A 108,090-nucleotide genomic window follows, 5' to 3' on the forward strand; every position below is an offset into this window, starting at 1 on the left:
ATTATTATTATTTTTTTTATTATTATTTTTATTATCATCATTATTATTATCACTATTATTATTATTATTAGTAGTAGTAGTAGTAGTAGTAGTATTACTGTTTTTAACGTCATGGAGCAAAGATGATTTTCCCCTTATTAATTAATTAATTAATTAATTTTTAACTCATGGGAACAAGATCTATCTCTTGAGAGAGAGGCCATTCCTGAGTGCTTATCCTTTTTTCTACAAGCATTTTTTTCCTCCATCCAAATCGTACTGTAATGTGGAAATAAGACTACCGCACATATCGGATCATAAATTAGACCTGCTCAAGTGATCAATAGGCTATATAACTTGCGTAACATCTGTGCGTAACGATCCAATGGCTGCTTTGGCGCTAGGCTGGCGCGCGTTTGCACAGTTTCAATATGATTTATAAAACAGAACAATGCGTGTCAACCTGAAGAGAAAACTGCGCAAAACAGAGTCTACACAGAGATTTGTACATCTGGCTCATGGTGCATGTGTGGAGGATCGCACACTCTCACAACAGAAACAGCAATCATCACCATGGGCCAGAAAATCAGACTCGTTCAGTGTTGCATCAGCAACGTCTTCTAACAGCGACAAAGCAGCGGATCGTTACGCACAGATATCACGCATGCTATATACCTACTGATCACCGGTGTTGGGCAAGTTACTGAAAATTAGTAATTACAGTTAGGCTACTAGTTACTGCTCTCAAAAAGTAATTGAATTACTTTACCAATTACTGCATAATAATAGTCATAGTTACTAGGGAAAGTAACTTTTGTGTTACTTTTAAATGTCTGCTTCAATTCTCTTATTAATGCACACACAGCTATATTATTTTAGTGTTGCTGTGGCACAGTGTGGGACAAGACAACTGTCAAATTTGATCAATCATTGTACCTGCATGGGATACTTGAACATTCGCTTATTGGGGAGGCTTATACTCAAGGTCATTGAGTGGTATTAGCCTATATTTGCATTGTTATTTACACACACACACACACACACACACACACACACACACACGCCTATCTTCTCGTTATAGCGCAGGCTACTATTCTCAGTATAGTCACTCACACACACACACACACACACACACACACACACACCTTTTCTGACATTGCAACCCTTTTATAACAACATGGATGGGAAATTGAAGCAGGGTCGGGGGTGCTGGTCCAAGCGCCCACAGCCCCAACCCCAATTCCTCCTGCTCCGACAGGGAGGGACAGTGCGGGGAAAAGTGCCGGCAAAAAGACTCCGCACCCTGCAGCCGCCGCCAGAGCCCCGCGTCCCCCCTGGAGGAAGCTCTCAGGAGGAGGATATTATGGATGGATTTGCTACCGCAGTATCGCAGTAAGCTTGCGCCTGAACTGTCGGCCATTGTGTGGGCTAAGTTACCGGACCGGTATCTTTTGATTCACTTGCGCCACCGTAAAGTCGGATGATCATAAACCGGATAATCCTCTGAAGTTGTCCCTTATTTTCGAGTAACGAGCCCATTTAAATTTCAGTAATTGTAATTGCGTTATTTAATTTGAAAAAGTAATTAGTTACATTACTAGTTACCGCCGAAAGTAGTGGAATTACTGTATTCCCAACACTGCTGATCACACATAGCCTAAGTAGGTCTAATTTATGATCCGATATGTGCTTTATTCTTATTTCCACATTACAGTACGATTTGGTGACATTCTGTTTACTCGGCTATGATTACAATCATGGAGAAAAAAAATGCTTGTAGAAACAAGACTAGGTAGACCTAGTGCTAGTCGGGCTTCCTCTTGGCTTTCTCACCCTAGGAGCCTGTGAAAACACACCATAACAGTGCAAACAGCGCGATAGCAGTATACCACCATAACTGTGTAGGTCTTGACACCATTTCTCACGTGACTTTCAACAGTGGGTAGTCAGTCAGTCAGTTAGCTTCTTTCACTCTTCTAGACTGATCCCAGAGGCGCGGCAAAAAGGATAAGGAGGAAGATGAACTTGTTGGAGCTTTCACAGCACTCAGGAACAGGAAAGTGAAGTCATTCCAGACAAGAAATTGGATTAGTAAATTACGTTTAATCCTACTATAAAATGAGGAAAAGTCTGTCCCTCTGTCTGTCTGTCTGTCTGTCTGCATCCATTTTGCTCCTCAATGGGTTGGCCAATCAATCTAAAACTGCACATGGGCATTGAGCATTGGCATAGGCAGGGACTGACAAAGCTGATTTTCCCAAATTTACACTGTTTATGCGCATTTTTGGCAAGTCTGCGCAGAGTTGTAGCACACGCATCATATGGACTACTATCTTTATATGAAATGTCCAAATTCTACCTGTACTTGAGTTCAGGGAAAACACTCATGACACAGTTATGACGGTCTTGTGACAACCATTATCAAATACGACAGTTTAATGTAATCTTAACACATACAACCAAAGGGTTTATCTGTGTTTGATAATGAAGTCTGTCATGAGATATGTTTATGGCAGATTATGTCTCTTTGGTTAATGTCAAGTTGTCATGACAGAGACATCTAGAACAGTGTCAACTTTGCATTGAAAGTGACATTATCAACCGAATGACATTTAATGACAACAGTCGTAAACATTCATAAAGTTTAATTCATGTTCATGTCAGTTGTCATGACATAGTTATGACAGTGTTATGTCAGCCTTATTCACCCCCCTTCAAATAAAGTGTTACCATTATGGTATATTTATTTTCTGAACTCAGCCACACAATATCTCTAATTTCTCTTAGTTGTTTGTGCTTTCATCCCGGTGCAGCTGGAGAGTGGCTGGAGGCTTGGCGATGTGTTTATGCTTCAAGGCTGTCAGACAACATTTCGGCCTATATGGAAACATTTACACCAAAGTGATTTATTATTTTTTTCATTCCTTAACGGTCACCAGCGTTAGCTTGGCTCATCAGTAGGCTAGGTATAGGCTACCAGCTATCCCCATCCACGCCAGTTTGGCAGCACCCAGCCGGATATCAAGGTTACTCCAAAACAAAAGCTAATGGCAGAAATTTGCGTAAAGCAATAAAGGGAATCATTTAAAAGCCTGTTTTTGAATAAGCAATTGCTCTGGTTTTAAACTGTGCAGGTCACAGTGTTTTGATGGATGGGTCATCATCAGTACAAAGTTCGAATTTTAACGTCCAAATTATTAATTTTCTTATCGTTATATTTTCGTCAAATGGGCTTTTCATTATTTTAGTCTAATTTATTTTTCATTGTGGTTTTTCATTTACGAATTTTTGACATGGAGAGCTGTAAATAGATTATTTTTATTTTCAAGGATTGGTACATTATCGTCAATGTCACGTCATCATCATGGTAATATTGGTTGCCAACGAAAATTTATCGCCATGATTTTCATTGACAAAATTTACACTGGTTCCAGTCTGGATTTCGAGACACAGTACCGAAACAGCTCTTTTTAGGATTTCAAATGATATTTTAAGGGTTAGGATTAGGGTTAGGGATGGTTTTGGCATGGTTTACCACTCCACCCTGTTAGGCTTCAGCATCGGGTGGTCACTTTTAGAAAGGCCCTTAAATGGTTTACTTTGTACCTGGCCAATAGGAGTTTTTTAGTTGCCCTTGGTAATTATTTTGAGTCTGCACCTCTTACTTGTGTGCCCCAGGGTTCTATCCTTGGCCCTTTTTTGTTCTTCTTGTATATGCTTCCTCTTGGACACTTACTCATTTCAAACATGGTTCTTACTACTGTTATGCTGATGACACACAGTTGTACATCTCTTTCAAGCCGAAGGATTGTTATAAGTCGGCCTCCTTGCTAGACTGTTAAGCAGCGATAAAGGCCTTGATGTCTACTAACTTTCTTCAGTTAATGCAGAAAAAACTGTAGTCCTTATTATTGGCCCAGAGCAGTTTTCTGGTGAAATAAAGCAGTGTGTCAGTCCGCTTGTAACAAGCCCACCTTAAAAATCAACATATGAGCTTTGAACATTATATAAAGAATCTGGCTCAGTCTTGCTTTTTCCGGTTAAGAAACACTGATAAGCTCAAGGGATTGTTGAAGTCCCACCTTTCTAGCATGTATTTTAATGTGTAGCATTATTTTTGATTTGTGTCATATATTTTTGTTTTGATTTATTTTTTCATTGTGCAGTACTTCGTTACCTAAACTTTTTAATGTGTAGCATCATTTCTCATTTGTGTCATGATTTTTTTTTTCAATATATCTCACTACTGGAAAAGCGCTATTGCGTTTCATTGGTGTACAGCGCCTTGTAACTTCTGTTTTGAAGGGCGCTTTATCAATAAAGGTTTACTTACATAATATAAGGTGTTCAGCAACCTGTTCAGTGTATACACCTTTGCGCCTATACATAGATTACAAATGTTTGAAACACACATAGATTTTGATTGTATAAAAGAAGAAATTCATCTAAGAAAAAAACATTATGAATGCCGAAATGTTCATGGAAACGTTAATAGGCACAGTTTACAATCAAATCTTATCATACACATTTTTCATGAATGAGGCCCAATGAGAACAGATTCACTAAGTGTATTGTTATTGTCAAAAATAATTATTGTACGCTAATGCCTGAATATGAACATGTAGTCAGTGATATTAAAGATGTCATCCATAGTATTGACAGACTCGTCTTATTTTGACTATGTTTTGAATTGCATATTTAAAATACTGCATAGCCTCAGAGATATGAACCTCATAACACTGAAAGTAATGTACTTCTGAAAGTAATGTCACAATATAAAATGTTAAAAAATGCAATCTTGTATTGATTGAAATGGTTACTTAATTGTCACCTTCATTTTTAGTAGGCTACTCTTTTCTACCAACCAACAATCAAAATAGCAGCAGGAGTTCCTGTCAGAAGTTGGTTGTTATAACATAAAGTCATTAAAATGTATGTTTTTTATCTTGCAGGAAAACAGCTTGTACATGAAAAGCACCGTTTAGCTGCTGAAGAATCCTTCAAAAATGGGGAACACACAATCAGACAAATGCTGCAAGTGTAATAAAGTCCTGACGCCATTCAGATACTACTCAGATATACACAAAAGTACTGTTCATGGGCGGAACGTATTCGTGTTCAATGGAGGTGAATACTACATGGACGTTCACCCAGGCCCAGGTGACCAAATATATATTCCAGATATTTTTTATTTTCCTCTCTTATTTACTCACGAGACTTTAAACAGAGCTGACATGCGCAGTCTGCGTTATTTCAGGCATAAGTACGAGTGTGGAGATTGTTTTCAAAAGCCAATCAGGGATCAAGAGAAAATGAGGAGAGAGGAGGAGAGGAGAAGAGAAGAGGAGCGACAGAGGAGAGAGGAGGAGAGGAGAAGAGAAGAGGAGCGAAAGATGAAAGAAGAACAGCAAAGGGTAAGAGAGGCTGAAGAGAAGAAGAGACAAGAAGAACTGAATCAAAGACTACAAGAGTCACTCCAACAAGCCAGAGAGCAGAAAGAGAAACAACTGAGCAGCGACATTTCAGAGGAATGCGAGTCCAAGCGAGACGTTCTAATAAGCCATCTGAATGAGTTTGAGGCAAACTATCAATCAGGCAGTGACAGTGATGAGCTTCTAGAAATCCTCTCATCAAAATGCAGCATACCAGTTCCAAATCTCAGTCTCACTCAGCTGACAGCTGATCAGCTGGGGAACATCCTGTCAGCCCTGGACAAACTTCTGTTTGATGAATGGATTGGTGCTCTTCCATCCTTCAGCACTCTGCAGCACACTCAAGTGTTCATCACAGAGCTGTGCGCCCTGTCTCTGGAGATATCTGAGGGAGTTTCCCTGCAAGGCATCTCCAATCATGTGCAGTCCCTGGTGGGGTCCATCAGCCAATCAGCATGTAATGTTTGTGAGAGTTTCCTGCTGACTCAAGCCCTGTATCTGAACCTTATGCACTTTTTCACTGACTATGGCAGCTCTGACACTGATGCTGCCCTCATAGCCAAAAACTGGGCTGAGGATAAGCTTTCCACTGAGGATCTATTTCTGATAGAATTCCTTGGCAACCTCACATCATCACTGCAGAGTACAGTTGAGAGAGCCTCAGTGTTCATTTTAAAGATGGAAATCCAGTGCTTGAAGCTTCTCTTATCCACACTCACACATCTAAATGGCAAGGAAACCCACTCAGAATCCACTGAAATGCTCCTCAGACTTGTGCAAACAAACCAATGGACCCCAACAGAGGCAGTCACTCTGCTCAAAGCGCTGTCACAGAAATATACAGAGGATGCTCCAATAGCTGAAGTCCTCACGTTGGTACAAGTGTATGACATGTCACCAGAATGGACGGATGACTCCGGACACTCTCTCATCCAGGCTCTTGACTTTGTTGGCCCTGACAGATTCCAACAGGATTTCCAGAAGTCTCTCAGAAAGCAAGATGAGAGAAGTCTAGTTGCAGCTCTAGCAGAATTAAAAATGTTCAGGAATTTGGATGATTCTGTGATTAATATGATAAAAAACATTACCACTGGTGTCCTGCAATATATGGATGCAGAGGATATCCAGAACTCTCTGTCTCAGGTCTGCAAAGCTGTTTTTGACACAAAAGGCTGGTGGCCCACAGTGAAGCAGATGCTGCGGTGGTGTGCGTTGGTGCTGACTGAGAAGAGTGGAGCACTAGAACTGGTTGGTGTGGAAGAGGACCCATGTGTCATAGCCATGTTTGCAGCCACACAAGTCTGCATGGGAAACAAACTGGACATTGTGCTGAGCTCTGACGTTCACTCAGAGGAGCAAACTAAGGAGTGGTCTGACTTCTACAAGCACCTTGGAATTTCTGTCAATACAAACATGAAGAAAACGAATGCATTACACAGGGATGTCTATAAAGCAGACATTGTGTATGGTACCATGGATGACTTTGTCTCTGATTACTTTCAATATGGCTTAGAGGTCATGGAAACAGGAAACCCTTAGCCAAGTCGTGGATTTATCATTGAAGAAAGAAGTCTCAGTGCTTCCCATGATCTGGAACTTTCAAGGCTCAAGGACAATGATGCCCTGGTATTTGCTGCAAAGATCCTGCAAAGCCTCATGGGTAAATTTCACAGTGAGGATATGGAACTGAGACAGGGGTTTATTAAGGCTCTTTTTCAGGTGCTCCACACCAACCTAAACAATGACACAAACACTGGCAATAAAATCATCACCATCTCACAGAAAATGAATGGAAAGGGATTGCCTTCTAATGAGGTCTTTGTTCTGACCTTTCTTGAGAATCTGCTGAGAGTGGTTACTGGAGAAACAGAGGCTGAGAAAAACAGGGCATCTGCAGGCAAATGGTGTTTGGAGATTTTATTTGCCTGTGCAGTGCAATTCCAACCATCAACTACTACAAAAGAACTTTTCCAGATGGTTTCAAATCTTCAGGAAAAAAGTCTTTGGTCACCAGCAGAGGCCTTAAACCTCCTTGGAGCATTAACTGACCACCATCATGATGAAGGCTGTATTTCCATCATGAAGATTTTACATTTGATGGCAACATATCAGGTTTCTTCCAAGTGGACAGATGAGAACAACCAATCTCTCCTTCAGCTCTTGGATTCATCTGGAACTGAGAATCTGATCCAGCATTTAGAAAAGAGCCTTAGAGCTGAGAAAGTAAAAAGCTTTGACACTCTTTTTGATGAAATAAGGCAGATGAAAGACATTGATGAACCAACACTGAGCAAATCATATTGTGTAGTAAATCATGTCACAAACCTGATTAAAACCGGTGAAATTGAAAACTACACAGATGTACAGCGAGCTAGGAATCTGAGTCACAGCACAGACACAGAAGACCTTCAGGAGATCCTGGCAGTCTTATGCAACGCTGTACATCTGCAAAAGGCTCAAAGGAAGTGGTGGCCCAGAGCTACTCAAATGATAAGCTGGTGCCTCTTGGCCTTGTCTGACACTGGAAAACTGCTGGAGATGGGCACTGGAGAAGGCAAGTCTTGTGTCATAGCAATGTTTGCAGTGCTGCGTGCGCTTAGGGGTGAAAAAGTAGATGTGGTGTCCAGCTCTTCTGTGTTATGTCAAAGAGATGCAGAAGAATGGACCAACTTCTACTTGTACTTTGACATCACAGCCGACACAAACACAAATAAAACCGAAGATAAAAATCGAAAAGAATGCTACCAGAAGGATGTGGTCTACGGAACTATCGAAGCCTTCGCTGCAGATCACCTGCGTCAGATATTTGAGATGAAGGACGTGAGGCCTGATCGCAGCTATCAGTGCATCATCATCGATGAAGTGGACTCATTGCTGCTGGACCAGGGAGTGCAGCTGACCTACCTGTCCAGCCCCATGGTCTCCATGCAGCACCTGAACATTATTCTGGCCATGATCTGGAGCCAGGTCTGCCAGTATGGCTTCCTGTCTACAGGACACCAGACATTTGTACAAGGTCCACCTGCTTCATTCTTTAAGGCCATATTTGACTCAGTTGACACAGAGGAAACTGAAATTAAAGACCCAATGGACATTTTACATATTGCTGAAGAATCCAACATTGTGCCAAAAGGATTTACAGAGGATTTCTATAGAAGTGAAAAAGATGAACTTCTTACAAAACTGAAAACTGTAAGTCAGGATGCTATGGTGGATTTTTTCCAAGAAATTGAGCACTATGTCCCTTATGGTTTTACTGTTTACACTTTAGACGACAACGGATTGCTCTGTCTTAGAAAGCCCAGCCCATACAGCAACCAGGACATTCCAGACCTTTCATTCCTTGTTTTGGAAGAAGGCTTGTGTTGTCCTCTCTATGATTCAGAAGAAATCCTCATCAAGCTCATTGCAGAATTAATATCAAAGAAGATTCAGTACACCCCGTGTACAAACAATAATGACAAAATCAGCATCCCAGGATTCCTGAAAAATCTGATAGAGAAGAAAGTGTCAGTGTGGGTCCAGAATGCATTTCTGGCAATGAGACTGAAGCAAGGACGGGAATATGTTGTAGAAAATGACAGTGTCTGTCCAGTGGACTTCAGATCCACTGGTATTGTAGAACTGAATAAGAAATGGGGTGATGGTCTGCAGCAGTTTGTTGAGATTAAACACCAAATCAAACTGAGCACAATTTCAACAGTGACAAACTATGCTTCTAACATCTCCTTTTTTGGAAAGTACCATGGGAAAATATATGGAACAACAGGAACACTTGGGAGCAAAACAGACATTCTGTTTTTGCAGGACCTATATCCAAATCTCTCTGCCTGCAAAATGCCAACATTCAACAGGAAGAAGTTATTTGAGGTCAAAGGTACTCTGAAGATATCAGCTGAAGAGTGGAAATCTGAAATAAAACGTGTGGTTATGGATCAAATTTCCCCAAATCCATACAGAAATGGAAGAGCAGCCCTGGTGATCTGTGAAACTATCAACAAAGCCAAAGAGATCTATGAAGAGCTGAAAAGCAGCATCCCAGGTGAAATCATTCTCTACTGCCGCAGTGACAAAGACAGTTTAAGCAAAACAGATAAGGAACTGTTTCCTGGTGATGTCATTGTTGCCACAAACCTTGCTGGGCGTGGCACAGACATCAAAGTTTCCAAAGAGGTGAACAACAATGGAGGATTATTTGTGATCCTCTCCTTCCTTTCTGAGAACACAAGAGTAGAACTCCAGGCTTTTGGCCGAACAGCACGCAAAGGCAAACCTGGATCTGCTCAGGTAATTGTGTCCACAGATCAACTGCAGCAGTCCTTCGGGACAGTGTCTTCTCTGGAGGAAGCCAAGAGCACAAGGGATAGACTTGCAGCAGAAAAGATAAATCACATGACCAACGACATCGCTGAGTTGAGACTGCGGGAAGATCTGTTTTCAGAGTACTGCAAAACTCTTCAAGACATCCACAGGAACACAGATGAAGTTGAAAGAAGAGCTGTTGTTGCTGTCATGGATGAATTCTGGGGAATATGGCTACAAACTAAATCAGAAGAAATTGACCAGCTGAAAAGAAATAAACTGCAAAAGAGCTTGAAAGATGATTTGTCTCGAGCGAAAAGTCAGTCTCAAAGTCAGACTTCACCTTGCTCCAGCATTTATCACTACATCAAGTTTGGGAATATTGCACTGAATGAAAAACAATGGGACGTCAGCAGCAGGCTATTTGAAAAAGCCATGACACAAGATGAAAGTTGGGCAGCCATAGCTTTTTACAATCATGCGTACTGCAGTATAAAGCAGCAGAAGGCAGATTACCTCAGTAAGGCCAGAGATGATCTAAGGAAGGCACAGGAGTCTCTGAAGTACCTCAGTGAGGAATCCATGCTCTGTCTGCAGTTGGTAAAAATGTCCTCTCCAAACTCAGCCAACAGCAACCCAACCAGCCTTGAAAAACAGTTCACAACCAAGTGCAGCATGTTAAGTTACTTTGATAAAAACATCAGTGAGGCCATCCAAAAGTTGGAGGAAATAAAAGACAGAGGAAGGGATGCAAAGGCCAATAAATCACAAATTTTCTCCCTGGTGTCGAGTGCTGATGAAGATCTCCAAGAGGAGGTTGACAATCTCTACAGTCAAGGTCTGAAATATGTCTTTTCTGTGGAAGAAGAGCCTCGTTTCCCATGGGAGGCTCTGCTGGGGTTTGGTCTCGGAGTGTTACAGATTGTTGGAGGGGCATTGCTCACTGCATTTACGTTTGGTACATTTGCTCAAGTCGGCATGGGTCTCATCACAGAAGGAATATCAGACTGCATCAATTGCATAAAGTCTATGGTGACAGGAGAATTCAGCTGGAAAGCATGGGCTATAGAAAAAGCCATTTCAATTGGAACATCTCTTATGTCGTTTGGAATTGGAAAGCTGATGGCAAAGGGATTCAAAGCTTGTAAAACGTTAGTTAAGGGTTTTGGCAAACAGCTGAAGTCGATGCCCACATTTCTGTCCAGACAGGCTAAAGACGGTTTAAGTGTTGTTGCAACGACAAATATGAAGAATGCAGTAAAATATACTGGTAAAAAAGTGGTAGAGAAAATCATTACCTATGGATTTGGGAAGGCAGAAGAGGCAATACTGACAAAAATACTAAACCGCATTGAAAATGATGTGAAAAATGGAATTGTTGACGATGTCAAATCTAACATGGAAAAAGAACCCTTGGCTGCATTAGTAGACTCCATTATACTTTCACACCTTGAGGACAAACAACAATTTTCTGATCTCCTGCAGGACAAGAACAGAAAGAGTGAACTGCTGGCCATTTTCAGAGAGTTAAGCAACATTGCAGTACAGCCATTCTCTGCAGCCCTCAGCTGGCAGAACAAGCTTAACTCATCCATCACCACAGTGATTGACAGTGCTAAAGCAGAGGCCAAAGGAAAAACATTTTTCATTCTGACAGCCATCCAAATCATCCACATGGCGTCACTGGCAGGAGACGCCCTCAGTGCAGTGCTCAGCCTCTCCAGCAAGTTTTTCTCAAATCTACATGAACAGCTGACTAAATTTAAAAAACAAAAAGGTTTTTCAAAGAAAGTGCAGGTAAATGAGCTGTCTGCTTCAGACACTGAGATGCTGAAAGAATTCAAGCGGGATTTAGCCGACACCATCAGTTCTTTATTGGCCAATGCTTTGGTAGAAGTGTTCCACCAGAAGTTCTCCAGTCACATTGTTTCTTGTGTCCAAGACCAAGTAAATGGCATCATTGGCCAATATGTAAGAACTGGCTTAAATACTGACAGAACAGAGGAAAAACTCAGAGCTGGACAGAACAACAGATACATTGCATACATGACTATAGACACAAATTCTAAACCTAAACTTGCAGGAGAGGCAGGAAAACACTCACACTCACATGCTGAAAAGATCATGAACCCCACAACGGCAGGTACCATTCTCGATATCAGAGTCCTGTCAGAAACCACTGGCACTAAGGTTGTAATCCTAACAGAGGACAGCCATGGCAAACTTACCAAAATGCAGGAGGTGAACCCAAGCACTAAACCTGCCGGTCAAACTGTGACACTGATCTACAGACCAAAGAGTGACCAATACCCAGAGGGCCATTACGATGTGCACATCAATAACCAGAGAGTGAGCATAGCCAGTGAAGGCAAGAGCTGCCTGTTTCACGCTTTGGCGCGAGGCATGAAACCAGAGGCCAGTAATGAAGAGATTGCTTTGGATGCACATCGCCTCCGATCTGTGGAGGCCGAAACTCTCCTCAGACACCCGGGCCAATGGGAGCCTTTCATCAAGCGCAAAGTGTGGACTGAAGCAATCAGAGGAGGAGAGTGGTATATGGCAGAGGGAGCTGTAGGAAAAAATATCATAGAAGAAACCAAAGAGCAGCTACAGATAGAGGTTGGAAGAATAGAACGCTACGCAGATTGGAAAAAATATTACGTTCAAAATCCAGGAATTGGACAATTCATCAATGCAGATCACCAACCACCAGTGAGTAGTATATTGGAAGCTAGAAAACTGAACCAGAACAGCAAATTAGCTACAGCGATGCTTGAAGTGGCAACAGTCTCATCTCCTCTGGATAACAACCTGATTCCTGATGTGTACAGATATCATGGCCTTGAACTTCCAACTGTTGGTGTGCCAAAAGAGGTACATCAAGAGTGTCTCAGTACAAAATCAAAATTGTTACGAATGAGCGTGGCTACTGCCATAAGCCAGGATGATGTTGTGGGCACGTTCAAATGGATAATCTGTGGTTCAAACGTCCAATCTGATTTGGATAGCACCAAGAACTTCAACAACTTTCAGGACAACGAGATGAGTAAAACCAGGCTTGCCATTTTTAAACAAAGTTTTCCACAACACTGTATAAAGATGGTACAGTACTGGTTCAACCAGCTTCAAGACAAGGGTGTCATGACAAAGACAGATGTTAAGACCATTAATACATGGATCAAAGAAAAGGGCTACGAGAATCAAAACGATCCGTATAGGAAGCAAGCCTCCAAATTCGTAGTGCCAAAAAAAAATAATAATAAAAGAATGAAAAGGTAACATCACATTTAATATGATACTAAAATAAAGCACTTATACAGCATTCATATATGAGTTTTTATAGTAAAAAAAATATTTAATAAAAGGGCAGGTGGTACATGGAATAGACACACATGTTCATAGTGCAGCACTATATCAGGAGGCCCAAATTGGTGAGGCAACAACTGGCTCAGCCTCGCCAGGGAAGAATAGAAGAAGAACTGATTGAACTCATCAGTCTCATAAAGCTCTGGCAACCTCTCTTGCTTGGCCGGGCACCTGGAGGTTTGTGAACTCAACATATGTTGACTTCTCTTTTCTCCAACAGCATAGGCAATATGTGATTGCTGCCTTATCTGCACTATCCAAAATAGCAAAGGCTTGTTGTCACGTAAATGGGAGGAGTTGTGTGCAGCCACTTCCTCCTGAGTCTGTAGGAGAGGTTTGTGGAGGGTGGGGTTAATAACGTAGTTCCATTCAAGTAGGGGAAAGAGGTAAAAATTATAGAATATTTATATTCACTAAAAAGGTACACATCCAATTAAGAGAACGCTTTTAACATTGTATGCCTGTATGTTGCATTATGATAAGCAGTTGATCTAAATGAAAAATATGTATTTGTGTTCTATTTACATTGGAGTATTGCCACCTGAGAATATGACTGGTGATGAAGTACAATGAAAACTACAGAGATCTTCCACCTCCCTGACGTTCACTTATCTTTTGATTTAATTCAGAGTAACTTAATTTTACTATCCAGATCCAAGATCGGTGTGATGGTAATTTTCTGCACATTGTTCAAGTCATTTTCACGTCATGTCACTTCTGACATCACACAGTGTCGATCCTACAGCTCCCCCTTTTGACTTGTGGTTGTCTGGTACTGACAGTCTGCAAGTCGTTAAGGTACTCATTGATTACTATGAAGGTAGTTATTGATTACATCTCATTGATTGATATGAAGGTAGTTATTGATTAAATCCTAGTCTAAGTTTGGATATAATGGTAATTATTGATTAAATTCTAGGTTTAAGTTTAATCTTTACGAGTTTAAGTTTTATCTTTTTGATTGTAATCATGGGGTTTGATTAAGTTTAAAATCTAAAATCACTAAATTTAAAAATCCATTTAGTCATACTGAATTACTGAGTTGGTCATGAAAGGGATCAACACTTTATTTCTTTGATTCTGTTTTTACATGTAATAATGTCATGTGTTGCAAGGGAATGATTATTGAGTGTATATTGCCTCATTTTCTGATTTTTCCCTCTTTCAGTCATCTTGAGGGTTTTATCCTAACTATGGCTAGCTATGGTTATGGGAGATATTATTGTATGGATATTATTGTATGGTCCACTCATCCAGGGTGGTGAAAAAGAAAAAAAAGGTGGCCACACCAACCTCATACTGGTTCTTGTCTAGGGATAAACCACAACTGAGAGTGAGATGGGAAACACATTAAGAGAATTAGACCAACCCCAATAAACCCCCATAAAAGGCAATCTGAGCATAAACTGTTTAACTAGATGTAGGACAATGTTAGACGAAAGAGAAGAGCAGGAGAAGAAAAAATGGAAAGAGAAGGTGAATTGGCATGCGTTCCAAAAGTGGGAGCGAGAAGCAGAGGCTAAAGCAGCAAAGTCCACAGCTATTGTGATGCTTTCAAAGGAGACAAAGGAAGTGAATATCAGAAGGAAGAAAAAGAAAAGTAGGGACAGAGATAGGGACCTGCCTCCCCCGTATGCTCTATCCTGCACAGCTCCATCCTCAGGAAATGGGTGTGATGTGACTGATGATGATGATGATGATGCGGCCCTGCAGGCAGCAGCCTCAGTCCCTCCTACATCTCAGGTCCCACCTCCACCACCCACTGGATTCTATCCATCTTTACAGGGAATGGGAGGGTCTGATCTCAAGAAGGAGGAAGCCTCATCACCCCCTCCTTTCTATGCAGGCTCCACCTCTTTCCCTCGACTCGCAGCATGTCAGCTAAGAAGGAGACAGACACGGTGACCCGGTGATTCGGTGTCCCGAATCTGCAACCAGAACCTGCAGATGGAAGTCAAGGCTTCTGGCAGCCGCATGTATTGGTCTACAGGCCATGGCAACCTGATGAACTGAAGGAAGTAGCCAAAGAATTGCTGGACCCCCACAAAACTGGAGGTGAGAAATGGGAGATTGCAATGAAACAGTTGTTGACAATGTATAACCCTACATTGGCAAAGGTAGAAGTAGTATGCCATAGGTTTTTTCTGTTAAGATGGCAGAACATCAAGCCAGCGAGCTGGAACACAAACTACGATCCAGGCTACCAGGAATACAGAGACCAGATGGATGAGCTCTACTTTGCCGTGAAAACCGCTTTTTCCCTGTGTACCAGTTGGCCTGAAATCTACAGGACCAAGCAGAATGATGGTGAGTCTGCCACTGATTATCGTGCTAGAATGGAACCCGTGTTTCCTGCCCATTCTGGTGTTGACCAGGATAATGATGCCTACGACAACCAGCTGAAGAATGCATCGATACAAGGTCTCCATTCAACTCTGAAGAGCCAAACTGCGGCTACGTGCATCGCCTGGGAAACCAAACCCCTCAGCGAAGTCAGGGTTCATGTCCTCCACAGTGAAAGGAACCAGACTGACACCGAGCAGAGTTTTATCAACAGGCTGGAGGACGCAGAGGACACGGTAGAGGACGAGGACGTGGAGGAAGAGGCTATGGAAGACAACCACCCACACAGCCGTCTAACCAGCAACGCCTGGAGTGCTACAACTGTAAAGGGTATGGCCATATAGCTTGTGACTGTCCGTCAAATCGCCAGTCTGGCCCACAAAGACGTGAGAATGCACCTGATGGATCCTGGCCATATGCACCCCCCTCAGGACTGTCTGTGAATGCTCCAGGATTCCAGTCGGCTAGCCCATAGGAGACAGCGGGGACAGGTCAGATAGGTATACAGTATAGCTCAGATGAACAGACAGACACTGACCCTATCATAACTTATGGTCAATATACTAAATTAGACCCACAGAAACAGGAAGCAGCTAAATTAAGTTTGAAAGTGGGAAATATGTGGTGCCCTATTTGGTCAACTCTGGTGCTGATGTTTCCGTTGTGCAGTCCAAATTACTCCCAAATGCACCCAAATCAACAAAATTTCTTAAAACAGTTGGCTCGTCAGGAGTCCCGGTGTTAGAACCGGTTTCTGAACTTTCTGTCAATTATGGTGATTACACAGGAGATCATCCTTTCTTACTGACAGATTTCTGTTCAGTTAATTTGTTGGGGCGTGATCTCATGTGTGCTTTGGGAATAAATATGTACTGCAGTCCGGATGGCATTATTCTCTCCTCAAACACTAGGTATTTTTACTATGACAACTCATGATGGCTATTTCTGGGATCTCACAAAGCATGTAGATGGGGATGTTCTTGTTCACATACTCCCACATTTGTAAGAGTTAACAACTGAAGAAAAGAATATGATTTCCATAGTTCCACCTACACTATGGGCTACTAGCAAATTTGATTTTGGCTGTATGAAAACATAATATGAAAACTATGAATGCCCTCATTCTCCTTGCAACACCCCTCCTCTGCCTATTAGAAAGCCAAATGGTGGTTGGACACCTGTTCAGGATTTGAGAGCTGTAAATGACGCTGTGCAACACCCAGCGCCCACAGTACCAAATGTGGTAAATCTAATGTCTCAAGTCCCATCTGATTCTTGTTGGTTTACTGTGATTGACCTGGTAAATGCTTTTTTCAGCATTCCTGTGGACCCTGACTCCCAGTTCTGATTTGCCTTTACCTTTAATGGTAAGCACTACGCGTGGACCCGTATGCCTCAGGGTTTCTCAAGCAGGCCGACTCTGTTTGCTCTGGCTGTAGTTGAGAACCTCTCAGGTTGGGAACCCCCTTGTGGCAGTACATTGATACAGTATGTAGATGATCTTTTGTTGTGTTCCCCCTCTGAGCAGGCCTGCAAAACAGACACTGTCTCCCTTTTCTGTTTCTTAGCAGAGAACGGACACAAGATCTCAAAAGACAAAATCCAGCTGGTTTCACAGTCCGTACGCTATTTAGGACATATAGTCACACCTGACAGTCGTAAACTTGGTCCCAAATGCGTTACAGCAATCTCGGAGGTACCAAAACCTTGAATAGAACAGCAAATGATGTCGTTTTTGGGTCTTGTATGCTACTGCTGCCCATGGATACATGATTATGCAGAGATATCTCAACCACTGTATGATATCACGTTCAGTGGTAAACATTTGGCCATGACTGACCCCCTGACTTGGACTACTGAGGCTGACATTTATTGACTTGAAATTTGCTCTTTCTAGTTCTCCCTGCTTAAGACTTCCTGACCACAACAAACCCTTCAATCTGTTTGTCTCTGAATGAGATGGGTTTATGTCAGGTGTTTTGACTCAGTCCCATGGTGACAAGCAACGTCCTGTTGGCTATTTCTCTAAACACCTGTCTACGACTGAAAAAGCAATGGTCCTGTGCCTCAGGTCTGTTGCTGCAGCTACTGAAGCTGTCATTGCAACTGCTGACATTGTTGTTATGTGTCCTTTAACTGTTCATGTACCACATGCTGTCCATTCTCTCATCCTTCAGTGTTGATCCAGTTTCACAGGGAAATGCTGTTGCTGATGCTGCAGCTGAAGCTGCTGCTCTTTTTCCCGTCTCTCCCACTCTGCAAAATGCATCTGTCCTCTAGGATGATAGTGACGACGACGAAGCAGCTCTCTGAAGAACGACAAGAAACCACTCTGCATCGTATGTGCTAGTAACCTCTCCAGAGTGGTGACCCTCTACTGAGTGTAAAGCTCATGGGTTGAAGACAACATATCCATTATCCATAGTGATTGAAGCTTGCTTGTAACTCTTAGAAGTAATGTTTTCCTCACTAAATAAGTGACGCATTCATAGATTAGGATGAATCTAGCGTTATTTTATTTTAATCTTGGTTGTCTCTCTGTGACAAAAGGGAGGAATGTAAGAAATAAAATGAATACTGTGTTTTATATGAATAACACACTGTTCTTTTGTTCTTTGTTCTCAGAGTAGAGTGTTTTTTCCCCTACATACCATAATGATGTAATCAGTGCATGTACGTGTGCATGTCCACTATATGAAGCATCGCGTTAGTTCATGCAGGACACGGATGTCACGCGTTGCTAGTCATCTACCAGCTGATCACCACGCACACCAATCATAATCCAGTCTCATAACAAGGCGGTCTATTTAAATGGCCTCCTCCTACACTGATTCCTGCTTCACAACTGCTGCACACTCTGCTGCTTGGTAAAGCTTTATGCTACTGCTGCTGTTACTGGTCATGCTGCTGCTCCTACCTGCTACAAGTTGCCGCTGGTCGCGCTGATTTCTCGGGCTCAAGATGTCTCATTTTCGTCAGATGAAGAATCTCCAGAGGCAGCACCATCGGCCTCCAAACCCGCTGTCGGAGCTCCTATCTCGCAAACTACAGTCTTATAATACCGCTTCAAGAAGGCATTGTCCAGGAAAGAATGGCATTTGCGCGACTCATCCCGCCGCAACTCGCGCAAAGGAGCGAGAGTCCGAACTCTGATTACGAGCAGACGGCCGGTCATAATATCCAGCTCTCACTCGGTCGTGAATGTCCGCTTCAAGCCTGGAAACCGGTCTTTTCTGCCAGCGTCAACGGCCATTAGACCCCACCGCGGACCAGGGCATTCCCATGGAATTTCATCGCAAGCAATGACGTCATGACGCCAATAAGGATGCTGGGAGTTGTAGTTCCCATTGCTCCACTTCACCTAAGCTGAGTATTTGCATTGAATATTTGCTCTTATCATGGTGCAAGCGTGCATCATTATGGCTGGCTGGCTGAGCTCCATTTTCGATTCAGTGTTGCTGTGTATTGAAGCATAATGCTGACATGCTGCTGCTTAGCTGGGATTGTAAGGTTGTACTACAATTGCTTGTTGCTTTACATGAGTCAGAAATAGTTAAATGCAGCTCATTTTAGTGAGAAGCAATTTTGTTTTGGGGGATTTTTTGCGCTCCTTAAAGAATCTCTCCCTTATATTCGACTGGACTCTTGATATTGTCTCAGCTCAAAGCATGAGTGCATACAGCCTAATTGATACTATTGCCGTCATCAATAAATTGCATATGTCATAAGAGATGCTGCATAAGGTGGTTGACTGGGTTTCACTGCTCTGATTTAGGTAGTATGACCTCACACGGGATGCATGCCTGCATCCCTCCCAAGAAGCAGTACGTGATAGCTGAGGTCTGCAGCAGGCTTGCTGCTCACATAGATATTTCACATAACCGTAGTACGACCTCTTTCAAGGTGTATCTTGCATCCTTGTTCTTTAATATAATGAATTTCTGAGGTCTGCAGCAGGCTTGCTGCTACACATAGACATTTCACATAACTGTAGGATGGCCTCCTTCAGGATGCACGCGTGTATCTCTTCTCTGTAAATCTGACTTACAACTTAGCAGAGGTCAGCAACAGCATCGTCTGGTGCCACTGCTTGAGGTCTGCAACAAGCTTGTTGCTACACATTGATCTTTCTATTATTGATCAGCTGGTAACTTACTAAGAATCGTCTGCACCAGTTATGTTTGGCATATGGTTCTGTGGTTTGGGGGATTTGCATGGCGCCCCTGCTATACCTTCAGCATGCTTGCTGGGTAAGCAGGGAGCTGCTACAGCAGGGCCATATCCGCCAATCATAACTGTATTACCTTTAGTTGCAATTAATGGTTTTATCTTGTGACTAAATTGTTCCTGACTGAAATGAAGCATCGCGTTAGTTCATGCAGGACACGGACGTCACACGTTGCTAGTCATCTACCAGCTGATCACCACGCACACCAATCATAATCCATTCTCATAACAAGGCGGTCTATTTAAATGGCCTCCTCCTACACTGATTCCTGCTTCACAACTGCTGCACACTCTGCTGCTTGGTAAAGCTTTACCTCCACCTCCCCAGCCTCCACCTGTTATAGTCTATGCAGTCGAGCCGACGGTGGCTCTTAAGTGTCAACACTGCTGAGTGTTGCTGCTCCGGCTCTGCTCTGTATTCTTCCATGGGGGGATTTGCATGGCGCCCCTGCTATACCTTCAGCATGCTTGCTGGGTAAGCAGGGAGCTGCTACAGCAGGGCCATATCCGCCAATCATAACTGTATTACCTTTAGTTGCAATTAATGGTTTTATCTTGTGACTAAAGTGTTCCTGACTGAATGCAAGTTTATGCAAATTGTGTAATGGTCCAACTTCACCATGAATGTGGACTGAAATGGCTTCAGGCAGATCCTTCGGAATTCCTCCTCAATCTGAAAATTTCAGAGTGCATGTGAAAGACGAAGACAGGGGTGGGAGGAAACAAATGAAAACATTACTTTAGTCACCTCAAGATGTCACTTTAGATATGAGATAATGGCAATGATGCTGGAAAAAGATGAAGCAATGAACATTGGAAAAATGTTATCTAACTGCATATGATTGAAAACAAGACTAAAATTAAACATACCAGAGAGGGTTCAAAGAGGGCAGGCCATCGGGCTTTAAAGTCGATGACAGGTGGTTTCTAGAGGATGACATCCTTCCGACACAATGAGAAGGTCTTTGCCGTCTTCTTGTTGTTCTTCTTGATACTTTTGCTGTTATCCTTCTTCTTGTACTCATAGAGTAACTCCACTCGCTCCTTTTCAAGGGTTTCATTGGACTCCCCTCTAGGATGAGGTGAGAGGTAGTTGACCTCTGACTTCTTGGCCTTTTTCAAGTTCTTTGCTGGAGTTCTGTCTTCTGCTGATTTTATCTTCAAACAGTTTACACTGAGCTCTGGTAATTCAAGATTTTTAATGTTCATCCTGTAATTTGCAACCTTGTACTTGAGGCTATTGTGCCAACCGTATAAACCATTGAAGGACACCGGGTCCCTCAAACATGGGTGCTTCTTGACTAAAGCCTCAGCAACTTGCTCCCTTTTTGCACTTGAAGGATATGGGATGTGAGACTATGCTCAACCTGTAATGAACCAAGAGTGATTGATTGCACTTTCTGTCTATTTGCTGTGGCTCTACCTCTGACTATCAAAATGTCTTCGGTGGACATGTAGCCTCATATGCCATGTTGAGGGGGTAAAAATACAATAATGCTACAGTAAAATTCCTCATAATTCTGTATTTTGATACTCTGTTACATTGTCTATGATGCCCCAGTGTCAGATTCTTGCAACATTTTAATAATCAAGAGATATAGCCACATCAAATAGGCAGAAAGTGCAATCAAAACTATACACAAATGTCTGATTAAAATGTCGAGATCCTTTCTGGTAGAGAATTTGTATTTTTCCAAGAATTCTAATATATGAGGCAAAGAACACTCTAAATACAGAGGAAACCTTCTGTGTGAAAAAATCTATTTGTCCACAGACAGCCCACAGACAGCCCACGAACAAGTAGCTGCGAATAAGTAGCCAACTTCAGCGTCGTATTTTTGTATATCTGGCACATATTTTGAATGTTTGGTTTAAGTACGCATATTAGAACAATACACCTATTGTAAATTTAAAAAAAAAGAAAACCAGCAAAGGCAAGTGTTATTTATTGTACACAACTTTAACAACCACAAAATACACCAACAGGCTTTATTGTCCATTTAGCCTAGCCTCTGCAAAATTTATGTTAAGCTAGTCCATCTACATTTGAGTAAAAACATGCCTCAGTTCTTTGGTCAGGACAGGGAGTATGACTGGATTTTGGACTATGCCTTACACCGTTGTATGTCTAAACAAATGGTTAGATTATAGCTACGACAGAGCTGACTACCTAGCGAGCTAACATTAGCCAAATCCCTGCCTTAGCCGACACAGCCATGTTCGCTAAGCTAACTCGCTAGCTAGCGAGCTAGCTTTCCTCTTTAAGTCAGAGGAAAATCCGGCCACACAACAAGCACTGTTCCTTCCAAGACAGTGTTGACACTCAACAGTGTCAAGAGTATTTATAGGTTAGACAGCATTACATGTCTCTATAAGACTAACTGCTAACAAACTAACCTAGCTAGCTAAATCAACTCCTCACATGGAGCCATTTTGCTATAATTTCACACACACCCAGCGTTACATTTCACCATAACACTAATACTGTAAATTATGAAAATACCACAGTGACGGTGGTTGAAACTTCAATAATTGGACAATTGTATTCTGTTACCGTAAAGAGACGAAACACAGCTTCGGTGACTCCATGGTCAGCTCAGTCAGCTCCACGTTGTCTCTCTCTGGCATGGAGGTTTTGCCCGGGCATGTGTGAGTTTCCCAGACTGCAGCACACAGAGCAGTAGATGAAACAAGGTAATTGTTCGTAGGGTAGGTGCGCTCAAGAAAGTAGATTGGATTTACACAGGTGCATCTTGTTAAAGAAATAATTACAAATATTATGTTTTCAGAACAACTGCAGATTAAGTTAATAACTAGACATATTGGTAACCCTTTACAATAAGGGTACATTAATTAAGGGTTAGTTAATGCTTAATAAGCATTAACAAACCCTTAATTAACAGTTAACTAATGTGTCTGGTAATCATTTACTAATGGTGTTCATGTTAACTAAGGTATTAATTTATACATTATTTAATAGTCATATTCAATAGTCATAAACTATTAAACAAAATGAACTTTTATTTCCTTGTCAAATGACAATACTAAATTTCAGGGGAAAATGGAGGTGGAACACAATTTCGATGGCCAGTGGTGCATTGTGTAGTGCTCTTGTGAGGCTGTTTTTTGTGCCAAAAAAAAAGAAACAAAAAAAACATATATATGTGACAACAGACAGGAGTTCAACTTACCAAGTCCATTTGTGTTTTTTTACATCTCCATCAACACAGATATTTAATGATCAAATATTGTATAGCCTGTAGGAAGTGTCGTGGAAAGACAACAGCATAGCATTTGCAATAGGGGAAGAATGATTTTATTTTGAAATCTCAACACCCAGTGGGCTCAGCCCATGAAAATACAAGTGGTGTTTGAATTCTCCAGGCTGCTGGCTTCTTGTCGGCTGCTATTTATGGTTTGTATTTGCTGTCCTTCAACAACAGCAAGTAGGCTTTGTACACACACACACATAAAAAAGTAATCTTTCCTTAAAGTAAACAACATCCAGCAGTAGGTACATTGTCCCACACTGGGACATTTAGGGACTTTTAGTTTTGGGATACATACTAGACCAAAGTATGATTAAATAAGCATAGATCTCTTGCTTGCTAGACACTTGGCTGGAATCGTCCAGGTACCTGCACAGCAACAGTGCGTGTAGGCCAGCATACAAGCCCTTTGGCCTTCTCAATCCACTTTTAAATACTTAAAGACAATTGTTCAGTGTGGGAGCCCCCCATGTAACAGCACAAACACTTTGTTTCCATCGAAAATCACTACTAACATTTTTGCTGATTCAACTTTAAAAAGGCACAACCGCACTGTCAGTTCATTTGCCTCAACAGTGTAGCGGTTATGTCTGGCGACTCTCCTGATCCAAGCCCCTCTCGACATCCACACGCTCCGAGGATGGTTGGGTGGTGAAATTAGCTGGTGACCGTATGCGTGCCGGGCGAGTCAACCTCCTCTATTCTGGCCTTGGCGGAGACAGCGACTCGGCAGCCAGAGGCAGCGAGGACGGACGGCGGAGGTGTTCAGCCAGTGGGGGAAACTCCGTCTCATCCAGTATGCTGAATCTGTTTGCCAGCTGAAGATGATGAGGTGGGGGGAGATGAGACCCTTGCTGACCGTAGTCCAGGGCTGGCTCTGGGACGGCATGGAGCATAGGGGAGCCTTTGGTCTTACTCCCATCTGAGGCTCCGGGGGTGGTGGTAAAGTGGAGCTGGGGGGGACCTTAGGCCTGGCACCCAGATGAAGCCAGGGATAGGGTGACCACATTTTCAAACCCCCAAACTGGGACCCTTAAGTGTACCGCACGTTCATGCACGCGCACATGTATGCGCTTATGCACGCACCATAGGCGTTTTCATCAGGATGGGGGATAAATATTTCAGCACTTAGCACACCTAGTGACTGCACCTTTCAACACCATGGACAGCGCCTCAGCAAACCAAAAATAATGTTTTGTGCAGAACGCAGCATTTTCGTTGCCGGCTACTTCACGAAGAAAAGAGTAAGCCTTTTGGAGGTCTTTAGAAAAGACTGACTTTCTCTTCGGCATGACAGCTAACCGTCAGATTCTGTCAGACAGAGCCACAAGCATCACAGACTAGCAACAGCCTTGACAACGACACATTGATTGATTGACACATACAGACAAATCAGTATTGAATTCAGATGCGTGGTGCATTGTTTATGTTTTTTGATTGGGTTAGGTAATAATGAGCAGGACAGAACATGATAAACGTCTATGTAAGCGCTGAAAACAAGTATAATACTATTATTATTTTAATTGTGGTGAAAACTGGGACATTTTGGTAGTGAATGTTGAAAACCGGAACATTTTAGTGTTTTACAGATATTTGTCAGGACTCGGGACACCCATCTTAAAACCGGGACAATACCGGACAAACCGGGATGTCTGGTCACCGTAGCCAGGGATCGTCTGTCTGCGTCTGAGCCACACCATAGCAGGGGACAGTGGCATCCAAGTATCCACTACCGGCAGCTGGCGCTGGGCCAAATGACTCCAGCGAGTCTATGTGCCTCTCCCCCTCTCGGATCTGGTGTAGAATGGATATTCTCTCCTGGAGCTCAGAGATCTCTTGACTGTGCCGTTTGCAGTTTACACAGTCGGACGGCGAGGTAAGTGGAGCCATGCTTAAAAACCGGCTAGCTTAGCCGATTGGCTAAAAACAAAACAAAATAAGCTAGTAAACAGCTGTCAAGGCAGCAGTAAATAGCCACAAACTTAAAAGTCCGATCAGGACGCAATAAATAACTAGAAGGGCACTCGGAGAGCACAGACCTCCGCCAAGGTTCCTACTATTGTTGCTTATTCGTGAGTCGGATCTGGATCCACTCCAAAATTGAATGGGTTCTTTCTTGGCCCATGCTACATCCTTCCACAAAGTTTCATGAAAATCGGGCCAGTAGTTTTTCCGTAATCCTACTAACAGACAAACAAACAGACAAACAAACAAATGGCACCGAAAACATAACCTCCTTGGCGGAGGTAATTAACAGTCAGTAAAATCGGTTAAAAGTAGTTAAGCTGGATCTAAAACCAAAATGACCTAAAAAGTAAAATCGATCATAAAATCAAAACTACTTAAAACATAATTTTAAAATGCGTGGGAACACACTGCTAGCTTCCAAATTTGAAGCTCATTTCAAAGTAGATCGACTTTGGTCAGCAGTGAGAGTGTTTCTCTACACAAGAGTCCCCACTCCCTCCTCTGTCTGACACAGAGACACTGAGGAACCAGTCGACCCAAACCCAAAGCCAGGAAAGAGTGGTTCAGTGAATGTGGAGTGGAAGGTGTGGATGTGGATCAGTGTGTCAGAAGAGACTCTGTAGAAGGACAGAGATCCAGCAGGCCAGTCCAGATACACTGCTACTCTGTTAGAGCCAGAGGAGGGGGGGATTCCTGTGAATACTAATGTCTTATTGTGCCAGGCAGAGTAACGATCATCAGAGCAGAACAGACTCCAGGACTTTTCATTCCCTCCAAGACTGCAGTCAGCACCCCCTCCTCTCCTACTGATTCCTCTGCAAGTCACTCCTATATAAACCCTTCCTTTCCTCTCGACCTCCCAGTAACCGCGACCAGTCAGACCATTTCTACACAGTAGCTGAAACCAGTAGTCAAATCTCTCTGGGTGATCAGGATATGGCTGCTCCTCTCTCACCAGTGACACCTTTCTGTTGTCTTTAGACAGGAAGAGGTTTCTGTGTGCTGTGTTTGGATCCAGTGTGAGTTCACAGGCATCTGATGGACAGAACAAGACACAATACAGAAACTATTTTTATTCTAATATACCTGCTTATTATTTGTTGATTTATTAACAGTTTGACCTTTAATTTCTTAACAGTTTCACGATGACACATTATATCAGCCATCATCTTCATTCTCAGTAGGACTTCAATGAATAGATGTTACGTACAGCTGTGTAGAGGGGTTTTCCATGTAAATAGTTGAATGTTTGCTGTTTTGTTTTCATGAATCAGACTAAATACACACTTACACTTCCTCAGACCTAGTGTCAACCTCTGCTCTCCACCATGATCCACACTGTAGGGAAAACAAAGTCAGACCAGAGTATTCTCTTTGATAATGGAAACATGGGCATTAAATAACCTTCCCATAAATAACCTTCCCTCCTCCAATACATCACACATATCCACCATTAAACATTAATCAATACTCCTCAGCTTCTCAGTGTGACAGAGAAAATGTGTGTGAGCTCTCAGCCTTCTAGCAGACATTGCCTCTCCATACCTGAGAGAGTCCAGTCTCCAGTGTGGATCCTCCAGTCCAGCAGAGAGCAGCTTCACTCCTGAGGCTCCTGGATGATTGTAGCTCAGGTCCAGCTTTCTCAGATGGGAGGGGTTGGAGCTCAGAGCTGAGGCCAGAGAAGCACAGCCTTCCTCTGTGAGCAGACAGCCTGACAGCCTGCACACACACACACACAAACAACTCAAGCCACATGTCAGATTTTATTAGTAACCTACTGTGAAATTAGTTGTGATAATGCTGTCAAATTCTAGCAAAACTGTAACTGCCCCAAATACAAACAGTTGACTGATCAGCTTTGTGGGTTCATTTGCTCCAGTTTGAGAGTTCTCCACTCACTTTGTGACAGAATATTACAAGTCCTTTCTGGTATTTTAGGTTTCAACAACTGAGGCAGCAAGGAGAGGAAAGAATGAAATGTCCTCCTGGAAAGTAATTCACAGAGGCTAGGAAGTGCTAAATGTTGGTATCATAATTTGTTTTAAAATGACAAAATCCTCAACAAGTTAGGTGTTAATTTGCTTATAGTAACCTGTATGTAAAGCAGGATTTTTAAATGGTCATGTGTTGAACAGGTTGAGGAATACTGACCTGAGAGTGTCCAGTCTACAGTGTGGACTCTCCAGTCCAGCAGAGAGCAGCTTCACTCCTGAATCCTGCAGGTCGTTGTTACTCAGGTCCAGCTCTCTCAGACTAGAGGACTGGGAGCTGAGAACTGAGGCCAGAGCTTCACAGCTTCTCTCTGACAGCTGAGAGACACTCAGCCTTAATGGAGATGTACAGATATGAAAACATTACTCTCTTATAATTATGACTGAAACCTGTTTTGTTAGACACTGCTATTATGGCTGTGTATGTAAAGCTGCATGAGAAGAACTGACTTTGAATATTTTCAAGATTTACTTTGAACAGTAGTAGAGTAAAATGGCTCTTAAATCCCAATGTTAAATTTGCAGTCTCCCTTTACATGTTCAGGAATACTGACCTGAGAGTCTCCAGTCTACAGTGTGGACTCCCCAGTCCAGCAGAGAGCAGCTTCACTCCTGAATCCTGCAGGTCAGTGTTACTCAGGTCCAGCTCTCTCAGACTAGAGGACTGGAAGCTGAGAACTGATGACAACTTCTTACAGCATTTCTCTGTGAGCTTGTTTTGATTCAACCTGACAAAACAGATAGAACATTTTCCTTTATATTTTAGATAATTAGCTTTCTAGAGAGACTCTGTCAGTGAGCAGGAAGGGGGTCAGTGTCACTAGGACTGGGAACATTTGATGTTTCAGAGATCAAACGTGATGCTCTAACCTGTCCAGCCCTTTATGGAGCTAATCTATTAGCTGAAGTTCAGGAGTGGACAATATGAGAATGAGCCTCCTCTCTCTCTCTCTCTATCTCTCTCTCCCATTCTCCCTTCCTTCTCCCATCCAATCAGAGCCGGTCAACACTTGCCAGGTCACCTGTGCTCAATTACCATGATCACCTACCCACAGTATAAAAGCCTTCCTAACCAACATGTCCTGTTCGGCATCGATTGCTTTGCACCCCTCCTCCCCCCCTCCCCATCTCTTATATCTCTAGTCACAAGATGGTTGCACTTCTCCCAGGGGCCTCGTCAGACTCCGAGCCAAATATTCACAGTCTTCCGACCACAGAATTTTAATGGATAGGACGGTCTTTCCCATTCAAATCAACGCTCCTGGATGATCAGAGCGGTGGCCATTTTTATGTGGACCATTTCATGTTTGATATTATAATAATGATGAAAAATGCCATAAAATTTGCTATTTTAACTATAAATGCTGCATGTATTACACTATCCAGAATACATACAGAACAGAGACTTTAAGTGGACATTAAACATTAATATTCACTTATTGAATTTGACGATTAAATACAAAGTAATTGGTTTAAAACAGTATTTCTACCGATTTAAAATCTTATGCTTTTGTTTTGAAGGCTGAACGGCAAAACCGGAATTCTTGATTCTCCTTATCTGAGATAGTCTTACCTATCTAGTTTCGAAGGCCGGGGTACGCGCACATGTGAACCCAGTTTTGAATGCAACAGCTACAGTGTCGATTTCAGCTAAATAATGGTGTAAATGTCGGTCTTTTCAAGTCAGTTTGGGATTGGTTGGCTTCCGGAGACTGGGATTATGTTGGGCGAGCGGTATGGAGTCATTTTATGGTTAGTTCCCATTATTTTTTGAACTCCTAAGACAGGTCCCCATGCAAAGTCAGTTGTTTTGGAGAAGGCTGCAACAAAATTTTGCTGTGAATCAGAGGGACAACTGTATGGAGTACCAAACTTCACCACCGATTTTCCATTGGCATGCGGGTGAGTATAATGACTGAATTTCCATTTTTGGGTGAACTATTCCTTTAAAATCCCTGCTACTCATGCTCTGTTGTCCTGTCACTCATTTGAGTGTTGTCCAGCCTCGTGAAAATAGAATTAAAGGATAAGAAGAGGAACACAACAAAATACATTTTTATCATACAGAGTTTATACCATGCAAAATTATTCTGTTTGACAAATGCAGAAAAAATGTGACCACAAAAAAAATGAAAACACAAATCCATCAAAAAATAGCGTGCATTATAGTTACAACCTATTGTTAGACAAAAGCATCATAACCTGATCTTACCTGAGAGTTTCCAGTCTACAGTGTGGACTCTCCAGTCCAGCAGAGAGCAGCTTCACTCCTGAATCCTGCAGGTTGTTGTTACTCAGGTCCAGCTCTCTCAGACTAGAGGACTGGGAGCTGAGAACTGAGGCCAGAGCTTCACAGCTTCTCTCTGACAGCTTACAGACACTCAGCCTTAATGGAGATGTATAGATATGAAAATGTTACTCACTTTTATTTAATATTATTGATATCTGTGTTTTGTTAGGCGCTGCTATTATGGCTGTGTATGAAAAGCTGGATGAGAAGAATACTGATTTTATAAAATTTCCTTAAATTGAACATAACTTAAAGGAATAGTTCACCCAAAAATGAAAATTCTGTCATGTACTCACCCTCATGCCAAATGAAACACAGGTGAAATTTGTTAGTCCATATAACACACAGGGAGGTTGCCAGCACAACTTGGTAGCAGCCAAAACAACTGAAGTCAATGGGGACCTGTTCTTTAGAGTTCCAAAACAAAAACAGCCAAACAATCACACTGTGAATAGAAAGACCTATACACTATTATTTGTTGCAAATCAATCAGCTGTAGTTCAGATTTGCACTAAATGATGGTGTAAATATACTGTAGGTCTTTTTGGAACTCTGAAGAACTGGTCCCCACTGACTTCAGTTGTTTTGGAGGGTTAGCCCGTTAACCCGTGTGTTACATGGACAAACTTCACCTGCGTTTCATTTGGCACGAGGGGGAGTAGATGATGACAGAATTTTCATTTTTGGGGGAACTATTCCTTTAAGTAAAATGGCTCTTAAATATCAATGTTAAACTTGCAGGGTCAACCTTTACAGTTTAGGGACAGGGATGGAAATAATACTCGCCCGTTCACCAGCGGCAAGTGTTTTTCGTCTCAGGCGAGTCAGATACATCACTAGCTGGTCAGGTGAGTGAGATTCACTAAAATGTAAATAGATATTTAAGGAGATACTATACTGTGTGTGTTATGTGGACAAACAACTGGCATAAGGGTGAGAAGATAATGACATCGTTTTCATTTTTGGGTTAACTCTTCCATGCCTGTGATAATATCCAAGGGCTCGTCCCTGCCTCAGCCGGCCTATCAGAACACTGCACTATTGCCTTGGCGACAGTGCTCGAAGCTGAGGCAACAGACAGGCAGCTCTTTAGCTTTTTAGCTCACTGACAGAAGTAGACAACGCACAGAATTTGATTCAAATTCTCATTCAAATTCTGAGACAACTTAAACAACAACAGCAGCACGACGAACCTCATCCAGAAAAGGAGGATATATATAATTTTAAAACGTTTAAAAAGTTGGACGGAGGTTTTCTTTTCATCCCTGATTGTTTGTGTGTTTGTTAGCAAGATAGGCTAAATCAGAAAGTTACCAACAGATTTGTCTGAAATTTGTTGGACAGATCATTCTTGGCCCAAGGATCAGCTGATTAAATTTTGGTGGTGATTCAGATCTGGGATTCTGCCATTAGACAATTAACGTTTTTTAGCCAGAACTATTATGCTGCATTCATGTGCTGGTGGGAAAGTCCGACATCCAAGACTAAACTTAAATACTTAAAAAACTTAAATAAAGGAATAAACCTGAATATTACATTATCTATACTGGGCTAGTAATAACTTGTCCGGGCTAGTAGAAATTTCAGTCCATTAACCTGGTGGGCTAGTACCCAAAATCTTTAAGTTCTACCCTGTTCAGGAATACTGACCTGAGAGTGTCCAGTCTACAGTGTGGACTCTCTAGTCCAGCAGAGAGCAGCTTCACTCCCAAATCCTGCAGGTCGTTGTTACTCAGGTCCAGCTCTCTCAGACTAGAGGACTGGGAGCTGAGAACTGACAACTCCTTACAGCATTTCTCTGTGAGCTTGTTTTGATTCAACCTGAAAAAATAGATAGACATTTTTTCCTTTATATTTTAGATAATTAGTTTTCCAGAGCGACTCACTGTCAGTGAGCAAGAAGGGGCTCAGTGTCTCACTTGGGTTCCCTGCCCAAGTGTAGCCTACTTGGGCAGGGAACATTTGGTGTTTCAGAGATCAAACATGTGATGCTCTAACCCTGTCCAGCCCTTTAATACAATTAAAGGAACAAAGTAGTGTTTGCCAAATCCAGAAAAACTATGAACATATCAAAAAACAGCATGCAATATTATAGTTACAACCTATTGTTACACAAAAGCATCATAACCTGATCTTACCTGAGAGTTTCCAGTCTACAATGTGGACTCTCCAGTCCAGCAGTGAGCAGCTTCACTCCTGAATCCTGCAGGTCATTGTTACTCAGGTCCAGCTCTCTCAGACTAGAGGACTGGGAGCTGAGAACTGGGGCCAGAGCTTCACAGCTTCTCTCTGACAGCTTACAGACACTCAGCCTCAATGGAGATGTACAGATATGAAAATGTTACTATCTTATTAATATGATTGATATCTGTGGTTTTTAGACACTACTTAGAATACTTACAGTATATTGACATTTTTCAAGATTTCCTTTCCAATTAAATTTAACATTACTACAGTAAAATGGCTCTTAAATCCTAGTCTTAAACTTGCAGGGTCACCCTTTACAGGTTGAGGAATACTGACCTGAGAGTTTCCAGTCTACAGTGTGGACTCCCCAGTCCAGCAGAGAGCAGCTTCACTCCTGAATCCTGCAGGTCGTTGTTATTCAGGTCCAGCTCTCTCAGACTAGAGGACTGGGAGCTGAGAACTGAGGCCAGAGCTTCACAACTGCTGTCTGACAGCTGACAGACATTCAGCCTGAAGAGGAATTAGTGATAACGATAAACAACAAATTGGAAAATATTTATTTTTTCTCTTCTGTATAAATATTATATTTAATATATTGAATCTATCCAGTTATGTATACACCTACAGAGCTATATTGGAGGCTTTGACCACTGGCAGCAGCCTCAGAAGAGCCTCCTCTGAAGCAGAGTATTTCTTCAAGTCAAATACGTCCAGCTCTTCTTCTGATGACAGTAAGATGAAGACCAGAGCCGACCACTGAGCAGGGGAGAGTTTGTCTGTGGAGAGACTCCCTGATCTCAGGTACTGTTGGATCTCCTCCACTAGAGAATGGTCATTCAGCTCATTCAGACAGTGGAACAGATTGATGCTTCTCTCTGGAGAGGGATTTTCCCTGATCTTCTCCTTGATGTACTGGACTGTTTCATGATTGCTCTGTGAGCTGCTTCCTGTCTGTGTCAGCACGCCTTGCAGGACATTCTGGTTGGTATTCAGTGAAAGGCCCAGGAGGAAGCGAAGGAACAAGTCCAGGTGTCCATGTGGACTCTGTAAGGCCTTGTCCACAGCACTCTGGTGGAGGTATTTTATGTTAAATTTGTCTCGAAATAGTGTAGACAACCAGGACGTTGACTGAGTCTCTGACAGTTTATTGACACCAGTGTTGATGAATGACAGAAAGACATGAACAGCAGCCAGAAACTCCTGAATGCTCAGATGGACAAAGCAGAAGACCTTTTCCTGTTTCAGCCCACGCTCCTCTTTAAAGATCTGTGTGAACACTCCTGAGTACACTGAGGCTGCTCTGATATCAATGCCACACTCTGTCAGGTCGGCTTCATAGAAGATCAGGTTGCCTTTCTCCAGCTGCTCAAAAGCCAGTTTTCCCAGAGAGAAAATCATCTCCCTGCTCTCTGTATTCCAGAGTGGATCTGTCTCAGCTCTTCCATGATACTTAACATTCCCTTGTATGGACTGAACCACCAGGAAGTGGATGTACATCTCAGTCAGGGTCTTGGGCATCTTTCCTCTCTTATCTATTCTCAACACATGATCCAGAACTGTAGCAGTGATCCAACAGAAGACTGGGATGTAGCACATGATGTGGAGGCTTCGTGAAGTCTTGATGTGGGAGATGATTTTGCTGGCCTGCTCCTCATCTCTGAATCTCTTCCTGAAGTACTCCTCCTTCTGTGGGTCAGTGAAGCCTCTCACCTCTGTCACCATGTCAACGCACTCAGGAGGGATCTGATTGGCTGCTGCAGGTCGTGTGGTTATCCAGAGGCGAGCAGAGGGAAGCAGTTTCCCCTTGATGAGGTTTGTCAGCAGCACATCCACTGAGGTCGACTCTGTAACATCGGTCCAGATCTCGTTATTCTGGAAGTCTAGAGGAAGTCGACATTCATCCAGACCGTCAAAGATGAACATAACCTGGAACTTGTCAAACCTGCAGATTCCTGCTTCTTTCGTCTCAGTAAAGAAGTGATGAAGAAGTTCCACCAAGCTGTACTTTTTCCCTTTCAGCAGATTCAGCTCTCGGAAAGTGAATGGAAATGTGAACTGTATATTCTGGTTGGCTTTGTCTTCAGCCCAGTCCAGAGTGAACTTCTGTGTTAAGACTGTTTTCCCAATGCCAGCCACTCCCTTTGTCATCAATGTTCTGGTTGGTTTATCTCTTCCAGGTAAGGGTTTAAAGATGTCTTCACATCTGATTGTTGTTTCTGGTCTCACTGGTTTCCTGGATGCTGTTTCGATCTGTCTGACCTCATGTTCATCATTGACCTCTCCACTCCCTCCCTCTGTGATGTAGAGCTCTGTGTAGATCTGATTCAGAAGTGTTGGGTTTCCTGCTTTAGCAATCCCCTCAAACAAACACTGAAACTTCTCCTTCAGGTTAGATTGGAGTTTACGTTGGCACACTGCAGCAAGACTGTCTGAATGAACAAATAACATCAATGAAGGGGTGTTACGGCAAATATGAGAACTGTAAACATTTCTCAGTGAATGCATAGCTTTCACAACCCCATGGCATCTATTCTACTCATCACTAGTGGACAAACAGGTCCTGTTTGTGTAGCCGAATGTGAAAGGCAACTGTGGTGGTGCTGTTTTTTAATGAACAGTACTTTGTTCAGCATTGTAAGCAGTACAACTACACCCACATGAACAAATCAATAATTTTAGCAGAGGTTTCATGGAGATTGTGCTCATTTACCTTCCAATCTGGAATTGAATAGATCTTTTCTGAGAAATGACTATATTTAAAACAGAGTTATAAATGTAAACATCTCCCATTTTCCCACCATTTCCCCTTTCCATCATGTTAAACCTGTTAAAAGCCTCTTACGGCTCTGCAGAGAGTCAGCCAGCTCCTCCTGCTTCATTCTCCGCAGGAAGTGCAGTGTAATCTGCAGAAAAGCCTCTCTGCTGCTCCTCCTCTGCTCTTCCTCCTCACTGTCCACCTCCTCCTCATCGTCCCTCTGCCTCTCTAAGCATTCTGGGTAATCCGGACTCAGAACACTCTGGAATCTCTTCAGCTCGTTCTTCACAAAGGTGACAATGTTCTCTTCGAGAAGCTGCAACAGAATAATATATTAATTAAACTTATTTTCTAAAATCATGGATCACAACATCAGCTCCATCTGGTATAGACTGAAAGCCCACTGGCCTAAAGAGTGCAGCATAGAGACCATAATGACCAGAGTGGTTGTATTGCATTTCATTTGTAGCTGAGGAAAAATGTGGTGTTGTACATTTACACACCATAAATATGGAGTTCAGGTCTGTTTGATGCTCCTGGACAGACTGAACATTGGGAAGCTCTGACCTCTCCTGGTGGACTCTGGAGAAAACATGATGTATGAGGTCATATAATGTCTCACACATACACAGGCTGTAATGATGGATCCGAGTAGAAACACAATATGAACTCCACTGTAAATACTGCTCTGATTATTGGATGTAATGTTTTGACAGAAGAAACTAAATCAACAGAGTATCATGACTTCTTTCCTCTGTTCAGTAGATTTGAATAATAACATGACTCATCTGTTTATTAGGGGTCCAAGCATGTAGTGCTGGAACCCTACTGTTTTTGCTGGAATTGTTATTCTTCTTTCTTTCTTTCTTTCTCACTTTAGGGGTCCAAGCACGTAGTGCTGGTACCCTATTGTTTTTGCCGGAATTATTATTCTTCTTTCTTTCTTTCTTTCTTTCTTTTTCTCCACTAAAAGTATCTGCAGCTCAGAATATATGTCCCACAGCAGCCATATTTGGCAGGTGGGCTTCTATGGCACACTGCTACTCAAGCAAGGCAGTCCACACACATTGGCCAGATGGTGGTGCTATAACAAGCAACTTTACGTTTTGGCCAATAACGTCTGAACTGTGTGTCATAGACTGAAAATTATTTTGTCCATAGATTCCTTGGAAGGTGCTGAGTCCAACCGACGTATCACTTTCAATTTCCACCATATTGTATTGTCCACCATTTTGAATTATTTAAGAAACACTTTTTTCACAACTCCTCCTAGGCCGTTCATCCGATTCACACGAAACTTGGTGTGGACAATCTTGGGACCGTCCTTTTTCACAGTTGTATACAGGTTTTTCATAGGCCAAATGGTTGTGGAGTTGTGGAGTGGAGTGTTGCTTGAGCACGCCCACAAAAGCTTTTTGAGCTCTACCACTAGTGGGCGCTACAAATGCAAAAAGTTCATATCTCATAATTGACTGCATAGATTTTTATGAAATGTTCTAGGATGATGTCCAAGTCAATCCATGAAATTTAGTCATTACTGATGAAAGTAGACGTGGCTTATTGCATAATAACCAAATCTTCTTAGGAATTAAAATCACACCCTCAAAAATTCATTAAAAAGCCAGCCGTATGTCCTAGAGAGCTGAAATTTTCAGAACATGTTGGCTGAAGTGAGATAAATCTTTTGTACATTGGTACCTACCCCCGATTCTGACGTCGCCCCCCCCCCTCTGTTTATAGCAAAAACTGACTGTGATCCCACAGTGTTGTCCTCCTAAACTGTACATTACAGGAAAAAACCAACATGATTTCTGAAATTGTCATACCTTAATTAGTAAACAGTCAAAAAATGTTAATATCTTGAAAACTGAGCGTACGATAGATGGAAATGTGCAGCTGAAAATAGTTTGATAAATTGACAATGTGATATGTTCAAGATAGTTTGATCAATCTTCATCAAACTAAATACAAATGATGTCTGGACTGTCAAGATGATGTCTGTAAAGCCATGTGTAAATTGATTAATGTGGGGCACTAATACAGTTATAATATTCTGAGGCTTTCAATATGGGTTGGACCATCACATTTGACCAATCACTTGTCCCTTTGTGTTGTTTCCCCACTCTGAATACCAAAATGGAAGTTGGCAGAGTGGTTAAGCACAGGGCTTTGGACCAGAGGGTCATGAGTTTCATGTTTAATGAAAAGTAAATCAACACTAAATCACACAGTGCAGAAAACTCAAAGAAGGTGTTTGACATCATCTGGCAAAATACCTGAATGTCATCACTGATTGGGGTGTGGCCAGACCTTTCAACCCATAGAGAGCAGTGCAGCAGCAGCTTTCTGGCCCATGGGACTTACTATTGTTTTATTCGTTAATGGCGAGCACTACAATGTTCTATAAAGTGATTAGCACTGTCAGTCGTAGGCTGCAGTATCATAATACTTCTCCCTTTAGTTAGTTTCTCCTCAGTGAATCTGCAACAGCTGTTTGGCTCAGTAGGTAAAGTATCAACCTTTCATATGGAAGATTGTGGGTTCAAATCCAGGTTTGTCCTTTCCTAAGTTATCAGTTGTGTGCTTGTGGCTATATTAATTCTTACCTTGTGTGCTGTCCATCTTTGAACTCAATAGGATGATCCACAGACCGTCTGTCAGATATATGCTGTTCTTTAAAATTAATAAAGAAATCCTTTGAGTGGTCACTCTTCATGGACACACAGCTGGGTACAGGGGAGTCTGGTGTCCCCTGCTGGATCCTGCTAAGGATTGATAAAACAGGGGTGATGGCAGTAAAAATGTTAAAGAAGCAGGGTTTTGAGCAGCAGGTTGCCAGTTTGAATCCCAGTACCAACTTTGAAAATCAGAGTGGATATGTAACTCTTTCCCCACCCTGTGCAACTAACACCAATTAGACCTTGAGCAAGGAACTCAACCCCCAGACTGTTCGGGTAGAGCTGCTCAGTGACCAATAGTGGAAGACTGTGGTTCCACTGAGCAGCTCTGGTATCAATATCTGTACTGTATGGATGTGAAGCAGAGCAATGCTGCAAAAGAGCGTATACAAAGTAAAACCCTTCCTGGATAAATGCAGCAATTGTTATAAAGAAGAATATAATGTTACATGTTTTAATGCCAATAACTTACCTTTTCTCAGATATATGATGTTCTTTAAAATTAATAAAGAAATCCTTGGAGTGGTCACTCTTCATGGACACACAGCTGGGTTCAGGGGAGTCTGGTCTCTCCTGCTGGACTGGGCTTCAACACAACAGAGACAGAGCTTTTACTATGAATAATGATGCTGTAATGATTTCACTGCTGAGCTCTGAGATGGAGAACAGTCATGGACAGTTAGAGATCCTCATCTTACCTCTTAGCTTTGGTCCGGCTGTCATGTTCCCCAGACAGAGTGGTTTTAGAGGGAGGGAGCCCCTCCTCTCTCTCCTCAGACTGACTCATAGCAGAGCGAACACCTTTACACAAACACACTGGACTGATTCATTCCCATCAGATTTCCATGACAGGATATATTGTGTATTACATACATACATATTATTTCAAGTGCTGTGCATTCATGTCTGTAACATGTCACATATACATTAAGTCTACAAAATACTAAAAATAGCCTATCTGCTCTTTCCATCACATAGACTGACCAGGTACAGGACTTTTTAGCCTCTAGGACAATTGGGGCATGAATGGTGCAAAAGGGGGTTGAGTGAAACAAAGTCAGTATTATTAAGATGGTTGTGTTGCACACTTGGAGTATTAATAGTGGAAAAATGCACCTCAGTCACGCTGATCCAAGCTGTCAGACTGGTTCTGAGACTTCCTGCATTAACTGATGCTCATTCTACCTGGCAACCGCTAAAAGTAATACATGTAAATCATTCTCATATCATTGTCAGACAGAAATGTTGTATGAATGAATGAATGAATGAAATTTTTATTATTGTGTCATGCATACAATTGTATGCCCAGCCCGCATGGGCTTACAAGACACCATAAATTCAAACAAGCCAGGACCAGAGTACAGCATATACACTATCACACAACAAAGACAGAAAATAAAGAGACAAAAGCATCTTTCACCTTCAGATCTTCAGACCATCCTTGAGTAGAACAGAACTCCTAGATCACTGACAAAAGCTTACTATGTGTTACTGAGAAATCTAATTAAATAAATATTAATTAAACAATCTATCTTGCCTTTCTAATGAATATTTATATCTGCCAGCATCAAATAGACATTTTGAAAAGCCCTATCACTATCATCTCAAGCAAGTCTGCTATACAGTTATACAACACAATGTGATATGAGCCAGGCTATTCATCAAACTTACCTGGTGAACTCACATCCAGATCAAGTCAAAGACACTTTCCACCTTCATCTGATGAAACACTGAGAGAGAAGACACTGCTTATTCTCCTTAGTCAGTCTGTCTGTTGATCTGAGGCTGCTGTCACATCCTCATAACTTCAGTATCAAAGTCTAGAAACATCAGTATGACATCAGACCAGTCAAACCTGTTGCCAAACCTGTGGCAAATCACAGATCAGGTGATGTAATTCTACTATATGTCCACTAGATGGTGCACATTAACCACATCATCTACAGTGAACTTTTTTTTTCTTTTATTATCAAAAATACTTATTTTAACTTAATTTAGTGCAAAATGACATTTTAACTTAATTTAGTGCAAAATGTAACACAGATGAAAATACAGACATAAAATCAACCAAAATAAAAATAAACACAAACTCAAACTGCAACATAAGATAAAACGTCACTCATGCATACATGACAAAAATAAAGCAACTCAAAGGAACAAAACAAAACACAGACATCCATACATACATACAGTACACACAGAGAAACCATATCACTGCCCCAGCAATGACAATGGCTCCACATTACTATACGACAACTCAATGTACACCAGAAAAACAACACACAAAAAATACACAGTATCCATCATTACCAATTCCACACAAGCTTTCTGTTTTCACTCACTGTAATAAGAGTATTGTCTTTTAGAAACAGATCTTGGAAATTGTACACACCAAAACTGTCCTGTTTTTTTTTTTTTACACAAATTTAAATTTTTTACAACATTCTTTTTACATACATCAAACAACACCATTTCACTCCATGAATCATTTACATTTAATACAAACCCTAAACATCTCGACAATAAAGTCTTCAATTCAGCAAAAAACCCATACAAACCTACGCAGTCTACAGACAGATGCCTTAAATCCAGTGAACTAAAGAGCGGCCACAGAGCAAAAGAATGTGATGCATGGAGGTGGAGAAATTTGATAACATGACAATCTGGCAGCACTGTGACCTCAAGCAGGTCTTCAGTTCAAATCTCCCCCCTGGTCCTTTCTGTGTGGAGACTGCATGTTCTGTGGTAGAGCCCGAGGCCTAAGTGAGTTTGGTGAAGGTAGGAGTGTGTACAGGTAGATGTGACTAAAAACAACGCTTTATTAACCCAGGGACTGACCCCCATACTCACCCGGAAAGCTTGTAGGTGAATGTTGCTGCCTATCTTATGGTCCTGTAGATTCATGATGGTATCTGTGGTACTTATCTATCATTCTGTATATTCTGTAGTAGCCTATATCATTCTGTTAAATGCTGAATTGGGCCTGTATTGATAAATGCTTGCATTGCTAATTTTGACCTTTTTCCCCCCTTGGAATTGGTTTGCTGTTATTGAAATATTTGAAAAAAGTCCCTTAAAAAAAAAAAAAAAAAAAAAAGAAAACCCTGAATCTTTGTGTACAGAGTACAGTGAAAACACAAAAAAACCCAACACATCAGAAAAAAAAACATATCACAAATATCTGGTAACATAAGAGGTATGTATAAACTTTTTTGGGACAGTTCATATACAATATACGGTATACAGGTAAAACCACTCCTGTTACACTCCTGCTGCTGCTGCTACCACTACTACTATTACCATAATTACTACTACTACTACTTCTACTAATATCACTAGTGTCTACTAATACACTACTACTACTACTAGGCTACTACTACAACTACTACCAGTACTGCTAGTACTAGGCCTACCACTACTACTATTATGATTACTACTATTACTACTATTACTACAACTATGATTAGGCTTCTGCTACTACTGTTACTTCATCTACGATTACTACTTCTAGGCTAATACATACACAACAGTTGCATATAGTTATCATAGTACTCATGTAGGGACAGAATTTTTTATTTTTTATTTTTTAACAAACTGCTATTGTACTTTCAGAATGCATAACAACAATATAAACCACAGTAAACCAGCCAACCTGCACACATGCGCAGACTTTTGTTAAGTCCGTATTCTTTATTTAAGCTTTTTTTTTTTCCACATTTTTAGAAACATGGAAAAACATAATAATAATAATAATAATAATGATAATAATAATGAATAAATGAATAAACAAACAAATAAATAAATAAATAAATAAATAAATAAATAAATAAATAAATAAATAAATAAAATAAAAAGTGGCAGTCAATCGAAGGCATCCAGCCAGGACAGCATAAGTCCCTACTTCACATTTTATTTGAGCTTTTGATCCAAGGACTCTCTCTTTACCTGCATGTTAAGGCTGTTGGAGGTGTATTGTCTGAATTAAAATCAACCTTTATTCTGACAAGGATGTACCAAGAAAGTTCCAAAATAGGGTTATCCTTAGTAAAAGTGTTTCTTAGCAAATTCTTATGAAAATCATTATGCAGTGGGTGAGTGGTTTGAGGTTTGATTCCTGTGTTTTTCTGTGTGCAGTTTGCATGTTCTCCTCGTGTTTGCCTGGGTTTCCTAATGTACTGTTGTGTTTAATGAAATGCTGCCCTCTAATGGTTAAAGAAGCAAACACACATGCCTTTACATGACTACATGAAGGGTCAAACCACATATTGAACACTCTTGGGACCTGTACTCAGCAAACGTCACTCTCAGGTTGAACATATGTCTAACATATTGTTAAATATGTATTGTTAAATATGAACAAACACGGCAAAGAAGATTCAGATGATATGATTCAGTTAGTACATCAGCCATGTTTGTGAAAAAGGGGCTTGTACGGAGAACCTTGTTTCAGATTTGTGTTTTTTGTCTGACAACAGCGATATATTCCTTGTTCACTTCCACTCTTCAACTGTATCTTCCCTCCCTCCCTCCTCCTCCTCCCTCCCCCTCCCACCTCCTACTCCCTTCCCTTCCTCCTTCTCTTCCTCATCCTCCTCCGCTTCCTCCTCCTCCTCAGCTCCTCCAAAGCCTCCAGAGCCTGGTAGGAGGTCTAGGTGGGATGTTCCAGGCCAGTCGGAGGAGAAGAAGAAGGATCCGCTGAGCGAGTTCCTCAGTGTGGCTCGAAACCAGGCTATCTCCTATGGTGTCACTATAATATTCCTATAGCAACTTACAGTTTTGCTGTGATAGTTGCATAGTATCATTCATACAGTGGATTACCACAGTTGTTTTCATTTCGGGCTGATGAATAGTCTTTCTTCCAGATAAAAGCATGCCTATACAGAAGAAGAAAGCCACTCAACAATAGTAACAATAGTAATTAATTTATCTAACAGCCGTTGGTCTGTACAATGGAAGCCTCCGGCACAGAAACCTGTCTAACAGCCTGTCTATCCACCTGTCTATGTGAATATCTATGGGTTTGTCTGTAGGAGGAGCTAAGAGGACACACTATCTGTCTGTCTGTCTATACACCGGAGGCCGTGAAAGGAGAGACTATCTGTCTGTGTGTTTGTCTGCAGGAGGAGCTGAGAGGAGAGACAGAAAGAAAGAAAAGTAGAGTGATTATTAGTTAATGTGGATTCAGCATCTCAAGGTAAGACAAATCACCTAATGAATTCTCCTACATTTTAAATGCCTCATTTGTAGATTCTGCTGACTTTTATTTGAGAATCTGACGTGTATCAATGGGAACTATAGAGCAGTTCTGGCTTGTGAAGTGCATGTATCAGTGTTTTCCCCTAGAATGTTATTCTTCTCAGAGTGTAAGAACCTCTGAAACAGTATTTAGCGGTATCTATTTAGAATAAGGCAGATAAGAGAAAGGCTTTCAAATAGAGTAAAACAGCACCACCCAATGGGAGACAAAACCCTAAAGTACTCCATGTATCTATTTATCTATCAATCCGTAGTATTTGATGCTGCATGGCTGCATCCCTGGTGTTCAGGCTACATGATGGAGGTCCTGAGCTGGTGAGGGAGGTTCTTCTGGAGCGTGGATGGGAGGAATATGATAAAGGAGAGCAGGAGGAGGAGGACTGGAACCTCTACTGGCGGGCCTCTGCCTTCCGCAACTCGGAGTATCACAACCTCCTGCCATGGCAGCGCCTCAACCACCATCCAAAAACTGTTGGCATCACACGCAAGGTGACTGTTTGGCTGTGTTGTGTTCACTTTTTTTTTTCCTCCTTAAATGAATACAGTTAGTTTTTGGTAGAATGTCATGTTGGTCAACTTAGCCATTAAGTGACGAGATCATAGACACCAAAGTCATCCATGTGTCCCTGGTAGATGTTTGCCTGCAGTGCTCCATGCTAACAGTTTAGTCTGGCATTATCCAATGTAAGAAGCCTGACTAAAAAAACATGTTAGTGGTTTTTATTATATGGACTGTTGTAAATTTAAAAAAATTAAATATCATTAATTCAATATAGCTAATGTAGCAGGTTTATTTATGGAATTATTTCAGGTGAGCGACCACATATTTATCCACTGTGCAGTGATTTCTAACTGTACATCCATCACCTTAAAGGAATAGTTCACCCAAAAATAAAAATTCTGTCATCATCTACTCATCCTCATGCCAAATGAAACACAGGTGAAATTTGTTAGTCCATATAACACACAAGGAGGTTGCAGCACAACTTGGTAGCAGCCTTCTCCAAAACAACTGAAGTCAATGGGGACCTGTTCTTTAGAGTTCCAAAACAAAAGCAGCCAAACAATCACACTGTGAATAGAAAGACCTATACACCATTATTTGTTGCAAATCAATCAGCTGTAGTTAAGATTTGCACTAAATGATGGTGTAAATATACTGTAGGTCTTTTTGGAACTCTGAAGAACTGGTCCCCACTGACTTCAGTTGTTTTGGAGAAGGCTGCTATGGAGTTATGCTGGCAACCTCCCTGTGTGTTATATGGACAAACTTCACTTCACATTTTTGGGTGAGCTATTCCTTTAATCCTTTAAGTCCTGCTTCGAGAAAGTAGTCCCTGCTAGCTCAAAACACTACCTGATTTTTTTTGCCAATATACTATGCAAAACTGCCAGACTTAGGTCATTTAAAATAACTTGCCATTTAGCTTTAGAGCGGCTATAAAGAGCGCCTCTACACAGAAACCCAATAGAAACAGTCTCTAGGCTTTCTTTTCAATTAACATAAACATACTCTAAAAGAACGGTTTGTACTTCATTGGAAGGACTGCTTGGCACGCAACTTGAGGAGGATGAGATCCACATTTGGTTCGACTCTCTACAACTTCAGTCCGACCGCCTTCATCCTCCCCAACGATTACACCCGCTTCCTGTCCGAATACGCAAAAGAACGTCTGACCAGAGGGCCGTCGGCCTACTGGATCTGTAAGCCTGTGGATCTCTCCCGAGGCAGAGGGATTTTCATCTTTGAGGATATTAAAGACTTGGTCTATGACTCCTCTGTGATCGTCCAGAGGTATATCAGCAACCCACTACTCATCTCCGGCTACAAGTTTGACCTGAGGATCTATGTGTGCGTGAAGAGCTTCCACCCGCTGACTGTTTACATGCATCAGGAAGGCCTGGTGCGTTTCGCCACAGAGAAATACAACCTGTCATCCCTGAATAACCTCTACGCTCACCTCACCAACACCAGCATCAATAAGTTTGGTCCTTTCTACACGACCAACAAAGAGAGGGTGGGCCAAGGGTGCAAGTGGACCATGAGCAAGTTCCGATATTTCCTCCACAGCCAAGGCATCAACGAGCTTCTCCTTTGGCAGAGGATCAACAACATTGTCACGCTTACCCTCCTCACTATCGCTCCCTCTGTCCCGTCCAGTCCTAACTGTGTGGAACTGTTTGGCTTTGATATTCTCATTGATTCCAAGTTTAAACCCTGGCTACTGGAAGTCAACTACAGCCCCGCGTTGACTTTAGACTGCCAAGCGGACGTGTCAGTCAAGAAAGGGTTAATTAGTGATCTAATTGATCTGATGAACTACAGGTCGATTGACAGCCTGAGAGAGAGAGCCTACCAGGGACACAGGTACAAGCAGCCATGCTACCAGGCTAGCCAGGCCTCTCAAGTTTCAACGCTTGTCCTGTCTAAGTTTAAAGAATTTAAGTCCCAGAAGAGGAGGAGGAGTGGTAGCCAGTCCTCACAAACTCAGACGCTACCTCTGCTTAAAGTACTTTGCCAGCACCAGCCCCGCAAGATCAGCCAAAGCCAATCCAGGCAACATGTTCTGGTAGCCGGCTGCCAAAAATACCTCGACTTGAACAGGATACCTGCGGCCAGGGGCAGAATAATTAACGCCAACATTGCTACAGCCACTAAAACCCACACCGACCAGGCTCTGAACCCGATACTCAGCCTACACTCAAGGACAACCGCAGCAGTGGTAAACGGACACACACGCCCAGCTGTAGCATCGCGCCTGATGGACAACAGGGCGCTTTACATGAGGTCTGAGGTTACAAACCATGACGACACTGAAACTGAGATGGAGCCCTCAGGAGGAGCATACGTTTGCTCTGCAGTACCTGATAGCCCTCAGCTGGGGCTGGGAAGCCTGAGGTCCAAACCTGCTGCTGGGTCCTGGAAGCTCCCAAACATCCACAGGTAGATATTGCCGTCTTGCCTGTGGGTTTGTTGCTAGGGTTCGACCGATATTCAAACATTTAATTGAAAAGGGATTTACCCTAGCAATAGTTTTCTTGTTTATATTTTTGCATAGTAATTTTCAAATTTAAAGATATTCAATATCGGCGCAAAATATGGGCTATCAGCAGCTTCAATCCAAAAAAAAATTCATTATCAGTATCAGTCTTCAAAAACCCATATCGGTCAAACCCTATATATGAGTGTTTCTCAACGTGGGGTCCAGGGACCACCAGGGGTCCTTGAGGGGGTTCCAGGGGGTCCCCAGAAAATTGATGAATTGTTAAACTTCACTATTATTTAATTTACAAGAAGTGAACACAATTGTAGAATGAGAGAGAATGTAGAAGAATGACCGTTTTGATCATAGTTTCTCTGTTATCTCTCTACCTGCAATACAGATAGTCATGGAATTCAGGACAAAATCATATCTGACAATAAAAATATTCTCAGATTTGGGTCCGAGAGACAAAATCTCATCAAATGGGGGTCCGTGGCTCTGATGTGTAGTAAATTAGGGGTCCTTGATATGGAAAAGGTTGAGAATCACTGCTATATATGACATAACATGTACATAAAATAATAAAACCACACAGAAACAGCAAAACAAATACAAAAAGCCCTTTAAATATGGTATATTAACAAAAAATGTATTGTTGTGATTGATTCCCATTGCAAGATACAGGCCAGTAAAGCTTCCCTTGGAGGGAACCAGAGCACCGAACAGAGAGAACACTCCTCCCCTCAGAGTTGGAGACTTCATACTGACCTTCCCATTCAACAAAGCTACTCTGAAGGCCTCGCAAAACAAACTGGATGTGAAGCTGGCCATCCAGGAGCTTCACAAGTTGACTGGTCAGCTGGCCTCAGGCAGTAGACAGTCAGATAAGAAAAAATGGAGGAGAGAGGAGGACAAGGTGAAGAAGGACGAAGGTGTCAGGACATGTGATGGTGAAGAAGACTTTGAGTCATTGTTCTGGGGGCCAAAGGACCCTCTGCTGCTCAGTCAGTGCTTCCCCCCCAGTGAAGAGTAACCAAACCCCACCTAAATCTTTGGTGAAGCCTGACACCTAATGGTGAAAATTATGGCACTGAACCGGCCACCTGCTATTGGCTGATGTTTGTGCCAGGTGATGTCACCTTCCATAGAGTACAACAGGTGGTGACATCACCTGGCACAAAGACCAGCCAATAGCAGATGTCCAGTGCAGTACCCTACTTTTCACCATTAAATGTCAGGCTTCACCAAAGATTTGGGTTTGGGGTTTAGTTACTCTTTAAAGCAGTACTCCTTGATATTCTGTTTTTTTTATTTGCATTTTTAATTTTGCTGTGGTGTTGCTGCACTGCACTTTCCAGAGATCACCTGTCAATCAAACAGTGTGTCCAGTACTGTGACATCTTTTTCCTTGGATTTTCTGCTGATGCAGTTTGAGTTTCTCTTTTCTTTGTCTGTTCAGCCATGATGGCTATCACTGCTCATGCTAACTACCCAGTTCTTCTTCTGTTTACTCCAAACCATGAAAATTATATAAATTATGTGAATTATATGAAAATGTTGTGGATTATTACTTTAAACAAACCCTTTGAATTTCTGTACTGAAAGGCTTTTGATTGGTCTGCCACAAAGACCAAATACAGGAGGGAAAACAGAAGAGCTTATTCATTGTCATGACATTTATGTTCATATTAACTAACAGTATTCTTAAGCTCTCCTTTTGTTCTTGTCTTTTCACATTTTTAACAGTAGAACTCGCAACAGGCGGCAGCTGTTGAGAGTGCAGTGCAGGCGTATGCTTTATGCACAAATCATATTCCTTAGCGCTGTTATGGTCCCAAACTGAATGGACACATGGCACATGAAATTATGGATGCACTGATCAGCTGGCTGATTAACAACAGCACATGTTAAAAGTGCACATCAAGCATAAACAGTAAAATTTCAATGTAGCCCTGTGTTTGTGTGGTTGCATGACACTGCTGCCTACCCCTGTGGAAATAAATATTTTTTTTATCCAAAGGAAGCTATTACATGTTGGTGTGTTCTTGATGAAACAGGTTTTCATTGAGGCTCTGCATAAGCTACGCCTTCTCTTTCTCTAATTGTTTTTATTCAGCTAATCAGAAATTCTAATTAATCTAACCAAACACTCATGTCAGAAATGAATATATGTGAGCTATCAGTGTTTAACAGTTCAAGATAATGAATGAATACAATAATCAAACCAATCAGAAAGAGTGAAATGAAATGACCAAGTCACTCTGAAATTGTATGCCACATTTTACATTAAAATAACAATAAATAAATAGGATATCATACATTATCAGTCTGTGAGTGTCTGTGACCCTGTGTATCCATGCCTAAATCCCCGTGCCTGACATTGCTTTTGCTTTTCTATGCTGGCGCCATCTGCAGGAGAAGAATGGGCTGGGTTGACTTGTGTACTGTTGACAAGGTACGATGCTAGCCAGTTTGCTATATTTCCTAAGTAGCAAGTTAGGAGTGCTAGATTATGCCTGAATTCATCAGACAGCACATCAAGATTAGTGACAAATGTTGGGGCATGAATTTGACAAACTGAATTATTGGAAGGTGGAACTAGGGGAACAGTTGCATATTGGAGCTTTTTTTTGTCATCAATTTTTTTTATTGACATTTTACTATGAAAGAGATGTGGCCATACATTCATTAACAGCAGAGAGAAGTGAACAAAAAAATATATATATATATGAATTTTCACATTTTCAGATCCTCCCATTTAATACGAATATCAACTCAGATGTTGATCTCGCATATTGGAGCTTTAAAGAGCAGATGGGTCTGTTCTCTATTACAATATAAACAGCCTGTATTGAATTACTGTCAGTGGGCACATGAGCACGAATACCGAATATAGGCTTATAATACATTGCTGATCAATTTAGAACGTCTATTGGCTGATTATAATTGGTGGCCTATTAATCCCTACTTGAAACATTAAGCAAAAGAATGAACCCCCTACCCGCCCCCAAACACACACACACACACACACACACACACACACAGAGTCATTTAATATGAGTGATGGAGACTCCGTCCTTTTCCTTGATGCGTACTCTGCCTGATGAGTACTTAGTTTCCTGTTGTCCGTTTGGGTAGATGGTCTTGACTGTCCCATTAGGATACTCTCTCCTCTTATACTGGGAAGTGTGGATCTCTCTCTGACCGTTGGGGAAATCTACCGTCTTCTCACCTGACCTGGAAAAGGAAGAGTGGTGAGCTGGCAAGCTAGGCACTGATGGACATGTACAAGTCGCATGAATCGTGAGAGCAGGGATGAACAAAATGCCCTACTTGCATGGGAATTGAATTATGCGGAGACCTAATGTACCATATTTCCTCTAATATTGGCCCGGGCCTTTATTTACCTCAGCTGCAGAGGGTACCAGGCCTTTATTGGAAGCAGGCTTATATTAGAGACAGGCCTTTATTTCTAATTCCCTCTGTTTGATAAGTATGTTCGCTCATATTTTAGTACAAAGCCTCCTTGTTTTCTGATCTGCTTCTATTGGGGTACGTTAGGTAGCCGTTTTTTTGTTACTGCAATGCATTACCGATAATTATGGTAATTGACGACGGCATGCTCCAGAGACTTCCGCAGGCCGAGCCATCTTGTGGCATACTGCCATCTTGTGGCACTTGTGCATTACTACAAACTACAGTTACATTATATAACAGGCACCAGGAGTTTACTGGTATCCACCGTTGTTTTTTCCTTTGTTTTTTTCTCTGGCCTGTATTTGGGGCCGGCCTTTATTTGTTCGTGTCGACCACGGCCCCGGCCATTATCGGAAACCCGGCTTTTAATTGCCACTATTAGAGGAAATACGGTAATTAATGCTTTTCCCAACCTTTCTTTGTGAATTGCTTGGATTGCCTTTCTCTATAGATTGCACTACTGCCTCCAGTTTTCATGACAGTAGGAAAATAGACATCGCATTTAGATGAAGAAGAAAAATAAATTGTGCCAAAAACAAATTATGGCTGAAATTGGTCAATTTGATTTGCGTAGGATTAGTATTCTTTATTAGATTCATACTTCTGTCTTCACGAAAACAGGAGGTAATTTGCATCAGAATTTTTACATAGCAGATATGCACAGGATTAAAATCACTGATTATCTCCGCAATTATGACAAATCACTAGATGCCCCCAGGTTATATTAGTCCCATGCAAATAGGGCTGAAGAAAGCAACAAGGCACCATTATGTTTACCTTTAAAGGACCAATATGTAATATATTTACTGTACTAAATCATAAAATGACCATGATATGTCATCAGAGATTAAGGAAACATGCTAAGTTGAAAAACTGGCGTCTCCAACAACAATGCTAAGACAGTTCTCGAGACAGTATGTTCTCCTTTGAAATTTCCGTTCCGGAGCGGAACATCTGTTTTTGTTTTGGTCTGTGTGACTCCCCCTACTGCCCATTTCGACACCCCGGGTTGCCAGATATGAAACAAATTGGCATGCAAACACAGCATACTGCAGCCATGGAAGCAAGCAAATGAACTGGATCAAGTGAGATGGATTCTACCTGACCGAAAAAGCCTTGTCCTCTTTCGAAAAAGCTCCATGACCAGATCCGTGGCAAAATACGGGTAAATATTGGAGATGCATTTGAAAGATGGAGACTGAGACTGAACATATCTTATCCAACATTTACTATTCTGATGCTACGAGCTGCAGCTAATGGAAAATGCTACCGCTAACAAACTTGACTAAACACAAATCAAGTAACATAATCGGAATATTGAGTTGCGATTACAGCCGATCAAGCTGGCAGATGGCAGGACACATGAACCGGACACAGGACGTCGGAACCAGACGCCAAATGTGGACTAAACGACGCGATTACAACCTGCACACACACTGGATATGAGGAACACCATGGTCTGCTGACAAATGTAAGTCACTATGATACCGTAGTTTCATTCCCTTCTGTACCCCACTCTCTGTCGGCGGCTGGCTATGTACCGACAAAGTGAAGCTAATTTGCTAGGCTAGGTTACATACCGTAGCTTAGTAGCTGTACAGGAGCCTGACCGGAGTCTCCGGTCTGCCGTGTTGCAGGGGGCTGGGGGCCGGGGAACGGGAACTTCAAGCCGAACGATCGGCGGTGCTCCCGGGAGCTCCGGGTGTCGCGCTCCCCTCCCTCCCACTCTTAGCTCTTTTAGCCTCGTCTGTTATAGGCTTCTTGTTTTGGTGCCAGCAGTTCCAGCAGTCAGAGTCCTGTCTTCATGTTACCACTATCTACCATACTGATTAGCTTCACGCTCTTCAATCTATGAAAATGGAAACTGCATCTGTTTTCACCTGGCAACCCGCGTGAGCTTCGAGTCTGGGGAGGAGGGGGTGGGGGGAGACAACTCTCTCTAATGTTTTGATTTTGGACTGCAGTACCCATTTTAAACGCTGGGTGTCATTGTTACATATAGGTCCTTTAAATGAGTATGATTTTCTAATGTGCTTTTCCCAGGTGAGGGAATGCATTACAGTAATGGATGGAGGCAGGAATGGACGGATGACTCAAGAATGCACTTTTGCTTTATATAGAAGGAATGAGTGTGACAAAAGATTCTGCACACTTTTGCAACTGCTGGAAGGCAGAGTGTGCGTCGCTGAGCATTCAGATCACCGCTTGTGACGCAAAAAGCCATAAATACTCAGATAGAGAGTCATAGTTGCATTAAGGTGTATATATGTCTAAAATGCCCTCCAATAATGCCACTAAAATCAGAATACTCCATGTCTTAAAGGAATAGTTCACTCAAAAATGAAAATTCTGTCATCATCTACTCACCCTCATGCCAAATGAAACACAGGTGAAATTTGTTAGTCCATATAACACACAGGGAGGTTGCCAGCACAACTTGGTAGCAGCCTTCTCCAAAACAACTGAAGTCAATGGGGACCTGTTCTTTAGAGTTCCAAAACAAAAACAGCCAAACAATCACACTGTGGACAGAAAGACCTATACACCATTATTTGTTGCAAATCAATCAGCTGTAGTTAAGATTTGCACTAAATGATGGTGTAAATATACTGTAGGTCTTTTTGGAACTCTGAAGAACTGGTCCCCACTGACTTCAGTTGTTTTGGAGAAGGCTGCTATGGAGTTGTGCTGGCAACCTCCCTGTGTGTTATATGGACAAACTTCACCTGTGTTTCAACTGGCATGAGGGGGAGTAGACGATGACAGAATTTTCATTATTGGGTGAACTATTCCTTTAAGGTGTATATATGTCTAAAATGCCCTTCAATAATGCGACTAAAATCAGAATACTCCATGTCTTAATGCGATTATGCTTACTCCAACTATGACCTTATTCGGGTTGAGGTAATCAGAAAATGCTGTTTACATGGCAATTTCTTATTCAGACTATTGTCTTAATATCGGATTATTGCTGTCCATGTAAACGTAGTCATTGGGTTTGGGGTTGGAGTAAGCTCTCTCTATTCTTTTGCCCAAGAAAGCAGTGAAGGCAGTGACCTACTGAGTGAAGACTCACCCAGCCTAGAAGAACTTGTCAATAAAAGCCCCTTCTCTGTTTTGACTTCAACATTGTCTCTCGCCTCTACTTTCCCACAGAGGGTCCGACCCATGGTTCCCTCACATTATTGTATTGGATGACTTTAATTCTTTAATTTCCAGTTGGTCACGTTATGCATGTCTACTCTTAGATATATACAGAACATTGTTTATACAATATGCCAAACATGTTGACACCATAAACACCATAAATTGGACATAATTCCCCTAATTATTCTTTTTTTTTTTCTTATACTGCTCATTTATACTTTTCATTAACCATGTTCAGGAAATAGTCAGATTTTTCCAGCTTTGTGTCTTTATTTTGGTGGTTAAATTTGTCTTAAATCCAATGTTAAGTGTTAAGTACAAAATTTGACTTTCTGAAACCTGCAGGTACCCAAAGCTAACAATTTAATGAATTTGTAGTTACAAGTCCAGTGAGTGCAGTCTTACTGTGAAAGGCAAACCAAAGTGCCATCGGGGAAGACCGTCTCCTCTCGGCCGTTGGGCTCCAAACACTTGATGGTCTGGTCTGGAAACAGGATCTCTCTCTTCCCGCCAGGGTGACGCTTCTCTGTTGCAGAGGGAGACATATTATAAGCCACGGTAAATGTCATTTACTGGCAAATTTGTGCCCTTCTGTTTTCTGACAATGAAATAAATTAGGGTTGGACCGATATATTGGTGTGCTAGTGTATTTTGAGTGAGTCATTTTTCTAAGCTTGCTTTTTCGCATTAACTTTTTTTTTTTTTTTAATCTTTTTTGTTGTTTGTGTTTCCTCTGATATGGGGAGGGATAATTTTGTATTATTTGTGAAGCACTTTGTAACTCTGTTTTGAAAAGTGCTATATAAATAAAGTCTATTATTATTTTTGCTGGTTGAATCCTTTTAGTTAAAATGGGATAATATGATGGGTATGATGCAGTTTAACTTATTACCAATTTATTGTAGAGTTTATCAGTACTACACTGATTGTCTATAGAATGACTTTAACCTGAATTGATTCTAATGGGACATTTTGATCAGATTCCACACAAGTATGAATGAAAATGTTTATGATTATGATGACCGTTATTCTTATCATTATTCTGTCTTTCAATGGAGAGTTTTAATGTCCCATGCTGTTTCAGAGACTTTTCCACGGACAAGAATAAAACTCAAAACATTGAATACTTGTAATTTTTGTAATTGTTTGGCATGAAAATGGTCATGTCTAAAGATATTTTATATCAGCACAAAATATAAGCTATCAGCAGCTACAATCCCAAAATATCTGCATTGGTATCATGTGTTCTCAAACTGACCTGTAGTTACAGTTTTTTCTGATTGCTTAGGCACTATCTTTGAAACTATAGGCTATTTTTGCAAAAGCAAACAATTCTTGCAAAACTCTTCAAACTCTTTTAAAAATTGTGTTTTTGCGTCAATACAGTTCACACAAACCATCATTTAAATAAGCACACGAAGCACCAACTACGCACTGATAGTATAAATGAAAAACACTTGTGGCTTTTGCTTTCTCTGTGTACAGGGCATAGCAGTTTGAAATAAAGTTTTGTCATACATGTAGTAAACACACATACACACAGGTATCCAAATGTGTAAAGTATGGATGTGTATTCTGAACATAACACACTATCAATACAAATAAGGGGAAAAAGTTATTTATTTTTTTTCTCTCAAAATGTTCTACAGTAACACTCCTCAAACAACAAAAGCGCAGTAGAAGAAAACAAAAACATTTGTGCTAGAAAAAAAGAACAGAAAAAAATAGGCTAAATCTCGCCTTCTCTGTGGGTCTGGACATAAGTTTACAATGTTGCTAGAAGTGTGTTATTACTGTAAATTGCAAACTGGGTGTAAAGCAGTGAGTTGTGTTTACAGTTTTGCAAAAAGTGTGCTATAAAATGACAAACTGAGTGTAAAGCAGAGAACGTGCATTCAGTTTGGCACACTTGGTAAATGCATTGGCTACAAGTGTTAATGGTTTCAGAGATAGTGCTTCAAGAATCACTGTTAGTGTTTAAGCATTCAGAAAAAACTGTAATATAAAACCCAGCGTAAGCTCTATCTGCTGTCAGACACATTCATGCTTACCAATCTGCTTGTTGGGGAAGTGAAGGACCTGCAGACCACTTGGGTAGGTGGTATGTGTTGTCTGTGCATCAGCATAGTAGTACACCTGCAATACACAAGCACAGTCTGTAGTAGTACAAACAAATTACAGTTGGTTGTCTCTGTTACAGAGACAAGCAGTTATACTATTAATCTGATTATTTTGTTAGGGAAAAGATTTACTTTTTAAAGCTGCTGATGTGGACTCCTTGAATATCAATCAATTTAGAATGTTCATTAAACGTCATTTTATTATGGAAGGATATATTGCAAACACAAATGATGACGTTAAAAAACATTTAGAAAGGTGGGAAAGGTTTATTGAAGCGGAAGGCTGGTAAGAAGTTTGTATTTCACTAAAAAAAAACATGTAGAATTTGATTTTTTTTTGTTGTTTTTTTCTCCTCCAATGTTTTGTTACTTATTTAGGTTGTTAGGCCTACTGATATATGTTGTGATGATATATGGTATGTGTTTGTGTTTATTATTTTGGTTTGTTGTAGTGTGACTTAGTGTGTTAAGTTTGATTTGTGTTTATTGTTTGTTTGTCTTCTGGTGATTTATGTCATGTTTTTGTTAAATTAAAAAAAACAAAAAAAAACAAATTACAGTTAGCAGAACACCTACAAGATAATAACCTACAAAGACAAAGGTCATAGTTTAACAGCTAGGTTATACAAAAACAAACTCAAAGTAGGCTGTTGCTTGAGTCCTATTATAAAAATGTTTTTTCCACATTTGGGGGAAAGAAGACAATCATCCATATTGAAAAGTATGCAAGTTACTGAGCTTAATTGAGACCATACCACACTGTTTAAAATGATTGAAAAACATGTCGAAAAGTTGCTGTGTTGTGGATCGTACTTCCAACAAGTGTAAAAATCCCTATCTCCGGTTCTCAGAAACGTTAGCAGTTTACTGCCATCTAGCCACTGAGTTGGTGGCAGATTGGACAGTGGAGTCACTCATTCAAGTTAGCAGCATAGGTAAACAGGACTTCCATCAAAACCCAAATAATGTGATAAGTGATCTCTGGGAAGTGCAGCGCAGAAACACCACAGTAATGACACCTTAGCACCAAAGATGGCAGCAAAAAAAAAAAAAAATGAAGGAATTCAGGCTGTCACTGATTACCACTTTAACACAAGTCCTAAAATTAATTTGTTTGACATAGTTACAGTAAAGGTAAAAAAAAACAAAACGTAGTGACAGTTCTCACCACTTTCCCATCTGCCAATATGTGTTTGACATCTCCGTTGAAGAATGTGACTGTTACCGTCTTCTGATCAGCAGAAATCTCTTTCCGTGTCCCGTTAGCAAAAGTCACCAGTCTGCAGCCATTAGACAGAACTTGCTCTGTCTGAGTAGACAAAGAAATCCTCATCAGTGTTGTGTTTACAATATGGAGGTCAATCTGGACTGGATGGTGATTTGTAGATTTACCCTGACATACGTTATAGGGTACATTATAGAAGAGTAAAGAATGTATCAGGTCAACTTATTCAAATCACTTACCCTGTTTTTGATTGGCCTTATCTATTCTAAACTACAGGTAAGACATTTTATTGAAATTCTAAATTAATTTGCTTTTAAGGCTTGTTGATGAACATAGTTTCTTTTTTACTTAATCAGGTAGTCTCTTTGATATCCAGAACAAAAAATGACAAAGAAAACACACAATACGATTCCATCAAACAGTCAGCAGCATAAAGTAACATTACACATTATAAAATTCAAAATTCATAGAAAATGTGAGATCATTCATTGCATTATAATCACTTTTGGGGCAGGAAATTCTAATTTCAGTGCTTTGCAGTCTGCTCCGTTAATAAAGTGCGTAGTAGCAGATTCCAACTAACTAAACAAACCAGACCTGTGAATTGGTAGTGCACTTACTGGATTTAAAGGAAAAATCCACACTAAACACTTAAACACTGTTAAACAGCGATTTGTGATGTACTTTGCATTCCTGTGTCCATTTTGTTGTCTGGTGCATTTTTCTTATTTCTTTTTATTATAGAAGATTCTTCCGCTATCTAAACCATCAGTAATAAATGTCATGTTTTGGTGTCAGCCCCACAGCATCAAAGAGCGAGGGCTTCTCTCTAGTCTAATGAACAAGTTTCAAATTTTAAATTAATAAATAATTCATTCATTAAATTCATTCATTTTTGTCCCTGTGTGCTTCCTATTTCAGTGTCAGCGTTTCCCTAGGAGAAATGTGTTAGTCAAGGTAGTAGTGGTAACCTAAATGCCTAAATAAATAACATAACTTAATGTTTTCTGCCATATCTGTTTAATATGCAAGGATAAAACTAGAAATAACCGCCTCGCGGTTGTATGCCTCGGCCAATAACTTTGTTTTATCATTGCAAGGACAGTCTTTATTTATTGAACATATATAATTAATGTGATTATTAGGTCAACTTAAAGGATTTTGGTGTCTGCAAAAGTAAGTGACAGCACTTCCACCGTTTTTGTAGAATGACCCAAGATCGTTTTCTCAGCTACAGTGGTAAGCAAAACATTATGATGTAATTTTATCTTATTAGACATTTGTGTGAAATTTTGTCATAATTAGCGTATGAATTCTTGAGTTATTGCCAAAAACGTCTTTTCTGAGGTCACAGTGTCCTTGACCTTTGACCTTTGACCATCAAATTCTAATCAGTTCATCCTTGAGTCCAAGTGGACATTTGTGCCAGATGTAATGAAATTCCCTCCAGGCGTTCCTGAGATATCGCGTTCATGAGAATGGGACGGACGTGAGATCACAATGACCTTGACCTTTGACCTTTGAACCCCAAAATCTAATCAGTTCATCCTTGAGTCCAAGTGGACGTTGGTGCCAAATTTGAAGAAATTCCCTCAAGGCGTTCCTGAGATATCGCGTTCACGAGAATGGTACGTACGGACGGACGACCCGAAAACATAATGCCTCCGGCCATGGCTGTCGCCAGCGCGAAGGCATAAAAACTTGATTAAATTAGTTTGAGTTGCTTTTGTAAAATTCATATCAGCTTACTTGTAGGCTAACAAAGTATGCCAGTAAATATAGACACATAATTTGAGGTTGCGTATGGACTTACTTAATGGACTTAATTAATGGACTTAGGTAGTTTGAATCACCCAAAGAAATCTGCAACGGAATTTTCCGCCAGCAAAGGATTCAGTCCAACACTGATCCCCTGTGTATTTGTCCAATCGCCAAACCCTGATGCCTACCTTTGACTGAAGGCAAAGGTTCACACCCGTTCTCTGGGGGTTGTCAAAAGGCATTCTGGGAAACGTGGGAAATCACTAACTGAAGTACGAGGCAGGTAATGGGAAGGCGGGAACACTAAAAATGTAAATTACAACCCTTCATCACAAGATAAGTCCTGGAATGCATTGAACAGCACAAATGGATGATATCTAACAGAGTAAGAGTATCTGAGTGTGGATTTTTCCTTTAAAAGACTGTAGAGATGCAAATATGATGAAATGCATTTTTGTTTCAAGCTCACCTGCCCATCAGGGTAGATTATCTCCTCACATATGTGTGTTGGGATGTTCCCCACCTGTGGTCCTGAAGTCTATTGAGTACAATAACGCTTTGATTAGACCAATGTATATATATGTAAAATTCTGGGGGAAACACTGAATACTTGCAATTTTTGGGATTTTTTTTGCCAGGACAGTGGTCAACTTAAAAGATATCAGCAGCTTCAATCAAAAAATATCAGTATAACTAATATCCATCAAACCCTATTGTGTACTTTCCTATCAGTCTTAAGAGCTTTTCACACTGTCCATTCTCAGGCAAGGCTTATCTTCATGTGTCACCTTTGACTTGGGCTCAGAAGAGGAGGATTTGGTGAGTGAGGGTGTCCGTTGGCTGTTGGGCGTGGTGCTCTGCCCTGGTGTTTGACCTTTAACCCCTGTGCTCTGAGACCTGGTGCTGCTGTGCTGTTTATCCACACAGCGATCATGGTGGCCAAGGGTGTCCTCTGAACTTCCTGAGTGCAACGAGAGACCCTCTGTTGTAGAGAATAAAGAGATGAACTATGTGATGACAGTGGAGAACACACATACAATATATTGTCATTGTTGGTTTTATTTGTTGTGGCTTGTCTTTATATTTGATAGTTATTTTGTATGGACTATGTGATGTTTTTATTAGAAACAGTGCCTTATAACCAGGGGCAGTCTTACCATTAGGCACAGGTCGGCGATTGCCTGTAAACTTATTTTTAATCAATTTAAAAGAGATTTACTTATTGAAAAACACCCCTCTTTTTGTTACAATAAATTATTTCAATCTTGAGTCATGGCCAAATCTCGCTAGAAGTTGTATTAGCCCACTATAGCAGTGGGCTAATACAACTTCTAGCGAGATTTTGCCACTTGGCTTTAAGCTCATTTTCCTTGCCACATCAGTAGCTGAAAGAGAAGTAAAAAAAAAACAAAATAAGCAAAACTACCCAAGTTTATATATAGAAAGGAGTGATTAAAAAGCAAGAGGGTGGGATTCAGGGGCCCCCATGCTTGCCTTTGTCTAGGGCTCCCAAATCACTAAGTCCGCCCCTGCTTATAACTTATAATAAGACTTTCCTTTAATACCAGGGTATCTGCTGGTTTCAGAAGGACAAACATAAGACTTTTTAACACATTTTAATGCTCGCTGCAATTGGATTTAAGACCAAATTAACATCAAAATAAAACAAAGCTGGCAAACCCAGCCTATTTTTGACTGAATACAGCTAATCGAAGTTTTGAAACTATAAATGAGTAGTATAAGAAAGAAGACATCAGGAAATTCAAAGTTTAGGGACATGATTTCCAACATGGTTGGCATACTGTAGCTATTAACCCTGTTCTGTATTGATCTAAGAGTGGACAGGCATCAGTTGGAAGTGCAAGTAATGCAATACAGCATGAGAAAATCAAACTGGTCCCATTCACATATTTTGGTCAAAGTACATAATTCAGTGACATTTGTCTTATTGGGTTTGCCTTAAATATCATTAAATGTAAAGAATCTGTCAAAACAATTTTTTCTAATTTCATAGTTCAAAATCAAAATTAAACTTATTTGGAATTAACCTGCGTAACATGAAAAAAAATCTGTATTTAAGACATTTTGATTATTTTTTCAGACTTTTTAAGCACCTATATATACCCTGAATACTATATGTTATAAAGAATAATGCTAGATTTCTAAAGAAAAAACTATGTGTAGTGACACGTGAATACACGAAGCACAAGACTCAAATCTACCAATATTGACAGAATATGTTATGAACGCATAGCGGTTTTGTACTCACCTATGGAAGCTGATCCCCTTTCAGTTGGGCTTTGAGAACTGGCCTTAGGTTTGTCATACAGGTACAGGAGGTGACATGGGAGACAAAAGAATATGATAGTTATTACAAGAAAAAAACAACCCATATTGCCTGATATGGTGTTAATAAAGATGCCATGATGGTTTATAAGTGTTTCCCAAATCAATCAACGATTTGTTCATTTACATTTAAGTAAAGTAAAGTAAGTAAAGTAAAGTAAAACAAGTACTACACTGACTTTAGAAAGTGCCATCTTTTCCCCAGTTAGGATATACTTCCAATTTAACTGCATTTATTAGATCTAATAAAAAAGCAAATATCTTTCCTTGCAGTATTCAAAACATTCAGAACCCAGTGCAATATTGTCTAGGTCTGTATATATTTGTTTTTTTCTATTACTGGCTTTCATTGCTTCCTATCAGTGTAATCCGTCAGGTTCCACAGAAAACTTACTTATTTCCTAAATTTCAATATTTAAATATATTGCATATACCTTTTGTATACCACTTATTCTTCTATACTACTTTCCTGATATATTACCCCTAAAAGAGCGATATTTCCTAAATTTCTTTTATATACTACTACTTCATAATTGCCTTGTGTTTTACGTGATCTACAGGAGAAACCCATTCAGAACCCATTCAGAGTTCCTATGCAAACTGATTCTGATTCACCACTGAACTAGTGACTCAAAGTGGCCACTGTATATTACGGTTTGAAAGGTAAAATCAGGTTTGGACAGTGTGGAGTGAAAGAATTGGCACAGGGAGTGTATCGCCTTGCACCTCATGAATAAGTAATGAGGTCGGAGTCAGTGGTTGGACACCACCTTTTGTCCGGCCTCATCAATTATTGCCCGGGTGCTTACAGACCACTTCACAGCACATTATATACTTGAATAACTTGATACCAACAAGGCTTAGACTGCAGGTATACAGGTGGATATAGAGATATCTAACTTGGCCCGTGCTTACACAGCAAAAGGTTTTTTTGTTTGATGGAAAGAAGCAAAAAACACAACTTATTCTGACTTGAAGTTATGCTTCAAGGTGGTATATATGCTAAAATATAGGTACAAAGTACAAAATGTCTTACTTGCACCAAAATGAAAAAAAAACACTACATTTGATTCAGTCTGACTTCAGTCAAATGGAGTATATAGTATCTAAATCAGTGATTCTCAACCTTTTTCATATCAAGGACCCCTAATTTAGTCCACATTAAGGCCACGGACCCCCATTTGATGAGATTTTGTCTCTCGAACCGAAATCTGAGAATATTTTTATTGTTAGATATGATTTTGTCCAGAATTCAATGACTATCTGTATTGTAGGTAGAGAGATAACAGTGAAGCTATGACCAAAATAATCATTCTTCTACATTCTCTAATTGTGTTAACTTCTTGTAAATGAAATAATGGTGAAGTTTAAAAATTCATCAGTTTGCTGGGGACCCCCTGGAACCCACTCAAGGACCCCTGGTGGTCCGTGGAGCCCACGTTGAGAACCACTGATCTAAATGATTCAATTAAACAAGTTGTAACATTTCCGTTTTAAATTTTAGATTTTTTATTGGGGGGGGGTGGGTGGGTGGAGTAACGGAAAGTAATGTAACTAAATCCCGTTCCTGTGGAGTAATACATAAAGTAATGTGATTACTTTTTAAAGAAGTAATAAGTAAAGAGTAATACATTACATTTTCCAAGTAACTTGCCCAACACTGGCTACTACTGCTACCACTTCTACCACTACTACTAGTTCTACTGCAACTACTACCATTACCTAGTGCAGTGGTTCTCAATGTGGGGTCCGGGGACCACCAGGGGTCCTTGGGAGGGTCCCCAGCAAATTGATGAATTGTTAAACTTCAGCATTATTTCATTTACAAGAAGTTAACACCATTAGAGAATGTAGAAGAATGACTATTTTGATCATAGTTTCACTGTTATCTCTCTACCTACAATACAGATAGTCATGGAATTCAGGACAAAATCATATTTAACAATAAAAATATTCTCAGATTTGGGTCCGAGAGACAAAATCTCATCAAATGGGGGTCCGTGGTTCTGATGTGTAGTAAATTAGGAGTCCTTTATATGAAAAAGGTTGAGAATCACTGGTGTGGTCCACCTCTGATATAAGAGAAATTCTTCCATGACCACAGCTAGTCAATATGTTTGTATTATCTTTTTTTTTTTTTTCTCAGATGTCTCACCAGAGAAATCATTCCAGTGTGGTGTGAGAGGATTTTACTCATCACTCTGTAAAACATTCAATGAAACCTGCCTCAATCTGCCTTAAGGAGCTGCTAACCCACATAAAACAATTGAATTAGTATGGCTTTCAATGGAGAGTTCTAGTCTCCCATGATGGTCTAAATGCTGTTTCAGAGGCCCTGACAAAAATAAAATTATGGGGGAAACACTGAATACTTCCAATTTAAAGATATTGAATAACGGCACAAAATATCAGCAATTGGCAGCATCAAACCAAAAATATCAGTATTGGTGCCAGCATTAAAAAAACAATATTGGTTGAACTCTAGTGTGAATATGTCCCATTGCATTGGTATGCGTAGCCTTTGAGTTAGTATGTGTTAAACTTCAGCATTATTTCATTTACAAGAAGTTAACACCATTAGAAAATGTAGAAGAATGACTGTTTTGATCATAGTTTCTCTGTTATCTCTCTACCTATAATACAGATAGTCATGGAATTCTGGACAAAATCATATCTAACAATAAAAATATTCTCAGATTTGGGTCCAAGAGACAAAATCTCATCAAATGGGGGTCCGTGGCCCCAAATGTGGACTAAATTAGGAGTCCTTGATATGAAAAAGGTTGAGAATCACTGACCTAGTGCATGTACAAACACCAAGTCAAAGGGACTGCTGCTAGGACAGCAAGCACACTTACATTTTCTTCAGAAAACTTTGCCTTTTCTAGTTAAGATTAGTGTAATGTGTTACTCACCAACCCTGTGTGCACATGCTTGTACATGCTGATGACATCTAACAGTGTGAGAATATCCAAGGGTGGATTTTTTCTTTTTTTTTCTTTAAATGGTCGTGACTTTCTTGCCAAGATGCAAAACCAGAACTCATCATCAAACGTTGATTAGAAAATTCACCCTAACTTTAACCTCATTGGAGAACTTTTGTCCAAACCAAAGCCTCACTCTTTTTTTTTCTAATGGGATGTGGCACTTATGGTTAGGAACCATGAATTAGGCTTTAGTAAACTTCCACAAATGATTAAAATATAATAGTATTTTGGAAAAATAAAACCTACCCATCTTCCTAATATGATAAGCCTAACCCACTTCCACAAGTGATTAAAATGAATGGAGGAAAAGCGCCACCCCATGGCCAAATATGTCACTACACCTTTCTTATTCCTCGTTTCCATATTGTATCATATCTTCTACCTTGGACTGAAAACAGTGACAAATTATGCAAGGCCACTTTGAAAAATGCTCTGTTTTTGAAATTCTATTAAGAGAGAAAAAAATAGAGGAGCTTCCATCTTAAAACATATCATATATAAAATCTCTGAGTTCATAAGTAATATTTGTCTGATCTGACCATCATTTTTCTGATGTAGTAATTTAGTAGTGGTGGGTTTTTTTTTTTTGTACCTCTGTCTGCATTCTTCTCTGGGCTGTAGCGTCCATTTGTGCACAGTGCTGGGCGGCCACCAGGGGGCACTGTGGTGCAGCTGTGAGTTTCTCCCTCAGTTCAGAGTTTTCTTTGGTCAGCGTCTCCAGCCGGCTCTGCAGCTGGCATTGAACTACAGACCAGTCGCTCTCTCTCTGCTCAAACTGCTGCTGCAGAGCCTCTATCTGCCACCTGAGGGCCTGTGGACACACACACACACACAAGAACATATGAAGTGGAAATATATGAGTGAGAAGTATGAATAAATATGAGTAACAACATTTTCAGGGTGTGCAAAATAACAGGCAAGCATACTGAAAGAAAATTGATACAAATATGTACAATATGAAAATATACCAAAAAATGAAATATATGCAGATTTAACTAAGTGAAAAATGTAAAATATATATATGTATGTATGTATATATATATATGAAGGTGTATGCAGTAAATGCAAATGAGAAGATACACAGAGATACATACAGGCACACAACAGGAAGATAAAACAGAGAGACAGAGATTACATCAAGAATACACACACCCACGCACACACCTACACACACACACACACACACACACACACAGCAAAAACACATCACTATGTATGACTCATGGGTTGACTTTATTAAGAAGTGGCGGTGTGCATTTGCACAGGTCTCTACTGCACCGTAAAATGATTAACCAAAATACAGAAGGACTTGACAGCAGCTCCACTGGAAAACAGGAAACGTCTCACACAGTTTCAACCTAATCTACGTCAAAATACGTCATCTTGAATGATGATCAAAGTGATGGACCTGTCCCAAACCTCACAGGTATTGACAAATTGCAGTTACGTACTGATTCTTTGGCTCAGTTTTCACAACAGAGTTTCAAAATGCAATACAATTAATGGAAAACTCTATACTCCGAATTTCAAAATCGCATACAGCATGCCTAGCACCACTCACCATAGTGTTAGCATGGAGTATCACTCGACATAGTGTATGCTAAAGTGTTAGCATGGAGCCTATTATCACTCTACATAGTGTATGCTAAAGTGTTAGTATGGAGTATCACTCAACATTGTGTATGTTAAAGTGTTAGCATGGAGCCTACTTACAGAGCCTACTATCACTCAATATAGCGCCTACTATTAAGACAAACACAAAAACTAATAATAATGTGATGCCCATTATTATTGCCATACAATGACTGTAGAATATAATATTTTGCAATCCTCTGCCTACTTCCATGGCGTGGATCCGCCCATTCTCACCTGAGCTCACTCATCACTAATCATGGCCTATACTCTATATATCCCACCCATGGCAACACACAAGCAACACTAACCACATGTGAGGGCTCTCTGTGCCTGTGTTTCAGACACACACATATGTTTGTGTGTGACTAAAGTGCGTTTATTACTTTATTCATATGTTGTCATAGTTGAATGCGTATTTGTAGATTCATGTAGATTGAATGTGATCAAATGCTTGACCAGTGCATGTTTATTGGTAAATGCTATAATGACCACCTTGCCAGATTTATAGTATTGTGTGTAAGTGCGCAGTGCACATGATTTATTTACAGTAGTTCTTAAGGAGATGCAACATCTAGGAATCCTTGTAACCTAATTTAGAATATTTAGAATTTCTTTCACTGTGTAATTGTTAAATGTAATGTTTCGCTGTGATGTAGTATTCTTATTTCAGCAGTGGTAGGCCTTCCCCTCGCCCCCTGGGTTAGAGAACTAATATTCATTGTTCTATTAGGTACGTAATTGTGTTAATTGTGTGATGTTATACATTGGGTTAATTGTATATTGTAATTCTTGTTTGTTTTTCTGTTCATCGTTAATAGAAAACCATAACCGTCACAAGACTCATCATCTCCTATGATGACCATGCACACTACATGTGTGCATGGTGGCGATAAATGGCTTAAACAGAAACATCAGTTGTCCTCTCTACATTCTTATCGATGTACCATGGTGATGCTCAAACTCCTGTGAACCAATCCTAGAGATTGACTCTACAATGACATACAGCATCAAACAGTTCTCTCTCTCTCACACACACAACGTTACCATGCAAAACTAGAAAAATAGGATCATCTACTATGAAAATTTGCACTTCACTACATTCCTGACATGTATTTTTTTTGCAAAATTTCCATATGCTTTCACCATTAAGCAATGCCAGATGCCAAAAACTGTGTGTCCCCCTCATATTACGCATTGCCAAATACAATGTGTCCCCCTCACCATTACGCATTGCCAAATACATTGTGTCCCTCTCACCATTACGCAATGCCAATTACACAATGTGCATGTCCTATCATCACACATTGCCAAATGCTGAATACGCAACCTACAACCAAGAAAAACAACACAGTAAATATGTAAAAAGCACAGGCCGGCAAAAAGTCATGAAAATAACCTTCAGCCGATGCGCACGCACACATCGCCCTTGTTTGGTTAAAGCGTGACGCTACATTCAAAACAATCTCGTAAATCCTCCCCAGTTGTGTCTCATGTCACTTCATCCCATGTAGAGCAATTTTTATTCTTTTTTATGTTTATGTATTCTTTAAAAAAATGTCAGCCTTCAAAAAATCTCTGGGAATTGATTTTTTCCCCAGAGTCTAACGGAGTCCTAGCCAATCTGGGAGGGTACTATCCCTCAACATAGTGTATGCTCAAGCGTTAGTGTGGAGCCCACTATCACTCAACATAGTGTATTCTGAAGTGTTAGCATGGAGCCTACTATCACTCAACATAGTGTATGCTAAAGTGTTAGCATGGAGTATCACTCAACATAGTGTATGCTTAGCGTGGAGCCTACTATCACTCAGCATAGTGTATGCTAAAGCGTTAGCATGGAGCCTACTATCATTCAGCATAGTGTATGCTAAAGCGTTAGCGTTGAGCCTACTATCACTCAACATAGTGTATGCTAAAGTGTTAGCATGGAGTATCACTCAACATAGTGTATGCTTAGCGTGGAGCCTACTATCACTCAGCATAGTGTATGCTAAAGTGTTAGCATGGAGCCTACTATCATTCAGCATAGTGTATGCTAAAGCGTTAGCGTTGAGCCTACTATCACTCAACATAGTGTATGCTAAAGCGTTAGCATGGAACCTACTATCACTCAACATAGTGTATGCTAAAGCGTTAGCGTTGAGCCTACTATCACTCAACATAGTGTATGCTTAAGTGTTAGCATGGAGCCTACTATCATTCAGCATAGTGTATGCTAAAGCGTTAGCGTTGAGCCTACTATCACTCAACATAGTGTATGCTAAAGCGTTAGCATGGAACCTACTATCACTCAATATAGTGTATGCTAAAGCGTTAGCGTTGAGCCTACTATCACTCAACATAGTGTATGCTTAAGTGTTAGCATGGAGCCTACTATCACTCAACATAGTGTATGCTAAAATGTTAGCATGGAGCATCACTCAGCATAGTGTATGCTAAAATGTTAGCATGGAGCATCACTCAGCATAGTGTATGCTAAAGTGTTAGCATGGAGCAGTGGAGCCAATGATTGACAGGGGACACATGGATGATTTTGGTTTCTATCATTTCCTTATCATGTAACAGATTAACTGACCAAGGGGACAGTCTACCAAAAACGTATTCCTTTAATGGGCTGTGTGAGTGTTCACTGGGCCAGTGAGGTTCATTCGAATCACTGACATTATCTCCTCTTCCCGGTCTGTTCCCATAAGTTCACCAGCATTTAGGGGAAAAGCTGACGCAACAATTTCTTGTTTTCCCTGTCAACATATTGGCAAGGAAAACGACAAACGCAATAAACAGATGAATGACATCAGGGAGGACAGGCAGTAACTCATCCTGGGCTGTTCCCATGTTGTAATCAGAGTTTAAGGGGAAAAGAGGTGAAGCAGAGATGTGTTCTATTCTGTTCTAAAATTCATTCACTTTTTTTCTCCTGAACAATTGTTGTATTGACAGGCTGAAGTGGCACTTGAAAGTATCGTTGAGCTGTATTGTAGTACTGAGTGTAGTTGTGAGAATGCAATCTATTCAATGGAAATGACATTGAAGCACTGGTGATACCGGTTTAGCAACATACACACTGCAGGAGTGGGTGTCATGGCTCGAGGGCTTACTGGAAGGAATTGTTTGGGAGCGTGGAAGCGTAAATCATTTACAAAGTACGCCTACTGCACAGATAAATGCTGCAGGTTATTGCTTTCTTATACATGAATGTAGTTCAATGTGAGACATTTGAATGTGTTTCAGTCTATGGAAAAGGATTAGGGTCACGTCAAAAATGTTCCAATGTCTGAGTTTAATCTCATGATTCTGAGAAAAAAGTCAGACATCTCAGTATAAAGTCAGAATTGAATTGAATAAACTGAAAATCACACACAGAGAATCACACACACACACACGCACACACGCACACACACACACACACACACACACACATCCTGAGATCTCTAATCTATACCATAGTGAAACTACTGACACATTTCACCTAAGAGTGTGCAAGCTCTCATATAAGCAGACATTGAATACTGCACAGGTTTATGATTCACTCCGGTAGCCCATAGAGCACATTATATATATTTGAGGTTGACCAATATGGGTTTTTGAAGACAGATACTGATAGTGAATTTTTTGGGGATTGAAGCTGCTTAGGCCGATATTCAATATCTTTACATTTGATCATTTTCATGCCAAAAAAAAAAAAAAAAAAAATCCAAGTATTCAGTGTTTCACCTAGAATTCTATTCTTGTCAGGGTGGAGAAGCCTCTGAAACTGCATTTAGACCTTAATGGGACACTAAAACACATGTGGAATCTGATCAAATTGTCTCATGAGTATCAATTCAGGTTCAGGGCTTCCCATTGACAACCAGTGTAGTATTGATCAATTCTACAATAGATATAGATATCAAACTGCATCATATCCATCATATCAGAGGTGGACCACAATGACTAGACCAGATCCCTTTTTTAATAGAAGGCTTCCAGCTACACTTTCTCTCACCAAACACTGACCCGGGCCTCACTGGATTCCAGTCTGAGCGGACCGGGTCGACCCTCTTCCTCGTCCTGACCTAGGACGCCGCCTCCTGCCTTTCCCCTCCGCGCCTCTTCCTTCTGATCCCGTCTTTCTCTGCAGAAGAACAAGAACACTTTTTTGGAGGAAATGAGATAAAAAAAAAAAAAAAATGCATTTGTATAATCTGACCTAAATTGTAAAAGCCACAGAGGCCATTCAATGACAGCAGAGTTTGGTTAAAAAAAAAAAAAAAAAAAAAAAAAAAAGGCTCCATAATTACACTCATTGTAACTTCACTACTACTCAACATTTTTTTTTTGTTTCTAATGGGAAATGATGCTCTTTAAATTAAATTAAATCAAGTATTTTCTGAAAAGCAGCAACAAGACAGGAGGTACAATAATGGCACTGGGGTTTTTACAGAGTGGCACAACTTCATTCTGCCTGCACACACACACACACACACACACACACACACACACACACACACACACACACACACACACACACGCAGCCCAGAGAGAGAAACCACCTGATAAGCGTGTCAATGTCTTTCCTGATAAACACGATAATAAACCAGGAAGGAAATTTTTACATTTAGAAACGATGCTAAACTGATTGAAAAATCCACATCCTGGTACTCGCGTGGCAGCTGAGATGTAGCAAATTGTTGATCAGCTGATATAGAAGTAGAGTAGAGTAGCTTATAATACCTATATTCCTCATGCTGGTTACTGGTAAAGCGTCTCCATGATAAACCCCCACTGTGTTGTTTACCTGTGAAATCCACTTGACTTGTCATCTCCTGTGCTGAGATTCTTCCGTGGTTTCAGTCTGTGGGTGTTTGACATTTTCTGGTGCCCTTCAAGTGAGACAATAGGCAAGCTAAACTTAAGTTATTGTGAGCAGTGTGTGTGTATGTTTATGTAATTGTAACTCTTAATAAAAAATCAGCCAGTCAGTGTGGTCCAGTGTTTCTCAACACGGGGTCCGCGGACCACCAGGGGTCCTTGAGGGGGTTCCAGGGGGTCCCCGGAAAATTGATGCATTGTTAAACTTCACTATTATTTAATTTAGAAGAAGTTAACACAATTAGAGAATGTAGAAGAATGACTGTTTTGATCATAGTTTCACTGTTGTCTCTCTACCTACAATACAGATAGTCATGGAATTCAGGACAAAATCATATTTAACAATAAAAATATTCTCAGATTTGGGTCCGAGAGACAAAATCTCATCAAATGGGGGTCCATGGCTCTGATGTGTAGTAAATTAGGGGTCCTTGATATGAAAAAGGTTGAGAATCACTGGTGTGGTCCACCTCTGATATAAGAGAAATTCCTCCATGACCACAGCTAGTCAATATGTTTGTATTATCTTTTTTTTCTTTTTTTTCAGATGTCTCACCAGAGAAATCATTCCAGTGTGGTGTGAGAGGATTTTACTCATCACTCTATAAAACCATTCAATGAAACCTGCCTCAATCTGCCTTAAGGAGCTGCTAACCCACATAAAACAATTTCATTAGTATGGCTTTCAATGGAGAGTTCTAGTCTCCCATGATGGTCTAAATGCTGTTTCAGAGGCCCTGACAAAAATAAAATTATGGGGGAAACACTGAATACTTCCAATTTAAAGATATTGAATAACGGCACAAAATATCAGCAATTGGCAGCATCAAACCAAAAATAGCAGTACTGGAGTCAGCATTCAAAAAACAATATTGGTTGAACTCTAGTGTGAATATGTCCAATTGCATTGGTATGCGTAGCCTTTGAGTCATTATGTGCATGCATATTCCCACACTTTTCTCCCTGACATGCTGTAGTAGATACAGTGGCTCACAATCATGTGCCCCGGAGGTCCAAGAGCCTGCAGGTTTTCATTCCAACCAAACAGTACAGCAGCTCATTTCACTGATTAACACACTTCAACCAGAATAGAGGAACCAGAAAACCTGCATACTATCAGCCCTCTATGGCACATGGTTGCCTCTCCCTGGTGTAGGTCCTCTCTCTTACCTCTGTCTCCAGATGTGGACAGCTGTGGTGTGTTGGACTGCATCTCGCACCAGGCTACTTCACTTAGCTCTGAGAAAAAACATATCAAGACATATAAAAAGCACATGCGTTTAAGCAGTATCACAGGTGGCACCACACCTCCAAAAGTGGTGGGGCGAAATTTGATTAAGACATTCATGCTATTGAAAACGGGCATCATGTCCCATTTGCAAGATATTGGATATAAGTGCATTTCAAAAAAGTTTTTTTTTTAATAGTTCAAGACCTAGATATTTCCTCTGTAACTTCAGGGTGATAAGGTCTTGGTGGCCAAGGGGTAGGCTACTCTTCTAAAATCATGTTATGGAATAGCCTACTTAAGGCCCATTCACACCTATAGCGATTACTATAAAGATAACTATAAACTTTTATTTTAAGTTTGTAAGTTCTATTTCGGTGCTGAATATTCAGAGCAAAATGGAGGATGATTACTTTACCAACGTGCTTCTTTTTTATTATTATTTTACTAGCTCTCTATAGTAAATAATTGACACAGCTTAAGGATTTGGGTTCATGAATTGAACGCAGCCTAATCAAGGTTATATTAGAACCCCTGTGAAGCGGAGTGATACATATAGTAAAAAGTCCCAGTGCTGTTATACTGTATATCAGCACTCATGGAATGCCTCTTGTCCGATCAAATTACTCGACCAGAACTAACTGTTGTATAATTGTTCTATAACATGAGCAACTCTAAGCCAAATCTACTTTGAGTTACATCTAACCTATAGTTTGATCAATATATCCGTTAGCCAATAGCCAATACATACTGTCCCTTTACATACTAGGGATCAATATCTGGGGTCAATGTTGTCCATGGTCCAGTCAGTGCCATCCACCTCTGATATGATGGATATGATGCAGGTTGATTGATTACAAATTTATTCTAGAATTGAGCCATGCTACGCTGGTTATCTATGGGAAGCCTTTAACCTGAACTGACTGCATTGAGACATTTTGATCAAATTCCACACAAATATGCATGATTATGTTTTTATTATTGTGGTCATTATTATTATTATTATAGGTTTCAATAGAGAATTTTAGTGTCTGATGTTGGTCTAAATGCTGTTTTGCTGATTTTTCCACCCTGACAAGAATAAAATTCTAGAGAAAGCAATATACCTGTATTTGTTTGGCATGAAAATGGTAAAATTTCAAGATGCAGCTTCACTCGAATCCAAACCCATTCAACATGTTCAGATAAATGTTGTCCAAATTAGCATTTGATCAGTTTTACCGTCGCCGGTAGAGCTGGAGGAGGAGGACGTCTGTCGCGACCCTGGTGCAGATCCGAGGCTATGGTTCTGGTTCTGGTTCTGGATCGTGGGGCGCATCGGTCCCTCCCCGGCCTCACTGGGGGCGTCGCTGGCGTAGTCTTCCTCTGACAAGTCTAGATGGGAATCCTGGTGGCTGAGGCGTGGAGGAGGGGACGGGGGCTTGGGAAACCGGTGACACTTGGAGGTTGGGTTGTCTTTGTCGTCATCGCTGCTGCTGCTACTACCACCACTAGTGCTACTTGGGGTGGAATGACTGAGAGATGTAATGGACTTCAGAGGTACTGATGCTTGACTTCTGTTGCTTGGAGCAGTAGGGAAAAATGCTGGTTTTGTTTTAGCACGTGTTGGACCTTTGACCCGATCCGAACCCCTTTTACTTGCTGGTTTTGATTTGTTGCATTGGCAGGGCTGAAAATCTGTTTTTGTTTCAGCAGAGCCTGTGGACAGAGTTCCCATGTTTGGGCCTGTGACTCTTACTATGTGGTCGTTCAGTGTCTTAAAACCAACAATAACTTCCTGAGTCCTCTTGGCCCGAGGGGAAAGTATGCTATCCCTCTGAGTCGGGGGGCTGTTAAAATGTTGCGCCAGATATGGTTCATTCGCAGTGTCGGGATGTTTGGGTGTCGGGACGCCTGTGTCGCTCTGCTTCACGGATTGGTCACTTCGGTCCTCTGATGATCTCACCAGCCGTTTTCTCTGCGGTGCCGGGACCTCAAACGGACCTTTCACCTTGTCTCCGTCAACAATTTTCCCAGCAGTTTCATCCATTTTTTCCTCTTTCTGGCACTTTCCCCTCTCTTGTCTGAAAGACTTGCTAACAGAGGCTGCTGGTCTCGCGGCTGATTGGTTAATTCTGCATTCCGTCCATCTTAATTGGGCGTTATCGCTATTTCCTTTCTCTTTTGATTGGGTGTTTCTTTGTTCTCTCTCCTCGGATTTGCTATATCTATGTTTTCTCTCTTGTGATTGGTTAAGTCTGTGTTTTCTCTCCGCTGTGGTTGGCACACCAGTGCTCTCTTTTAGATGGACTTGGGAAGGAGGCGGACTGTGAGGTTGGGGCTGGAGAACTGTGTTGAAGGTTTGTCCCTGGGTGAGGAGCTGGGAAGAGGGCTTGGACTGAGCCCGAATCTCTGTTTGGGCCTTTCTCTGGGTATTCTGGGGTATATGGGGATGGTACAGAGCAGGGCTAAAACTATGTGAGGTCCCAAACTCCCTGCTATGCTCAGGCTGGGAGGTCAGAGGCAGTTTGTTTTCAAGCTGTGCTGCCTCATCTTTAATGTCCAGAGATGGGGCGGAGGAGCGCCTCTGTAGTGTGCCTGAGGTTAACTCCCGACTGGGCTGCTGCAGGCTGAGGGAGGCCCTCCTCTGGAGCGTCTGCTGCTCATTGACCTTATCTTTATTCCGTTCCACCCTGGAAATGCCCTCACCCTTCCGCAAAAAGTAACGTCTCCCTGTCAACCTTCTCGCCCCAGAACTGTCCTGAAAAAGATCATCGAGATCAAGTTCAGAATTATTCACATGTTCATGTTGATGTTTAATACAACGCCATACAGTATGAATAAGAAGGGAAAGGATAGACATGAAAAGTACAGAAAGAAGAAAAGCATTATTTGGAAGTCCCACAGAAATGCCTTGTTTTGTTTTTGCCGGTTGCTCAATCAATATGTATCCCATTCATTAGATTAATAATGCAACAGCAATGCAATTCTGGTTTCATGAATAATTCTTTGTGTCTGAAGTTCGATGATTTCTTTCGCTTATATACCTAAAGGGCGTTGTTACTGTGTCTAATACAGTGGTTCTCAACATGGGGTCCGGGGACCACCAGGGGTCCTTAGGGGGGGTTCCAGGGGGTCCCCAGCAAATTGATGAAGTGTTAAACTTCACCATCATTTAATTTCATAAGTTAACACAATTAGATCATAGTTTCACTGTTATCTCTCTACCAAGAATACAGAAAGAAGTGAAATTCTGGGCAAAATCATATCTAACAATAAAAATATTCTTAGATTTGAGTTCAATAGACAAATTCTCATCAAATGGGGGTCTGTGGCCCTAATATGGACTAAACCAGGGGTACTTGATGTGAAAAAGGTTGAGAATCACTGGTCTAATACACCAATATTCAACTTACGAAGCTGAACAACGTCTGTCTTCGTTCTTCCATCCAATACTATACCTGCTGTTGCTTTGGTTTAGCGATTTCATCCACTTTCAGCTGCTCTTCTACGAACTCTTCAAAAGTCTTCTCTCTCTCCCTCACAGCAGGTCTAATGGGCCTTGGAGACCAGACACAAAATAAGAAGCCCAGTGAATCTCATGCTACTGAGGACTTCCGAATGAACATAAAAGAATTTACACTATACACAGGAATAACAGCTAAGACCACATTGTATGCTTTTTACATTAACTCACTTCTATTAAATAGTGTCCTAAAAGCAAAACAACGAATACAAAATAATATCATAATAGTGTAGTACTAAGTTGTAAACCATCTCTGTATGACCACAGTGTTAGCTATACAGTGTAAGACCCATATTATGCTTACAATAGTAAGCGTACATACGATTACAATAGTAATTCTTATACATTTTCTAATTCTAGCGATTTTAGGTATAGTGATATTAAACTATTCCTCATTTTCTATGGACTGCCTGGAAAACCCTCAAGGACCCCTGGGAGTCCTCGGACCCCACTCTGAGAACCACTGACTTATACCATCGTATTCCATCTTGTTCTGTTTGTTTATGTTCAGTTCAGGCATCACTGCGGCTAGCTAGTGACTTTGCTGAGGAAATAGTTAACATCAATGTACCTTGATGTTAGAGTAGTCAGTTATCCCCTTTTAATTCCATTCACATTTCACGTAGGAATGTTTATATTAGAAGTGTGGAATAAATATTGGACATTTTATACTTTGTTCATTGTAGGCTAAGGAGTGTAATGTAAGATTATCTAGCTAGATGTTTGTTATTTTAAATCTACATTTTTATGGATTAATTTCTTTATTTCCACATTCATTTGTTATGAATTGAGCTGTAAAATCCACCAATGTAGACAGGATGATAATTAAAATAGTGATAAGTTGTGTTTTTGGTTGTATGTCCTGTGTATAATTAGCATGCTTTATTTTTGAAAAGCAGTGAACTATTTGGACAAAAGCACAAAAGAGCCCCCCCAAAATTGACAAGGACATATTAGAGGAACAAAGATCTTAAATCACTTGCTTTGGTCCTTATGCTCCCTGACATGATTTTTTTTTCCAGATTTGGCTTCTAATAGATTTCTGCCAATTTGTTTGATCTTTGCTCTCCATTATAATGCTAGAACTTGCTGCTAACCCTAACCCAATGGACACCCATGGCTGTACATTAAGTCGGCTATGTGCAAGTGCGCCTAGTTTGACACCCACTTCATCACAATAAAATAACAGATTGCTCACATTCAATAAACAGCTCAAGGCATGGATTTTTTTAACTGCACCTGTGTTTTGCTTCCAACATCTTTGGCAACAATTACCTTCTTTATTAAACATGATCATACATGATCCAAGGGAAAACCAAATCAAACATGTAATCACTCTATAGAACTGTGTTTTAGAGTAATTGGCGGGTGCTGATGGTAAATGTATGTGTCTGTTTAGGCTCTGTAAATATATTGGCCTTAAAAATATGAAAATATATGTTTGTAAGTGTTGTAACTTTTGTGAAAAGCTCTTAATTTATGAAAACAACACTTTTATTCACAAATATAGGTCCGTTTTTGTAAATGATGTTACATTTATTTATATGACGGTTTACGGAACACAATGCGTTTCCCTATAGGTCTTGGTAGCAGTGGTTACTAGGGATAATTTTGGTATGGGTTCCATATCTGCCCGTATTTTGGTCGCAGCTTTCGTTCTCGTGCAGGATGCAATGTGTTACAAATGTTAGAATTTGTATATTGTATTATGATAAAAGTTTGCCACAAAACTAATTTGCATATAAAACAAATGAGCTTGCTGTAAATTTGCCTCAACAACACCAGAGGTGTGCTAGAACTGGTCGGTGGAAGGCCTATATCTTTGTAAAGGTTTAGTTCTAGGCCTGTTGACTTGACAGGACATGGAAGAGGAGAAGGAGAATGCAGAAGCACTATGGGACATACAGACATATAGTGACATATAGTGAGTTCAGATATGCCTTACCAGTAAGTTTAGAGAAAACACTCTGTTTGACCACCAGTAGAGGCTATCTAAGTACCTGTCTTCAGGGTTAGCAGACAGGACTCTCCTCACTCCAAAGGGACTGACTGAACCCTGGTCTCCATCTCTGTCTACGTTCTGCCCAGTAGTTTCCTCTGGGATGGGCGGCAAGTGTCTCTGCTCTGGTAGATCACAGCTGTCTGAACGGGAGACAATAGGACAGATAGTTTCTGATCTGTGCATATTTCTGTATATTCTCTGCATATGAGGTGACACATATCTTTGGACACATTTCTGTATGTATGCGAACTCCATGCACATGTCTCTTTCACTTCTGTTTGGTTCCTCCATCTGGTGTTTTTGATAACAGCTATTAATGTACATATACAGTTTCCCCCTCTATTCTGCAAATTTGAAACTGCTCTCTGTCGACAGGTTCTGTTCCTGAATTTTTTTTAAACTCAACCTCTGTTAAAAAAAGCCGTCTCTGAGCAAGGCCTGCTAGTTGTACCTCGTTCCAGACTGAAAACACGAGGGGACGGTGCGTTTGCTGTCCTGGGTCCCAGGCTGTGGAATAGTCTCCCCCTGGGAGTCAGGTCAGCTAACTCTCTTGGGTGTTTTAAGTCACAGTTGAAGACCTATCTTTTTTCTAAGTGTTTTTATGATTGAGTGATCATGTACACGATTTTGATTTGTGATGCCTTGTTGTTGTAATGTTAAATCTTATCGTTTGTTCTTTTAACCTTTTATTTTTTTGTAAAGCACTTTGTAACCTAGGTTTTGAAAGGTGCTATATAAATACAATTTTACTTACTTACTTACTTAATTGTTTGCATTTATTTATAGGCTCATCATTATGTTAATTTTGCTTTTATTCAGTTTTTAAGTGTGAGCAAGAACAGTAGAATTGATCGGTTTACCTAGATGGAACTAATGCATGCACATTTTCATTTGCACATTTGCATATAATATCCATAATAAATGAGATAACAAGAAATAAGTAGCTACTATGAGTGTGTGTGTGTGTGTGTGTGTGTGTGTGTGTGTTAGCTTGATTTGAAAATGAAGGAGAGATAGCTACTAGATGAAATTACCCTACTGTAGTCCCATACTGATTAAAGATTAGCTAATCCTAGCAGTTAAACTAATCATCCAGAGCTGTTGTGGTAGCTCCCGAAGGACAGCTGCCTTCTGCCCTCTGCCTTCTGTCTTCTGCCGGCTGGGCTTCAATCACACCGACACAGAATTGACTATACTTCTTGTTTTATTGCATAGTCGACTGTCATTGAGTCATCCACAGTTAAACTGTCGTCAGAGGAAGGAGTACAGGAAAGGGAGGCAGGGTCAATGATCAGAGAAAAAAAAGAGGAACAGAAAAAGAAGAAAATCAAGTCAAGTACTCATCTGACAAGGTCAAGTTGTGACAAGACAGTGGCTAGAGGATTGGCTGTAGGAATCCAAAAAAACAAAGCTGTGGAAAAAGCCAGACTTGAGGCCCTTGACTTGAAATCAGCGACTCCGGCCTGTCAACATAAATCTGGCCACCAGATGTTGACAAGTGAATCCAATACACCAATCCTCCCTAAGCAGTAAAACAATTTCAGTTTGGATTCATGCCCTCTTCAAAATCAGTATTTGCTGACTAGCGCAAGGAGGAATGCTTTCTTGGCACACAAGACCTATTTTCCTACCACACATTGTTGCTTTTGATTCCTGTCCTCAAAAAATCGTTTGGCAACCAGCTTGGACATGGAGTTGAGTTATGTTTTAGCTTAGGTGTTTACTTCACATGTTTGTGTCCTCATTGGTTTCACTTAGGTTTAACTAAAGCCAAAATGAAAGAGTGCAAAAGTCTTCGTGGCCTTACAATATTTCTGTGACCATAGAATGATCATGTAACAGAGAAGTGCTCGGAAAAGACATTAAATAAGAGCTAAGGAAAGAGATAGAAGAGATTTTTTTCACTTATTATATAGGTAAGTGTGGAGAGCACTGATTGTGTGAAGGTGACATGCTGCTTCTGTGAAATCATAAACCAGATCGGGTAAAAGGTCATCATGGCCTCTTGTCTCTGAAACATGCCCCTGGAGAAAGTCTTGGATCTTCATCTTGAGACTTGTCTGGACTGGCTATTTGAAGCGGAGAATGGGTTTGAGGCATGCGAGGTTGAATGAAAAGCATGTGGTTTAACACCCCCCACCCCCCCCCACCCCCCTCCAAAATAACCCCTCCTCCCTTAGGACGCGACATTCCGAGCACCTCGTTTACTTTCCCTTACATAGTAGAAAACAGTGACAGCAGCACTATGTCTGTCCCCCCTTTGCTCCTACATGTAAATCTATCATCAATTCCCAGGGAACCACTTCTGTGAGCTCTATGGACAATCTCTCTCCGGCTCCCTCGGTTACATTTTTAGCATTCGCGGAGGAGAGGCAGAGTTTTGACACTGACACTGTGCCAGGGAGATCCAGCCGGAGTCTCTGGGTATTTCATCAGTCAATGAGAAACTCTGTGCAATCTTCCCAGGGACACTGAAGCGTTTTCACACAATATAACACAATCTCTAATTCATACAGTAGTAGCCTCAGGGATTTACTGAACCCCTCGGAATAGAAAAAAGGGTTACTTCTCACAGTTTCTTCCAAGAAATAGCAGTATGATTTGTGAGAAGGTGAAGGTTTCCACTTCCAAATGTTTTTTTTTTTTTTTCTCACAGGGTAACGAAAGTGCAGTTAGCCATGCTGTCAGTTTTTGATTGACTGATTTGGCTCATACAGGGCCTGGCAGGGCTAACCAGGGCTAACTTAAGACTTTAACTTCATTTTTATCACTAAAAAATCTTCTTGCATGTTGTTGCCTACCTAAATGATTTATCACCTGGGTCGGAGCTCCAAGTAAACAAACGGCTTTGATCATATCTGTACAACCTGGCCCTGACCCTAGTAAGCCACATTGGCCCCGCAGTGGAAAAGCAGCTGGTGACTCACCACCTCAGGCAACAGGGAGGAGCTAAGAGAACAAGTCTGAACAGTAGGCAAACCCAAAGAGGCTGCCTGCTATTTACTCTGCTCTGCGCACTGAGAGGAGAGAATTACTTCCAGACTTAGTCCTAGGTCCAACGAAACAGGACAGTAAACAGGACTGACTTCAGAGCTTGGGCACTACAAACAGACAGAAGAGGAAAAGAGAATTTAAAAGGAAAGGAGGATTGAAACCTGAAGACTTGAAAAACTTGTTTGGGAGGATTTTCACTTTCTGCTTCTAAGATAAAGACTCTTGTTGCAGCTTGTGGGGTGAGAGTTTATCTGCTGTGAACTGAGTTCCTGGTCAGAATTTAGGAGAGGATACATTATTCTCTGCATACAGGACACAAAAACTCTAACAAGGAATTAGTACTTGAATTTTATATTAAGTATTTGTATTGCTGACAAAATGGTAAACTTACCTGTACCCACTGAAAATCCCATTAATGACTGCGGCGCTGGCAACGAGGCACTGTACAAATTCTATGCAGCTGTCATGATTATCATTTTCATTTTGGCTTTGCCTCTGAACGCATCCGTCATGCACCTCTTCATCTTCAAGCTGAGGTTCTGGAAGTCCAACACCAATAATGTCTTCCTCTTCAACCTGGTGCTGGCCGACATTCTCTTGCTCTTCTGTTTGCCCGTCAAGGCGTACACCTTCATCGGTGGAGAGAGGAGGAGCGGGAACGACACGGTGTGCAAAGCCATGCTCTTCATGCTGTTCCTCAACCGAGGAGCCAGCATTGCCTTCCTAACTGTAACTTCCATTGACCGATACTTCAATGTGGTCCACCCTGGTCGGAAGAACCTCCTCAGAGCTCTCAAGAAATCTCCTCAGATCTCCATCCTCATCTGGCTCCTTCTGCTGCCTCTCACCATTCCCACCATGCTCAAGAACTTTGAGTGCTGCAACAGCCACAAGACCGTTGGTAACTCTACGTTCTCAGACGACGTCTTGATCAAGGTATAATGCACCAAATTTGTACATACTGAATGTGTAATATGTGTAAACTGCTGCTGTCTATATCTATATTAGTATATTGTCAGTGTTTTCAAGCGATGTCAGTGATGTCAGAGATTTAAGCGTCAGATGATGAGATCAGCCCTGCATCCAAGGCAGCTCTATTTCACGCGAAAATTATTTTTCAGTTATCAGATAGGACATTTCAAGCACAAAGCTGCATACTGTTTAAACCTCGCCTATACAGTTTTGCTTTGCTAGCTACTGTGTCAACGTCTGTGTTATTCCTACAAGAGTAAACAAGTGAGCACCAGTGCCATGCTCCATCAAAGCAAAAATTTTACTTGTTTGAATGATGACCACCGCCCCATTTTCTATTCAGTTACTGCATTTAAATTTCTCCAGACCTCCGTCGTTTGAGACAGAGGTATGGTGATGCGAGATTATGTGTGAGAAATGTTATAGTTATTATATTAAAGTTACTATATTAAAGTTGAGAAATGTTCAACGTGGAACACTCCAAAACGCATAATATCCAAAGGCAGGCACATAGTTTGGAGGACATGCAAAGTGTCCTAGGTGTGTCCTATGTGACCACATCTTAATACACAACATGTAACTGCATATGACAATTAAAGGAATAGTGCACCCAAAAATGAAAATTCTGTCATCATCTACTCACCCTCATGCCAAATGAAACACAGGTGAAATTTGTTAGTCCATATAACACACAGGGAGGTTGCCAGCACAGCTTGGTAGCAGCCTTCTCCAAAACAACTGAAGTCAATGGGGACCTGTTCTTTAGAGTTCCAAAACAAAAACAGCCAAACAATCACACTGTGAATAGAAAGACCTATACACCATTATTTGTTGTAAATCAATCAGCTGTAGTTCAGATTTGCACTAAATGATGGTGTAAATATACTGTAGGTCTTTTTGGAACTCTGAAGAACTGGTCCCCACTGACTTCAGTTGTTTTGGAGAAGGCTGCTATGGAGTTGTGCTGGCAACCTCCCTGTGTGTTATATGGACAAACTTCACCTGTGTTTCAACTGGCATGAGGGTGAGTAGATGATGACAGAATTTGAATTTTTGGATGAACTATTCCTTTAAGTTGATTCCAATTCTTATTCAAGGATGTGGTGGACAGCGCACGAGAAGTGGTCTTCTTCTCCCAGATCGTCATCCCCTTCATCGTCCTTGTCTACTGCACGGTGCACATCGTCAACCGGCTGAGGAAGAAGACCGTTGGCGATAAGACCAAGCTGAGGAGGGCGGTCTTCCTGGTGACCTCCGTCATGGTGGTCTTCTCCATCTGCTTCCTCCCATGCACCATAGCCAGGATGGTTCTGCTGATTGCCAGGGTCCAAGACTGGAAGGACATCAAAGAGGATAAAGCTGCTATGGCCTTTGACGGCTTCATGGTCCTCTCCTACCTGGACTGCTTACTGGATCCACTGGTCTACTGCTTCTGTAGCACCAAGTTTAAAGCCCTGTATCTTTCCAATTATTTCCCGTTCTTAGTGAATGGAGATGTAATTGTGCCAGACTCCTCAAATTCTGCAGGGAACACGTCGAATCCCAAGCGCAGTAATATCATTTGATATTTATGGCAAGCAACCTAGAGTATGTTGTTTCTGTGTGTGGTGACACCAGTACAAGCATACTACCTGAGACTGATGGACTTGTCCTAGTGCAAATAATGTACAGTACATGCCTTTTAAAAAGGATTCTGAGAGTTTTATATGAAAAAATGGACAACTTTGTCTAAATTAAGCTGTAAGACTATAAGAGCACCATGAACATTAAAAGTGATTCTGATTTTTGTAATAGGACTTCAGCTTATCATTATGGTCCATCGAAGTTGATGTCATGTGATCTTCAGCATGTTAGATTCACAAGGTGTGAAATTATATGGCTCACCATATGAAACATAGTCTTGTGTTAGAGGGTAAAAGTCTTAGTGAATTTTGTTTTTACTTTGTTATTTGACTTTGAAGTTTGAAGGGGAATGCCTCTTCGTTTATGTACACACATTTGTTTTTGTATTTCCCTTCAGACAGTCAAATCAGTAGTTGGTTAGGACCATGAAATGTTCCCTTTTGTTAGAAGCCAGAGAACCAAAAATCTGGTAAAATCTGCTATCTGAGCTTCCACATCCAAACAAGCTACTTTTCTAATGCCATCAGTTCTGAATCAGAAAATGTACCCTTATCCCCCCAAAAACCTTACCATATTTTCCTGTACATTGGCGTGAAATCACAGACTAAAGGGTAAGAGGCTCTCTTTTTGTGGCAATCCTAAAAAAAGGGAATATTCACTAACATGGACTCCTTGGGAAGGGTTTCTCAATTGTTTGTCATGGACCCCAAAATAGACACAAATTAGGCCACAGACCCCTATTAGTTAAGATTTAGTCCCAGGGACCCATATGGAAAGATTTTGCTGGGGAACCCCTGGAGCCCCTCAAGCACTCCTGGAACCTTGGTTCAAAAAGCCCACTTTGACAGCTGTTATCCTACAGCTTAGGAATGTTTGACATATTTCAAAAACGTGGAATTTTCCATGTTTGCTCAAGCATCTTCCAACAGAAACAGGACACATGTGTCACGTCTTCAACCAGACTGTAATTCAGACTCTCTCACAGCCTTTCCCACTGTACCTGGCCCACCTGTCAGCTGGCCGGCCTGACTCACCTTACGTAATGATGTCATCCTCAGTGTTAACGCAACAAGTGATCACACGTCTGTTGCTCACTGTCTGGCTATAAATAGATGGTTGAGCATTTAGGCTGGATTTGATTTACAGTCAGCTAGAGTGTGATCATTCTGTGTTAAACTTCAGTTCACCTTAACTCACTTCTGTGTGTCATGGTGTGTCACAGCAAACAGTAAGTGCTTTGTATTTTCCAGAGGATTCTTTGAAATGATGAAACAATGTGGAACATTAAGCCACATTCATGTCATGTCGGATTTAACATAAACACGAGCTGCCGACCAGGCAGGCAATTCAGCACTGGCTCAAATGAGTATTAAGATCATGGGGATTGTCATGACACAAAGAATATTCCAATTTGTAAAACCTAGTTATGTGACCAGATACAGTTTTCTCCCCATAGATACAGGCAGATGTATGCAAAATGCAGGGAATATGGCCTACGTGCCAGAAAGAAGGATTTCTATTTGGTGTTGAGGGAGTTACTGTAGATCCTAGAGGAGTTTCAACGAGAAGGGCAAGACGTCTCCATAGACCCAACTTGTTTTCGAAAGGACCCAATCGTACCCAAAATCGACCCAAAGCTATTGCGAGGGAACACAAAACAATTTAATAATTTTTGATCTATTAGGGCCTCTGTAGTACTTACATGTAGGACATGGGAACTTTGTTGTAGGTTCCAGTATCTCCCATTTGGCGTCAGAAGTATGTCAACACAGATGTCGACAGTTATATTCACATGTATACAATCAACCCTACTCATGAAAAGCAAGCTATATCTGGTGCAGTTCATTTATAGTTGTAGTCAAATTCATAAAGATAAGTTTGTGTGTGTGCATTCCAACGGCTTAAACACATGAACACTTCCAAGTTGTAGCAACAAGACGATATCCTGTCCTTCGATTTTGACGTGAACATGGCATTAGCATCATTATTGTGATTGCAACATTTGGTGTTATTCAAGTATCAGTAACAATTTCTATTATAAGGGCACTCATAAGGAATTCTACTTCACTCATAATGCCTTATGACTGGTTGCGCTTATGAGTGCTGTATTATATCAGCACTCATAAAACACTGTATATACAGTATAACTTATAATGAATTATAGGTACAAGCACCTTATGAATGTTTATTATTATTATTATTATTAGGTTGTCAGACAAGCTTTAAATCTCAATGAGGCAACCTCTGATAGATAACTAGCCATAAACATTCATATGCTTGTACTTATAAAACAACACTCACAAAAACCATTATGGATATAACTTACAATGAATTATGCATTATAAGCGCAATAAGCATTATGTGTTCTCAGAGGCAAAGATATGAGGCATTATATGAGCATGATAATTCTTCTTGAGTTCCCTTATAAATGCACTACAGATATCATAATCTTATAATGTGTTAACAACTATCAATTCAATGCAATTATCAATGGGCAGTGCTTGTACTTAAGTAATAGAAATCCCTAATAATAGCAGAGAGATTACTATCAGGTACTAAAGACTGAGTGATAATTTACCAGGGCTTTGCATGAGAGTATGTTTGATTTAATGTGAAACCAAAGTAGTAAACAGCTCACACACAGGCCGTCATTTTGTAACAGTTCACTTTTTATAACTCTGTTTTAGAGGTGACATAAATACTGTTTTATGTGTTTTTATTACTGCTACAATATGAAAATATGTAAATATATTGTATCTTTGAGTGCATTTGTTATGACTTTGTTATGTCATCTCACATTGCTCACAACTGTCTGAAAATGATGTTGATGTACAACCTGATATTTAATAACTTTATTACAACTCATTTATACAGGTGTAACTCTGCATGGTAAGCATGGTTTTCAGCATACCTTTGCTGATGGGAACACCGCTTTCACACAAACATTCCCATGAAGTTCAGATATGAGTCAATATGTATATGCTGATACGAGCGTGTAACTATTGTGCTGGGATGAAGAATGGGTGTGGTTTTGATTACTGGCTCTGTTGTGTCTGAAAAGCTCAATCCATCAAGGGGGGAAAACAATTTCAAATTGAATAGCGAGTTCAGTCATAAAGCTGCACTAAATGGCAAATGGCAGCAAGGGGTAAAAGCTTGAAAAAATTCAACTTCAGTGTCAGTAAACTACACACAGCATGCACGTTTACCAACCCATGGTGATGCGTCATACCAAAAGATACCAAAGAGACAAGAGAGGCAAAAGATCTAACACTGGTGAATCTGCTTTCTCTCTCTGCCCAAATGAGTCAACTCAACTACGGTATTAAACCTGCAATAAGCGATATCAGACCTTATAACCAATCCTGAAACTAACGTGTGCTATGTGGAGATTTCATTGACACATAATGATATAATCCAATATCCACACAGCAGCAGCTGTGTTGCCGTTTCCACCTCTTTTCTAAAGCTTGTTGTCAAATTCTGGTCCTCCCTCGCTGTTTAAAAGCAGCGCTCTCCCATTCCTGACATAATTCCTGGAATGGTGGAATCAATGAAGTGAGGGAGTAAACTTGTTAAACTAGTAAACTTGCTACCTACCTCTTCACTCACTAGCTATTAGCCTTTACGCACGGTGCTTTGCTAGGTTTGTCCTTAGCTAGGTTTCTCTCGGTAGTCCAGTATAGTTTTGCTGTGCTTTATTTACGAATGTGTTGCCGTTCCTGTCGCCCTCTAGTGGTCGGAAAATCGCTTATTGCAGCTTTAACCTGACTCTATTATGACAGAAAGACACATTTGGTCATTATTTTAAAAAAAATGGTAACACTTTACAATAAGGGTCACTAAGTTAAGAGTTAGTTAATGCTTAATAAGCATTAACTAACTAACTAACTAAGCAGGCAAAAGAACAGCAAATGTAAAAACTTAAGGTTGAGTCACAGATTATTACTGTGAAGTGATGTTGTCAGTCAGTTTACACTTGTGTATTCAGCTAAACACAGTAGTATGCCTGGAGTTTCTCTCTGTTCCCTTGTACATCTCTGGACAACTGATGATCTTCGGCTGGATTTACTGCACACACAAATCTGCTTTTTAAAATGAAATCTAGGTCAGATAAGGATGAAAATGTTGTTGTTTTTTTTGTGCCTGTATGAATGCCGCTGTAGTGTTGAGATAGTTTTGGGAGGCGGTGGCTGGCCCTTACCCTGACTGGGACATGTCGTGACAGGATGTGCCTCGGGCCTCCTTGCATGCGATGGAGGAGATGCCACTGGGAAAGCTGGGAGCTGTGGGGCCACGTTCAAACCCAGAGAACATGGAAAGACAATACAGAAGCAAGGGAGAGGGAGAAATTTTGGATATATTCAAAGAGATTTAAAGGCATACTATGCAGGGTTTTGGACTGGCAATCTATAGGAATACCCATGACTGCTGAGTCTCCCCCCTTCTACCTCTGCCTGTGTTTGTTGTGTTTGAGATGTTTTTGGGCAGTAACCATATTCTGTCAATCTGCATTAGGGCTGTGGTACGTTCAAGACAACTGGGAAACTTCTCCCGCTGGAATTTACTACTTCCCACCTCAGTGCGTTCAAGCGGTTGAGGTGGGAACAATATGGACGACCGAAAGTTGCGTTCGTTTGGCTGCTTTCAGAAGCAGCAAAAGCCTTGGAATAGCTGTTATACATCTCTAACGAAAGCACGTGAAGAGGAGAAAAAGCGCCTATTATTATTTTTTCATCATCTAGCCTTATATGTTTGATTATGCCATGCACAAACAGAAACCTGAAAGCCTGTTTAAAAGCTCAAAACACGTATTTTTTGTTCTAACCGTTCAACGCCGCCATGTTGGTTCACGTTTGCAGATGTCACAGAGCTACATGTCGGGGAACTCGGAGCTCAGAGAAGAGTCTCAAGTTTCTGACTGGGAAATATGAGTTGTGGGGCATTTTTCCTATTCGGAAGCACAAAGTTCCCTAGTTCCTAATCTCGTGTAGCCGCACCGCTGTCTCAAACTCACGCAGATCGAGAGAACTTCTCGCTATATGTTCCGAGTTTGAAAACACACATCCCAGAAACGACATCTCTGCTTTGGGACTATTTGCTAGTAGGACAACACACAGCACCAGCGCCATGCTCCACCCTAGTGCAATTTTGTTGGTTTGAAGCATGACAACAGCCCACAGCATCTCTAACCAGCTGTTCTGCTTGAATTTACAGGTATTCAGTGTTTCCCCCAAAATGTTTATATTGTCAGGGTGGAAAAGCCTCTGAAACATCATTTAGACCATGGGACACTACTACTACTATTACTATTACTACTACTACTACTACTACTACTACTATTACTATTACTACTACTACTACTACTACTGCTACTGCTACTGCTACTACTACTACTACTACTATTACTACTACTACTACTATCATTACTACTACTACTACAACTACTACTACTACTACTACTACTACTACTACTACTATTACTACTACTACTATTACTACTACTACTACTACTATTACTACTACTACTATTACTACTACTATTACTACTACTACTATTATTACTACTACTACTACTGCTACTACTACTACTACTATTACTACTGCTACTACTACTACTACTACTATCACTACTACTACTACTATTACTACTACTACTACTACTGCTACTGCTACTATTACTACTACTGCTACTACTACTACTACTACTACTACTACTACTACTACTAATAATAATAATGATAATAATAATACAATAATAATAAAACATATTAATGCATACTTGTCTCATTAGAATCAGGTCAGGTTAAGGCCTTCCCACAGACAACCAATGTAGTATTAATCAATTCTACAATAAATATTTAATCAGTTAAACTCATCATATTCATCAATATCAAAGCTGGACAACACTGACTGGACCAGATCCCATTTTTAATAAAACAACAATATGGGTACCATATATCTGTCTGACTGAGGTGCTAATGCTTTCTCCCACAGCACAGAAGTGGGAGGTGATAACAGTGTCAGCTGGAGACGGGGAGGGTGGCTGGATATTTGTGGGTTCCTTATCAGGGAACCACACCCAGGAGAATAATGCATTATTTCATTTCAACACTGAAAGGTACATCCAGAACAGGGGCTGGTTTCCCTTAAGCACCTAGCGCTGCCATAGAGGTAGCCTATTCTAAATCTAAAAGAAGTACTATGTTTTTTTTATGCCTATGGGAAATCAGAGCAGATGATAAATACAGTATAATATCATTAAAAAAATGCATGAAACCTGGTCCAGGGTATACAGCAGGGCTTAAAATAGCCATTCTTATACATTCTCTAAATGGGATCTAATTGGGACAGTAAAATTAACTAATTTTGCCCCATGGGAACGATCTTAAAGGATAATTCCGGTTATTTTCAGCCTTATTTTCTTAGTTTTTGCCACTGTGATGATTGATTATGAGCTTTGCTAACCATCACTAGTTCATATGTTCTATTTTAAACACAGCCCTGATCAAAAGTTCTAAGGTTGCCCTTTGACAGTCATATCTACCTTCTCGGAGCTAGTCGGTGCCGGGGTAAGCGGCACACCAAACCACAGTGACGGTGCAGACAGAGGGAGTAGCAGACCTTTAGGAGAGAGCCAAACAGATATACATACAGACAGAGAGAGGATTAGATTGTGAAATCAGACATTTAATCTCTCAGAGCATGTGGGAGGAAAGAAGATGAACAACAAGATGAAATCCAACCACTGCCTAGACGCAACTTCTAGTCATTTCCTCACATACTGATTACAGTGAATTTAAGAGCATGGAAATACAGATCCATTTCTATTTAACAGTTCCCAGAGCACCTGACACTAAGTGCAGACAAGGTAAACACATGAATATCTGTATATCATCACCATCGCCTCTGGTGCCTAACAATAGGCTCTCGAGAATAAGCAAGATGCCAATGCTGAAACAACACCTTTTAGGTATTATTGCTTAACTTTAAGTCAGTTCCCGGGGATCAGAGCATATAGGTGCAGTTCAAGTTTAATAATTGCTCGGTAACACTTTACAATAAGGGTACATTAATTAAGGGTTAGTTAATGCTTAATAAGCATTAACTAGCCCTTAATTAACAGTTAACTAATGTGTAATTTACTAATGGTGTTCATGTTAACTAAGGTATTAATGTATACATTATTTAATAGTCTAAATAATGTATACATTAATACCTTAGTTAACATGAACACCATTAGTAAATTACACATTAGTTAACTGTTAATTAAGGGTTAGTTCATGCTTATTAAGCATGAACTAACCCTTAACTTAGTGACCCTTACTGTAAAGTGTTACCAAAAATTTTAATGGTAATCCATGAGATCTACATTTTTCCATCTTGTAGTGCTCAGCGCTCATTGCTGTGGTGTTTTCAGAGATCACCTGTCTATCGAACAGTGTGTCCAGTACTGCGACGCCTTTGGTTTTCTGTCAATGAAGTTTGAGTTTCTGGTGGAGCTCTTTTTCTTTGTCTGTTCAGCCATGGTGGCTATCATTGGTCATGCTAACTACCCAGTTATTCTATTTATTCAACGGAAATTAGAAGCATAATCATGCTCTGTTCCCTTGTAGAGGATTTTTCCCAGGAAAGACCTGACAAAGGTTGAATCACTCCTTTCTTATTAAATTGTCACAGATTATTACTGTGAAGTGATGTTGTCAGTCAGTTTATACTTGTGTATTCAGCTAAACACAGTAGTATGCCTGGAGTTTCTCTCTGTTCCCTTGTACATCTCTGGACAACTGATGATCTTCGGCAGGATTTACTGTACACACAAATCTGCTTTTTAAAATGAAATGCTTAATAAGCATTAACTGACCCTTAACTTAGTGACCCTTATTGTAAAGTGTTGCCAATTGCACTAAGCAGGGTGTCGAGGGTGTCTACTGCTCTTCCCTGGCAAACTGTCCCTGTACTGTAAGTGCATGGGTTCACAGCAGGGGTTCACAGCTTGTGCTGTGTGGTGAGCCTTGCTGCTATGCTGCCACACTTCGTATGCTGGTTGCTACTTCCTAGTCAGCCTCTCTCTGTTGTACTATTTGAAAAGAAATGTTTGATTTCATGAAGCTGATCTATCTAGGATTATAAAGTTAAGGGTGTCTTTGTTCACAATGAACACATTGCTAATACCTCTAAATTGTATTCAGTAAAAGATAGAATGTGTTGTCAAGTAGTGGTTATGTGTGACTTTCTTTCACTTTTCAAGTGGCATGAAAATGTCAGAATGATTAGCCTATAGTTCATATCATGTTCTCAATTTAATGTCACTTGAAAAGTTAAAAGGTCAGCCTGTTGCATTGATTTTAAACACTGGACAATGTACTGTAGATGCATGGATCCACAATATATAATGTACTGTATCTGTGTATTTGAAATCCTAGATATTGGCTGTAATGGATTTAATGTAAGAACCAATTGTGCACTCTGACAAGCGCCAACTAACTGTATGCTGTATCCCACTCTAATTCAAAATGCAAATCCAGTTTGCTCCGATGTTTAAATTCAGTGCAACAAGCTGTTTCAAACTTAATTTCATACATTTCAAACTACTGCACCCATGTCACATACAACACAATTTCTTCTACACCGAGCTTTAGTACATGAATCTTCATCCATCAAGTTTGGATTTCTATATAGCAGGGCGGACCATGCTGTTTGTATCTGGGTTGTGGATTGGACCTTTAGAGCAGTGATTCTCAACCCTTTTCATATTTTAGTACACATTAGGGCCACGGACCCCTGTTTGATGAGATTTTGTCTCTCAGACTCAAATCTGAGAGTATTTTTACTGTTAGATATGATTTCCAGTTCAGAATCCCATGACTATCTGTGAAACTATGATCAAAGAAATAATTCTTCTACATTCTCTAACTGTGTTAACTTCTCGTAATTGAAATAATGGTGATGTTTAACAATTCATCAATTTTGACCCCGCGTTGAGAACCAGTGCAGGATTGAGATTTCTGTCAGTTGGCAGAGCTGGCCATGATCCTACACAAGCATGCATGTAAAGCTCATATTCCGGGCTTAACCCCTCATCCCCATTAATCATAGTGTAGAGTTCAATTCTTGTACTGGGGTTTTTGTACATGGAATAATACGTGGAACATACCAAACATATATGTTACAATACAACATATGGTATATTACAAGGGTTCTCCAGATATTTATATAATTTTCTTTGAAAGACAATGTCCTGGTGACTCCTGGTGGTCTAAGATGCATACCATGTCACTGCAACGTCTTGGGTTTGAACCTTGGGACCTTTGTCGCATGTCATCCCCCTCTCTCTTTCTCAATGTGTCCTGACTCTCTTTACATTCACAAATAAAGGCAAAAAATGCCCAAAAAATAATCTAAACAAAAACAAAAACAAAGACAATGTCCCTCCATCCATATATTATAATCTATTATGTGCAATCTTGTTAATTTTGTTCCTGAGACTCTCAGCATATCCATCATTTTCTTTGAAGGACCCTCCACCCATACCATAACCAAGATTGAACCAAGACATGTGTGGGCATGATGGTTTCATCAGCCGATGTATTTCAAACGGTATTTCTCCTGAACATGGTGGAAAACACCTTGATACTAGACACTAGATAATCAGTTTCTGTCTGACACCTACACGTCACCTCTTCTTATCACAGCATCAACATTTGGTCAGGAGACTCTTGTAGCTTCATGTACATTTCTAGATGTTAAGTTCAGACATGCTCCACGCTTACTGCCACCTCTCAGACAGATAAGTCCCCCTCTTTAAACCACACCTCCAGCTCACTATAAACTCTTCCTCTCTGAAGGACTGGTGGCGGCACTCAGAGCAAAGGGGAAACAAGACACAGTGAGACGGGGCATGTTCTCTTTTCTGCTCAATGCTAGATAGTCAGTGTGTATTCTGTTACACGTATAGTGCGTTTCCCTCAGTATGTTTTGACAAAGCAGGCAGGGAGTCTTCACGGAGCTCCAGAAGCGTTGGCAGCCTCTCAGAAGGAGGCTGTTGAATTTGACGGGTCTCGGCGAGGAGGGAAATCACTGCCTGAGGAAAAAAGACTCACTAGGTCAGAGACGGCTACAACCACCTCCGAGACAAAAGACTTGTTGATGCCTGCCCGGGGTAACCTTTTGCTTTCTGCTGCTGTGTTGTCACCTTTTACTTCTACCACCATTACACCTAGCTCGCAAAAAATGTCTGTTTCTTTGGGGAATACAACACTGGCTCCTGATGCCTGCAATACAACCAGTGTGGTCACATATAAAGTTCTATCATGGCTGATGATTGGACAGTTCACACTGGGTCTGCCTCTCAACCTGTCTGTCCTCTACATCTTCCTCTTCAGGTATGAGAAACACAACCTCTCCATCACTCACACACTTCTTTTCTCCTGTACTCAAAAGCAAAAACACCTCATATGGTAGATTAGAGTGAGGTGAGAGAGAGAGAGAGGTCCAAGAAAACCACAGCATGACATCACATGTTTACCATGTGTCAGAATTTGTTGGAATTACAACAGGGAAATCATTACAATGGATGTGTACTGTAACCAGATCTCTTTATTCCAGGCCAAATATGTACAGAATATATACAGAAATTACAAGATCAGATCTGGATCACATGGTTACATTTTCTTAAAATTGTTTTGTGCCCACCTAAATTCAATCTGAATGCATAATGCACATCAGTGAGACGGTAAATCATTAGACAATTACTTCCTCTTTAGGTTCAAGTTCTGGAGAACCAACAGTATCTTCCTCTTTAACATCGTGGTCGCCGATTTCCTGCTGGTGGCCTGTCTTCCAGTCAAGGCCTACCACTATCAGCACGGCGTGAGGCGCAGCAGCAACAAGCCGCTGTGTAAGACCATGCTCTTCATGATGTTCCTCAACCGGGGGGCCAGCGTCGCCTTCCTCACCACCCTGTCCATCGATCGCTACTTCAACGTGGTCCACCTCGGGAGGAGGAACTTTGTCAAGATTCTGAAGAAATCTCCTCAGGTCTCCATCCTGATCTGGGTCCTCCTCCTGCCTCTCACCATCCCCACCATGGTCGAGACCTTCGAGTGCTGCAACAGCCACGGCCGTAATGTCGAGTCATATTTCCACGATGTGACCGACACCTTCAGAGAGGTATGGTTTCCCTTTCTTTTGGCTTGATTACCTCCGCCAAGGAGGTTATGTTTTTGGTGCCGTTTGTTTGTTTGTCTGTTTGTTTGTCTGTTAGCAGGATTACAGAAAAACTACTGGCCCAATTGTTATGAAACCTCGTGGGTGTAGCATGGGCCAAGGAAGAACCCATTAAATTTTGGAGCGGATCCAGATCCGACTCACGAATGAGCAGTAATAGCATGAACCTTGGTGGAGGTCTGCGCTTTCTGAGTGCCCTTCTAGTTAAGTTTTGCTTTAGTTTGCTTTTGTTTAGTGTGGACATGGAAATGTCCATGGACATTTGCCATGGGCTTCACTATTGGAAAATAAAAACACACAAGATACCAGAAATGCATAACCAAACACCAGATGACACCAGTAGAACATAACAGAGGTTCCAGTACATCTTACAGTTCAGATTTACAAAAAAGTTCAATTACCGGTAGTGAATTGGTGAAAATTCTAACAAAGCCCAACACAAAATTGGCCTTAACTCACTGACCATTCATCTAATCAAACCAAAATGCTAGGATCATGCCAAGTCGACTTATGAAATTTGGTTGTGATTGATGAAAGTGGCTTATTACATAATAACCAAATCTCCATAGATAAGATAGTAAAATCAAAACTTCAAAAATATAAAGTTCTATAAAGTTAGCACTTTCAATAATATGCTGTTGTATTACAATAACTCTCCCTTTGGTTATTTTCTCTTCAAAGAAGCTGTCAGAGGTGTTTGACTCAGTAGCTGGTTCAAGTGCGGGTTCAAGTCCATGCTTGTCTTTTTCCAAGTCATTAACTGCCAAGAACAAGAGGCAATTCATTTTCCAATAGAAATTTCAGACAATATGAAGAAATTGAACAATGGGCGACGAACAATATGGCCACAATTAAATGACAAACTTGACACAGGCTAACACAAAATTTCTCATACCTTCATTTCCAATCTCCACGAAACTTGTCTGTCTGTTTGTCTGTCTACCTTTTTTTTGTCTGTGCTTGGACCCCTCAAATTCCCTAACCCAAACCCTAACCCTAACCCTAACCCTGGCATCCCAGTACCAGCCCCCTCCACCCCTGCTTTCAACACTGAGAACAGTCAACCTACACATAGGCTTATACCTAGTTCACAACATCAAGTCATTTCTAAACTCGCTATTGGTCTCATAAGGCTAAAGGGATGGCTGACAATTCTGGCTTGTAAGCCGTTCAAAAACTGAAATGTATCAGCAAACCTTCAGCTTAATTACATAACAAAATTACACCAAGATAAGAAAATGGTTTGGGACTACATACTTCTGCTATCCGGAGAGGGATTTAGACAGGAATTTTATGCCATATGATGTCATATGTATGATAGCGTCAGTATTACCAAAGAAGGTATGGCGATTGGTAATTTTAACTTTTTATCCTGTCCGGAACAAACATGGCTCGAGTTTCTCAGACTACCTTGGTAAAAATTCCGGCGGAAATTATCTACTGTATTTTGCGTTAACTCTGATGTCCTGGGGTCATTTTAATGTAATCAGTCACAGGCATATAATCAGTAGTGGTAAAGAGCTGCGTCACACTTTAGATAAGATGATTGATGATAATAATGGGGAAATTTGATCGGTACAAGAGCAAAACTAGGCAGATCAGCACCACACTGATCTCTTCCATCATCAGATTGTCAGAGTGCTGTGGCGCAGAGAGCACTGCTTTTAAAGGGAAGGAAAAGTGCTTCAGCTGCTCTCAGCACAGGACAACTCAGCAGGTGAAAATCTGTTTATTAAGAGTGGAAGGGGAAGAAGATCGTCATTGATTCATGAAAATAGAGCCCTCAGAGTTTTGCCAGTTTTGCTGTACTGTAGGCAGTGTTGCGTAGCACATTCACACAGGCGTGTCCTTGGATTACCACTGTCCTCCAATATATTAATTTAACACTAGATGACTGATTGAAATTACCAATGTGCATGGACACAATCAAATTACCAACCCCTCCTTGCAATACTAATGCATCCGGAGAGGGCTTTACTCATGAGATAGATTTCCATGCTTTGGGCCCTAACTGGTGTCTTGCAGCACAGTATATCTAATGTTCTTCCTTTCCATCTTCCCATGGTACATTGAGTTCTATTGCCTGTTGAGTAGTGGACCATAACACTGGGTCAGGTCTGGTGGGACTATAAGTTGCTGGCCTATGTCTGCTCACATTTCCCAATCCCTAGCCTGCCCTAACTACCCTAATTTGTCTCTACTCAGAAATATTTCTTTCCTGACTTCAAGTACGAAGCGAGTTTGCTCCCTCCTAACAGTTACTCCTGATTGATGCTGCCAGGGACTTTCACAATTGGTTGTACCTCCATGTGTATTGTCCTTGGGCAAGACTATCTTCAAAGTAGACAAAAGACTCACAAGTGTAAAGCAAAACATCTAACTGGCCAATTAAAAAAAACAGATCTTACAAATAGATCTAATATAGCTTAGAAACAGATCATGCATTTTCTGTAAATATTAACCATAATAACATGTGTGCCCTCACTGCGAGTTAAAAGTCAGTCCTGAAATGTTCGAACTTGGATTGACACCGAAACCAACCTTAGTTGGTACAAAGGGTTTCCCACTAATTATGGAAGCATGGCTTTGGACCACGTCAAAAATCAAATCTATCTACAGCAATGCATCTAATTTTCCTTTATTGCTCCACTGTCAATATAGTGCCTAACATACCATTTGACATTATTGTTATGTTACCCTATGAACATATAGATTGTAGTTGTGTGACTTGGGGCTCTGTTTCAGCATTTTTCGCATAGCAGTACCTATGTGGCCCTTCATCTATGGATGCGAGCTTGCACATGTTCATAGTCCAAGAACTGTTCTGTTGCTCACTGAAAGAGGTAAAGGTCAACCGCTATTGGCGACTAGTAGGAATTGCAACACTGACTTGCCTCACCCTTCCCATCCTCTTGAGTTATGGTGACCTGTATTTGACACAAAAAATGAAGTCATATTTTCACAACAGAGAGAAGTAAGCCAGCTAATTAGAGCACAGATCCAGCAGAAACGTCTAGTGAAAACGTCTAGGGCAAAATCCTGTAATAATAATACAGCTTTTTCATGGCTTGAGAACAAAGTGTGTTTGCAACACTGGTTGCTCGTGTATAGCAGCGTCTTGAGCTGTTGAAAATACCAGTAGGTGGGGAGGGATTGGGAGTGTTTTGAAACTCCAACGGATGGGGAGGTATGGGGAGTGTGCCAAAACAGATTATGGGCCAGAAGTTAAGTTTTGAAATTCAGAAATCTCAGCACCTGGCCAAGTATTGAATCATTGTTTATTACTCAACAATCCTATCCTGCAGATATAATATACCCTACAAATGAATATGAAATATGAATATGAATATGAAAAATCTGTGCTCAGGGAGGCACAGAAGATTCTGAATGACCTAACACACATCCTGAACCGGTACAAGAATTCATTTATTCCATCCTCCATCAAGATATTAAATAGCAACAAGTAGGAGTACTATATTATTATTTTAAAGAACCACTGGTTGATTATACCTGGTTTTATTATTTGAAACTATTGTCTTTTTTATTGCCTTTTATTATCTTAAAGAACTACTGTCTCACACTCACACATTTCAAGCATGTTTTGCATGAGTTTGAATGTATGATCTATGTACTTGTGTGCATGTGCATTGTGATGTTGTTGACAAATGTGTTGTGTGATGCAGTGGCTTGGAGCCCAAGACAAGTTTCCCTGCGGGACAATAAAGTATATCTTATCTTATCTTATCTTACAGATATATTATGGACATTTTTGAAATCATACTGATTGACCCTTTAAATGTTTTCTTTTTTTTGTTTTTGAAGATCGTCTATTTCACCCAGATCCTCATCCCCTTCATCATCCTCGTCTACTGCACGGTGCGCATCGTCAACCGGCTGAGGAAGAAGACCGTCGGGGATAAGACCAAGCTGAGGAGGGCGGTCTGTCTGGTCAGTTCTGTCGTCCTTGTCTTCTCCATCTGTTTCCTGCCCTCCACCATAGCCAGAGCGGTCCTGCTGGCCGTCAGGCTGAAGGAGTGGCAGCAAGCGGAGGACATAGTGGTCCAGGTCTACGACAGCCTCATGGTCCTCTCCTACATAGACTGCCTGCTGGACCCGCTGGTCTACTGCTTCTGTTACTCAGGGTTTAAAGATGCGTACATGTCCACCTTCTGTCCCGCGGTGCTCCGGAGGAGAATGCCGAGTATTGACTTTGGGACACAGGGAACCACAACCGCCAGTTCTGGAACTAGAACCACTTCTTTGCCGCTGGTGGAGAAATTATGATTCTTTTTTCGTTTAACTTATTATTTTGAGAAATATCTTCGCATGCAGCTTTGAGAGTTGGCCGCCCAATTGATGGATTTGCATATGGCCCATGCAGCCATATGCAACATATTTTTTTTACGGATATATGACAATGTCTTAGATGTAAATGTAATTTTCAGCTGTATGCTGTGATTCAGTTTTTGTTTTTATCCATAAAACAGATGAATGTGCTTTGTTGTGCATGTTTGAACTGTGATGCAACCTGTACCGGAAAAGTATTTAGGTGAAACATTACATAATTCAAAATATAGTACAAATGCTTTATATCAGAGGAAGCATTACAAGCATGGGTTGACATGGGGGTGAGGGGGAGGGGCATGGCATTTCCCTTGTTAAAAGGGCTGCTGGACATTTATCCTTACAGTGTTTGTATACGTCTCATTTATGACTCAGGAAAGTGTGTTTATTCATGCATGTTCATCAGTTCGTCAATAGCTCAAACCAGTTGGACCTGTCTTGAGTGAGGTTTACCCGATTGGATTATTTTCTTTCTGCGAGTGGATTGCTGCCTCTTTGATGAGCGGAGTAAGATAGCCTGATGTGTCATTTCTGGCGTTTAAAAGAGGTTCAAAATGTTGAAGTGAACTGTTGGAGCAAATTCAAATTTCAAACCACAGTGTAAGCGAGGCCTGTTAGAGAAAAAAAAAACATACCATAGAGCTAGACCATGGGAAAGTCTCCTCTGACAGGAATCAGATCTGCTATGGACTGTTTTGCTTTCAAATTAGCCATCCAAACAAAAGGAAGCGCCTTTGAACTTTGTTCAAATAAACTGGAAACCTGGAAGGCTGTTCTGACTTTTGCCTCATTGACAGACTGCACATTTTTGTGATGTTGGTTTAACATAAAATTCCATTTTTGTTTTGTAGCAGATTGAGACACTGACTGAAGTTGCAAGCATGTACATCAGTACACATCAGTAATGTGTACTGATGAATACTGGGGGGGTCAGCTACGTCCCTGAGGGAGTATTTTGTGTGTCCTCTCACTACAAAAATGAACACAACATGGGGCATATTGATAAACGAGTACACTGGGTAATAAACTAATATGCAAGGTATTTGCTCTACTACCAGCTTCCTCTTTTCTAGTGGTGTTGCTTTGCTAAGATCAAGGCCTCTATGACCCTGTACTTGCCCTACAATATCCCAGTGTCCAAGTGTCGATAGTTCTGAGCTACTTCTTTAGGGTCCATATCCACTTTTCCACTTTTCTATTTTAGTCAGCATCAACTCAACTTATACTTTGAACTCTGTTAGGCTCAAGGACCCCCTTCCGATATTGTGTTACACTGCTAAATCAGGGACTCCATCCAGGAGGGCGGGACTAAAACAACATTTCCTGTCTAACCTCATACATAGGCATACCATCCTAAACTTTTGACGCAAGCTCTACCTGTGACGTCTCTATCTATCTATCTATCTATCTATCTATCTATCTATCTATCTATCTATCTAATTGCCTCCTTGTAGAATCTTCCGTCTGACCGTTTCCCCTTGAAAGCAAAGACACTTCTTGATTTGTACGGTTATACTTTTATCCAAGCTCATTCGAATGACAGAGGGGAGATTGTGCGCTGTGCCATGATACCAGTTTCATATGGTTCAATCCCAAAAGCTGAAAACCACATTTTTAGGTTGGATGCAGTAAGAGGGGCATGTAGTGTGCAACACTGACCTGTTCCTAATAGCGTCAGCAGTCTGCTCTGCTCCTGTAGAACTTCCTGGATCTGCTCTATTTGCTGCTGAACCAAGCGGTCCTGACATGGATGACCTGGGGCCTGCCAAGAGATGATGGACACTTAGAATCTAGAATAGAATAGAATAGAATAGAATAGAATAGACTAAAGCTCTCCTGTGTCAGGCAGATGGATGCATCACAGCAGGCATGCCAATCACAATCTGATGTTCTACTGCCATCTAGTGGCAAGGAAAAGGACCGAGCTGTTTGTGGACATTACAAAAACTTGGGAGGAATTAGAAGTTCGTCCCTACTGTTACTTATATTAAAGGAAAAAATCCCCCTTGGATCCTCTTACACATTCCTCCCCTTACTCAAAACCCAACATGTCTTGTAGCTGCATTGCATTCTGGTCTATTGAGCATCTCTGCCTCTTCTACGATGGATTTCTCTTTCTGAGTCTAGAAAGAACGCTTTGTTCTTTGATTCTGAAGGACAGCCACATTTACTGTTGATCACTGCTATCAAACTCAGTTGTACCAGCTGGAAATATCTCAACATGACGTCATGTTGTGTACATGTGGCCAGTTATCCACAAGAGGAAGAAGAATACACCACCAAACAACAAAATAGAAAAAGGAATGCAAAGTGCTTCGCCAATAGCTGTGTTGTGGGCTGAATTTCCTTTAGTTCTTGTATAATATACACAGTAAAGTACTACTAACTTGCTGTATAGCTCTCTGCAGTACAGTCTGATGTAAGGTCTGAGAGGCTGTGATAGCAGCCTGCTGGAGGTGTCCAATGGCCCCAGCACCACCAGGACTCAGGGACAAGGAGGGATCCAGGTGAGTCTCGCCCACCTCTGGCGCATCCTGACGGGGCAGAGGGCCCAGGCCACCCCCCTGGCGCTCCACCCTACTGGTTCCAGAGCTGGGTGGGTTAGGTGGAGGAGACCGGGCTGACTGGTTTGGCTCCATGCGTGTCCTCTGGTAACTTCTGTCCAGAGGTATTTCAGCAGACATCGTTGGAGAACGGTCACTCGGCGATGGCTCGTAGAGAATTCCTTTATCCTGAGCATATCTTAGATGTCATCTGAGGTATATCTGCAAAATGGATTTCAACAGAATCATAACAAACATAAAAATGGATGGATGGGTCAATCAGGCTTTCATTTTGTAAAGAAAAGAAAGATAAATAACATTGTCAGAAAAAAACACAATAGCTTGTATCTTGGACACACTCTCAGAAGTGGATCACACAGCAATTGGAATTACTATTAATGGTTGTTTTTCCCTATAGATGCCACAAAGAACAAAGCAGTGAGTCAGGAGAAAAGGACCACAGGAAATTAAAACTCATCATTTTCATCTTCTTTTTGAACCTAGTTTGCTATAACAGTGGTTCTCAACGTGGGGTCCGGGGACAACCAGGGGTCCTTGAGGGGGTTCCAGGGGGTCGCCAGCAAATTGATGAATTGTTAAACATCACCATTATTTCATTTACAATTAGAGAATGTAGAAGAATGACTGTTTTGATCCTAGTTTCACTGTTATCTCTCCACCTACAGTACAGACAGTCATGGAATTCAGGACAAAATCACATCTAACAATAAAAATATTCTCAGATTTGGGCCAGAGAGACAAAATCTCATCAAATGGGGGTCCGTGGCTCTAATGTGGACTAAATTAGGGTCCTTGATATGAAAAAGGTTGAGAATCACTGTGCTATAACATTCTCCTGTCTCTATGTATCCTTAAAATCAAGCTATGCCAAAAGTTCATCTCCAGAGAACTTTACGCCAAAAACTCATTCAGAAATCTCATAATTTAATGTTGCCTTGCTTATTGGCAATCACACATACCTCGCACAAAAACTTTCACGAATCATATGGTCGACTGGGCAATTCGGCATACAAATGATCCACCAAGCAGCACTTTATTTCAATAAAATCTCAACTTCGAGAACGACGTATAGACGGATCATCAGAATAACAGGGGAAACTGTCATTTTAAAATGACATTTTATTTAACCGCTGCTTGATATGCGGATTTGACTAAGGGATGCTAAATATTTTTTTAAAGTCTGAAGTCATCTTCTACCGTTTTATATAAATTGCCAATGAACAAGGACATGTTAAACACACAGATTTTTAATGGACTTGACCTTTCTCTCCATACATGAGATCGGAACCAAATCAAGAAGCAGTGAAAAATGACATTATATTACGTCATTTAGCAGACGCTTTTGTCCAAAGCGATTTACAATAAGTGCATTTTGTCAACAGTAGGCTAGTCAAACCAACTGTATGTCTTCATCAGCTAAGACTTTAATAGGAATAGCCTAAGTAGCATTTGTAACTTATCAAGAATTACCTTGATAAACATTTATCAAGAATTCAAAAATACATATACTATCAATAATATATTTATCAATAATTACCTTTGGAAAATGGGCCATGATTGGCTGGATTTCCAGGTTACTTCCTCTTGGTAAAGTTGAGTTGAGTGTTTAATGGTCGCTACAGTTACTGAACATCACCCACATCACAACCACAACCCCGGTGTGTTTGCTTTACAATAAAACTTTACAGCATAAAGGCAAATAGCTCCACCTAAACAGCACAGATACGACTGTGAACTACGGTGAAAACAGTCTTTGGACAGGACAGTGTAAAGGTGAGAGCAGAGACGTACAGACTGCTACTTTGGATTCAGACCAGTGTCAAGTCAGCTAGAATACATGTAGGACTTCCTGTCAAGAACTTCAAAATAAAACCCTTATTGAGCAACGCGTTTCAATGTAGTTTTTTTGCCAAATACAAAATTTTGCTTAAAAAAAAAAAAAAAAATGCATCCATCACTTTTCAACTGACACTTTAATACTTTGTACAACACAAAATACTTGCATAGGCTTATATGGGATATTTTGTGATATATATATATATATAGCTACACAACAGCAGCTAGTGTTTCACAACATATTTATTGTAATTATTCCACTGAGTACTTATCATATCATAATCATCATTTTTATTAGTTTTTCACATTTAGGGTTACAAAGCAATCACAGCACAATACAGAAGAAGAATGTCTCCATGGAAACATAGATAAAGTTTTGCGAGGGTCCAGAGTATTTTGACACAATTCTTGTTACAATGTACCCCCTGCTTACTGTGTTTTTTTGTTGTTGTTTTTTATAATCTGACGCTTTTATTTTGAAGGTAATATCGCTTTAACTCCGGTCTAATTCTGGCTAACTTGACGCAGTTCAGGAGGCGCCAGTCTGCCCGCCAGACCCTGCCCTGTGTACACCGGTGTCCAAGCCGATCCTGGATCGGCAAATGATTTGACAGTGAGAATAAGCTTCTACACCGCATTTGAAAAAATTAAAATTTTGGCCTTATGGTAGGCCTAAAATAGAACAAAAATTTATATGAAGTTTAGTTGCTGGAACGTTTAGGCGATAAAGGGGATTGCTGCCCATTTCCAACAGTGTCTTTCTATAACCCTTGGGGAGTATTGTAAAAATAGGTGAACAGTGAACAGTGAACTATGACCAATATAGTCATACTTCTACATTCTCTAATTGTGTTAACATCTTGCAAAAGAAATAATGGTGAAGTTTAATAATTCATCAATTTGCTGGCGACACCCTAGAACCTCCTCAAGGACCCCTGGTGGTCCCCGGCCCCCACGCTGAGAACCACTGCTCTAGGCCTTACAGTCTTTGAGGTACAGATCACTTTTGGGACGAAAAAGAAGAAGAAGAATCCTAATTAAAACAACATATAGGCCTATTATTACTAGTACTACTACTACCACTGCTATCAACTACCACTGCTATCATTAATACTACTACTACCACAACTACTACTACCATTACAACCACTGCTACTAATATGAGTAATAACACAATGTATGTTTACAGCACTTTTTTAAAACTGAGTTTACAGTGTGTTTTAACAACCATCACATTGATACTCATATTTTTCCAATGTTGATATAAAGGGACACACAATTTCTATTAAGAATGTGTGGTCTAGTTTGAAATAATTAGTGTGTAAGTCAAATGGCCTACATGTGTTAATGCTGTGGAAGTACCAGAAGATGGCAGAATACTCCTGCTTTCTAGACAGTGACCGACTCAAGCACAGGGCTAAAGCTAGAGAGATTAGGTTTTCTTGGTGGTGAATGAAAGAGATGAGTTGAGATTGTATGTGTTTTAATCTGTATCATGCATCTATCCATCCATCCATCCACCCATCCATCCATCCATCCATCCTCATTTACCCCACATCCAAAAGCAGGGAAGTATTTACCTGGAATAAACAACACCGGGTCCTGATGCTGAGCTTTCCTGTACACAAATCCGTACACCTCCCCCCCCCCCATGGAATGTCAATCACAATCAGAGTCACTTTATTTACCATCTGCAAGAATTAAGTTGATGAGAAGTATGCATGGATTTGCAAGACAGTTGTGACACTGGTGTAGAATTCAAATTAGGGCTAGATTGATATCTGTTTATAGATATATGGAGCTGATATTTTGATTTGATTAAAAATGGGATCCGTTCCAGTCAGTCGTCTACCTCTGATACAATGGCTATGATGCAGTTTGATAGATTACATAGTTGTTGCAGACTTGATCCATACTACACTGCCTAACAGTTACTGAACGAGTCATGCTGAGGCTCCATAGATGATAACACATTTAGGAATATTGAGCCTGATGAGTATTACCCTTTATAAGTTAAAACCCCCTCATCATAGCATCACTGTGTTGAACCCCTACAAACCCCCAATGCACTATGACTATTACCTCATGATTCTCACTCTGACAAGGTTGTGGCTAGGCCTATGGAGGAATGAAACATATACTAGTTTGTATTACAGTGACTACTGACTAGACCCATGTCTGCAGAAACGACACCTTCAATTCTTTGAACTACTTGCAACTGTATTACCATTAGTTACAATTATCTTGTGATTAATGGGTTTTATCTTGTGACTAAAGTGTTCCTGACTGAACTACTTGTTAGTGTAAGCCATTAACAAAGAAGAGGAAGGACAAAATGATTAAAAGCTGCACTAGTATAGGCCAAATTGCACTTTGGCGGCCCCAAATGGCAGTGAGAGGTAACTGTTTGAATTTTGAGGACTTTATTACCCAGAAATCATATAATGTAACATCACTAAACTAAACATCTTGGTGGGGACTCCCTATTTTCACAGCATTTTGCCTGCATTACGTCAAAGCAAGCATTTTTTTTTTTGTAGAGGGCATTGGTGCATGCAAAGTGCTTCAGCAAGCCCACACAACTTGTTCCAAGTGGTAGCAGAATCCAGTTTACTGGAACTATATGGTCTAGGGGTTCCTTTCTAGTTTTCAGTGTAAATAAAATCTAACCTGTTGCAATTGTGAGTGTGAAACCCATCCTCAACTTACCCCCAATACGTTCCCTTCTCTCTCATATGGAGAGAACATCGCGCTAAAGTCCATTCAAAAATTTGGCACTGGCCGTTTTGTACCTTGGTATATACTCCGTAAAGTATGACTCAAGACCTTTTCTAAATCAGACGAGACACTCTACCATTCAGAATACATATAACCCACCAAGCAGCACTTATTCCAATCAAATTTTAACTCTGAGAATTGGTTCGCCGGTTATTGCCACAATCTTCACCCAACCAAAATGAATCACGCAGGGTGGGGTAGCGAGCAGTGTGAACCACATCTAAAAGCTGAGATTCTATTTAAATAAGAGCTGCTTGGTGGATTGGATGAATACCAAATTGAAAAGTGTCTTCTAAAGATTCATAAAAGGCCTTAAGTCATGTACAAGTTTGGCACTGCTTAAGACATCGCACTGGCCTGTATCTTTTAGAATTGATTGTAAAGTTCTTTTACTTGTTTATAAAGCTTTAAACAACCTTGCTCCTCCCTACATCAGAGGTGTTCTTTCATTTTATGTTCCAGCCAGATCACTAAGGTCCTCCACCGCTTTTCTTTTAAATGTTCCGTATGTGTCCCATAAAAGTACCGGTGAGAGTGCCTTCTGTTTTTATGCCCCTGAACTGTGGAACTCACTGCCTCTGGATATTAGAATGGCAAGCTCTCTCTGTATTTTTTAAAAGGAAATGAAAGACCTATCTTTTTAATCTGGCTTTTAATTTGGAGTAATGTTATAGCCTTAGTTTTTAAGTTCTAATCATTGGTTTTTACTTTATTTTTATCCCTGGTGTTTATTTTATTGTATTTTTATTTTTACTCTTATTTATTGATTTGATTGATGTGAAGCACTTTGGGCTGCATGCTTGTATGAAAGGTACTATATAAATAAAGTTGAGTTGAGTTGAGTTGAGTTGAGTGCTACACTCAATTCAAAGTATGACCATATATAGGCTACATTGTTCTGACAAGCAGTAAATCGTATGGAAGTCAAAGACTTTAGCACTCTAACATTTTGATGTATTTTCAAGTAAAACGATGATTTGTGGTGCTAGGCATGCAACACTAAGCCACATATTTTTTGGGTCTGCTAGCAGGTTTAACTTGGAGTGTGAGACTGCACATGCCACTCGGTGTGACGTATGATGTAAGGCACTGGGCAATAGTATGAAAATAGAGCTGACCAGTCACATGGTATCGTGGTTCAACACCTGATTTTCCCCATGTTAGCCACCCATCCAACTTCATTCTATTGCTGGTTACAGCCGACCTGTATCAAGTTGACTGATTATCTTCTACGGGGTGAAGCGAGGTTCCATTATTTGATATCATCAATGATTGCGATGCTCAACCTCTGTGTTGAAAAAACATTTTAAAACTTTTTTTTTATCGTCAGACACATATGTTTCCATGACACCCACTCCAATACCCATAAGCCTCGCCTACTCCCGACCAAATCACCAACCAGTCACTCTCTCCTCCTCTCTCCTCCAAGTTACAGCTAGCAATGTGCTCTGTAACAGCCCTGGTATCCTAATACCCTGCATGGCTGTTGGAAAGAAACTTCTCACACTTTACCGTATGAGTCTGATCCACCATTCTTTCAAGCATTCACTATCTGTGGGAATCTGTGAGATGCTATATAATTATGGACACCATGCAGAGCGGTGGTTACAGTCTGGCACGAAACCATCCATTTTTTATCACGGAGAGCCGGCCAGTCGATCGAAAACGATGCTGTGGTGTGAAGCACTTTGGAAATTGTATTTTCTCTACTGAGCTCAGGCTGTTATGTCTGTTACGTCTTGTACCCGTGATTTTTTCTTATTTTTCTCAAACTTCAAACTGCAAATTCAATTTAGCTGTCCATTACTTAATCACTCTGAATTCTCAGATCGATTGAATGGAGTGGAACCGTATGGGACTCTGCTACAAATGAAACGTCTTACAAATGAAACATAATGTAGTTTGACTTTATCATCCGTTTCATTTTAGTTTTTAGCGGGAGCACGAAACAAAGCGCACTGCCCCCAGAGAGCAGCAAGCAGACAGCTAGAGTTACATTTCAATATTTTTCACATCACTGTTGGGGGCCCCATCCAGCTTGGGGGGGCCCCGGACTTGAGCCCTGGTAAGCCTGTGCATTAAGTAGGCACTGAAGATCACACACTACCAGATTTTTATCATTCAGAAATAGGGCGAAATCACATCAAAACACAACTTGCTACACCTAGCTAGCATAGCTTCCCTTGTCCTTAGCTAGCAGTTACGACTACGGTAGACTCCGGTGGCTTTTGCAGGTTATGTAAGATTAACTTGAGAATATATCCGCATGCAAACACAGACTGATTCAGTATAGTATTACCAGTGGACCGTTCAGATTGAATAATACATCGCATGAGCAGATCCCAGCCAGAAAGCACCAGCCAAATCAAACAGGAACAAATCCAGTTGGTCTCAAACTGGTCTGGAACACTGCAGGATAATTTGACCAGTCATCAGAAATCTTGAGACTGTTCAACACTGCAGGATAAAATGATCCCCCACTATTTGGGGTTCAAGCCCGTATAGGGCTGAAATCAAATTGATTTTGTTAGGATTCCTCTTCTTCTTCTTCTTCTGCCTGAAAACAATCAAGTTTGGTTTCAAAGCTGCCCACTACTCAGGAAACAAAAATTACCAATTGGCTAGATGGTGGCGCTATAACAAGCAACTTTATGTTTTGGCCTACAAAGTTGCCGGTAACACTTTACAATAAGGGTCACTAAGTTAAGGGTTAGTTAATGCTTAATAACCTTTAATTAACAGTTAACTAATGTGTAATTTACTAATGGTGTTCATGTTAACTAAGGTATTAATTTATACATTATTCAATATTATTAAATAATGTATAAATGAATACCTTAGTTAACATGAACACTTTAGTAAATGATTACTAGACACATTAGTTAACTGTTAATTAACTTTGTGACCCTTATTGTAAAGTGTTACCACGTTGCCTTACACACTGCATATTTCAATTACCTGTATGACAGAATTTTGTAACTGGTTTGGCCGTGACACAAAAAAGAAGTTGGTGGCAAAGACGCGCAGAGGAAGGCAAATTTTCTAAATGCTTAATGCTGTTTGCAAGGGGCCCCAAAGTGTTTCACATTTGGTCATGCAGCATCACCATCAGGACAAACTGACAATTTTTCAAATGGCAATATGTCAGGTAACAGTATACCTACAGTTTGCAGGACTGTCACACAAATGTTCTATTGATGAGATGTAGAACTTTTCCAAAATGATGAATCAAGCTTATATTTTCACGGTTAAATAATTTGCCCCATAGGCGAGGACCCTACTAATCGCTTGTGGCTATATTTATTATTATTCATGATTGACCAGCTTTTTTATTTTAACCAATCAGAGGATCTTTGAGTAATTATGGTTCTTTATAAACCACTATCCTAACCAGAATACCCTGGGTGTAGGGTCAGATGAATATCTTGAGCCGATAATGTCCTCTTATTAAAGATGGGATCAGTCAGTGTGGTCCACCTCTGATATGATGCAGTTTGATTGATTACATATTTATTGATTCCAAGACATTTTGATCAAGATTCCACATAAGCATGCATGAATGTTTCTTCTCCTTCTTCTTCAAAAATATTGAATATTGGCACAAAACATCAGATATCAACTTGAATCCAAAAAGATTGGTATCAGCATTGGCCTTCAAAAACCCATGTGGGTCCAGAGAGCCACGGTGGCAGTCGGCCATTTTGAAAGAGATTCATCTCGGCTCTCTCCTCCCTTCATCTCTTCCCTTCTCTTTCCCTCGTTCTGTAATCATGATGCCAAGCTGCAGAGGGCCTGGCACAGGACTCTCTACTGCTGGTGTGTATGCTGTACCATAAAAACACACACATGCAAACACACACACACACACACACACATGCATGCAGATAAGCAGCACTGACAGATGAGTCAGGGACTAGAACAAGGCTTTAGGCAAAGATCAGAGGAAGGAGGTCATCTAAAACCCTGCCCCAAAACACACACACACACACACACACACACCACAAAAGAGCAAAAATAAACACATGAATACATTTTTAATCATTTCATCCATTCCTGTTCTCTACAGTCAGCAGGAGCACACAAGTTACTGCAAATCTCATCCAGATGTAAAATAATATCTAGTTCAAACAAAGGGTTCATTCTAAAATGTCATATGTTACACTTGAGGAAGAAATTTTACCTGAAATTCACCACTCAGTGTTAAAAAATATAGATGATTAAACCCTCCAAAATTGTGCTACCTAAGGATGTAGGTGTGTGTGTGAGTGTGGATGTATGTGTGTATATGTGTATATATGTGTATGTGTGTGTATATGTATATATATATTTATGAATGTATTTCATTTTATATTATCACTACTATTATTATTATATATGTATGTTTTTTTTAATGTATGCATGTGTGTATGTATGTGTATGTGCATATATATGTTTGTATG

At 40.7% G+C, this 108,090-nt stretch overlaps 5 protein-coding genes across 9 annotated transcripts; 3 read left to right on the forward strand and 2 right to left on the reverse strand.

Annotated features, from left to right (window-relative positions):
- Nucleotides 1-20,845: 20,845 nt before the first annotated feature.
- On the reverse strand, nt 20,846-38,555 carry LOC139653875 (NACHT, LRR and PYD domains-containing protein 12-like). 5 transcript variants are annotated; one of them, XM_071530881.1, is made up of 18 exons: nt 38,459-38,555; nt 37,486-37,588; nt 37,260-37,373; nt 36,716-36,874; nt 34,613-34,691; nt 34,179-34,425; nt 31,980-33,783; nt 31,691-31,864; nt 31,306-31,479; nt 30,818-30,988; nt 29,090-29,263; nt 27,432-27,605; nt 27,038-27,211; nt 26,432-26,605; nt 26,178-26,224; nt 25,842-25,921; nt 22,204-22,312; nt 20,846-21,016 (listed from the first exon to the last, which is right to left on the reverse strand). In XM_071530881.1, exons 2-17 carry the CDS (start codon nt 37,572-37,574, stop codon nt 22,250-22,252), a joined length of 3,897 nt encoding a protein of 1,298 aa, XP_071386982.1. In that variant the 5' UTR covers nt 37,575-37,588; nt 38,459-38,555; the 3' UTR covers nt 20,846-21,016; nt 22,204-22,249. The 5 variants fall into 5 exon arrangements, with proteins under 5 accessions (XP_071386982.1, XP_071386979.1, XP_071386981.1 ...); XM_071530878.1 differs by lacking the exons at nt 20,846-21,016; nt 22,204-22,312 and having other exon boundaries at nt 22,950-25,921; nt 36,716-36,871; XM_071530880.1 differs by lacking the exons at nt 20,846-21,016; nt 22,204-22,312 and having other exon boundaries at nt 22,950-25,921; nt 34,197-34,425.
- Nucleotides 38,556-42,310: 3,755 nt separating this feature from the next.
- ttll2 (tubulin tyrosine ligase-like family, member 2) lies at nt 42,311-46,060 on the forward strand. The gene is made up of 3 exons (XM_071530874.1): nt 42,311-42,532; nt 43,588-44,987; nt 45,712-46,060. The coding sequence occupies exons 1-3, from the start codon at nt 42,311-42,313 to the stop codon at nt 46,058-46,060; spliced, it is 1,971 nt and encodes a 656-aa protein (XP_071386975.1).
- A 1,696-nt stretch (nt 46,061-47,756) lies between these two features.
- LOC139653874 (centrosomal P4.1-associated protein) lies at nt 47,757-76,949 on the reverse strand. The gene is made up of 15 exons (XM_071530875.1): nt 76,943-76,949; nt 75,310-75,451; nt 73,245-73,344; nt 71,026-72,544; nt 69,747-69,815; nt 68,503-68,587; nt 67,722-67,839; nt 62,683-62,901; nt 59,027-59,069; nt 57,546-57,739; nt 57,227-57,295; nt 54,940-55,080; nt 53,703-53,787; nt 52,057-52,177; nt 47,757-48,264 (listed from the first exon to the last, which is right to left on the reverse strand). The coding sequence occupies exons 1-15, from the start codon at nt 76,947-76,949 to the stop codon at nt 48,075-48,077; spliced, it is 3,102 nt and encodes a 1,033-aa protein (XP_071386976.1). The 3' UTR covers nt 47,757-48,074.
- A 1,383-nt stretch (nt 76,950-78,332) lies between these two features.
- Nucleotides 78,333-84,046, forward strand: gpr31 (G protein-coupled receptor 31). The gene is made up of 2 exons (XM_071530873.1): nt 78,333-79,241; nt 80,375-84,046. The coding sequence occupies exons 1-2, from the start codon at nt 78,684-78,686 to the stop codon at nt 80,840-80,842; spliced, it is 1,026 nt and encodes a 341-aa protein (XP_071386974.1). The 5' UTR covers nt 78,333-78,683; the 3' UTR covers nt 80,843-84,046.
- Nucleotides 84,047-90,752: 6,706 nt separating this feature from the next.
- LOC139653869 (12-(S)-hydroxy-5,8,10,14-eicosatetraenoic acid receptor-like) lies at nt 90,753-97,495 on the forward strand. Its single transcript, XM_071530872.1, has 3 exons — nt 90,753-91,285; nt 91,667-92,072; nt 95,952-97,495. The coding sequence occupies exons 1-3, from the start codon at nt 91,050-91,052 to the stop codon at nt 96,411-96,413; spliced, it is 1,104 nt and encodes a 367-aa protein (XP_071386973.1). The 5' UTR covers nt 90,753-91,049; the 3' UTR covers nt 96,414-97,495.
- Nucleotides 97,496-108,090: the final 10,595 nt, after the last annotated feature.

This window comes from Centroberyx affinis, unplaced genomic scaffold (assembly GCF_046629955.1).
Source record: "Centroberyx affinis isolate AG114_WGS23_722 - 3 ecotype Tasmania unplaced genomic scaffold, CSIRO-AGI_Caff_v1 ptg001995l_1, whole genome shotgun sequence".
Classification (NCBI taxonomy): domain Eukaryota; kingdom Metazoa; phylum Chordata; class Actinopteri; order Beryciformes; family Berycidae; genus Centroberyx; species Centroberyx affinis.

Coding starts and splice junctions, on each gene's coding strand:
- LOC139653875 (XM_071530876.1), bottom strand. CDS start 37,574: ATGAGTCAGTCTGAGGAGAGAGAGGAGGGGCTCCCTCCCTCTAAAACC. Junction 31,865..31,979: donor AAAGCCTCCAATATAGCTCT/GTAGGTGTATAC, acceptor ATTCCTCTTCAG/GCTGAATGTCTGTCAGCTGT. Junction 25,922..26,177: donor GACACTAGGTCTGAGGAAGT/GTAAGTGTGTAT, acceptor TCTGTCCATCAG/ATGCCTGTGAACTCACACTG.
- ttll2 (XM_071530874.1), top strand. CDS start 42,311: ATGGCTGCATCCCTGGTGTTCAGGCTACATGATGGAGGTCCTGAGCTG. Junction 42,533..43,587: donor CTGTTGGCATCACACGCAAG/GTGACTGTTTGG, acceptor CTTCATTGGAAG/GACTGCTTGGCACGCAACTT. Junction 44,988..45,711: donor AAGCTCCCAAACATCCACAG/GTAGATATTGCC, acceptor TGCAAGATACAG/GCCAGTAAAGCTTCCCTTGG.
- LOC139653874 (XM_071530875.1), bottom strand. Junction 67,840..68,502: donor AAGTCAAGTGGATTTCACAG/GTAAACAACACA, acceptor GTTCTTCTGCAG/AGAAAGACGGGATCAGAAGG. Junction 59,070..62,682: donor AGAGAAGAATGCAGACAGAG/GTACAAAAAAAA, acceptor GACAAACCTAAG/GCCAGTTCTCAAAGCCCAAC.
- gpr31 (XM_071530873.1), top strand. CDS start 78,684: ATGGTAAACTTACCTGTACCCACTGAAAATCCCATTAATGACTGCGGC. Junction 79,242..80,374: donor CAGACGACGTCTTGATCAAG/GTATAATGCACC, acceptor TTCTTATTCAAG/GATGTGGTGGACAGCGCACG.
- LOC139653869 (XM_071530872.1), top strand. CDS start 91,050: ATGCCTGCCCGGGGTAACCTTTTGCTTTCTGCTGCTGTGTTGTCACCT. Junction 91,286..91,666: donor CTCTACATCTTCCTCTTCAG/GTATGAGAAACA, acceptor CTTCCTCTTTAG/GTTCAAGTTCTGGAGAACCA. Junction 92,073..95,951: donor TGACCGACACCTTCAGAGAG/GTATGGTTTCCC, acceptor TTGTTTTTGAAG/ATCGTCTATTTCACCCAGAT.